Source organism: Microcaecilia unicolor, chromosome 7, assembly GCF_901765095.1.
Source record: "Microcaecilia unicolor chromosome 7, aMicUni1.1, whole genome shotgun sequence".
Classification (NCBI taxonomy): domain Eukaryota; kingdom Metazoa; phylum Chordata; class Amphibia; order Gymnophiona; family Siphonopidae; genus Microcaecilia; species Microcaecilia unicolor.
The window spans coordinates 29,113,639-29,244,387 of NC_044037.1; the positions used below are offsets into that span (position 1 = coordinate 29,113,639).

Consider the following 130,749-nt stretch of genomic DNA (forward strand, 5'->3'; position numbering starts at 1 on the left):
CATACTTTGATTACGGTGATGTCACTGATTTGGCGTCAATTAGTTGATTTGTTTGTATTGTTTCTTTGGATGGGAGGTGGGGCTAGTGGTTGGGAGGCGGAGCTAGTGCTGGGCAGACTTCAACGGTCTGTGCCCTGAAAATGGCAGATACAAATCAAGGTCAGGTATACACAAAAAGTAGCACATATGAGTTTATCTTGCTGGGCAGACTGGATGGACCGTGCAGGTCTTTCTCTGTCGTCATCTACTATGCTACTATGTGTTTCATAATCTAGGCATGTACATGCCACCTCTGTCCCTGTGCATGCTCACTGGCAAAGGCTGTGCCATCATGTCATGCTGTGTATTTTTAGGCCACCGGTGTTATAGGAGAGGTTGTTTACACGCAGATGTGTCCACATCCACGTGGGAATGATGTTATAAAATTATGCCCTAAAAGTGTATATAAAGAACAGCTGTAGGATGGTTAGGTCTTATAAGTATGAGAAGAGAAGGAAGCACAGATTGAAGTGCTCCGTGGTGCAACCGCACTTTGAATACTATGTGGAATTCTGGTCACTGCAATCTCAAAAAAGATATAGTGGAATTATGAAAGGTACAGAGAAGGGCGACGAAAATGATAACGGGGATAAAACAACTTCCCTATGAGGAAAAGCTAAAGCAGCTAGGGCTCTTCAGCTTGGAAAACTGACGACTGAGGGGAGATATGATAGAGGTCTATAATAATGAGTGGAGTGGAACGGGTAAACGTGAATCGCTTGTTTACTCTTTCTAAAAATGCTAGGACTAGGGGGCACACAATGGAGCTACAAAGTAGTAAATTTAAAACAAATCAGAGAAAATATTTCTTCACTCAATGTGTAATTAAACTCTGGAATTTGTTGCCAGAGAATGTGGCAAAAGCAGCTAGCTTAGCAGGGTTTAAAAAGGTTTGGTTAACTTCCTAAAAGAAAAGTCCGTAAGCCATTATTAAGAGAGACTTGGGGAAAATCCACTGCTTATTTCTAGGATACTCAAAACTAATAAAAATAGTAGAGGATACACAAAAAATACAATATGTTACGATCTCATACGTGGGTAAGTCTCATATATACTTGACGGCTGATGTCACTTCACTCCTCGGTGAACCTATTGCCGTACAATATTATAATCATAGACTCTTACCCTCCGACCTACCAATGCCTAAAAACTTTACTATTTATTTTTTATTCTTAACGTTATATGTAAAGGTTAGGCAATGTGTTACTTATCTTAGCTTGTTTCTAACGGGTGTGCTCACGAACCCCGACAGGTAGCCTGTTTCGCAATTCTTGCTTTGTCAAGGGGGAGCGCTTCACCTCATCTGTCAAAATGCAAGCAAATATATCTTAAAATCCTATAATCATAGTGTACTTCTAGCTTTTTCTATTAATATTGGTCCCAGCCATTAGACTTACGTTTGCTTGTAACACCTCTGGTTTCTTCAACAAGAACCTAAAATGGCGACAGCGTCTTTAAACTATTGCCGCCACCGGAAACAGCTGACCGCTGCATCCGGTGGTGTGCAATAACATGCCGGTTTACATGTAACAACCCCAATGTACATGAGTGTTCAGTCCATTGGGTTCTGTAGTATTTAATTTATGTATCCAAAAAGTCTCCCTCTGTAGAACCTTTCTGTTATAATCTCCGCCTCTTGATGACGGAAAAACTCGCTCTATAACTGAACATCTTAGCGATTCTATATCATGGGTAAACTGTATGCAGTGCTGTACAAGAGGGGCTCCTAAATTATGTGCTTGGATGCGGGAACGATGTTCCGTCATGCGTGCATGCAGTGACCTGATGGATTTTCCTATATATATTTTGTCACATGGACACCTTATCATGTATATAATTCCCACCGTCCTACATGTCGTATGTCCCTTTAAAATGTATTTCTTACCAGCATGTATGAAATTATCTCCCTCTTGGGTGATAGTACATGTTTTACAATTCAATTTTTGACACTTAAAATGACCCACTGGTAATGTAGTATCGTAATGTCTATCTTCTCTATCCTCCTCAGATAATTTGGCTGGACTTAGAATCTCTTTTAAATTACTGGAACGTGAAAAGGCTGTTCTTAGTTGACTGTCACTAAATAAAGAGTGGGATTTCATAATATCCCAGTGTTGCTTGATTATCTTAGTGACCATTTCACTACCCGGAACATATCTCATCACAAAAGTAAACAATTGTTTATCTTCAATCTCTCTCCGTTTCTCTTGTAACAGAAGACTTCTCTGGTTGTATTTGGCTCTTTTGTATGCACGATTCAAGATAGTTTTGGGATAATGTCTCTGCTGTAATTTTATACTGAAGCGTTCTGCTTCTGCCGTATAATCTTCTTCATTCGTGCAAATCCTTCTGAACCTGAGAAACTGTGAAAACGGAAGGCTCTCTCGTAGACTTCGAGGATGACAACTATTGTAATCTAACAATGTGTTCCTATCCGTTGGTTTAGTGAAGACTCTCGTTGTAAATTGTCCATTTGTTAATTGAATCTCTACATCCAAAAAATGTATGGTGGTATCCGACCAAGTAATTGTAAATTGGATTCTTGAATGGCACTGATTTAGCCAATTATGGAAATCAATTAGTTCTTGTACTTCTCCTTGCCATATGACGAAAATATCGTCAATGTATCTTCTCCAGGTCACAATCCTCGTCTGGAAAGGGGAACTCTTTAACCATTTCTCCTCAAACATCACCATAAACAAATTTGCTAATGTGGGAGCAAATACAGCTCCCATTGCTACTCCAGATTTTTGTAAGTAGATGTCGTCTTTGAACTGAAAGAAGTTGTTGCATAATGCCAATTTCGTAAGCTGTAGCAAAAAATCAGTTGGCACTTCATGGGGTTTTGCACGTGATTCAAGTGTTTTAAAGATCACTTCCAATAGTTCATTCTGCGGAATCATTGTATATAATGATTTAATGTCAAACGTGACCAATAATACTGGAGAACCTGGTAATTGAATGTCTCGCAAAATGGTTAAAAAGTGAGTTGTGTCCTTGATGTATGTAGAACTGCTGCTGACAAAATGTTTTAGGAAGGAGTCCACATATGTTGAAAGAGGTTCAAATAGAGATCCCCTTGATGACATAATAGGTCTGCCCGGTGGATTAACAAGATCTTTGTGTACTTTGGGCAAGATATATAAGACCGGAACTATTGGAGTTTCTCTATTCAGATATTTATACTCCTTTTTAGTTAAATATCCATACTCAAGGGCTTCCTGTGTGACTGTTTTAATTTGCTCTTGCAACTCTAAAGTTGGATCCCTGTTTAAACGTTCATATGCAGAGATGTCATTTAATTGAGAAACTATTTCTCCAACATATTGGGTACGATCCAATACTACCACTGCTCCCCCTTTGTCAGCACGTTTCACAACTACCTTATTATTATCTCGTAAGCTTTTTAAGGCTTGACGCTCCTCACTTGTAAGGTTGTCACGTTGTCTGAAGCGTCCTGTTTGATAAAACTGGTGTACATCTCTTAATACCATTTGTTTGAACACTTTCACTACAGGATCTAATGGTATTGGAGGTATCCAATTTGATTTATCTCGTACTCTCGAACTTGTATCTACAATACTGTTTCCATTAAAATAAACTCTTAACTGTAGTGTACGGATGAATTTTTCTAAGTCAATCCTGAATTGAAATGTATCGAAAGTTTTCATAGGGACATATGACAATCCTTTAGATAACAAAGAAACCTCCGCTTCTGTCAAATTGATGCTTGATAAATTAATAACATTCTGTTCTATCGGAATTGAGACCGGGTTCGTGGACGTACTCTGGGTTGTCCTCGATTCCACCCTCTTTTGTTGCCCCGACCTCTTGTTGGTCTCTGCTGTCTGTTGTCTAAAAAATCATCATCCTCGCTTACCCCCGAACCGCTGTCTGAGAATTGGAACGCTTTAAATACCACTTGTTTTACAGTAGCATTTGTATCACTGGCCGTTGCATGTAAATGCGTATCATTGACATCAGTGCTGGATCTATCTTGCATCCAAGGATAAACTCTATTATGTATATAATCATTTTTGTCTCTTAACAATTTCTTTACCTTAGATTTACGTAATTTCTCCTTGAATTGTGCTAGATTTTCTTTTAATGACTCATGTCTCTGTGTGAATACTTGTTCAGATACCCCCTGTTTCAAGCGATCTAGCTCTTTATCCAACAACTCCTTCTCTTGCTGTAACACTGCCCGTGATTGTTCAATGATCAATAACATTAGATCCAACGAGCATTTGTTAAGAATCATGTTCCACTTAGTTGTGAATCCTTCATGTTCTTTAAAAATCTGGGGCGCCTTATTCATCCTCAAACCTCTCGGTATCTGTTCCAGTTTACAATATTCAACTAATGTTGAACTATTCATCTCTAACCTTAGAGATGATTTGAAATTGGAAAAGACTGTTTCCCATTCCATATCTAGATTGTCGCTACTAACCGTAGCAAATTGTGTAGTGTCTTGTAATAACTCAGAGGCTACATCAGCACTAAAACTATAGCCTGTACGCCAGGAACCTGTTGCCATCTTCGTTCAGTATACTGTCAAAAATTAATGGGCACTTCTCTACTGAAAAAGACGCTGTCGCCATTTTAGGTTCTTGTTGAAGAAACCAGAGGTGTTACAAGCAAACGTAAGTCTAATGGCTGGGACCAATATTAATAGAAAAAGCTAGAAGTACACTATGATTATAGGATTTTAAGATATATTTGCTTGCATTTTGACAGATGAGGTGAAGCGCTCCCCCTTGACAAAGCAAGAATTGCGAAACAGGCTACCTGTCGGGGTTCGTGAGCACACCCGTTAGAAACAAGCTAAGATAAGTAACACATTGCCTAACCTTTACATATAACGTTAAGAATAAAAAATAAATAGTAAAGTTTTTAGGCATTGGTAGGTCGGAGGGTAAGAGTCTATGATTATAATATTGTACGGCAATAGGTTCACCGAGGAGTGAAGTGACATCAGCCGTCAAGTATATATGAGACTTACCCACGTATGAGATCGTAACATATTGTATTTTTTGTGTATCCTCTACTATTTTTATTAGTTTTGAGTGTATTTTTCAGTAGAGAAGTGCCCATTAATTTTTGACAGTATTTCTAGGATAAGCAGCAAAAAATGTATTGTACTGTTTTGGGATCTTGCCAGGTACTTGTGACCTGGATTGGCCAGTGTTGGAAACAGGATACTGGGCTTAATTGACCTTCGGTCTTGTCCCAGTATGGCAACGCTTATGTTCATTAGTCTTAGCAATGGCTATGGCAGTCTTCAAGTCTTTACATACCTCCACATCAGTGGCGTACCAAGGGGGAGGCGGTGGGGGCGGTCCGCCCCGGGTGCACGCCGCTGGGGGGGGGGTGCTGCGCGCCTGTCGGTTCTTCGTTTTCATGCTCCCTTTGCCCCGGAACAGGTTACTTCCTGTTCCGGGGCAAAGGGAGCATGAAAACGAAGAGCCGGCAGGTGCGCGGCACCCCCCCCCCCCCAGCGGCGTGCACCCGGGGGGGTTCTTTCGCCGGGGGATTGGGGGGTTCTTTCGCCGGGGGGGGGCGTCGCGCTGTTCCGGGGGGCGCTGCACCCGGGGGGCAGGGCGCATCGGCGATCCGCCCCGGGTGTCAGCCCCCCTAGGAACGCCACTGCTCCACATCGCTCTTTAGCAAGATAATGGGGTCCTTTTTTCTAAAAAGCATGAAAGTTTGCAGTTACTGCACCTTAATGCAAGAAATTAGGGAGCGTGCCCAGCACTTCGTTTGCTGGTCACATGCTAAATTGTCTATTAGCACGTGGTCACAGTTGAACAGATACACTTAGTGACTCCTATTTAGAGGTGTTAAGTGGGCCTGTACTAACTGCAAAATTGTTGGTTAGCGTGTGGTAGTTGCTGTGTGCTAACTACAATATACTTTCCTCTCCTCTTCAATCTGTTCAAAATTCTGCTGCACGACTAATATTCCGCCAGTGTCGTTATGCTCATATTAGCCCTCTCCTCAAGTCACTTCACTGGCTTCCTATCTGTTTCCGCATACAGTTCAAACTCCTCTTATTGACCTATAAGTGCATTCACTCTGCAGCTCCTCAGTACCTCTCCACTCTCATCTCTCCCTACATTCCTCCTCGGGAACTCCGTTCACTGGGTAAATCTCTCTTATCTGCACCCTTCTCCTCCACCGCTAACTCCAGACTCCGTTCCTTTTATCTTGCTGCACCTTATGCCTGGAACCGTCTTCCCGAACCCATACGTCTAGCTCCATCTCTACCTGTTTTTAAATCTATGCTGAAAGCTCACCTTTTCACTACTGCGTTTGGCTCCTAGCCACTACCCATTTGTCCTCCTTCTCCCCTGTTCCTCTTTACCCTATAATTCCCTTGCCTGTAATGTCTTGTCTGTCTGTTTTACCTAGATTGTAAGCTCTTTGAGCAGGGACTGTCTCTCTATGTCAAATGTTCAGCGCTGCGTGCATCTGGTAGCGCTATATAAATGCTATTAGTAGTAGTAGTACTGCATTTGTGTGGTAGCAGGTCACATATGCCAATTCAGGCTTTAAGTGCCTAGCACACTTCATTCAGTAAAAGGGCCCAATGTTAACATAAAGCAAAAAAAAAAAAAAAAACCAGCAAGAGTTCCGAGTACTAGAACCTTCAAAGGCCTTGCCAGGACTCATAGCACAATCAAAATCAGGAGAATTCATTTCTGACATTGCAGGATGTTCCAGTCTAACTTGCAAATGAGTTCTGAGTGTCTATTTTAAACTAAACAAGTTTTGGAAATTCAACTGAATTAAAAGAGGATCCAGCGATACTGCAATTATAATATAAAGCGTAATGAGACAGGTACATGACACCCTAGATTTTAAGTCAGTCTGTAGCCCAAGCGTGCGTCCCAGAGCTCTCAGTTTTCATCAGCTGCTTGTTACACATACAGGGCCGGTCTTAGCAATTGCGGGGCCCTGTGTAAACCACTTAGATGGGGCTCCTCAGCTTCTTGCCGAGCCCCGCCCCTGGGTTGAGGGGGTGGGGTCGCTGTCACTTACCACCAGAGCTCCATGATGTCAGCTGGGAAGAGGAGGATGAAGAAGAGCCCAGAGTTGAGCACAGGAGGGAGGTAGCATGGTGCCCCGCAGCCCTGGCCTCCCTCCCTGAGAATCGAGTAGTGAGCAGCCAGAGCCACGAAGCAGAAGCAGGCCTCTAACTTTCCAGGCCTCTGGCACTGATGTAAACGTTACCTTCAACCTGTCCCGGAAGTCTTCTCTATACAGCCACTTCCTTTCCCAGAAGGCTTTGGGGACAGGCTGAAGGCGGCACTTAACATCGCTGATTCTGTAAGCAGACCAGCCAGCCAGATGATTTCTGCTTGCTCTAGTTTGCAACCATTAGAGTAGGGAATGACTCTTTGGGGTATTAATTGAAAGCCTGAAAGCTCAAAATAAATTACATTGAAGCTACATGTTCTGTGTATCTGTAACAAAAGCAATTGCTCTAAATTGTTTTTGACTTTCTGAGATTAAAAAAAAACTACTACTACCTATAAGGAGGAGGGGGGAAACATTGCAGGTGTTTCAATCTGAAATATTCCTATTGTGATAATTTGAGCTTTAAGGTGATGGACTCAGTTGAGAATTGCTCAGAAATTAAGTTTAGGAACGATTACATTTTTTTTTTTCAAAAGTGAAAGAGAACAACTACCAGTAGGTTATTGCATGTTTAGGATTTCTGAACAATAGATAGTGGTCATTTTACTAAGGTGCACTAACAAATTAGTGTGCGTTAAGTGCCTTGCAGCCCATGGGGCTGTGCGGCATTTAACACACCTTAGTTAAAGTACCCCATAGTTATTAAATGTAACTGTTAAGGAAATTAATGTTAATTTTAGGCTAAGTTTTGTGCATAACATTTGTGGGGCAAAACCTGAAAAAGTTGCCCTTGGTTAAAAAAATAAAAAAAAAAACCCCTTATTTTATGATTATAAATCCCTGAATAGAACAAGCAAACTATCTCTGTTATTTAGATAACCTTTTAATTAGTGGAGGAAAAGACACAACAAATAAAAGAATAACTGGTCTTTTCCCCTAAAAATAATAATATATTAAAATGGATCCTCAGAAGCTTAGCTGAAATTGGGTGGCGGAGCAGTTGGGGGGGAAGAGGGGGTGGTGGTTGGGAGGCGAGGATAGGGGAGGGCAGACTTATACGGTCTATACCAGAGCCGGTGATGGGAGGCGGGATTGGTGGTTGGGAGGCGGGAAATACTGCTGGGCAGACTTATATGGTCTGTGCCCTGAAAAGGACAGGTACAAATTCAAGGTAAGGTATACACATATGAGTTTGTCTTGGGCAGACTGGATGGACCATGCAGGTCTTTTTCTGCCGTCATCTACTATGTTACTATGTTACTATGTTACCTGCAGCAGGCAAGCAGGCGAGTGGGCAGAGAGGAAGTTGAAGAATGCCTCACCAGTCGGGGAGGGGGACAGGCGCTGATAGCAGCATCCCTTCATGATCAGCACCCAGGGTGCACCGCCCCCACTGCCCCTCCCTTAGTATGCCAGTTCACCAGCAGCACCAGTGTACTTTGCATTAAGGTAGGTTCGGGGAGGGCCGCGGGGCCCCTTGGAGCGGGAGGTCCTGTGCGGTCGCCAATGTCTGAGACCAGCCCTGTACACATGCACTGACACAGAACAGGTATTGCAACACAGCTTACCAGAAATCAGACGTGTCTTCATTTTATTGCTAAATGCATTTCTCTTCCTCCTTCTGTTTGCATGAATTTGAATGACAGTTTTTCACTATGGAAAATTAAGCTTGTGATGCCTCCTGTTACCACACAGGGCTTAACACTTTTCCTAATGCATGTATTTATTTATTTATTTATTTTATTGCATTTGTATCCCACATTTTCCCACCTCTTTGCGGGCTCAGTGTGGCTTACAATATATTGTGAATGATGGAAATACAATTTGTTACAGTACTGTTATGGTTACATAGTGAGGAGTTATGTGAAGACAAAGTCAAAATCAAAATATAATTTGGGAAAATAGAACAATGCAGTGTATCGATGGGGAAATGATAGGGCGATAGAACAATAGCAAGAGAGCATTAGGGTATAGCAATTTTATCTGAGGGTATAGTTTTAGGTGTGGCGAAAGTACGGGGAAGAGAATTCAGAAGAGAGTGTATTGATGCATTTCTATTAGTGTGTATGGACTTCATGTGTTCTGATCCTTGCAATAGATTTTTTCGAAGAGATGAGTCTTCAGTAGTTTGCGGAAGTCGGTTAGTTCGTAGGTCGTTTTCAGGTTGCGTGGTAGTGTATTCCAGAAGTGCGTGCTCTTATAAGGGAAAGTTGATGCGTGCAGTACTTTGTATTTTATGCCTTATGCATGATTGTGTTACAGATCATTTCTCTTTCACTCTTTTTACTCCAAGCATTCCTGAGAGTCACTCTGGGTTTCTGCACTGATGTCCTCTGTTAATACACAGCAGTTCTGTGTATCCACCACCAGCCACCCGCCCATCTCATTTCATGTGTGCAGCACCAGCTGCTCAATTTCCTAGTGAAATTCCAGCGCTGTGAAGTCAAGGCCTGGCCGGTTCCCACGTGATGCGCCCTTGGTGTAATCTGCAAAACTGCTGACTCTTAGGGGAGGGATCTCGTCTCTGGTCCTTTCCTGTCAGATATACTTGCAGGGCAGGCAGAGGCAGAAACAGGAGCCGGGGACACTTGAATAATCAGTCAACTACTGAATGTTATCAGTACAGCTGGACAGATTTACTGCAGCTAGCTGTAGTCTTTCCACATGATTTGTCTTGGACTAAAAAGCACACATATTTCTACTCCTAACACAAAAGGTAACTTTGATGCTCAACTGGATAATGAAATTGTATGGAACATCGGCACTGAGTAGTGTTTGAGAACCGATACCTTTTCTAGAAATACATTTAAGCAATGGAGAAAGCTGAACTCGTCATAAGAAACAGGGAGTCTATGGCTTCAAACAGCTGCAGGCATTCAACATTAGAAATTGCAGAGGTCATTCATACGTGGCGGAATGAGTCATATATGAGGAATATAACAAAACTCTGTGTTACTATATTTCCCTGTATTTTGAGGCAGTAGAGGGAACGTGGAGGGGTGAGGGTGTACTGCCTGCTACCTTAATGTATTAGAAACAGAGAAAATGGCAACAAGACCATATGACTCATCCAGTCTCTAGAACCTCTTCTCTCTCAAAGATCCCGCCGCATCCGAGAACCATTAAAAAAAAACAAAACACAGGTGACAATTCAGTGTGCAGAATAGGCTGCATATCAAAATTCCCTAGAAACAGTACTCAAATAGCCAAATACTCCTAGATGCCCTCCCTCCGAATGCAGGACAGTGCGACTCAGCAGCGAGACCCCTGCAGTAGCTGCCAACAAATGTCATAGGAAAGCACGCTCATTGGAAGCACCCTACAAGCAAAGTTCAAACTGCTTCTCAATGACTGAACAGCACACAGTTGAGACTTCCACGCAGCCCGGACCAAGAGACCAAGGAAAGGAAACCCATATAGATCGGATCAATCTTTATACCCAAATTAAATCTTACAAAGATCTTATTTTATTGTCAAAGAAGGGTATATCCAATTCCAAGGGACAAAAATGACATCAATCTGGGAGAACCGCCTGATGCTGGAGGGCCTAAAAACAGACCCCCTCCTTGGGAAAGTATTAGGCCAACTGCTGCACAAGCACCCAAAGAACAAATGGGGTAAACTCCCAAAACAAACACATGATACATTCATCAAAATAACACAAGTCATGAAACTAAAACCTAAAAGTGGAGAATTAGGATGTACCGCCAACAGCCAACTCGATGTCAACTGTTGCCAATGACATACCAGGAACACAGCATTGTCAAAATGCATACCACACTGCACAGAACTCACACAGATGCCAAAGGGACTGAGGCCCCTGAGGGATGAGATAAATTGTGGAGGACACGGAACCTACCAGTCATATTCCAAGTACCGACCACCAGTAGAGAAAAGCACATGACCGAAATGGCGAGGACTAGCTGAAAAGTGAAAAGTGGAATTTGAATCTGGGTCCCCCAGTTCACTACGCACTGCTCTAACCACTGCACAACCACTCTTCTCTACAACCAAAATGAAGAGCTAGTGGCCTTCAGCCGCCATAGAACTAAGGACTGCAAACAATGTATTAACCAAAGATGAATGTCCTGGGCCCCTAAGCCAGGCAAGGGGTTACCTCCAACATGCCTTTAAAGTCATCAGTAAATGAACCAACACCACCCACATAACACTGGGCATCTGGGATGGTGTCAGCATATCCAAACAAGAATCCATGTAGCATTGGATTCCAATGATCCCAGCTATGGACAGGAAGGTAGAACAAACATAGTTAAGTTGGGATCCTTCTGTAAGACCATCCTGCTCATGGAGGCAACATCTGATATTGAATGTCTTCCCTTTGACCTGTACCTCACCCGCATCTACTTAAACATCCTTGCAGGTCAGCTCTTATCTCCATACGCATTGACCGGATAACAGAAAAGCAAAGTTTGGTCAATGACGCATGGCCAGTTGTCCCTCACCAACCATGATTCCCTGTAGTTATAGGCTGCCTAATACCTTTTAATGTATTAGAAACAGAGAAAACAATGATCTGAAGCTTGGCAGTTAAGATTCAAAGTGTTAAAAAAAAGGGCATCTTGGGTGTTGAAACGCAAAGAAACAACTCATGAGGGGGTGAGGAGTTGATGTGCAGTGACCAGGAGAAAGATCTTGGAGCGATAGTGTACATTGATCTCAAAGTAGCAAAGCAATGGGATAAGATTGTGACCACAGCCAGAGTGATGGTAAGTTGCAAGAGAAGCAGAACCTGCAGAATAAAATGAGTGACGATGCCTTCATACAGGTCACCTAGAATATTCCTTTTAGTTCTGGAGGTCATACCTCTGAAAGGATAGAGGCTGAAGGCTACAAAAATGGTGTGGAGATTTGTCACAAAAGCCATGAGACTTAGGGCCTAAATACTGTTATCCTTGAGTAGTGTTTCTCAAGGTGGTTGTGGAACATTAGCTAGCTAGACAATCTGGTGCTTAGAATATCCACAATAAAGGAAAGGGGATGGGATTTGATACGCCACCTTTCTGTGGTTATAAGGTGGTTTACATATTAGATACAGATACGTTTTTGTACCCAGGGCAATGCAGGGACGTAGCCAGACAACAGATTTTGGGTGGGCCTAGGCAAGAAGTGGGTGAGCACCAAGAGTTCTCCCCCCCCCCCCCCCCGTACTACCACCAAAAAAATAAGTATCTCAGCTGGCGGGAAAACGCATCTTTCCACCTTGGCAGTCTGCAGCAGGCATGCGCTGAAGACTGAGCATGCGCAGGTGCCAATATCAAGGAGAGTAACGTTTTCATTACCATCAGGGGGAGGTCTTCGGCTGGGGATCCCCACCAGCTACCACTAAACGTGTGCTACTGTTGGGTGGGCCTGAAGCCTAAGTGGGTGAGCCCTGGCCCACCCGTGGCTATGCCACTGGGGCAATGGAGAGTTAAGCAAATTGCCCAGAGTCACAAGGAGCTGCAGTAAAAATCAAACCCAGTTCCCCAGGTCACTGCACTAACCATTTGGCTACACCTCCACACACATAAATATGCATGAGATAGATCTGCATACAAACTTATACCATGCATATTTATTTGCGGTATTCTAAGAACCAGACTGGCTGAACATGGGGGGGGGGGGGCGGTGTGGATACTCCAGGGCCAGCTTGAGAAACAGGAAGGATGAGACAGAGACAGGTAATTAATGTTAACAATAAAATGATGCCCAAAGAAACCTTGTTCAAAGAAAATGATGCACAAGTGGTCAGGTTCTGAGGCTCCGAGATCCTAGACTCAGCTTTCTTTGCGTTTGTCACAAGCTAATCTGCTCATGGTACCTGCTTTCACTAGGCTTCGTTTTGACTTTACAGCAGGCCTGCATTTCCATCTCAGCTCCAGCCCTCTGTAATTCTCTGCTTATAGCTCTGAGGATGAGGAGTTCCTCTTGTAAATTTGAGTAGAGAGGTGCGGTAGCCGTGTTAGTCCACGTTCAAAGGTAATCATCAATAGAAATTAAACAAAATAAAACATGAAAAAGAAAATAAGATGATACCTTTTTTTTTTATTGGACATAATACATTTCTTGATTAGCTTTCGAAGGTTGCCCTTCGTCAGCTAACGAAGAAGGGCAACCTTCAAAAGCTAATCAAGAAATGTATTAAGTTGTGTCCAATAAAAAAAGGTATCATCTTATTTTCTTTTTCATGTTTTATTTCTATTGATTACTATTGTAAATTTAAAAGGGGGTTTAAGACATTAACTTTTGAACGTCTTTGGATTTTGCTAGGTTGTGTTATTCTTACCCCACCTTGCGTGATTTCCTTTCTGTCTGAATATATCTTACTAGCAGATGTTTTGGCCTTAAAACTCCTTGAAATGGCAGTATATCAAATACAGACTAGATAAATAAACATCAAAGAACACTTCTTCACAGGAAGCGTGATGCGTACGTGGAATGGAATGGACTCCCATAGGAGATGATAGAAGACAAGAATGGAATGAGCACAGCTGACCTACAGTGCCAAAAAGAGTAATAAAGAGTGAGCTACACAGGATGGCAGTTAAAACCCGAAACAACAGTGGTGTGATTTCTTGGGCTTTCAAGCAGGCTGGGGTAAGCCATAGGGTGGGTACTGCTAAACGTGCAAGTGGTCTGGGTGTTGGACTAAGAAAGGCGAGATGGCTGAAACGATCTAAAACAGCATTTCCCAAGTCCAGCCCTGCAGTACCCCTTGCCAGTCGGGTTTTCAGGATTATCCACAATGAACAGACAGAAAGACAACAAAGCAGATCAGTAGAAGAAAACCATAAATTCATTGAACAAAAAAAAAAAAACGAATATTCAAATCAGCCTGACACAGGCCATGTTTCGCCCAGCAGGGCTGCGTCAGGGGCTACAAGATAAATGACATTACATATAAAACTTTAAATATGGCAAACTACAATTTTAAAAAAAAGTATATAAATACATATATAATTAAAATCCAACAGTCAGAAAATATAAATGAGAATATATCATGTATATATACTCAATACAAAATCAGTTAAACACTGCTGGGCGAAACACGGCCTGTGTCGGGCTGATTTGAATATTTGTTTTTTTTGTTCAATAAATTTATGGTTTTCTTCTACTGATCTGCTTAGTTGTCTTTCCATCTTGGAGTTTGCAGATCATCTGCCTTGTTGTTTTCTTGGACTATCCACAATGAACGTGCATGAAAGAGATTTGCATATAACGGAAGCAGTGCATGCAAATCAAGTTCATGCATATTCATTGTGGATATCCTGAAGACCTGACTAGCAAGGGGTACTCCAAGACTGGACTTGGGAAACACTGGCCTAAATAAGTACTTTTAGAAGAGTATGGGATGAATAGATCTGGCGGGACTGGGAAAAGAGGTGACAGATCTGTTGGGAGGGGGAGTTGGACTGCACATAAGAATTTTCATGTTTACTTTCTCAGCAAAAAAAACTCAGCTGGGTGGATTTAATAGGCCAGTTGGGCTTTATCTACCTTCATCTGTTATAGGAGTGAAGATGGTCAGATTTTAAATGTTAGCCTTTAGGATTCTACCCCTATCGCTGGAGGGATGGGAAAGCTGTATGAAAGGAGAGCCCTCCTCCAGTTCACGGCATCCCAAGTATGTGACAACATCCCAGCCTATGCCTGGCTCACAGATGTCAGCAGTTTGTTAGCAGACGCTTCCTCAGGGTCAGTTTTCAACATGCTTCTCTGTCATTTCTAACCAGGAGCCAGGTCCGATATAGCTAATGTCATGGTTTAAAAGATGCATACCCACCTTCAAGTGTACAGCGCTGCGTACGTCTAGTAGCACTTTAGAAATGATAAGTAGTAGTAGTACTTTATCGCTTCCATGTTTTCGTCTTCTGAACTGGAACTAAGTGCTTTTCTTTGCATAACCAGGGTTTTGTATTCCTCTTTCAAACATACTTAGTTGGGTCACCAAGTGACCATCCTGGTCCAGGAACCTTACAACTATGGGCCATGAGACCACCTGGGCTCCCCCCCCCCCCCCCCCCCAAAAAAAAAAACAAAAAACAATATAACACCTCACAGGAGACCTTTTGCTTTGTGCTGGATCGCATTTCCCATTGAGCTACTAGGCCAGTCCATCTGCTCCGTTTTAATGGAAATTAATGCTTTTTATAATTCAGGCCTCACCACGCAAGTGTAACTCTATGGTTAACAGAGCTCCACTGAGCCTTAAAAGACTTTTATGCCATCTTGTCAATTAATCAGAAATAATTTTCTGTATGTGCAAAGATCAGTAAACAAGTTATTATTAATCACACGTCTTACTTTTAAAAGCAAAACTGCAAACGTAATGACTTTTAAAATTTAATTTCGCCTTCCAATTCTAGAAACGTGCACACCCAAACTTTATGCTTAATGTGCATGTGACATTAAAGAGCAGTTGTACACAACTTGTTTAATGAGCTTTAATTAATTGGCTGCTCTTGGTGTTAACAGGCACAAATATTCTATAAGTCACGCCCACAAAATCCACAGTGTGGAACTGTGAGGGGAATGGGCGGGCCTAGTACTTACACACATATAATCCAGAATACGATCAGTTATGCACAAGTCTCTACATCGGAGAGTCACAAACAGAAGGCAAATTGCTCCACTTGAAGGGGAAACAGCAACTGGATAACAGTAGAGCAACGGAAAAGAACCTCACGCAGATGGTGTTCAGAAATTTAAATCTTCTAAAACAATGAGGGAGGCCCGACACATGTTTCGGCCTAACCGGCCTGAATCAGGAATCTAGGAAATTAGTCATTGCATTTGTGTCCGATTCTCTATTTTATTCTGCCAGAGCGAACAGCGAATGGAGATTGTACCGTTTTGACGAATAATCTAGGAACATATTTTGAGTGAGGATTTCCTAGACCCCTGATGCATGCCGGTTAGGCCGAAACACCAGTCATGTTGGGTCTCCCTCACTGTTTTAGAAGGCTTTTAAATAAAGACATTTCTGAACACCATCTGCGCGAGGTTCCTTTCCATTGCTCTACTGTGACCCGGCAAGTCTTTCCATCAGCCACTGAGCTGGTGTAAGGTGTGTATGCTTAATATTTGGAGGAGTAGCCCAATGGCTAGTGCAGCAGGCTTTGATCTTGGCGCCCTGGGTTCGATTCTCACTGCAGGCTCCTTGTGACCTTGGGCAAGCCACCTAAACTTCCATTGCCCCAGGTACAAAAACTTAAAAGAGATTGTGAGTCTTCTAGGGACAGAGAAAGTACCTGCCTATAAATGTGTACAGTGCTACATATGGTTATAGAAATGACTAGTAGTAATTGGTGCTTAACAGCATATCAGCCCAATGCCTGCCTTTAGGGGATCTATATAGCACATCTCCAACACACGCTGTTCATAGATCAGGGATGGCTTAGCTTGTACAGCAACCAGAGCCTGCTCCAATCAGAGACGAGAGAGAGAGGAGTGTGGAAGCTAAAACACGCAACAGTTGTAGCAGACCACTCTTATTCACTCTGCTGCCGTTTCATCGGTCCTGTCCAATTCAGATATGCCGCCTGCAGTTAGGTACCACCAGTGATGCTCCTGCAAATCCCTCTAGAACACGGTCTCCAAGTCTGATCTCTGACCAAGCAGCTGCTACAACCATTTAGCAATACCAGAGCCACAGGGCCTCTCAGAAAAGCAGGAAACCGGTAACCTCCAAGCCATACTTTAGTCCCGAGCACATGCCACAGCAGTATTTCTCATACTTTCAGCCAACATGACCACATTTTGACACTTAAAAACAAAAATTTGCAGATTCCCCATCCTCTTCCATCTCCCACTTATCCAAAGCACAAAGACAACAGTTGTAGCAAACAGCACCAGGCAGCACCGGACCCTCTGTGACCACGTGCACTCAAAGACTCCAGAAGGCCACACGGGCTGCAGGGTAACAGGAAGCACAAACCAACAGTAGAGGAAGGGGCAGGGCCTCCGGCCATTCATCGAAGCCTAGGAACAGCGCAGTCTAATCAGGAGGGGGGAACAGGCCAGTTTCTGTAACCACTGTGCTAGCGGGAGCTGTAAGAATTTATTTTCTGATGAGGAGGAGGGGCGTCTATTTACAACTGCATATATATATATATATATATATATAAATTTTTTTTTTTTGAAGGCACCCAATAAAAAAACAAACATGCTAGAGTAGGATACTACAGGTAGGGAAGCAGGGATAGCTACAAGCCCAAGAGCAGTATAAATTCAGTTAGCTTTTATTTTACCCTTCAAGATAATGATCAGTGTGTGGCAACTTTAAACCAGTGCAAGACTTGCAGGACACCTTGAGCAGGATAAGATTATGTGAAAGATCTGTACAATGTCGGGCTGGTTCTGCAGGCTACTGGTCCTTCGTTAGGAGCTACTGCATCCAAAAAGCTTCCAGAGCCTCACCATGCAATAAAAGCTGAAAGCAGAAGTACTCCACAGGCCGAAGCTGTATGAAAGCCAAACAGTGTCGTAGCAGCCCAGCAGACATTTTGGCCTTATACAGTAGAAGCTAAGCCACTGCCAAAATTGACTTCTTCTTTGATAGTCCCACCCTCTCTCCACTTTCCATCATAATAAATATGAAGGACACATATTATTACAACAGAAACTGTTTCTAAAAGTATAATGAGGATCTTTGGCAGTTGTTACACATTCAGATAAAACACACATTAAGTAACTTCAAAACAAAAGTTAAGTTACATATTTTCCTTTTTTTATTTCTTTAAACCTAGGGCATTAAAAACAGGTGACTAAAATAAAAATAACCCAAACAGCATTGAGTCCGATCACGTGAAAAGGGAATGTGTTCTGTTAAAGAGTGTAAGGTTGGTCAGACGAATGATTGTTTCCCCATTTTGGACCAGTAACGACATACCAGTTTGCATTTTTATAAATAAAAAAAATAAAAGGCGGAACGACAGAAGTCCAGGAATGATCAGGGTATGATACAGGACACGGCCAATGCCAGCTCACAGACAGAGAACAAAAAGTTCAAATGTACTTCTTTAACTCATCATACAACACCAAGACAAAAGCGCCACCCATCCCTCGGAGAACATTGGACCAGGCGCCCTTGAAGAAAGCCTTGGAACCCTCATCTCGAGCAATCTTTCTCCAGCAGTCAATGGTGCCCGTGTACATGATCTCAGCTGCAAGACAGAAGCAGAGTAGAATCAGTGGACGTAGCTCTAACACACACAGGGCTCAGCAATTAAACACAGCCACTTTTAAAAGCTGCCTGGCACTGCTCAACTTGTAAAGTAGCATTCCAGAAGGGTATAGATTTCTTTTTCTCTTGTGTGTGATTCAATCGTCTAAATGGTAAAGAGATTTCCTATCTTACATTGGTATTCTATTCTGTTTTATTGTTATTGTACCTGTAAGCTGCTTTATTAGCTTACAATGAAAGCAGTATAGCAAGTTTTAATAAAAGTTGTAAATCCTGTAATGTGCTCTCTGAGCTGCTGAATTGATAGGCAAATGGGTTGAAACAACATGGAGACGATAATTCTAACACAGTACGCTTACATAAGTGCCCAGAGGGCACCTGACTGGCACATTCTATAAAATAGGTACCTACCTTCCTTTACAGATTACTAGAATAACTGGGTATACTGCTATGCGGGAAAATGTGGGATACAAATGTAATAATAATACACATATATATGCCTTTAGGTATGATACCGTGTTTCCCCGAAAATAAGACACTGTCTTATATTAATTTTTGCCCCCCAAAATGCGCTAGGTCTTATTTTCAGGGGCTGTCTTATTTTTCGGGGAAACATCGGGGTTGGCCCGCCCACTGTCGCTCCCGGAACTAACCTTAAAACGCCTCCTTTCACCTTCGCAGCAAGCAGCAGCAGGGCAGGCCACTCCTTCCTTCCATGTCCCGCCCTCGCCTGACGTAACGTCCGTGAAGGCGGGGCATGGAAGGAAAGGAGAGGTCTGCCCTGCTGCTGCTTGCTGCGAAGGTGAAAGGAGGCGTTTAAGGTTAGTTCCGGGAGCGACAGAGGGTGGGCTCGGCGACCTCGGGTGGGGTGGGGGCGGCCCGGGGGCAGCCTTGTCTGGCTCTCGGCAGCCCTGCTTTCAAACAAAAATTTGCTAGGTCTTACTTTTGGGGGAGGCCTTATATCTACCAATTCAGGAAAACCTCTACTAGGTCTTATTTTCGAGGGATGTCTTACTTTCGGGGAAACAGGGTAAGTACTACTACTAATCGTTTCTACAGCGCTACTAGATGTCCACAGCACTGTACACATTATATGCAGGAACTTTCGCTGTCCCTAGAGGGCTCACAATCTAAGTTTTTGTACCTGGGGCAGTGGAGGGTTAAGTGACTTGCCCAAGGTCACAAGGAACTGCAGTGGGAATTGAACCCAGGCTGCAGGATCAAAGCCTGCTTTACTAATCATCAGGCTAGTCCCCACTCTTAGGCCAGCCATAGAGCTGGTGGGAAACGCATGCGTTTACACCCGCCTGCAAGCGACACACTGACAGATACGCACATTATGTACAAAATAGCAGAGAGGCACCAAATTGGCATTTATGCATATACGTGTACATGCTGGTATTCTACTCATGTACGTGCACAACTGGTGCATAATTGTGAGCATCTTTATAGAATTACCCCCCAAGTGCAACAGTACATTAGGAAGCATCACAACTACCACTGCACCGTTTAGATAGTTATTTAAACTCTGAGCTCACGGATAGCCCTACTTAACCTGTGACATATCTTAACCCAAGAGTGACTTTAGGGCATCATTTCATGAGAGGAAGGCAGAATTCTTCAGGGCTGTTAATTCCCACCTGACCTTACAGAGTAACTAACTATTAACAGGGCTCGGGAAGACCTTTATGCAGATCCATCACACCTACTGTCCAGCCTCCCCTTCCAAAGATCGTTCCCACAAGGACTAGGGTACCATCTTCAAAGGAACCTACCTCCTTTCCGACCGGACTGCATCATCATTCGACGCCGAACAGTGTCAAAGGGGTAAGAGGCAAAGCCAGCCACAGCTGTTACTGTCTGAGCAATCATCCAGCTGACGATGATGTGTGTGTTCTTGGGATCTGGTAGCATGCCTGCAAGTCAAAAGAAACGATGCTGTTTAGGCCACTGAAAGGAATATTCTAACATCAAATAGCCAAAAGTCAAACATGGCCCTCCATCCTCCCCCCCAAACTTACAGGGATCAAATGTATTTTCATTCTGTTTCAAAAAGACAGCACATCAGGGCCGGCGGGGGGACAAAATTCCCTGGGCCTCCAAGGGGGGCCTGGCGCCACAGTCCTCTCCACCCGCCCCCCCCCTCCGGGCCAGGCCCCCCTGAATTCATAAGTAATGCCATACTGGGAAAAGACCAAGGGTCCACCAAGCCCAGCATCCTGTCCCCGACAGCGGCCAATCCAGGTCAAGGGCAGCTGGCAAGCTACCCAAACGTACAAAACATTTTATACATGTTATTCGTGAAAATTGTGGATTTTTCCCAAGTCCATTTAGTAGCGGTTTATGGACTTGCCCTTTAGGAAACCGACCAACCCCTTTTTAAACTCTGCCAAGCTAACCGCCTTCACTAAGTTCTCTGACAACGAATTCCAGAGTTGAATTACGCGTTGGGTGAAGAAACATTTTCTCCTATTTGTTTTAAATTTACTACACTGTAGTTTCATCGCATGCCCCCTAGTCCTAGTATTTTTGGAAAGCGTGAACAGACGCTTCACATCCACCTGTTCCATTCCACTCATTATTTTATACACCTCTATCATGTCTCCCCTCATCCATCTCTTCTCCAAGCTGAAAAGCCCTAGCCTCCTTAGTCTTTCTTCATAGGGAAGTCATCCCATCCCCGCTATCATTTTCGTCGCCCTTCGCTGCACCTTTTCCAATTCTACTATATCTTTCTTGAGATGCGGCGACCAGAATCGAATACTCAAGGTGCGGTCGCACCATGGAGCGATACAACGGCATTATAAACATCCTCACACCTGTTCTAATATAGCGCCTCACCTTGACCTCGCTCCGTGTGAAAGAAGCGCAGCAGCGGCAGTCTGCTGATCGCCTCCCTTCGGGCCTTCCCTAGGGAGGCGATCTGCAGACTGCCGCTGCTGCGTTTCTTTCACACAGGTCGAGATCAGGCGCTGTGATTTGAATTCAGGGGGGCCGGGCCCGGCCCGGTGGTGGAAAGAGAGGGGCAATGATGACGACCTCGGGGGGGGGGGGGGGGGGGGTGGCGAGAGCCCCAGGGGCAGCCTTGCTCCAGCCCAGTCTCTCGGCGGCCCTGCAGCGCATAACTGAAAAAGCACAGCCTACCTTTTGCAGTGTCGTAGATGCCAAAGTAGGCAGCTCGGTAGATAATGATGCCCTGCACCGAGACATTAAAGCCCTGGTACAGACCCCGGAACCCATCAGACCTGAAGATCTTTACGAGGCAGTCGCCCAAGCCCGTGAATTCCCGGTCAGCTCCTGCCTTTCCCACATCAGCTGCTAAACGGGTACGGGCGAAGTCCAAGGGGTAGACGAAGCACAGGGAAGTAGCACCAGCAGCACCACCAGAGGCCAGATTCCCGGCAAAGTAACGCCAGAACTGGGTTTTCTTGTCGACATTATCCAGGAAGATCTTCTTGTATTTATCTTTGAAAGCAAAGTTGAGGGCTTGGGTGGGGAAGTATCGGATCACGTTGGCCAGGTTGCCACGCCAAAAAGACAGGAAGCCCTGCTCCTTGGGGATACGGACCACGCAGTCAATAATGCCCTTATACTGTTTGTCAGCGGTGATCTGCTTGCTTGCATGCTGGACCTGCAGGTGAGATGGCACAAGAAAATGATTAAAAGGATTTCTCGCTGGAGCAAATAATAATAATTAAAAAAAAAAAAAAAAATCACCAAAATTGCAAATGAGAAAAAAATAAAATAAAATCAGTGTTTTTTCAAAGCCTGCCTGCCTAGGCATGGATTCCTTCTAACTCTAGCTGATCACGGGCTTCTTGTTTTCCGTAAAGACAATAGCTACACAATTCCTTCAGGGCTGGGACTATAAAAAGTAATCCAAGAATAACCAGAAAAGTTGCTTTTGGAACAAGCTGTGCCCAGCCAAAGAGGCATCTGCATCACCACGAATATTAATAAACTAAAAAGGGTAAACGTTTAAGTGGCGTTCTGATTATCAACCAAAACTGAATCTGGTTACTGGGAGGGGGAATCATGGCTACTTTCAAAACACCAAGTTCCATCATGATAAATCGATCCCGTTTATATGTATTTATTTATTTATTTATTTGTAGCATCTGTATCCCACATATTTGCAGGCTCAATGTTATAGGCAAACGTCTTCATTAAAGCTCTGGGTTTATATTATAGACTGTTTCCGGTCTCGGTCTCGCCCTGCCCTCAATAAAAGAAACTCAAAATGGTGAGACCCATTCATTCCGCGCTGACTGGGACACGTGGTTGTTACATAAGAAGGTCACTGCGGGAAATCCGTCTTAAGATTAGATAACTAAGGGGGAAAAAAAGTTCTGGGGCATATAAAAATGTAATTGCATAAAAGCTGCAAACAGGGGGTCATAAACGACAGATCATGCACAGCAGTGGTAGCATCTATCCTCGAAAGGACAAAGGACACAATCTCCTTGCATTGCATCCTGGAAGAACAGGCCGCTCCCGGGACAAGGGGATTCTAAAAACAAAAGGCAGAACTGCAGCATCCCCCCACCCCCGTCCATAGATAAGGGCTGGTTTCTTGGCCTAGTTCTTCCTGCTCCCGGGATGCCCGTCCAGGCCTTGAAGAAGCAAGCTACTTCCTTCTCCTTGCGGCGACCTTGGCTATGAAGATCAAAGTCTCAACAAGAGATTAAAAAAAAAAAAGTCCTAGAAGTACAAAGGGCCATCCTGGAGAAATCGAACCCCTTCCAGTCCCAGACGTGTGAACCGCAGCCTCCCTTCCTGTAAAAATTCCAGAACCATCCAACAGCAGTCACAAGATCCCCTCAACCCCGGCGACAAAAAGCCAAGGGCACTCGCACCTAAACCCAACGAGGGACTCCGAAGCCAAAGAGAAAGATCAGATCCAACACTAGAATAACTGCTCAAGCCTAAAGTCAACTCCTTTACGGCTGTATATTCGTTCTAAACTTATTTTACATTAATTCTGAAATCAGCCTACAGATTGCAAATGCATCTATGATCTCCCAAAATAGAAAACATTTCCAAAGCAATCTCGTTTCCTTAGACTCCATATTTAGGAGAGCAACTCAAACCGCGGCACTTCGTTTCATCTTTACCTGCAGAAGAAGCTTTACTCGCTCGATCGGGGCTACAGCTGTTTTAGAGATTGCAGCGGCCACACCGCCAGCCAAAAAGTCCTTTGCGAAAGACAGCGCTGCATCACTCATGCTGAACGTGAAGAAGGGCAAACGATAATAAGTTAAATCCAAATCCTATTTTTTTTTTTTTTGGTCTGTTTATGGCTTTCAAGCTTCTCACTGCAGGGCCTAAGCTTAGCTGTTTCTACACAGAGATCCGAGGGCTGAGACAGCGCAGACGAAATGGCCGATTTTTATACGTCGAATAAGCTTTGACTTTGGGGTGCGGGGCTAAAGCACTTACGCACACGAGCCTCCAGCGCAACTGATTGGCAGAGAGCTGAAGAAAGAGGGAGGCAGAGCTACGCGCCAGCCGGCGGAAACAACGTCTCCGGATCGCGCGCGAGCAGGAGGGGCGAGGGGAAAGTTGGGTGAGGCTGGGGAAGTAAAGCAGAGAACGAGAGGAAGCCGGTTGCTTCTGTGACGTCACAATGAGTAACCTGGCAACCAAACTAGAGAATAACCACAGAAACCGCCCCGTCGAACGTTCCCGGGAGGAATGGAATATTTGTAACCAACCAGTATTGCAGAAAAAGTATCCAAAACCTGTTCCTTCTGCCTCTTTCTGGAAACAGTATCCTTTAAGATTCTCACATGATTTCGCTGCTTTCCGGAAGGAACTACAGAAGAACTTCGCTCTCATTTTTAGCACCGACCTTCTCCGATTCTTTTAAAAATTCATAAAGAGAAGCTCGTCAAAGTTACAGAACTAACTTGAGGAAATATTCCAAAAGAGCAACATTCAGAATTTTCTGTTAAATTATATGATGAATTTGTAATAAATAGAAATAGAACAAAATTACATGTTTTGTTTTATTTCTATTTATTACTTTTAAAATTCTAACACGGCTACCACGCTATTTTACTCAACGATAAACTAGAGAACACACTTATAAAACTTACTGACAATATTGAGTCAGGAGAAGGTGAAAGCAATTTAGAGGATAGGATTAACATTTAAAATGACCTTGAACACAAGGCATGCCCACCACGGATATTTTTGCAGACGAGGGACTCAGTATTTTATTTTATTAAACTATCAATGCAGCTGTATTTTAAGATCACCAATAATGTGCAGCCATACCTTTGCACACAAGGACAAATGAAATAGGTTCTGCACTTAAGAAGAAAATACATAGAGAAGACTTGAGGGCAGATGAAGATTATCTTGACTTCCCATCTAGGCAAGGTATGTGCTTCCCTTGGAAATGAAACAGATTTAAATGATATTTCCTGTTTCATTTTGCTTTTACTACTACTTAACATTTCTAGAGCGCTACTAGGGTTACGCAGCGCTGTACAAATTAACGAATAAGGATGGTCCCTGCTCAGAAGAGCTTACAATCTAAATTTAAAACAAAAGAATCCTAGTTTCATTTTAAAATTGGAGCCAATCCCAACACAACCTCTCCCCTCCCCCCACAAATGTTTCTCAACCCTCTCCCAATTTAAACTCACCTCCATCCAAATCCAGTCCTTTTATCCTATTGTAGATGGTACTGCCTTCGTAGGCTAGGAATGATCCCCAGTTGCTACTGCCTCACTAGTGCAGCAATAGCAGAATGGTGCTGGGGGACCAAGGGCAGCACCATTATTAGATGCTGCCATACAAAATTTGCCAGTACTGCTTTGTACAGTGATATTTGAAACAATGGCATCAGCCTTTGTCCTCCAGCACCATTTGTAATTGTTGCCATACTGGGACAGACCAAAGGTCCATCAAGCCCAGCATCCTGTTTCCAACAGTGGCCAATCCAGATCACAAATACCTGGCAAGATCCCAAAAAAGTACAAAACATTTTATACTGCTTATCCCAGAAATAGTGGATTTTCCCCAAGTCCATTTAATAATGGTCTATGGACTTTTCCTTTAGGAAGCTGGCCAAACTTTTTTTTAAACTCCGCTAAGCTAACCGCCCCTACCACATTCTCTGGCAACAAATTCCAGAGTTTAATTACATGTTGAATGAAGAAAAACTTTCTCTGATTCGTTTCAAATTTACTACATTGTAGCTTCATCGCATGCCCCCTAGTCCTAGTATTTTTGGAAAGCGTAAACAGACGCTTCACATCTACCCGTTCAACTCCACTCATTATTTTATAGACCTCTATCATATCTCCCCTCAGTCGCCTTTTCTCCAAGCTGAAGAGCCCTAGCTGCTTTAGCCTTTCCTCATAGGGAAGTCATCCCATCCCCTTTATCATTTTCATCGCCCTCCTCTGTACCTTTTCTAATTCCACTATATCTTTTTTGAGATACGGTGACCAGAATTGAACACAATATTCGAGGTGCGGTCGCACCATGGAGCGACGTGTGGTCACTCCATGGAGCGATACAAAGGCATTATAACGTCTTCATTTTTGTTTTCCATTTCTTTCCTAATAATACCTAACATTCTATTTGCTTTCTTAGCCACAGCAGCACACAGCAGAAGGTTTCATCGTATCATCAACGACGACACCTAATGTGGAACCTTGCATGATGTAGCTGTAATTCAGGTTCCTCTGTCCCACATGCATCACTTTGCACTTGCTCACATTAAACATCATCTGCCATTTAGACGCCCAGTCTTGTAAGGTCCTCTTGTAATTTTTCACAATCCTCCCGCGATTTAACGACTTTGAATAACTTTGTGTCATCAGCAAATTTAATTACCTCACTAGTTACTCCCATCTCTAGGTCATTTATAAATATGTTAAAAAGCAGCGGTCCCAGCACAGACCCCTGAGGAACCCCACTACCTACCCTTCTCCATTGAGAATACTGACCAATTAAACCTACTTTCTGTTTTCTATCTTTTAACCAGTTTTTAATCCACAATAGAACACTACCTCCTATCCCATGACTCTCTAATTTCCTCTGGAGTCTTCCATGAGGTAGTTTGTCACGCCTTCTGAAAACCCAGATACACAATATCAACCGGCTCACCTTTATCCACATGTTTGTTCACCCCTTCAAAGAAATGTAGTAGATTGGTGAGGCAAGATTTCCCTTAACTAAATCCATGTTGGCTTTGTCTCATTAATCCATGCTTTTGAATATGCTCTGTAATTTTGTTCTTTATAATAGTCTCTACCATTTTGCCCGGCACTGACTTCAGATTCACCAGTCTATAATTTCCCGGATCTCCTTTGGAACCTTTTAAAAAAATTTGCGTTATATTGGCCACCCTCCAATCTTCCGGTACCATGCTCGATTTTAAGGATAAATTACATATTACTAACAATAGCTCCACAAGTTCATTTTTTTTTGTTACATTTGTACCCCGCGCTTTCCCACTCATGGCAGGCTCAATGTGGCTTACATGGGGCAATGGAAGGTTAAGAGTCACAAGGAGCTGCCTGTGCCTGAAGTGGGAATTGAACTTAGTTCCTCAGGACCAAAGTCCACCACCCTAACCACTAGGCCACTCCTCCACTGTTGTTACTATTTGAGATTCTACATGGAATGTTGCTATTCCACTAGCAACATTCCATGTAGAAGTCGGCCCTTGCAGATCACCAATGTGGCCGCACAGGCTTCTGCTTCTGCGAGTCTGACGTCCTGCATGTACGTGCAGGACGTCAGACTCACAGAAACAGAAGTCTGCGCAGCCTTCTACATGGAATGCTGCTAGTGGAATAGCAACATTCCATGTAGAATCTCCAATAGTAGCAACATTCCATGTAGAATCTCAAATAGTATCTATTTTATTTTTGTTACATTTGTACCCTGCGCTTTCCCACTCCCGCCCATCTCCTCTCCTCCTCGAAATCCACCACCTGTTCCTCTGACCCCATCCCCACCAACTTACTTAACACCATCACTCCTACTATCACCCCCACCATCTGTCATATCCTCAACCTCTCTCTCTCCACTGCAACTGTCCCGGACACCTTCAAGCATGCCGTGGTCACACCACTCCTCAAAAAAACCATCACTTGACCCTACCTGTCCCTCCAATTACCACCCCATTTCCCTCCTACCCTTCCTCTCCAAGATACTTGAACGCGCCATTCACAGCCGCTGCATTGATTTCCTCTCCTCTCATGCCATCCTCGATCCGCTTCAATCCGGCTTTCGCCCCCTACACTCAACAGAAACAGCACTATCCAAAGTGTGCAATGACCTGTTCCTCGCCAAATCTAAAGGTCACTATTCAATCCTCATCCTCCTCGACCTATCCGCCGCTTTTGACACTGTCAATCACAACCTACTTCTTGACACACTGTCCTCCTTTGGGTTCCAGGGCTCTGTCCTCTCCTGGTTCTCCTCTTATCTCTCCCATCGTACCTTCAGAGTACACTCTCATGGCTCATCCTCCTCCCCTATCCCGCTCTCTGTTGGAGTTCCCCAAGGTTCTGTCCTTGGACCCCTTCTTTTTTCAATCTACACCTCTTCCTTAGGCTCCCTAATCTCTTCTCATGGTTTCCACTATCATCTTATGCTGACGACACCCAGCTTTATCTCTCCACACCGGAAATCACTGCGGAAACCCAGGCCAAAGTACTGGCCTGCTTATCCGACATTGCTGCCTGGATGTCCAACCGTCACCTGAAACTAAACATGGCCAAGACGGAACTTATTGTGTTCCCACCCAAACCCACTTCTCCTCTCCCTTCACTCTCTATCTCAATTGATAACACCCTCATCGTCCCTGTCTCATCTGCCCGCAACCTTGGTGTCATCTTTGACTCCTCCCTCTCCTTCTCTGCGCATATCCAGCAGATAGCCAAGACCTGTCGCTTCTTCCTCTATAACATTAGCAAAATTCGCCCCCTCCTCTCTGAGCACACCACTCGAACTCTCATCCACTCTCATTACCTCTCGCCTTGACTACTGCAACCTACTCCTCACCGGCCTCCCACTTAGCCATCTATCCCCCCTTCAGTCCATCCAGAACTCGGCCGCATGTCTTATCTTCCGCCTCAACCGATATATTCATACCACCCCTCTCCTCAAGTCACTTCACTGGCTTCCGATCAGATACTGCATACAGTTCAAGCTTCTCCTACTCACCTACAAATGCACTCGATCTGCAACCCCTCCTTATCTCTCTACTCTCATCTCCCCTTATGTCCCCACCCGTAACCTCCGCTCTCTTGACAAATCCCTCCTTTCAGTACCCTTCTCCACCACCGCCAACTCTAGGCTTCGCCCTTTCTACCTCGCTTCACCCCATGCTTGGAACAAACTCCCTGAGCCCATACGCCGGGCCCCCTCCCTACCCATCTTCAAATCATTACTCAAATCCCACCTCTTCAATGTCGCCTTTGGCACCTAATCACTACACCTCCTCTCAGGAAATCTAGACTACCCCAACTTGACATTTCGTCCTTTAGATTGTAAGCTCTTCTGAGCAGGGACTGTCCTCATTTGTTAATTTGTACAGCGCTGCGTAACCCTAGTAGCGCTCTAGAAATGTTAAGTAGTAGTAGTAGTAGTAGTCATGGCAGGCTCAATGCGGCTTACATGGGGCAATGGAGGGTTAAGTGACTTGCCCAGAGTCACAAGGAGCTACCTGTGCCTGAAGTGGGAATCAAACTCAGTTCCCCCCCCCCCCCCACACACACACACACACACAAACACACATTCTTTCCCCACCCAACAGTAGCACACGTTTAGTGGTAGCTGTGGGATCCCAAGCTCGGCCAGCTGAAGACTTCCTCCAGATGATAACGAAAACGCTACTCTCCATGATACCGGCACTTGTGTATGTTCAGTTTTCAGCGCATGCCTGCTGCAGACCGCCAAGGTGGAAAGAAGCGTTTTCCCATCAGCTGAGATATTTTTTGGATGGTGGTTGGGGGGGGGCGGGAGAACAATTGGTGCCCACCCACTTCTTCCCTAGGCCCACCCAAAATCTGTTGTCTGGCTACGCCCCTGCCCAGCAGATCCAGGGAATGGAACACTGGATTCAGTGATCATACCAGTGATTTCCTCTAGGGAAGCATACAGCACTTACCAGCTGGTATGATTGACTTCTTGGATTCCAGGAGGAGTTTGTATTTCTGTAGAACTGGCTTGTACTCAACAGCATGAGCTAATGCTGCTCTGTGGGCCATTGTACATAATAGTCCAACAGTATGAAGAAGATGTAACTTGATGGATTAATGTATTCTTTAAAGTTAAAGAAAGTTACTTTGGTACATCATGAAGAATGCACAGGCACCAATATTGATCTATGCCAGTCTTAACTGGATAAGGCAGCAAGATTGTCTTCATTGTGACCATATTTGGGAAAAGGCAACTAAGTAGAGGATCCAAAATATTGAGAATGGCCGGTTTTTAATGTCATAGGAATGATTAGGAAAGGGATTATGAATAAGACCGAAAATACTATAATGCCTTTGTATCGCTCCATGGTGCGTCTGCACCTTGAATATTGCGTTCAGTTCTGGTCGCCGTATCTCAAAAAAAGATATAGCAGAATTAGAAAAGGTTCAAAGAACAGCGACCAAAATGATAAAGGGGATGGAACTCCTCCCATATGAGGAAAGGCTAAAGAGGTTAGGGCTCTTCAGCTTGGAAAAGGGACAGATGAGGGGAGATATGACTGAGGTCTACAAAGTCCTGAGTGGTATAGAACAAGTAGAAGTAAATCGATTTTTTACTCGTTCCAAAAGTACAAAGACTAGGGGACACTCAAGGAAGTTACATGGAAATATTTTTAAAACAAATAGGAGGAAATATTTTTTTACTCAATGAATAGTTAAGCTCTAGAGCTCTTTCCCATAGGATGTGGTAGTGGTGGCTAGTGTATCTGGGTTTAAAAAAAGTTTGGACAAATTCCTAGAGGAAAAGTCCATAGTCTGCTATGAGACATACATGGGGAAGCAGCTGCTTGCCCTGGGATTTGTAGTATGGAATGTTGCTACTCTTTGAGATTCTGCATGGAATCTTGTCACTCTTTAGGATTCCAGAATCTTGCTATTCTTTGAGATTCTACATGGAATGTTGCCACAATTTGGGTTTCTGCTAGGTACTTGTGACCTGGCTTGGCCACTGTTTGGAAAACAGGATACTGGACTAGATGGACCATTGGTCTGACCCGGTATGGCTACTCTTATGTTCCTACGTATAAGCAGTCTGAAAAAGATATATGTTTGAACTTCTGTAACTTTTTTATTTTTTCACATAAAAGGATGGGGTTTGGAGTTGTTTGCTATGACAGAATTTTTGTTTCTGGTCACTTCAGTCACCGTTTCCCAGGGAGGGTCACACTTATGTTTAGAAGTTCTTTTATAGCTGATGAAAAGAAAAACAGATTGTAGGCCTTCCTCAGTCCCATTCTAGAGAAGATACTGCTTTGCTTTAAGAGCAGATATTTGCCTTGTATTCTTGCATTACATTAAGGTGTGGTTGCCCTATACCGCACCAGGCCACACTCTGCCATCAGCTTGTAAAACTGGTTACGCAAGCCTGATGTTTAGCTAAAGACTGCTCTCATTGCTTTAATTCTGCCAAAGATCCTGAAACCATCACAGGTAGGTTATGTCAACCCAGGGCTTTTTTTGAGGGGGTACTTGGGGGTACTGAGTACTGGCACCTTTTCCATTGTCTGCTAAAATTGACCCATGGACCCCAAGTTATAATGAAAGAGCTCAGGCTCTACACACAAATTTGACCTTGTCATAGATTCTGTGACTAGTTACAGGGGGCCTGGCTATTGTGGGGTGGGTCCCTCAGTGATTACCCCACCCCTGAAGGGTGGCCTAGCATTTGAGTACCGGCACCTTTTTTGCTAGAAAAAAAACACATTGTGTAAACCCCAGTCCAGACACCTTCAGCAACAGCCAGAAATTATTTCCAGGGCTTTCACACAGTTTTATCATTTCATAGATCTTTAGTCCCTAGAGTTAAGTCTTAGTTTAAGATGGTTCCAGTCAAATTAATATACCACTTTAGGATTCCATAAGGACGTGCTTTGGAGTGAAACAAAAAGCAGTATCATCTCCAAAGCTTCAGTTCTTTACTGTCTATTTAATGCATACAATGTATATAATCATGCAATTCATTACAGAATATGTTTAATTATAGCTATATATCAGAGGAGAAAACAGGATATGGATACATACAGGTTGGCAAGGGGAGAGGGGGGGGAGTCACTGCTGGTGGTACCATCCTATGCAACTGTACAGGTCACACATTCCTAAAGCCCAGCATCTGGAATCAGGAAATATTCTTTTGCAAATATTTATTTATTTACTTTATTTATTTATTTGTTACGTTTGTATCCCACATTTTCCCACCTATTTGTAGCCTCAATGTGGCTTACATAGTGCCGGAGAGTCGTTAGCAGACAAATACAATTTGATGTTGTGGTAGGATAAAGTTCATGTGGCAGTACCACATAGGAATAGCAGAGTGGAAGAGTTGTGTTATGTTCATTATGTGCTTTAGTTTTCTTGTGTGGCCAAGATCAGGCATTTAAGTTGGATCAGTAGGGTATACCTTTTTAAACAGGTTGGTTTTTAGTGATTTCCGGAAGTTTGAGGTTGTACGTTGTTTTCAAGGCTTTTGATAATGCGTTCCACAGTTGTGTGCTTATTTGGGAAAAACTAGATGCGTAAGTTGTTTTGTATTTAAGTCCTTTGCAGCTTGGGTAGTGCAGATTTAGATAAGATCGTGTTGATTCGGATGTATTTCTAATTGGTAAGTCGATCAAGTCTGTCATGTAACTATTGTGATAAATAAGAGGCTGTCCTAGCCGGGGCAGGCCACTAGATGGCGATGTTCCCCTAAAAATGTCCAGGATGTCCGGGGTAGGCCACTAGAGGGCGCTAGGAGAATAGGTGGAGGTCGCTAGGACCGGGGAGAGCCCTGGGAGGTCCACAGGTGTAGGAGGTTATGGGCTGGGTCCTGTGTAGCTAATTAACCACTTTATACCCCACCTGAGTGTGAAAGGGAAAGAAGAGAGCTGGTAGCTGAAGAAAGAGAATCCCCCTGGAAAGAACTGGCTAAACCCTATGGATTTGTGGTGGACTGTGTGCTCAAGGAAGAAAAACAGGCTGGGGTAAGAAGTCCCTAAAGCATTAGTGTTGGACTGTGTAGCCTCAGTACTTAGAGGAACTGTGTGTTCAAAGAAAGGACTGTGGGGGTCTAAAGAAAGAAAGGACTGGGTGGCCAAAGAAGAAGTAGGGCTGTGTGTCCCAGTACTGAGAAGCAGACTTCAAAGCCTGGGGTTAGAAGTCCCCAAAGTATTGAGGTTAATGCTGAGCCCAGGAATCTTTGTGGGGAGGTTCAGTTACTTTATGTAAATGTATAAAGTATTTAAGCTAGAAGAACTGTGCCCAGGGGCTGGAATAAAGAATTGCCTGATTATGCTGTTGGTAAGACCTGTTTAATTTTGCCTCTGAAGAACCAGGTCACCCTGAGCGTGAAAGGATAACATGATAATCTGCATACAATTTGCATACTGAGAACCAGCTCACCCTTGTTTTTTGAGGAGTCTGTTTATCCACCCCTCCCTAGACCTCCGCGGAACCCCTTTCCACGGTGAGATGAATCGGGGTCCAAAGGAGTGCCTTCGGACACGGAGGTGTAGGGGGGGTGGCAGAAGGCGCAGTTCAAATCTAATTCCCATGACCACAACTTTCTGTCTTCTAGGATCTAGGTGAATCTTTGGCCATTTATGTTCCCACATAAAGTCTACATGAGTGAAAGATAATTTACTTATGTGTATAGTATTTATGTGAGGCAGTTTAAAGAGAATGAAGAGATTGAAACTGAGACTGGAGAAGTTTAGTGATAGAAATAGTCTTTATTCTCACCAAATGAATCTGCCAGCTGTTACACACATCAGTCAAATTCTGGGTTCAAAGGACCGTAGCTTCGCCGTCATCCGACTCAAGTTGGGGAAGGACTCCGACTCTAGCTCAGATGCACAGTCCTTATATAGCATTTGCAGTCCATACAACTCAATGGAGAAAGACTTTTTTGTTGGATTATTTGTAGTAAATAATTAGCAGATTTTAGTACACACAGCTTCAGCTTTAGAAATGTTAATTTCTTTCTTCATCTCTCTCTCATTCACCCCTGAATAATTCACTGCTGAGTCACTTTAAAGTTGAAGTAACAAAACATCTGTTTACTCACAGTTTGTAGTTAGATTATAATCAGACAGGCTTATATATACATATTACTATACATTTGTATTATCAGCTCCTTCCATGTGCTTAGATGGTAATGGATGCTCACACCACCATAGATCCTCTCAGGTTAGGAGAGATCATGAGCTCCATGTGCTCCATGTGCTGCATCTGCTGTGTCTAATCCCCACAGGAAGTTGCATAGCTGTGTGACCTCTCTAAGTAATTCACATCAGAGGTCACAGAGTAATCACAGAGAAATAATAGGTGACAGGCAATGCATGCAAAATACAATTACATTCCAACAAACCCCTTCTCATGCATAACTGTCATGCAATTATTTATTCATACAAAGTCCAAGCTTTATACGCAGATTCACAAAATGTTCTCTGGGTAACGGTTTGGTCATGATGTCAGCTGTCATCTCACTGGTGTGACAATAGTGTAGACTGATGACCCCTTCTTTCGCCAACTCTCGCACGTTGTGGTATTTCGTTGCGATGTGCTTGGTGCGTGACTGAACCTTGTCATTCTGTGACAGTCGGATGCAGCTCTGATTATCTTCCATTATCTGGATTGGTCTCTTTTCAGCTATTCCGAAATCCAGCAAAAGTTTTTCAATCCACATCAGTTCTCTGCACGCTTCCGATACGGCCACGTATTCAGCTTCTGTAGAAGACAAACTCACAATACTTTGTTTATGACTGGCCCATGAAATGTGTACATTTCCATACATAAACACATATCCACTTGTGGATTTATAATCAGAATGATCCCCTGCCCAATCTGAATCACAGTAACATATTAGTTTTGGATTACTATTGGCTGAAATCTTTAATTTACAATCAATGGTACCCTTTAAATACCTTACCATCCTTTTAACTGCAGTCCAATCTGATTTGGTAGGTGAGCTGACCCTTCTGCTCAAAATTCCTACTGCATTTGCTATATCAGCCCTGTATGTGGTAGCTAGATATAAAAGCTTACCTATGGCTGATCTATATTGGATGTTATCTGGTAAAGGTTCTCTTACTGTTTCATCCTTTAGAAAATCAGTGATCATGGGAGTGCTTACAACTTGGGCATCTTGCATACCTAAACTTTCAATAAGCTCATTTATTTTCTGCTTCTGGCTTAGAAGATAAGAACCATCATTTTGTTTCTCAATTTCTATACCAAGATAGTATGACACATTACCCAGTTCTTTTATCTCAACATTGAGGTTTAAACACTTTACAATGTCCTTGTACTCTTGCTCACTTTTGCTTGCAATGAGCAGATCATCAACAAAAGCTAAAATGTATGCATATTGTCCATTTGTGCACCTAGTGTACAAACATTTATCTGCTTCACCTTGCTTAAATCCTAAATTTGTCAATATTTCATGCAATTTTTCATTCCAACATTTTGCACTTTGCTTTAATCCATAAAGACCTTTGTTTAATTTACACACTAGCTGTCTTTGTTTTGTATTTATGAAACCTGTTGGCTGTTCCATGTACAAGTCTTCAGTTATATCTCCGTGAAGAAACGCTGTTTTCACATCAATGTGGTTGACTTGCATGCCTTTTGAGACTGCAATGCTCAGAAGTGTTCTGATTGTCGTGTGTTTCACTACAGGTGCAAACACTTCATCAAAATCTTCTCCATATTTTTGAAGATATCCCTTTGCCACTAGTCTGGCTTTATACCTTTCCACTTTTCCTTGTGCATTCCTTTTTAACTTGAATACCCATTTGCATCCTATAGCTTTCTTGCCAGGAGGTAATTTTGTAAGAATCCAAGTATTATTTTTATCCAATGCATCAATTTCTTCTTGTGCAGCTTTATGCCATTCAGCAGCTTCTTCTGCTGGCATTTTCTCAATCTCATCCCATGTTAAGGGCTCTTGAGCTTCTGCTGACTTTGTTAGGTAAGACAGTCTTGGGGGTGGAACACCTTTGTTTTCCCTGGATGAGCGTCTGACAACAGGTTGGTCTGACCTTTCCGCATCCTCTAAATCTGAGAGTCCTTCTCCAATTGATTCCCCTTCTCCAACTGTACTGTCTTCTTCAATGATCCTTTCTGTGTCTGCTTCCTCTGCCTGTTCCTCGTTAGATACAGGTGAGTTGCTTTCAGACATCTGCCTTGGTATGGCATTTATATACACTGGCATGTCTATTATGGTTCTAGTTTCATATTCTGGATGATAAGGCTCATCTGGGATAATCCAGCCTTTATCAACCCTTTTGTTTTCATCAAAATATGTAACATGTCTTATGCCAACAATGCCAGTTTTCAGATTCAAAATTCTATATCCTTTGTGTCCTGGAGCATAGCCAACTAAAATGCCCCTTTCTGTTGTGGAATCCAGCTTATGCCTTCTTTGCTTTGGTATATGAGCATATGCTGTACTTCCAAATGTTCTTATGTGTGACAGGTTTGGCTTCCTACCATGCCATGTCTCATGTGGTGTGCGCTCAGCGCCTTTAGTTGGCATTCTGTTTTGTAGGTACACTGCTGTGAGAATTGCTTCCCCCCATAGTCTTTTAGGGAGATTGCTATCTGACAGCATACATCTGGTCATTTCCACAAGTGACCTAAATTTTCTCTCTGCAACAGAATTTTGTTCTGGTGTATAAGCTACTGTTGTGATATGCTGAATGCCTTCTTGTTCTAGAAATGTGCGCATGCTTTGTGAAGTGAACTCACCACCATTGTCGGTCTGAAGAACCTTTGGTTTTCTTTCAAATTTATTGCTCACCATGGCTACGTATTTCTTCAGCATGTCTGTGACTTGACTTTTCTCTTTCAGCAAATAGGCCACACAATATCTAGAGAAATCATCCAAGAATATTATCACAAATCTGTTATTTCCCAATGATGGGATATTAAACGGTCCACATAAGTCACTGTGTATTAAGTCCAGCACTTTATTACTCCTATTTCCTGTGTATGCAGGAAATGAGGGTCTCACACCTTTTTGAGTAACACAGTCTATGCATTTCTCCATTTTACCAGCATCTGCACTTATCTGAATGCCGGTGGCCAGTTGCTTACTGTAAAGATCCTGGATCACCTTAGAATCACGATGTCCCAGGCGGCGATGCCAGATTTCCAGACTACATTTACCATCATTCTTCCTTACTTGCGCCATATGTGAGGCTTCACCTGAAATGTTCAGCTTATAAACATCATTATGCATAAAAGCTTCAGCATACACTTCATCATTTTTAGAGATTGTGCACTTACTGTTTTCAAAATGAATCACAAATCCCTTCTTATCTAATGTAGATACACTAAGCATATTGCAAACTGCTTGGGGAATATACAAGACATCACTTACAGGAATTTCTTTAACTTCATTAGACACTTTGCATTTTAAGAATCCAATACCTTTTGCTTGGATCTTAGCAGTCCCTGCGTTTGCAGTTTTAAGAATACCTTCCTCTGGACACATTTCCTGAAAGAAATCTTTACAATTGGTTAAATGGCATGTGCTCCCTGAATCCAAAATCCAAGTACTTTCATTTGAATTATTATTTACCATAGTCAAAGATTTTTCTGCCATTAGAAAGCCCTTGTGTTTATCTTTGTCCTTCATACATTTCCTGGTTTGAAAATTCTTTAGTTCCATTGGCTTAGGTGAGCTAGAGGGAGTGTTTTGTGTTTCCTTACACCATTTAGATACATGTCCCTCCTTTCCACATGAGTAGCAAATCAGCTTGCCCTTGGGTGGAGTTTTCCCATAGCTCCGCCTTCCTCTGTTCTTTGCCAAGAAATTTGTTTCATTTCTCTCTGACTTGCTTTGAGAACACATCTCCTCAGAATCATTTATTATGCATTCCTGCCTTAGTTTTGATGTTGCCTGTTCAAAAGATTGCCCTTCAATGGCCTCATTTACAGACCTAAAAACATCAAACTTCTTTGATAGTGAGGTAAAAAGAAATGCTCTTTTCAATGCATCACACATGGGAATTCCAGAAAGTTCTAGCTTTTGAAATGAAGACATAAGATGCATAATGTGATCATTACATTTACTTTTATCCCTTAATTTGGTTTCATTCAACTCTGCCAGCCAAATTGGTTGCTGCTTTGCATATGTAGTTGCATACATAGTTCTCAGTTTATATAAAATGTCCTTTGGTGTATCTTTTCCCTCCACTAATATGGCTTGTTTCTCTGAGAGAGCTTCCAAAAGCATGCACTTCACATAATAGTTTGCATTGTCCCATTCAGCCATATTTTCAGCTGTTCGGTCTTGATCTAAGCATATATTTAATCTTTTTGCTCGAAGGAGACATATGAATCTTAATTCCCACTGCCGATAATTAAACTCAGTTAATTTAGGCACCTTGAGAGAGTAGAACAATGGTGAATTTCTTCCCTCAGCCATTTTCTTAGCCTTCTGTCTGCTGTGTGGGGGGAGAGAGAGACAGACTGAATCTTTCCTTTAAAATTTAAGAGAAAAATGTGGCCTTTTTTTACTGCCTGGTAATATTTCTCTTCTTTTTCAATTCCTGGACCCTGGGCCCATAACCCTTTTGTTGGATTATTTGTAGTAAATAATTAGCAGATTTTAGTACACACAGCTTCAGCTTTAGAAATGTTAATTTCTTTCTTCATCTCTCTCTCATTCACCCCTGAATAATTCACTGCTGAGTCACTTTAAAGTTGAAGTAACAAAACATCTGTTTACTCACAGTTTGTAGTTAGATTATAATCAGACAGGCTTATATATACATATTACTATACATTTGTATTATCAGCTCCTTCCATGTGCTTAGATGGTAATGGATGCTCACACCACCATAGATCCTCTCAGGTTAGGAGAGATCATGAGCTCCATGTGCTCCATGTGCTGCATCTGCTGTGTCTAATCCCCACAGGAAGTTGCATAGCTGTGTGACCTCTCTAAGTAATTCACATCAGAGGTCACAGAGTAATCACAGAGAAATAATAGGTGACAGGCAATGCATGCAAAATACAATTACATTCCAACATTTTTTTTCTAATTTTTTTCATCTATGAATCATACTTAACCGCAGGTCAGGTGCCCACCTGCCCCTCCTTTCTGAGATTACTTCATAACGCCAATTTCCGGACTTGTAAACATCTTTCCTAATATAGAGAGATCAGTTTCTTTGTATCTTGTGACTCTGGGAGCCATCTTATAAGGACAGACTCTATCTTATGAACCAAACTTTTTACCATTTCTGCCATTTATTCCTTCATCTTAACTCTTACACTGAATTTGAAAGTTGTACCAGGTTTAAATAAGACTCACCAAACAGTCCTGCTCTTGCAGGCTCTCAGCTATAAGGCCATCATCTGATTTTCAGGCCTAGTCAGTGCTTTTCAGCAGTTTAAGCTATGTAACTTGGCCCACCACTATTCCAGTGGATGGGTCTCAAGCTGGGACACATATTAACATCCCCCTCTTCACCCTATCTCATAGGGTGACACCAGGGTTATCTTACTATGGTACCATCCATTCCAGAAGGTATCCTGTAAAATTATCGGATTAGAGAGTCTAATTGAAAACCGGTATGGCCAAGATTTTGGAATTCAGGTCACAATCATAGACACTGTTTCTGTTATTCTAACCCTTCTTGGGGCTTACCCATATCTGATCATTACGGCCCCCCCCCCCCCCCCCCCCCGACTACTGCAGTATCGCTCTCCCCCTCCGCTCCTGTCCTGTCACGTCGTTTTTGAACGTTGAGGATTCCTTCCGGTAGCAGCAGAATCGGCAATGATGTAAGCGCTGCTTTCAGCCTGCCCCAGAAGCACTCTCTGAACAGTTTCCCGCGTAGGAGGGATGCTGTCCAGAGAAGGCTTCTGGGACAGGCTGAAAGCAGCGCTTACATTATTGCCGATTCTGCTGCTACCGGAAGGAATCCTCGACATTCAAAGACATGACAGGAGCGGAGGGGGAGAGTGATACCGAACTAGTCCGGGGGGGGGGGGGAGCGATGCGTCATGCCAGCCAGCTGCCAGACCAAAGGGAAAGGGGGTGGAGAGAGGAGGATGTGAGGTGCCACATCTAAGGGGAAGAGGGAGGAAGGAAAGCAATGGCAGGGAATAGGAAAAGGGGGGTGGAGAAAGGAGTGAGCGTGATGGGAGCAAGAAGGGGAGGGAAGAGAAAGGTGGGATGCATGAGGACGCTGGAGGAGAGAGAGAGAAAGTGGAAAAGTGCAGGGGAGAGCCAGGGACATGCAAAAGAGCAGGAGAGAGTCAGAGAGAGATGGGGAGAGAAAGAGGGGACATGGAAGAGAGCAGGGGAGAGAAAGAGGGGACATGGAAGAGAGCAGGGGACAGCCAGAGAGAGATGGGGAGCGAAAGAGGGGACAAGGAAGAGAGCAGGGGAGAGCCAGAGAGAGATGGGGAGCGAAAGAGGGGACATGGAAGAGAGCAGGGGAGAGCCAGAGAGAGATGGGGAGAGAAAGAGGGGACATGGAAAAGAGCATGGGAGAGCCAGAGGGAAGATGCTGGATGGAAGAGGAGAGAGAGTGAGAGATTAGTGGAAAGATGGGGAGAGAGAGAGAGAAGCTGCTGGGGAGAAACTGGGGGAGACCCTAGCTGTCAGACGGAGAAATGCTGAATGAAAGGAGGGAGAAAGAGGGAAAATGCTGGAAGGAGGGGGCAGAAAGAGGGAAGACACTGGACGTAAGGGTAGGGAGGGAAAGAGGAAAGACACTGAAAGGATGGGGATAGAGAGGACATTCTGAATGGAAAAGGGTCGAGAGAGAGAACTGTTTAGAAGGAAGGGGAGATAGAGGGAGACAATGGATGGAAGGAGAGGGAGACAATAGACGGAAGGATTGGGAGAGGGTAATGGGTAGAAGGATGGAGAGAGAAAGAGGGATGACACTGGATGGAAGGGTAGAAGAGAAAGACATGGATGGATGGAGGGGAGGGAAGAGAGGAGAAATGCTGGACATGGATGGAGGGGAGGAAAGACAGAGGAAGTTCATGCACATGGATGGAGGGGGGACATGCTGGATTTGGATGGAGGGGAAATTGCTGAATTTAAGGGCTGGATTGGAACACTTTGAGGGCAGATGCTGAAACGAGAAAGGATAGGGACAGGGCTACAGATGGTAGACAGGACGCTTAAGGACACAGGAGGATGGTGGACATGTTGAGAGAAAAAAATATCAAATGGAAAGAAGACACTGGGACCAAAGAATAGAAAAACTAAATGATCAGACAACAAAGGTAGAAAAAAGTATTTTATTCAGAATTTATTAACTGGAATATATCAGCTTTTGGAAATGTGCATCTGTGATATTTTGCATGTAAGTTTCAATTTTTCTAGTATTGCTGCATGCTGAGTCTGACTTCTTGAGGTAACTTTCCAGTTTTGCCTTCATATCTGTTGTGTCATGTGTTTTTCATGTGTAATCAAGGTGCAGTATTCTACTAGTGTGTAGTATTTATAGCCCTTTTTGTTTTTTTGTTTCAATAGGTTATGTACTGGTGTTTTAGAGCCCGGTGTAATTACAGTGCTGCTTTTCCACGCATAAGGTAGTAGCTCGTCCTGTCCTTGGAATTAGTGCTGTTATGGTTTGCTAAGGTTATGAGTGTGTTTTTGCACAAGTTTGTGTATAGTGTTTTGCAGTGGAGAGATTGTGTATTGGCCTATGTGGTGCCACTGAGGTGGCACCAAAACATCGGAAAGGGTTTTAGAGCCTAAATCATGACACACTACCTCTTGAAGGATCTACATATAGTTGTTAATAAAAGGAGCTCATTGTGAACACTATCCACCCTAAAAGGGTGTTTTGTGGCTCTACATGAGAATTGTGATATTATGATCCCTTGTTTCATATTGTTGACGGTCTGCATTTTCTATATGGGTGGTATATTGGTGTATTAGGGTCTGCCTAGTGTTATGGTACAGTAAGGTTCTGAGTGTGTTTTTGCACAAAGTTGTGCATAGTGTTTTGTAGTTGAGCGATTGTGGTTAGAATATGCTTTGAGCAACCACTTTATTCTTTGACATACGATACATATCTAATATCTAAATTTAATAAAAGGTATTAATTGTGACTTATTTTTATTTTTATTTTTTCTGTGTTAATTGTGGCTATAAGCTCCGCCCCTGGCTCCACCCCTAACCCCACTCCCTTTAGCCTCCCCAAACAGTTGGGCCACTGACCGCCTATGCCACCAGCCAAGGTATTTGCGGCAGTGGCAGTGATCCTGGAGGTGGCGGGCGGTGGCCCTGCCCCAGGCCTGGTTTAGTCTCTCGGCGGCCCAGTTCCAATCCAGTCCATCAAAATTGTCTCAAAGTCTCTTTTATGTCTACTAGCTTAGCTTTATGAGCCGTCGGGGGAAGATTATAGCTCAATTCAAAAAGAATTCAAACTTCGGGGACCCCGATGAGCTGAGATAGTAGCTTTTAATCGGGAAAAGGAGCAGGAGCCCAAAATCAGGCACCCATTCAGGCAGTTGATGTCACTTCCTGTCTGATCTGTCTTTACCTTAACAGCAATGACTCTTCTGCACATACCTGTGCATTTTAGAATTCTGATACTATTATTTACCTCCACTACGAGATGGATACATGTATTCACCATCTTTTTGTGGAAAAAAAAAAGATTCACATGTTCATCCTCATCTAACCTTGATCAGCCTCAAACAATCAGCTTCCTTTCTTCTGAGAAATGCCTGTTTCATGTGTCCTTCTGGAACTTTCAGCTGCAATTTAAGATGCAAAGATGATAAGGGTGGTATGAGAGGGTGGAGGTTAGGGGACGGGGCTGGATTGTTTAGTGCTTTTCTCAGGCCGGGCCTCTGGGGGGGCCCGGCGCCGGGGTCAGGTCGCCTGCCCTTGGCTCCGTCCGCCACCGGGCCCCCTGCATTAAAATTGGCAGCGCCTCAGCTGAGCTCCGTTTGGAAAGGCAGATTGCCTCCCTTCGGGCCCTCCCTGTGTCCTGCCCTCGCGGAAACCGGAAGTTACATCAGACTAGGGCAGGACACAGTGAGGGAAGGCCCGAAGGGAGGCGATCTGCCTTTCCAAACGGAGCTCAGCTGAGGCACTGCCGATTTTAATGCAGGGGGCCCGGTGGCAGATGGAGCCGAAGGCAAGCAGGTGAGACCGGGGACTGCAGCGGCGGCAGGGGGGGGGAGCAGCGAGGGTGTTGGCGGGGGGGGGGGGGAGGGCGGACTTGCCCCGGGCCCGGCTTAGTCTCTCAGCGGCCCTGGCTTTTCTGATTCACCAGAGGGTTGCAAGAACCAGGGCCCTATGTTGTGAGTATTTTTGCAAGTTTAGATTAATTTGGATTAGGGTTTGGGATTCTTATCTTTTCAAATTGGGACTTGCATTCCTTTGCTACTGTTGTTAACATGCACTGCTGTCCGTGTCTGATTTGGTTTTCTATTGCATATTGTTTCTTGACACTTTTTGTAATATGGTGCTTGTTTTCCGATAAAGATGTTTAAAGTAAGATGCAAAGATGATACTGGAGAAAAATGCAAATCCAGCAATAAAAAGCCACAGCTGGGTACTGAGAGTGAAGGAGCTTGAATTGTAGCTGACAGAACATTTTGACCCCTGAGGCAGGCGGTTCTCCACCAAAATTTTGGTTGTTTACGCCTGGCTGCTGGAATTTATTTGGTCCACCCCTACTCCTTCTCCAAGGTGCTCTTCACATAGGGGATTTTTTTCCCCCTCTCTCCATTTTTTTCGGAGCTTGATATCTGCAAAAAAGAATGGATCCATCCTCTGGGATCCACCAGGCACACTCCAGCGACAAACCTTTTTATTAGGTATTTGAAGGCATATTTCTGAGGCAAATATACTTAGGGCAAGCATTAATAAGGGACTTTCCTATTATTTCTTACATGAATAAAACAAGTGGGAAAAGCATGCAGAGAATACTTCATGGTATTATTTCTAGTGCATCTATGTTTTAACAGAGCGGACAGGCAGTTGGAAAGCAGCAATTCTCTAACTGCTATGTTTCAAGGTACCAAAGTTTTTATTCTGCAGAGGATGAAACTATTTCGTCTTATTTCCCTGTATGTAAAGAGGTGTTTTAGCCGTGTTAGTCCACTCTTAAAGGTAATCAATAGAAATCAAACAAAATTAAAACATGGAAAATAAGACGATACCTTTTTTATTGGACATAATACATTTCTTGATTAGCTTTTGAAGGTGGTTCTTCATCAGATCAGAAATAAGCAAATGTGTTAGCTGACAGTGTATATAACAGTCCCTCATAGATGGTCTAGCAGGGTGGGTAGGAGATGTGCATGGGGACTTCAAAGCATTCCATAGCCTAGCAGGATGTTTGTGGGGAGGGGAGGGGAGGGGAGGGGAGGGTGATAAGCAGTGAAATACAACTTATGGTTTATAGTGGGCTAGAAAACCCAGATCCTTGTTAAGTCCTGTCGGTTGGGTGTCAAAATATTCAGTCATTCTGATTTCAAAGGTTTTACGTTCCTGTGTTGTTTTAAAGTTACCTTTCAGTATTCTCACTGTGAAATCACTGGTACAGTGTCCTGGTTCTGTAAAGTGCTGTCCCACCGGGGTTGGGGCCCTACTGGCAGTATTGTTCATGTGATGTCTATGCAAATTGAATCTTGTCTTAAGCATCTGGCCTGTTTCTCCAATATAACAACCTTCGTTGCATTTTTTTACACTGAATGATATACACCACATTGGAAGATTCCCTGAAACCTTTGGTTTGATCTGTCCCATTTACAAATGATGCATCTTTTGGCAGGTTGTTCTCTCACACCTAATTTGGTTTTGTTCTGTTAAATTTTCAGGGAGTTATTTCACCCCCCCCCCCCCCCAAACTCATTCTTAACCTCTGATGTATAATTTCTTTCCAACATCCACAGAGTTGGAAAGAATAAAAGGACAAACTACATATTAAAGCAACTAAAAGTGGGAGCAAGAGACAGGAATGGAAATGAAGAAGAATAAAAGAACAAGTAATACAAAGGTTTGAAAATATTTTAATCCAAAATATGTTAGACTATAGGATAATTGGTAGAGTATTGGGTGGTGATGGCCTTTGGGCTGTTTGGGCCCTTGGTGAGAGTCATTCGATGGCCCTTGAGGCTCATTTTTTATCACTTCTAAACAAGTCAGCCATATATGATTTTAATTTACCTTTGCCTTGTCCATGAAACTACAATGAAGGTTGTACCATGAACTATTTTAATACTCTTTGCAGAATTAAATAGGGCTTTTCCCTGCAAAACCCTTAACTGTTACAAAACTGTGAGATGCCCTAACATGAGGCCTCAGGTAGTCAGTTCGTGTGCCACCACCTAAAACCACCCTTGCTACTGAGGTAAACACTGAAGAAAGATTATGTTAGGGCTGAATAGCCCATCTGTTCTTTCATATATGTATGCATATGTGTGTGGGGGGTGGGGTGGGGAAGAGTCTTATTTTTCTGGGAGGAAAGTATTATATTAGGGCATCTTTTACAAAATGGTGCTACCGATTAGCATGTGCTGAATGGGAAGAAGCCCAGGGGAATTGAATGGGCTTCTTCGCATTCAGTTGGCCATTAAGTGGTAGCTCCACTTTGTAAAAGGAGCCCATAGTGTCCACAGCTTTAAAAATGGGTCTTTTTATTTTAGTAGATCAGCTTTGGAAATCTGGTAACTGTATTTTCCACTGTACACAAGGAAATATATATATATATTTTTTTTCTTCTTCAGGGCAGAGTCTGGCTTCTTGGAGATTCTGCTTCAGTTCTTGCCAGCACGTTTCTATTTCTAATATATGGTTCTGCCTGTGACTGAGGTGATACTGTCTGCTAGTAAGTAGTTTCATGTAGGGAGTCGTTGCAGCAGTTTGACGCGTTCGGTTTACCTAAAGCACACTGGTGTTCTAGGGACTGCAGTAATATTGGCAGTGCTGCCTTTTCATAGGCTTGTGGCTAGTTGCAGGCAGTAGGGCTACTGTAACAACAGCACCCTGGTCAGTCATACCACCCCCCCCCCCCCCCAAAGGATGGCTCTCATGCGATTGCTGACATCTTTTGTTCTAGAAAAAGAGCACTATGGAGAGGGATATACAGTAAAACAAAACAGGAAACATAAATCCCAGGTAGCTGAAGACTCATGGCACCATTGCCCAGTAAAGGAGTATCTGAATAAAGCTGTTATTCTCAAACTTGCAAAACAACTGTTAGACCAAAAGATCCAACCACAAAATGCCAAGTTTGATTCCTAAAATATTTAAAGGTACACATTCAAAAGAATACATTGCACATTATAACCAAAATAAAGTAGATAAATCTTTAATATGTGAATTAACAAGATTATGTACAGTACATTAACATATACAAATTAAAACACAGATGTAAATTTGGCCTTTGAAAAGCTGTAAACAGTTCCAGTTTGATTGCTATAGGAGTTATCTCTTCCGCTAACTTGTTTCCTTACTCAGCAGCTAAAGGCGTCAAGTTTTTGTCCCATTCTGCATCTCTGGGAAGGAAACTTAGAAAAATCAGACCCTTAATCATTGGAGCCATTTTTTTACAAAATGATTGGTGTGGGGAAGGGTGTGTGTGCTAAAAGTAATATAAATTATGACCCTCCCACATACTGGGGGTGTTCAAGTCCCCACAGAGGAGATGATGCAGTAAGCTGTGCTACCCATTAGCACATGGTTTCCCCATACTAGTCCTTCTCCCAGGTGTAGGAAGATTAGCATGGGAAAATCAGCTTAAAATCATCACATTACGAAGGATAACAAAATGGGCATGAAAATCACTGCATTAAAAATTGCTCCCCGATGTGGAAAAAAAAAAACTGCACTAAAATCTTACACAGTTTTTTTTTAAACGTTTTTGTAGCACTGAATCTTTCTGCCTGCTCAGAGCTGGCATAAAGATGCAACCGAGAGTGAAAGGTCATCTGAGGTAAAGTATCATACTTCCTCTTAGAAGATCCTAGATGATCAAATGCAGTGGTTTTCAACCCAGTCCTCAGGGACCACCTGGCCAGTCAGGTTTTCAGGATATCCACAATGAATACACATGAGAAAGATCTGCATACCAAGGCAGCAGTGCATGCAAATTTATCTCCTGCATATTCATTGTGGCTGTCCTGAAAATTTGACTTGTTAGGTAGTGCCTGATGACTAGGTTGAATATCACAGATCTAATGGATTTGACCTCTCTTTCCCTGCCATACACATAAAAAAAATAAGCCCAGATGTAGATTCTAATGTACCCCCTCCCACCTCTGGACATAGTAAGTCTATAAAATAAGGCAATGTTTGCCTTCTTTGGCAGGCTGACCCTTAGCAGTGCATCAGGACAGATTGTTAGGGGTCAAGCAGTGCTATTTTGTTGCAGGCAGGGGAGTGGACATTATTCCCATCTCACAATGTTTGAAGGTGGGTGAGGAGAGTATGGAGGTCTGCAGGAAGGAGGGGAAGAGGTCCTCTAGATCAGGAGGGATTTTTTTTTTCTGTTGGGTGGGGGGAGGGGGATCAGACCCACTAAACAATTATTTGGGGGGGGGGGACACAGATAGGTGGGCTGTTTATTTTTCTCTGGATGTGGGAAGTAGCTGGTGGGGTGGGTGTGTTTTCCTGACAGCTCACACTTTTTAGCACAGAGGTAAATTGTTTACAGATCAGAGAACTAAAATTTTGTGATAGCAAGCCATGACGTAAGCATTAGTGCATTGCTCAAATGCAAGCTGACTGTATTGACCCAACAAGCCACCTATGACTTTAATTAGCTTTAACTACCTCTTACTCAGCATAAGCTCTTGCATACAAATGATTTACAATTAAGTTGTCTCTTCAAAATTCCAAAGATTTTGGAAAATTCCAGCTCAAGCACAAAAAATACATTGCTTTGGGAACTCTTACACAAAATCTATTAATGAATTTCTAACTGGATTCTTTGCAAGCTATGACCAATGTAAAAATTATCCAGAGAGGTTCTACACATGAGCTTAAAAATATGGGTGTTGGGTTATCTGTGGGAACTCACCTCACCTAGGATAGTTAAGAACTAAAGAGAAGAATGAAATAAACCCAACTTCGATAAGAAGCATTACTTAAAAGTGGCCAGGCTTTTCGCCGGCAGCTGGGATATAGCCCGCAGTGTGGACAAGAATAACTGCACAGACTGGACAAACGAACAGGTGCTATGCCATATTTATATCAGTGCTTCTTAACTCTCACCTGCAGGCACACAGTCAGTTGAGTTTTCAGAATCAGCACATTGAACATAAGCAAAATAGATTTGCATATAGCAGATCTCCAACATATGCGAATGTAGCCTATGTATATTCATTGTGGTAATCCTGAAAATCCCACAGGCTAGGCATGTATCCAGGAAAGGTGTGAGAAGTTGTGATCTATGTTACTATCAGGCTCATTTTTTAAAGAGATGGACGTCCAAAAAGTGACATAAATCGGCACGTGGACATCCATCTCACAAACGTCCAAATCGGTATAATTGAAACTGCATTTTGGACGTCTTTCTCGGAAGTCCATCCAAATCTCAAGGGGGCATATTGGAGGCGTGTTCAAGGCAGGACTTGGGCGTTCCTAAGACTTGGACGTTCCTAAGACTTGGACGTTCCTAAGACTTGGACGTTCCTAAGACTTGGACATCTTTGAGCCATAATGGAACAAAGCAAAAATGTTCAGCACTAAACTAAAACTTGGACGTTTTGAGCTGGACCTGTTTTTATTACGAATAAGGCACAAAAGGTGCCCCCCAAATGACCACTGGAGGGAATCAGGGATGACCTCCCCTTACTCCCCCAGTAAGTGTGGTTAAGAACATTACTTGCAAGCCTCAGATGTCATATTCAGGTCTATGACAGCAGCATGAAGGTCCCTGGAGTAGTTTAGTGGACTTCAGACAGGGACCCAGGCCCATCCCCCCCTACCTGTTACAATTGTCCAGGAAACTGTGAGCCCTCCAAAACCCACTGTACCCATAAGGGCTACGGTAGTCATGTACAGTTGGGGGAGGGGTAGTGGGTTTTGGCAGGCTCAGCACACAAGGTAAGGGAGCTGTGTACCTGGGAGCATTTTATGAAGTTCAAGGTCGTGCCCCCTAGGGTGCCCAATTGCTGTCCTAGCATGTCAGGGGGACCAGTCTACTAAAAATGCTGGCTTCGCCCACATCCAAATGACTTGACTTTGGACGTTTTAGACTTGGACATCTTTGTTTCGAAAATGGCCGAAAATCAAAGATGTCCAAATCCAAGGACGTCCATGGTATTTTCAACCACAAAATATGGATGTCCATCTTTTTCAAAAATGACCTTCTCCCCACCTTGGAATTTGGACGTCTTTGTAAAACATCCAAATTCCGACATTTCTTTCGAAAATGCCCCTCCAAGTGTCAGGTCTGAAAAAAAGGTTTCATGTGCTTTTGATCCTCATCTTTGTATTAATGGGAGGGGGAGGGGAAGGTCTCAGCATACATGGAAACCAGCATTCTCTCAAGACTAGTACAGCTCTACATAAATCAGACAAATCCATTACCCTGTATCAATATATTTGCTTAGTGTTCCGTGGTAAAATACATATTTCTCACATTCTCACAATATGTGAGGAGTGGCCTAGTGGTTAGGGTGGTGGACTCTGGTCCTGGGGAACTGAGTTCGATTCCCACTTCAGGCACAGCTACTTGTGACTCTGGGCAAGTCACTTAACCCTCCGTTGCCCCAGGTACAAATAAGTACCTTATATGTAAGCCACATTGAGCCTGCCATGAGTGGGAAAGCGCGGGGTACAAATGTAACTAAATAAAATAAAAATAACGCTCAGCAAAATAAGTTTGGAGAATTAAAAAAATGTTGTTGTGTAGTACACAGGCATTATCTGGGCGTAACCAGGAGGTAAAGATGACCAAGAAAGGAAAATAGCAAACCACCCCACTAACAGTGTGCCAAGAAGCTGTCACACAAGTGGCAGCTCCCTTAAGTCATTCACAGCTTGGCACCTGTGTACATTTAAGAGGAAATGTACTGCCTGTACACTAGTTAAATGGCCTTTAACTAGTGTAGTCAGTACGTTTCCTCTTAAATTGGGGAAAAAAAATCCCCTACAACTTAATGTGCCCCTGATCCTTCCCCCCCCCCCCCCCCCCCCCGTCTCAACCACCCACCTCTGTCATCCCTAAGGGTAAGTGCTATTTTTGGGTGGGTGGAAGGGATGAGGGAGGCAGGCGCGCATCGTTTCAGAAACCAGAAGAGAAAGGAAACAGAACCTTTGTGCTGCTGGCTGAGAGTTTGGTTGCCAAGTTGCTTGACATAAGAATATACAATATCTGAGTCCTTTTATTGGAATATGACAAACACTAGCGTCTTATATTGGAAATTATATAGGAGAGGTATAATGTTCTGACAGGTATCTTAAGAATAGGGTTGACACTTGGGAACAGTAAGGGGTATTAGGTGCTGGATTAGGTCTGGGAATACACACTCACCTATCTAAAATGGTAAATGACCACAGAGGAAATATACCAAAAGCCACACAGTCTAACACCTTCTGCAAGTGGTTAAGCTTGTTTGTACACGGGATCACTGGAGGATATCCTTAGTAAAAACAAGGTAGATGGAAAAAGGGCTGAACTTGACCTTATCTGCTGACAACTTAATTCATAATACCTTGATAACAAAAGGAAACACATCAAGATCTTAATTAAAGTCAAAAACAGCAAGTGACTTTAGTAATTAAGATGGTGAAATTGACATAAGGTTTAGGGGTTCTTTTACTAAGGTTCATTAATGATTAGCATGCGCTAAATGCTAAGACAACCATAGGTATAAAATGGGCTTCTTAGCATTTAGCACGCGCTAATCGTTAGCGTGCCTTAATAAAAGGATCCCTTAATTAGCAACTACAGTGTTACTGGGCTCTGATGCACTTGAATAGAGCCAATGACCAGCTGCAGCTGAAATTAATACTACCAGAAAGCAGCAGACAACAAACCAGTAAGCACAAATGTTTATTCAACAGTAACCATAAAATATAGTGACTAATTTCACCGACATTCAGTCTCCTTTAATGTCCATTCAGTGGCCCAGCATTTTTCAGTACCTTCATGCCTGCATCAGGGGCAATTAGACAGTTTATTAGTCTGGATGTGAAACACACAATCTACTTAAAGGGAAGAGACAAACAAACTGTACACTGGAAATCATAACAAATCATACACAAATAAATAGAAAAAAAGAAAACATTGGAGAATTGGAAAAATAAAGAACAAAGTAAAGCAATATAATAGTGAATGAAGTATAAGAGGAACCCAAAACTCAAGTCAGAATTATATTGGAAAACGTTTCTTTACCTTCCTATACAAAACACAATCTTGTAGTTGAGACATGTTTTGTTTAACTTTTTCACTATTTTTTATTTTTACTTTTATTTATATATCAATTGTATTTTTAATTTTTATTCTTTTTATTTTATAAATATATATATATTTTTTTTAACTAAATACAAAATAGTATGACCCAAATTTTTTGAAAGTGGACCCTCTTTCAAAAAAAATTTGTTTTTAAGGGGTCCTTTTACTAAGGTGCACTAAGATTAGCGCATGCTAAATAAGAATCCCATAGAAATATAATGGGCATCTTATTTAGCGCACACTAATCACAGATGAAGAAAACACAGAGCTTGTGCTGGTTGACGCACAAACCCCCCAAAGGGTAGACTGCCTCATCACCAGGGTAAAGGTGGGTACTACAGGATACTGTTTCACCTTCCCCCTTCTCTTCCCCATACTGAAGCCAAGGAGAGTTGCAAAGAGTCCTCTAACCAGTACAGAAGTAAAGCACCATCTCGGTTCCCCCCATACTTTTTGCATAATTCATTCATTACTTTATAATTATTTTTTCTATTTATGTATTTGTGTGCATGATTTGGTATGATTTCCAGTATACAGTCTGTATCCCTTCTCTTTATACTGTTTACTTGCCTCTGATGCAGATGTGGAGGTACTGAAAAACGTGTAAGAGAGACTGGATGTCTAGGAGGTTAACCACCATACGTTATGGTTAGTACTGAATAAACATTTGCACTTACTGGTTTGTTGTCTGTACTTGAGGATACACCTGCAGAGGTACCAATGCAGTAGGTGCCTGAACGGCCCTAATATCACATCTGTTTTCCAATCGATTCTTTAATTTCTCCTTTCACTTGCTGTACGTCCAGGAGACTGAGGTGGTGACATAAGCAAATTTGAGAGTATTCAAGTACCACGGCACCCATGGAGCTGGTACCATGCATAATACTATATAAGTAAAATGATTCCAAAAAGGTGTCTCTGTATCAATGGATCCAAATACTGCAAGAGATTAAATAAAATCCACAGGGTATAAAAGTCAGAGTAGTAGAATTCCTTTCTTAAAAACCCTTTATGCATCAGTCTGTTTACGAAAGGCTCACCCTTTGCTCTCCTCTCTTGTGTGCAAAACTATAATTAATTGCATTTTTCTGATGAGTGAGTATGTTGAGACAATTCATTATGGTAATACCCTAAACTGGGTGTCATCTTCATTCTGCTGGTTGCAATGTGATATTGTAGCTGTTCTTTATCGGAGAGGACAGGACATTAACAAAAAAACGCTGGAGTAACAGAGAAAGAAGCGCAACGATAAAACTCCCTTTTTAAATACATTTGTAAGGTGATGGACTTCCCTTCTCAGAAGTGAAAAAGAAAAAACCCTGCTGCTGCTTTTTCTGTTGAATAAGGTAGCCCTTGCTACACTGCAATCAGATATGTGATTTTAACACTGAGAACTCTTGATCTGGAAAAGTCATAAGGCAATACAGCAACAGAAACAATTGTGATCTCAAAAAAAGTCTTTTTTTTTTTTTTTTCCAAACTTCCATTCCTTTCTCTAGTTTAATACAATGAGAGATTTAAGGTGCCTTTGTGCCTGGAAACACCAATGCAGAAGAGTCACTGTCACACTGAACACGGGTAGTTTCTCTCTTTGCTGCTAATTCCAAATTGCTGATCCTTTCAGAAATATGTTCAGTTTTTTAGAGTGGATTTTCTGGGTTCGAAGTTTCCTCTTCTGAGGAACCTCTTTAGTTCTTTAAGTTCCTGGGGATGTAAGCTCTGATCTACTCCAGGAGTCAACTGGTAGCTCAAAGGGGATACAATATAACCATTTCTATAGAGACAGATCCGTTTGCAAAATTCAAAGGTGCTGAACATAAGACCGAAGTATGGGACAATCTGAAAGAAAAGATTGAACTTCAAAATAAGTAATTCAGAATAACCAAACCTTATTTGTTAATAATATTTTAAGAAAGATTAGACTGTACATTATTTTACATAAAGCCATAAATTGTCACTGTATGTACTACTGTATTTCTACTGTTTCATTCCTTTGGCTGATATACAATTATAACACACTATTATGCCCAAAGTACAATCTGCCCCAACTGCATACTGGAGGCCTCCTCAAGGAAGTGTCTTATCACAAAACAATGCACAGACCAATACTACACGGGAAGGAAAAACACTGTCCTTCACCTTCCACAAGCTCAGGAAGGCAAAGGCACTGACATGCCCCCCTCCCTCTACCACACTAGGAGACTTCTACAGTTGACTTCAAAACAAGAAAATGTGTGATTTCCTTTCAGAAACACCTAAATTTAATTTGTACTGGTGGCTTCCTCCTCTTTATGCTTCTGACTTGGTAGGAACCAGGGCAGGAGTCCAGAGCCATAACCCTTCATTGACAGCTTCCCCAATTATACCCATAATGTTATAATTCATACCTTCCCCTTAGCTCTGCCAAGAGCAGTGCCGAAGCCAGTCCCAGTATTTTAGATGGGCCCTTCCACCCCCCCAAAGAGATAAAAAAATAAAAAAGATTCTAGTTTTTTTTTTTCACCCACCCCACATCAACATCTCTCCTCCTCCGCGGCATCCCAGGATCTGCCCACCTGTCGCTGAACCCGTCCCTCCCTGGTGTACCTTACAGGAGTCTCCAATGCCTGTAGTGATTCATTATTGCTACCTGCGCTGGTCCCGCAGGCTTCCATTGGCTGGATTCTGCCAGACAGGAAACAGGAACCAATGTCAACAAGGGCGGGACCTGGCCAATGGAAGCCTGCGAGGCAGCAATAATGAATCACTACAGGTGCAGAGGACGTTTGTAAGGTACACACCGGGAAGGGACGGGATTTAGCGACGGGTGGCCAGATGCCAGGATGCCGCAAAGAAGGAGAGATGTTGATGTGGAGTGCTGCTACTGGGTGAGCCTAAGCCAAGAATGGGTGGGCCTGTGCCCACCTAGGCCCACCCATAGCTACACCATTGGCCAAGAGCGCAGTCATGTTCCCCTTTGGAGCACTGAGGAGCCAATTCAATAACCTTGTATTAGAGCCATGTGCTAAAGTTTAGTGCATGGATTCCTTACACAAGTGTAATGCCAAACCTTTGCTCCCCAATGCAATAGCCAAATACTATACAAATAAGTTCAGTGGAAAAAAATGTGTGCTAACATGGAAGATCGCACGAGACAAAAACACACACGGGTCTGTACTAACCATATCCTACACACACAAAAAACTTTTTGACACCTAGAATTAAACAAACAGAAACCTAAACATAAGAATAGTCATGCTGGGTCAGACTGATGTTCCATCTAGCCCAGTATCCTGCTTCCAACAATGGCCAGTCTAGGTCAAAGGTACCTGGCAGAATCCCATAGAGTAACAAGATTCCTTATTACCAATTGGCTTTCCCCATGTCTATCTTAATAGCAGATTATGAACTTTTCCTCCAGGAACTTGCCCAAACCTTTTTTTTTTAAAGCCCAGATATACTAACTGCTGTTACCACATCCTCTGGTAAAGAGTTCCTGAGCTTAACTATTCATTGAGTAAAAAAAATGTTTCCTTCTACTCATTTTAAAAGTATTACTTTGTAACTTAATGGAGTGTCTCCTGGTCTTACTTTTTGAAAGTGTAAAATATTGATTCACATTTAACTGGTCTATTAAACTCAGGATTTTGTAGACCTCTATCATATACCCCCCCCCCCCCCCCCCAGCTCTCTGTTTTCCATGCTGAACAGCCTCAACCTCTTTTGCCTTTAGGAGATCCATCCCCTTTATCATTTTGGTCACCCTTCTTTGAACCTTTCTGCTGTATCTTTTTTTTTTTGAGATACTGTGACCAGGACTGCACACAATACTCAAGGTAAGGTTGTACCATAGCGCATACAGAAGCATTAGAATATTGTCTTATTTTCTATCCCTTTCCATATAATTCCTAGCATTCTATTTCCTTTTTTGGTCACCGCCGAACACTGGGAAGATTTCAGCCTATCGTCTATGTCATCACATTTAGACCGACTCTGGACTTCTGCATGAAGGTAGCTCTGCCCTCATTATTGAATATATCTCTTTTAAATAGCAGTAATAAACAATATTACGTGCATTTTTATAATATACTACTGCATTCCACAGAACAAAAGGAGCAAGTTCCCACAAACCATCTTTCTCTTTTTATCTAGGAACTGGAAAAAAAAAAAAAAAAAGATTTTAAATGCTCCCAGGTTTCAACCTAATTCATGCTTAATGTGGGATATAAATGTCATAAGTAAATAAATAAATTAAAAAAAAATCTCTGAACAAATATTACACATGCTAGAGTGTCCCTATAACCAGTTCCTCCAATGACACACTGATTACAGTTCATAACAAATTACTACTCTACCTCTGAAAAGTTATTCCATTATACTTCCTCTGTATGCTGCGCAAGCTTGCATGCTTGACAATATAAGTGAAATTAAATAAAGAATGATAACGTGAATACAGCAGCTCATAGGTTTGTTTGCTTTGCTTTGAGTGTAGGTGGAAAGAAGGCTGTGTAGGGGAGAGGAAATAGAGACCAACCTAATTGGCTTCAACTTTTTGATGTCATGCTGTCTCCTGTTCTCTATCCAGGGCTGCCAAGAGACATAGCCAGGCCCGGGGCAGAACCGGACCACCCCCAACTCGCACCGCCTGTCCGGCCATCCCCTTACCTTTATGTCTTTGCCTTCGGGGGGGGGGGGGGGGGGGAGGGGGGAGGAACAGGGCCAGGTCCGGCGCAAGCCAGACGCTTCCTACATGCATGCTCCCACAATCTGTTTTCTCCTGCTCGTGCCGGGAGTCAGGACCTGGGTGATTGTATTAACACAATTATTGTGTTAATGCAATCATCCGGGTCCTGGGCGGCACGCAGGAGGAGGGGAGGACAGACCCGGAAGCACGCAGCAAGAAGAAGCTTGCCAGCGCCAGGCCTGGCTAGGGTTACCAGATGTCCGGATTTACCCGGACATGTCCTCTTTTTGAGGACATGTCCAGGCATCCGGATGGGTTTTGCCAGTCCGCCCGTTTGTCTGGATTTATGCACAAACGGGCGGGCGGGCCTATCCCAGCCTCCCCTTCCCTTACTTACTATCTACTGCCCTGGTGGTCTAGTGACCTCTTTGGGGCAGGAAAGAACCCACTCTTTCCTGCCCGGAGCGCTGCCCTTGCCCTGCATCCTGTTGCTGTGATGGCTTCAGGATTCAAAATGGCCACCGACAGTTGGAAGCAGCCTCGTGAGACTTCAACAGGATGCAGGGCAAGGACAGAGCTCCGGGCAGGAAAAAGGGGGCTCTTTCCTGCCCCAAAGAGGTCACTAGACCACCAGGGCAGTAGATAGTAAGGGGAGGGGAGGGGAGGGGAATATGTGACAGGGGGCGGGGCGAGGATGCAAAAGGGGTGGGGCAGGGGCGGGACGTGTCCTCTTTTTGAGAGGACAAAATATGGTAATGAGTTTTGTTCCCCCCCACCTGCACCCCCCCTTCGGCGGCCCTGTCTCAATCAAACCTCCTTGGGTCCAGTCTCTGGAAGAAGAATCCAGCCTTGGACAGCTGTGCAGAAGAGTTACAGCTTCCCCCTCCTCCCATCGAGGAAGTTAAAATCAGCAAACAGCAGGAGAGTGAGCTGTGCAAGGAATCATAACTCCTATAGCTAAATGTTTACCTCAGCCTGGACTGATCTGTTAAACCTCATGCTATCAAGTTCTTTGCATTTAGAACTGTTGAGTATTAATACAAACAGATAACTGAGCTGTTGTTTTTCTTCAGTAAACATATATGGTAACTGAAACAAGTGACTTATGTGAATTCATTGCTGACGTTGGGTTAATTTCAAAGTCTGAAGTCTGTCCCAACCTCCCATTTCACCTGGAAGAAGTAAATAAAAAGTTACACTTGTGACCTGGATTGGCTACTGTTGGAAGCAAGATACTGGGCTAGATGGACCACTGATCTGACCCAGGATGGCTGTTCTTATGTTCTTAAACATATCATTGTGTGTATTCTCTTGCCAGCAATTAACTGAACTTGTGTAATACATCCTTTCAAGAGCTTACGATAAAAGATCTCAGGCACTTTCAGTTAACATAAATACCGAGGGTGAGTTTATCATGTGGTCCCTTGATTACATATTCACACTACCTTCCCATCGACTGGGGGTCCTTGTTCTTAAAAACCCTCTCTGTTGGCATTTTAAAAGGTACTTGTCTGTCTACAAATCTTATTGCTTATAATCCCTTCAGAGAGCTTTGTCTATCTCAACAAATGCTCTTGCAGGTTCCAGGATTGAATGAAATTAGGACAGCTTTTACAAGAAGGACTTTTAGTTCCACATCACCAGCAGCCAGGAACAAGCTTCCAGAGTGACACCTTGAACCAAATTATTTGATGTTAAAAAAAAAAAAAAAAAAAGTAAAAGCAGGAACTATGGGGCACATATGGTGGTCCTGTCGGAAGGCATAGGCGTACTGGAGGGGGGTTCAGTACAGACTACAAAACTGGGTGGGGCGATCTGTGCAGTGGTGTCCCCTGATCTTTGTACTGGGGTGGAGGCCAGTAGGCTTAAAAACACACCAATGGTTGTTGGTGAGGGGATCCTTGCACGCCGCCAGGATTAACCTGGCAAGGCATTGGAAGGCATCGAAAGTCCCCTCGCTGGTAGACTGGATCACAAAGGTGAGATATATATGTGAGATGGAGAGCTTGACAGCTGTGAGATGGAGAACTATGCCCAAGTGGGAGAGAGTATGGCTGCCATTTCTGAATGAAACTGCGCAAAATTATCTGGATGGTCTGAGGGGGGAGGTAGGGAGGAGGGAGGGTGTGGGAGGGAGTTTCTTGGTGGGAGAAGGGGAGGGAGGTTAATAGAGGGGATGGGTGGGGTATTAATAAAGTTGATAAAATTGAAGTTTAAAATACGTTAAAAGTGGGACTAATAACTGTTAAAGGTTCTTCTCATTTTACGTTCAGTGCATTGGCTAGCTCGCTTGGAATAAGATGTAATGAGCCGTGTACAGCTTGATCGGTGATATGTTCATTTTGCTCAATAAAGACTTCGGTAAATTAAAAAGAAAAAAAAAAAAGTAAAAAGCTTGGTTAGTTTTTGCAGGTATTTTTAAGGATTGTTTGATATACATAGGTGAGCTTTTGTCTGTACACTGTGTAATTCTTATTGTGAGCCCTCCCAGGGGATACAGCTATATACAAATAATAAATTGATACTGATATTCTGTTGTCCCTTGCCCTGGATACTGTTTGATGGTGATTATCAAGTTTCAATAATAAAAATCAAATCACCCTGTAGACATCCTTCCTGAATCAATCGACCTCAAGAGATCCAGACTGTCTCCTGCAGGGGAGCTGCAAATCAAGGTTTGAAATTATTTTATTTCCCTCCCTCCTTCTCTCCAGGTTAGCATGAGAAACTGCCCTTGATATGTTTTCATTACCTTTGCATTCACCCATTCTCTTCTTTTAATGCTATAGTCTGGTCCGATGGCTCCGTAGCTGTTTTGTGTGGTGATATATGGGTTCAACTGCTGGGCCAGGCCCTCCACTCAGGCTAGCAAGATGAGAAGTTACAAGATAGGGTGTGGCTACCAGCTGTGCAACAATTACACCTAGAAGGTAATCTATAAAGGGGCACCTATTATCCTTTATATCAGAGATTCTCAACTGTGGGCTGGGACCCCAAATGGGGATACAATACTCACATTTGGGGGCATGACCTGGGTGGGCTCTCCATAGGTGCATCATTATTCTGCACCTACGATGGGGGGGGGAGGGTCCACACAATTTTATTTGGTCACTATCATGGAGTCACAGCCACAAAAAGATTGATAAGCACTTCTTTACAGAATACTAGTGTACTGGTGTATATGCACGTGTGTATTTAGGCACAAGCACTTAAACCAGCTGGTGTAAGTGATCACACCTAGACTGGGCAGATGCGCGTATAACTTATAGTATTGTCCATATAGAATTACCCCACCTAGTGGCTAGTTTTAGGCCCAGAATTGTGAGGCTTAGAGAAGGCACCCTAGTGGTTGAGGACCGTTGCTGTGATTACTGGACTAATGCATGCTAGGAAAGGTTATACAAGAGGAAAAGATCCTTAATTCTGACTGAAGCAAGAAGAAACTGCTGAGCCTCGAAAATATTTTTGTTCTAGCTTTATCTATGTAAAACTTAGCCTGTGGTTCACAAATCAGAGCCTGACAGGGACTCTCAGAAAAGAATGCTTAGTAGGCTAAACATTAAAGTGCTTGCCACCACTGGACCTGGTTCAGTGACACAAGGTTGAGTATCTGTCTGTGATTTACATTATTGGAAAGAAAAATATAAGGTAGAAACAGAAGAGAGATTAACACCAAAGGGGAAAAATAACATTTTTATAATGTAATGCTGCATGGTTTTCTCAGCTTTGAAAACTCCAAACTATTGTCTTCTTTTACCCCCCAAATGAGTGCTATACAAACGTATGGTTTCCATAACAGGCAATGGATATATATTTAAAAATAAATAGTTCCGATCTTACCAGTATAAAAGGCAGTTCTTTTGTTCATGCGATGTTTGAGCACATTCTGCTGTCCTGGCAGAGTTCAGCACCATCACTAGAGCAAATGAACTGCAGTTTTTCTGTGCATCACCCACAGAGATAGTGCCGGAGGAGACCAGACCAATGCAGCAGGCAGGGAGGTCACACCTGCCAGCACAGAAAACCTCTCTGTAACATGGCTTTTCTCTTAGTAGTTTGGAACACTAGCCAATTTTATTTTCAACAGCTGGGGCAGATGTTTAGCTGTTACCTTCAGCAGGTTAGCCGTCAAGCCACTCCAGAGTCCCATCACACCTTTTGTCTTTACAATCTGCTGAAAGCAATCAACCATCCCAGTGAAATGGACATCAGCTCCCCCACAGTGTGGGAATATGTGACTTTGAATCTATGAACAAAAAAAAAAACAACAACATATGTGTATATATTACAGTATAACAAGGAATCTTGTCCAAGCAACACTTCAGTTTATTCTGATTAAAGAGAGAAGAGATATTGCAAAAGAATAAATTAGCCCCTCCCACTATTGGCTTTTCACAATGCAGCCTCCTGCTCCCAAGTATTCACACCCCTCCCCCTTATCTTTTTTTTTATCTTTCAGCATTCGCCCTCCTTCCCTCCCTACAAATCACTGTAAGTTCCTCCTTCAGAGCTAGATGAAGGATTTGTGATGCCCTAGGCCAGTGATGGCGAACTTTTCAGAGACCGAGTGCCCAAACAGCAACCCAAAATCTATTTATTTATCGCAAAGTGCCGGTACTCATTATGGGCGGGGTCAACACATATGACTCCACCCCCATGATAGCCACACCCTTTACACCAGCCATGGCGCATATAAACAGCCATCATTGAAAATATTATACTAGTATAGGAGAAAAAAAATAACATGATTTTCTTTCATTATAAACCATTTCTGTAAGCTGTTACAGCTCCAGTATACCCAGTGCAAAATAAGACAGCAGATGTAAATTCTCAAATTGGACATATTCCAAACACTAAAATGAAAATAAAATGATTTTTTTCTACCTTTAACTCAGTTTCCAGGGCTTCCTTTCCATTTATTTCTTTCCTTTTCTCCTTTCTTCTTCATTTCTTGCCCTCCATCCATGTCCAGCAACCCTCCTCTCCCCTCCAGCCACCCATGTCCAGCCACCCTCCTCTCCCCTCCAGGCACCCATGGCCAGCCACCCTCCTCTCCCCCCTGCCCTCCCCTTCAGCCACCCTCCTCTCCCCCCTTCCCAGCCACCCTCCTCTCCCCCTGCCCTCCCTCCCAGCACCAGGCAGGCCTCCCTCCCAGGACTAGGCCACCCTCCCACCCAGCAGCAGCACCCAGCATCAGGCCTCCCTCCCACCCAGCACCAAGCCTGCCTCCTCCCTCCCTCCCTCCAACCAAACAAGCATCAGGCCACCCGCCCATCCTCCCTTCCTCCCAGCACCAGGGACCCTCTCCTCCTCTGAAATTTAAAAGGCATACCTATGAGGGCGGGACCAGAGCTTGAGAGACAGAAGGCCGAAGGCGTGCCGAGCAAACAGTCACTCTTGCCCCAGTGGCTGCCTTCTTCAAAACGGTGTCACTGACACCTAGATGTTGTTTCATGGTACTACTGCTAGGGAGCAAGGCAGTCTCCTATTACCTTCTTGTCTCTCATCCACTTCCCATTACTGAATTTTTACCCTCTGTACTCACTGTTCTCCTCTCGCTTATCTCCATAACAACTCCCACATAGTTTCACTATTCCCAGCATCTCCCCTCCCTCCACCTTTACAGCCCATGCAAATTAAACACAAAAAGCAGTAAACAGCAAGTTACTTGCTGAAACTAGAGGGAGTTGGTATGCTACTAGTGCAGATCACTATAAGAAAGAAGTCTAATATTCTATCTTAGTTAATCTGACTCGCTCATGTCAAAGTCCTCAGAACAGTACAGGTTTCAAACATGTGGAAAAGTAATCTAGGAGCTAAGCCCAGCTGACTCACTGCTGTGTATTAAAGTGTACAGCCGACCTTCAGCCACTTCTACTCTCTGACCTCTGCTCAGGTAACAGTGCAGGTAATTCTCTAAGTCTGTTGACATTTCTGCATGTTTAGTTGGCTTATGCCACAGGAGGAATCAGCAGGTCCAATGCCACCATCTTTAATGAAACTATTCAAACGATTCTAAAATGTTCCAGATGAATAATTCACACACATGCAACAACTGCTAGAAGTCCTTTCAAAAGGGATCAATTTAATGTCTGCCTGTGTACAGTTATTCTCAGAGCTTAATATACAATATAAAGTCAGTTAAAAGCAAAGCAGGTAGGCATAGGTGATACTTTTCTGAGGCTAACAACTGTTTACAGACACAGACTTTTTACAGGAGTTAAGGAAGGAACCTTTGGTTGTAAAATTAAAAGTACTAATAAAAGGTGTGCAAATATAAGCTTTTGGGGTTACTTCTATAAATTAATGCTCTCATTCAGCCACTGAAGATACTGGTAGAGATGATTCCCATGCACTCTATTCTCCAGTATCTTTCTCTCCTTTCTACCAGCTAAAATCCTATAGGTTCTGTGGATATACAGGTGATAAATGGGTTTTTGAGCGTGAAGCAAGGCCTGGAATAAGCTCTGCATTCACAGAGGCTGCATGCTCTGTGACGAGCCTCTCTCAGCCAGCCCCCACCTGCTTCATTTGTGAAGCAACAGCACTGCAGCTAGGGGATAACATGGGCCGCCGTGACCATTCCCCTTGCCCTGCCATTTCTGTCTCCCGCCTTTCTGGTCTGCCTTATTTATTTATTTAGATTTTGCTCACACCTTTTTCAGTAGTAACTCAAGGTGAGTTACATTCAGGTACACTGGATATTTCTCTGTCCCAGGAGGGCTCACAATCTAAGTTTGTACCTGAGGCAATGGAGGGTTAAGTGACTTGCCCAAGATCACAAGGAGCAGCAGCGGGATTTGAACCTTAACAGGCTATGGATATCTCTTCACCAAGTGAGGAATGACCAGCCACAAGTTTCTCAGTGGTAAAACATTAGGCCGTAGCTTTATTACTTCAACATGTATTAACACTTAGTACCCGAGTCATCTGGTACTTTATTAACCATCGTGTAGGCCCATCATGCAATACTGCAAGGCCATCCTCATTGTCGCTCGATGAGTGTGTGTTGGGGTAGCGCCCACCATGAAGCAAGGCGGCCCGACCCACACCCAAACAGGCTTCAGCGTGAGCCATGCATTGCTTCAAGGGGTACATCAGCCCTGCAAGTAAGGCACCCCTCTCTCAGTCAATCTCAATCTCTAGCCCATGAAGTTCCTTTTTGGCGCAGGCTCCAACAAGGACCATTTTGTCACTGCTCCTTTGCTGAAAAGCTTCAAGGCATCACACCTCTGTGATGAGCATCTCACCTGATTACAAAGCAAGCTATTCCAGACCACTAAACATACTGAAACAGATTTTAAGACTAGGGCTTTGCTAATAGTTTTAACACTGCCAGATCTGTATTCAACATTCATTAATATACTAGTTTAAAACAAAAGGTTAAATGCTAAATCTAAGTAGCTTTGCAAAACTTGCAGTGTTGGCACTTGCATTCTTCTCAAATTCCCTCATTGTTTTCATTTAATATTTGCAAGTTTGATGGTTAGCTCACAGAATTTAAAAATGGAGCACATTATTTCTGCTTAACTGGAAGACAATAAGACTCTGCCCACAATGCCCTTAATATTGACTCTCTCCTGGAAATGCCACTTACGATGAACTGCACCACCTGTCAGAAACCATAACCAGGTAGTTACTCTTACAATGATGGGGATAAACAAAGGCTTTTCACAATGCAGATTCAAGTTGCATGACTCCTAAAAACACTGGACAGTTATAAAAGCAAATATTTGGGGGCGGGGAGGGAAGCATCCCAGAGTAGTGCTTTGAAAGCAAGAAATTCAACTTTTTGGATGTAATTCTATAAATTCATTTTCACATAAAAGTGTATACCAACTGCATAAAGTACACACTTTGGCATAAAGGCGCATACTTTGCTGCTAGGTGTGCAAACAAGTATGTGTGCAGATTATAATCAACTCTAGGGCTGGTGTAAATGTCCACACCTGTGAAATAAGGTAGGCACCTACTTTTCTTTATAAACTAGACTCTATGGAGGCATACTATTACAACAATTATTTATTGGGATATATTAACTGCCTTTATGAAGAGATTCACCTAAGGCAGCGTGCAGTAGATACAGTTTAACATTATACTCTGGGCCCAATATTCAGAGCTATTTAAATGGCTTACCCAGGGTTATTCAGCTGCACCTAACCCACTTAGTATCACTGAATATCCCTTCTAATTAGCCAACCCTTTAACCGGCTATGTTACGGGTGAGGCATGGACGGAGTATGAACTTAGCCAGTTAGAAGTGATTTTGAGCCCGCTAACGAAATAAGTAACCTCATAAACTTAGGACAGCAAAAAGGCTGCAGCAGTTCCCCCCCAACTAACAACATCCCGCTGACAGCCATGAGCCTGTCAGCTCTGCAGGCTCGGGCTTCCTCTTTACTCTGCACTACAGTCTTAAACCGAACCCCCAGTGTCCCTCATACCTTGCCAGGGTCTCTGGATTTCTCTCCTCTTACATGATGCCCTCCTTCCCAGCACACTTTCTCTTGGATGGTTCTGCTTGCTATGCCAGTTCAGGTGTGTGCTGGTGCATGCGCTTCCAAGTGCAAGCCCCACTGCCACTGCTGGAGGCTCCCCAAACTGAGCCCCCCACACAGCCATTTGCTGCTTTTCTCTCACAGCCTGGACCCAAATCTGTCCTCCACTCCTCAAGCAAGCCCAGCTCCATATGTACGTGCATGTGAATCACTTCCATGTTCATCAGCAGATAGCAAAGACCCAACACCAACTCCCTACAGCTGTTAACCAGACCCTGACCATGTGGCTACAACTCCTAGGCAGCTTCTTTACCCCTCTCCAGCTCTTTTGTCAGCCCTGACTGAGCTGCTCAACTCACCACACTCTTCCAGTAACATAGGCTGTCAGGAAAACACCGAGGTACCAGCTTCTCAAGCCTCACTAAAAAACAAACAAAAAAAACCCCCCAAAACAAAACATCAGCCGGCACCTCAGAGCTGCTGCTCTGCCCTGGATAAGCACTTTTCTACTTTCTTATTTACATGAGGCAAGGGATCAGCTACCATTCCATAACACAGATATTTTTCCCCAATATATAGTGGTTAGGGTGGTGGACTTTGGTCCTGGGGAACTGAGGAACTGAGTTCGATTCCCACTTCAGGCACAGGCAGCTCCTTGTGACTCTGGGCAAGTCACTTAACCCTCCATTGCCCCATGTAAGCCGCATTGAGCCTGCCATGAGTGGGAAAGCGCAGGGTACAAATGTAACAAAAATAAAATAGATACTATTGGAGATTCTACATGGAATGTTGCTACTATTGGACATTCTACATGGAATGTTGCTATTCCACTAGCAACATTCCATATAGAAGGCTGCGCAAGGCTTCTGTTTCTGTGAGTCTGACGTCCTGCACGTGCAGGATGTCAGACTCACAGAAGCAGAAGCCTGCGCGGCCACATTGGTGATCTGCAAGGGCCGACTTGTACATGGAATGTTGCTAGTGGAATAGCAACATTCCATGTAGAACCTCAAGTGGAGGAGTGGCCTAATGGTTAGGGTGGTGGACTTTGGTCCTGAGGAACTGAGTTCGATTCCCACTTCAGGCACAGGCAGCTCCTTGTGACTCTGGGCAAGTCACTTAACCCTCCATTGCCCCATGTAAGCCGCATTGAGCCTGCCATGAGTGGGAAAGCGCGGGGTACAAATGTAACAAAAAAAAAATATGTTATCTAACTGGTATTCCTTCTGGGGTGGATAAACAAATTATCTCCGAGACATGGGCCATCTTGAATTTCACAGGCTCTCATCTCCACACAGTGAAAGGGTTTACTGCACCACTATCAATGAAAATTATTTTTCACTTTGTTAAACTCGGAAGCATTTCCTGCTCACTGAAGAATTCAATGTTACCACATTGAAAGTCATGTACTTAATTATCAGAACCACAAAGTTTGATTTTCTAAAATAGCTCTCTTAAAATTAAAACTAGAAAACTGGGTACAAAAGTATATAATCTCCAGGCTTCCAGCCTCCCTCTTCCTCCATTACCTTGTCCCTGACAAGCTGGATTTTCTGGGCGTCAGAAGATGGAAGCTCAAGGATTGCTAGATATGTTATGTTTCAGTTCCAGTCTGGCCACTTTTTTAAACCACACATTTTTTTGTTTTAATAGAATCTCTTTAGAACATCACTCCCACTAGCTCAACTATCTTACTGCATGGAAGACCACTACCATAGCAGCATTTCTTTCTGTAACTAGAAGGTACTTCTATTTATTATTAAAGCAGCAATAGTTCTTGTGGGTGAAGCAGGTGACTTAGACATTCCCAACTGGTGGTCAAATATGCTGAGTGCAAATGTTATTCTAGAGAACTGGCTTTCCAGAAAACAGTACTCATACTGGCCTAAACTCACCTTCATGGTAATTACTCACACCAAGATGCTATCTTTGTTCCAACGTACTTCACACACTCTTTCATCACCATGAACTGCAGGCTCCGCATCATCACCCCTGCTACACTGAACCACATGGTGGCATCCCTGGACTATCAGAACATGACCTCGGAATTCAGCATGTGCTGTATGCCACCAGATGGTGCCAGTTATGGTTCTGACAAATGCCAAGCTAGTATGGCACCAAACCTTCAAATACTGTTTTTTTTTATTTTGGCGCAGTAGCCCAAGTGCTGGGATTCTGCTGGCAATAGCTCATTTACAACTATTCAAGGATTCCCCCCCCCCTTTTTTTACATTTCTTTGCAGTAACAGCTCCGAGTCCAGGGCCGTTAAATCTTTTCCTAGATTCTCACTAGAAGCTTGTGTGTCCCATGTCTGCGTGCCCTAACCTAAATAAATCATAAGCTGCACTCTATGTTTAGCAGTAGTAGTAGGGTCACAAGCTACAGCTCTCTCGAGAAACCAAATCATGAGAAGCCTATGTGCTTCTCTTGTGCACTGGCCGAGACAACCTCTGCCCAGGGCCTGAAGCTGGCCTAAGGAACAAGAGACCTGGCCCAAGAATCAAACCCACATCTTCTGCAAGCAGTACACAGTATTTGAGTCCCTGAGCTACCAAGGCCAATCCTAAAATACACATCTTAAAAAGTGAATGATGCACTCCAGTCTGTCACTGTTTTATGGTTTACACACCTCCCCCGTGTGCACTGTGATGCTCAATTCAAATACTTTTCTGAATTCACACACATCACTTCTGGATGCACTAAATAGCTGTGTCAACCCTAAACCTACTTATGTTTGCTACACAAATTACCCATAGTGTTCAATGGTTAAAAGGTTAGTTGTTGCCACCTACTGGCAGACATTCAAACTACAAATGAACTATAGATAAAACAGAAAATGAATCTTTATGTACTACTACCGTGTTTCCCCGAAAATAAGACACTGTCTTATATTAATTTTTGCCCCCCAAAATGCGCTAGGTCTTATTTTCAGGGGCTGTCTTATTTTTCGGGGAAACATCAGGGTTGGCCCGCTCGCCCTCCGTTGCTCCCGGAACTAACCTTAAACGCCTCCTTTCACCTTTGCAGCAAGCAGCAACAGGGCCACTCCTTCCTTCTGTGTCCCGCCCTCGCTGACGTAACGTCCGCGAGGGCGGGGCACGGAAGGAAGGAGAGGTCTGCTCTGCTGCTGCTTGCTGTGAAGGTGAAAGGAGGCGTTTAAGGTTAGTTCCGGGAGCGACGGAGGGTAGGTGGAGGGGGGCCCGGCAACCTCAGGTGGGGGGGGGGGGGGGGGGGGCAGCCTTGTCCGGCTCTCGGCAGCCCTGCTTTCAAACAAAAATTTGCTAGGTCTTACTTTCGGGGGAGGCCTTATATCTACCAATTCAGGAAAAACCTCTACTAGGTCTTATTTTCGGGGGATGTCTTACTTTCGGGGAAACAGGGTACTACTACAAATCATTTATACAGCGCTACCAGTCGTACGCAGCGCTTCACAATTGAACATGAAGAAAAGACAGTCCCTGCCCAAAAGAGCTTACAATCTAAATCAGGACAGACAGACAGACAGGACAAATAAGGGATAAGGGTAGGACAGACAGATAGGACAAATAGGAAAAAGGGGATTATTGAAGAGAGGAAGACAAGATAAAGGTTACGAGCAAGTGACAAGTTAGGAATCAAAAGCAGCATCAAACAAGTAGGCCTTTAGCCCGGATAAATGACTTACATGACAACATAGACAAGATGTCCAGTTCAAAGAAAGTATATCTGGTTAAATACAATGTGTTATAGACTCTTGCTTAAATAAGATGGACTGGTCACCTATTGTTTGGCTTCGGAATGTATGGTCTTCACCACAGAACATGAACACTATAGGGCAAGAGAATGTGTCTATTTTGTACCTTAATGCCCTAACAAGCAAAACTGTAGGTGTGCACAGGAATGTATACAGGAAGTCCCAGAATCTAAGGGGAAAAAAAGTGTGCAATTCAGAAGGGTTTACAAGTGGGATGTTATACTACACACACAGTAGACCATTCTCTCCTCTACAGTAAACTCTCAAATCTAGTGATAAAATCTGGAAAAATATGTTAACACTATGATTATTTTTCACATATTGCCTTGAAAATGTTTCATCAGCAATACACAAGCATACAAGCAATATACAAGCATACATGCAGGTTTTCTGGATACTTATAAGTCCAGAAAACCACTGGAATTCAAAGCAATTTTAATCTATAAGAAATTAAAACAAAAAATGTTCTGTACCTGCATTTTCCTCTTTACTGTTTCAAAAGGAAATGAGAGTGTCTGTGCAACTCCCGCTGCTAAACAGCCATTTATAAAGTTCTGGAACGGAGTGAAGCGAACACTAGGTTCCTGCCAGATTTTATCCAGATTAATGTAGATTAAAAAAGACCCCGCTGAAAAGGGAATGGCACCTGACAAAATGAAAAGACAAACAAAAAGATGTTCACAAGTGATTGACAATGAAGATGGATCTGAAACTAGCTGCATCACATGTTCAGCAAGTTCCCCCCCAAAATGCAGCTTATGCTTTGGCTCACTTTCTTATGAATCACGTCAAGATGCCTAGGAAGGAACTCAAGGGAGGGAGATCTAAACTCTTGCATTGTTACCTATAATAAGTCTCTCTCTGCATTGTTATACAAGATATGCAAAAACTGTTCCTTTTATGTTGAGGTTTTTGGAAGGCGGTTTAAACAATAAATAAGATCCCATGATAGGATGAAAGCTTTGGAATCAATCTGGTATAGTGAGAGAAGGGGCATGTCACACACATGTACTATCAAACATATAAACGGCAAGTGACCGTACTCACTCGCAAATGCGCAGTAGAGACTTCCCTCTCCGCACCGCCCGCTTCAAAACGTGATGATGGGGGCGGGCAGAGAGGGAAGTCTCTACTGGCATGCTGCAGACATAGGAACCGCTCCCCCTCCCCCCCGCCGCCCCTCCATCTGGCCCGAGCACTGTGAGCTTACATCAGCACGCAGCAGCAGGCACATCAGCAAAGCTGCTGTTGGGCTTCCTTCTCTGCCTTTGTCCCGCCCTCGCCGACGTTACGTCACACGAGGGCGGGACACAGGCAGAGAAGGAAGCCCGCCCCGACGGCAGCTTTGCTGACGTGCCTGCTGCTGCGTGCTGATGTACGTTTACAGTGCTGCTTGGGCCGGGTGGAGGGGCGGCGGCGACTCCAGGGGGGGGGGGGGCTCTGAACCCCCCCCCCATTCCAAAAGCAGCCCGTTTTCACGGGCTCAACGGCTAGTAATTTCCATTCCATCTGTCCCTGCAGCAACTGCAGAGATAAAGGCACCACCGTGAGAAGGGATACAGAAAAATGCTTATTGGTTGTCTGCCAGAGCAGTGACTTGTGTAACTATATGGGAAATTCTCCATATTATAACAAAAGCAAGCCTGCACCAATGTATCACTGCTCACACATTCAGCTTTTCCCAGAGAGTGTTCATCACTGCCACTTCTTGACAAATCCTAATTCCAGCCATAATCCTTCTTTCTCCTTTCATTCTGTTTTCCCCAAGGCTGGACACTTCTACTTTTATTGCCTGGGATTCCGCTGGGCCTTCAGTTGGTGGAACATGTTCTGGATGCAGATGGTCAACTTACACCTTTAGCTGCTTTGAAAGGCCAAGAGGTAATACAATGGGGAGATACCTTTGAATACTGTCAGCTGAAGAATTATAGTCAGTCCTTAGACAATCAATCACTTATTCTTCACATTAGCACTAGTCTTAAGGAGTTTCTTTGATGACATCTCAGAAAGTACGACTTCTACCTCAGTGATCCAGAGCTCTTTATCAACTGGAAAGGCCGAAGGATTTGACTCAGGTGCAACATAATGGGAATAGGATGTGGGAACGCCTTTGGGTAACTGGGATAATCTTTCTAATATTAAGTGTATTCTGGGGTTATCCACAAATGCAAACTATAGAGAATGTTAGTTTAGGGTCCTTTTTAGAGTGTACTATATTCAGGTCCAGTAGTTTAGAGCACACTGAATAGCTTCCCGTTTGCTCAAAATGTCAGGTTGTTGATAATACTTACCATCACTCCTTCTGGGAATGTTTGGAAGTCAGCATTTTTGGAGAAAGGTCACCAATTACATTGCCTCTCTCTTGCACAGTAAGATTGAGGGTACTTCTGCTCAACTACTATTGGATCAACCTAGATTTTTTAGGGGTACAGACAAGGAGCGCATCTTGTTTTTTTGTAAAATGTGCCTACTAGCAAGAAAACATATCTTGCAATCCCGGACTGTCAAAGCCACCTGCCTTTTGTCATTGGCATAATCAACTTTATCAGCTGCTTACATGGGAGGCACATGAATCCCACAAGCGCAAGGTCTGCGTTTTGAAGCTCTGGAACCTCCATTTGCAAACTTTGTCTCCATGAGGGCACCCATCTATGTATACCTACTTCTTTGTCTTGGGCTTTTGTTATTATCTACTTTCCTGAGGTGGAAGAGGAGGGGTTCCTTTATCTCCTTGGAGGGTTACAAGAGTCCGAACCCTTTGGGACCATGATGCAGTATGTGTATTGATGGTGGGGAGGGAAGGTGGAGGGTAGGGGTTGTTTGGGTGGGTTTGGGTTTAATGGTTACATCTGCAATGGAAAGGGAATGAGATTTGGTATACCGCCTTTCTGTGGTTACAATCAAAGCAGTTTACATATTATATGCAGGTACTTACTTTGTACCTGGGCAATGGAGGGTTAAGTGACTTGCCCAGAGTCACAAGGAGCTGCAGTGAGAATCAAACCCAAATCCCCAGGATCAAAGTCCGCTGCACTAATCACTAGGCTACTCGTACCTGTGCAGCTTGATTGTTGTTTACTGTATGGGATGCTTTGTTCTATACTAAGACTTTAATAAAAATTGTTTGACCATAAAAGCTTTTCTACTTTACTGACACCTAAACTGAAATCTGCACTATCAAACTGAAATCTGTACTATCAGAATCTCATCTCTCATACTTCAAAAAATGGATGTTTTCCGGAAACTCACATTTTTGTACTTCCCAAGCCCAACAGAGATTCACAACAGGTGCAGAATTTTGTTGCTTGACCTGCATTACAAAAGTTTTGCTAAGCTACTTATCAACAGATTAGAAAAAGTTATATCTCTACTTATACATTTTGACCAAGTTGGTTTCCCGAAAGGCAGATACGGCTCAGACAATATCAGATTATTCTGCAATATCATCCATTCTGCCCAGTCAAATATTGAATCTCTTCTTGCAGTTTCCACTGACGCAGAGCAGGCTTTTGACCGGGTAGAGTGGAACTCTCTCTTTTGTGTCTTAAGCATTTTGGTCTCTCCGACTCCTTTATTGATTTATTTGGTTTACTACTTAAGCCCAGCTGCTAGAACCATGGCTAATGAAGATTTGCCCCCCCCCCCTTTATTTTACAGAGGCAGACGTCAGGTATGCCCTACGACCCCTTTATTATTTAATTTGGAACTAGAAGTTTTTAGCTATGATCAGGCAAAATCCTTTAATATCTGGCATTAAACGTTCTGCTTATGTAGATGACATTTCATTTTACCTTTCTAAACCCCAAACATCTCTACCTGAATTGTTCCAAGTTGTCTTCCATTTTTCGTCCCTATCAGGATATAAAGTGAATTGGGACAAAACCAAACCACTCAACAAATCACATACTCCTTTCTTTATACCTGTCCGTTTAAACGGGTCAAGTCCTCCATTAAATATTTAGGCTTGTTTTGTTTTTTGTTTTAACTAATGATTTACAATTGTCAGCCCAAATTAATATGGACAAAATATTTGAAAACAACAAAAATTAACATTACTACCATGGTCCCCCATCCATCTCTCTTGGTGGGGAAGATTAGATTCCTTAAAAATTATGATTGTTCCCAGGATTCTTTATATATTAAACAATGTTCCCTATACTATTTCCCCACTCGTTTTATTCATTTCTAGAGAAATTGTTAGATAGATTTTTATGGGCTAAGTCCCCGAGAATATCTTTGGCCAAACTGAAATCTCCTAAATTGGATGGTGGAGCAAATTTCCCAGACTTACTAGCCTACCATAAAGCTTTTTTTATTGTGCCATGGTGCAATCTGGATCGCCTCACATTAAATTTTATTGCCTCAAATGTGGTTCCTTATTGAACAATCCTTACTTGCCCCTTTACCATTAAGAAGAATCCCTGGAATGTCCTTGCCTCCCAAATTTCTCTCCACTCCTATTATAAAGACATCATATACTGTATTAAAAGAGTTGGATAAGGCACTGAATACCCTCTGGAATCAGTCTCAATATTGCTCTCTTTGGTATAATCCATGAATTTTTATTGATCGGAAGAAAATTTCCTGGTCAATATGGCAACATGCAAGTATATGGGATCTCACTGCCCTACCTCTGATCCTTCTTCTTGGTAAATACCTGCTCATTTACAATCTGATTCTGATTTGCCCAATACACAGTTCTACCAATGGTTTCAATTATCCAGCGCTCTTAAAAAATCTGGCATTACCTTGCAATGATTTATCTATGACAATGCCTTCTTTGGTTACTTAATGTAAACAATTCATTGCCTTAGGCCATTCAGCCTTGTTGTTTTTAAAATACATTGTTAAAGTCTATTAAAAACAATACTCTGCTTGGTTTTAAAAAAGCTTGGCAAGAGGACTTAGAATACGTATTCCAAGAGAATGAATGAGAACGATTTTGGTCTAATGTTTTCTCTTCCTCTAGATCTGCCAGTATAACCCAATCTCTATTTTTACTGGCACACGGATCTTATTGTGACAAAGAGAGGGAACAAAGTACAGAAAAAGATGGCTGTTGCTTCAGTCTTAGCCTGAGAGGAGAGAGAGAGATTGATCTCTTTGCTGAAGCTTGGTGAATTATATGCCCTGATCTCCCCAGACCCCTGACGCAGGTGCGGTAGCACCGAAACACGGCCCGTGTCGGGTCTTTCTTCAATCAAACTTCACTATTAAAAGGATTTTTTAATGAAAGAACTGTGTTCCCTTTTGTTTTTAAAGGCCCTTTGTGCTGTTTTTTTTACACGGATCTTATTGGACACCTGCTAAAGCATACTGTAACCGTTCGATTTTATCTTCCTGATGTCAATCTTGCAGTAAACGTATCTCATAAGAATGCATTTGTATTCAACCTTTCTGGAACAATGTGTGGACTCATATTGGTAAGATTTTACCTTTATCTTCAAGTTCAATTTAAATATATCATTTTGCTTTCAAAAACTCCTCTCCTCCCACCATTGTTCTCTTTTAGATACTCTACTGGCTATAGTTTTTAAATTAATATTAAGCTCCTGGAGGAATGTATCAAATGTATGCATTACCAATTGGTGGAATCTAGTTAGTACCATATACAAGTTTGAGACTTATATTGATAAGAAATCTAACCATGTACTCAAATTTAAGGACAAATGGTTGCCTGTGTCATCTTTTATTGAATGTACTTCTTAATGTTGAACATTACATTTGTTGTTGTATTTTTCTATACATTCTGTATCTTATTATTCATATATGGTTCCAATAAAGATACACAGACTTAAAAAAAGCACTTGACATTACAGGCACACACATACACAGAAGCTTTTTCATGTGAAACAGCAGCGTAGTTTTTTTTATAAACTATGGGTTTTAGTTGGATATTCACCTATTTGTATGCAGCACTTCCAACTCATACTACTGGTATGAAAAGCTTGTCTGTGTGAGTTCCTACACACAGTATAATCAGTGCAAGCTTCAAATACATTTTATAGGAACATACTGTCAGCCTATATGCGGCACTGAAGTCTCGTTTCTACGTTCACATTACAGTGCCTTGCAAAAGTCTCCGATGTGAAACAATTACTGAAGTATTCAAAAAAGAGCTCTTGAAACTCCTTGACTAAATATTTGTCCCTTTTGCAGTACTAATCACCATGAAGCATTTAGGATAAGTGTTTATCAACTTTGCATAGCAGAAATATTTAGTTTTTACCCATTCTTCTTGGGAAAATAGTTCAAGCTCAGTCAAGTTAGCTGAGGATTGTCCGCAGTCTAAGTCTTGCAAAAGACTCTCTGTAGGACTCAGTTCAGGGCTTTCACTGGGACAGATGAGGGCGTTCACTTTAGGGTAGATATTCAAAGGGATTTAAATGGCCAGGAGAGCTTCTGGCCATTTAAATTGCTCATCTGGGCTAACTGTGAATATCCAGCAGCACCTACCTGGTTAGTGCCTAAGCCAAAACCAGCTATTTTGTGGACAGTTCGGGGGGTGGGGGTGGAATTGGCACTTATGTGGTTAAGTACCAATATTCACCACTTAACCACATAAACAGTATGCATAAAACAAATCCCTATCTTTATTCGGTTCACCTTTTGCGGTTAAGTGCTGAAGATTGCACTTAACTGCCTAAGTGGCAACAGGCCGCATATGTCTAATATTTGGTGCTGGTGCCTGGACATGGCATTAAATATTTACCCTTTCTTGCTCCACTCCATTGTTGCTTTTGTTTTGTGCTTAGGATCAATGTCCTGCTAAAAGTTGAATCCTCCCCAATTCCAGCTCGGCGGCCAACTGGATCCAGTGTTCCTCCAGGATTTGCACCATCTATCCTTTTCTTGATCTTGACATGCCTTGCAGTACCTGCTGCTGCAAAGCATCCCCACAACATACTACCACTACCACGTTTTGCAGTAGAGACGATGTTAGCAGGGCAATGTACCATTTACCAACAAGGCCATAACAGTTCCACTTTGGTCTTACCAGACTACAAAACCTCCATCTATATGTATATAGTATCCCTTAAGTGGGTTTTTTTTTGTTTTTTTAAACACTGCCTGGTACATTATGGAATTTCTTCAGCAGTGGCTTTCTTCTTGCCTTCCATATAAGCTCTGTTTGACTATTTAACAATTTCATGATTACTCCACAGAATTTTCACCAGTCTCAACCACAGGCCTTTGCAGTTTTGTTTTGGTTTTTTTTTAACTAATCTTAGGCTCCATAACGAGGTTCCTCAGCGGTTTTCTTAACCAATAGCTACTGACTTTGCCTCACTCAAACTACGCCTTTGATGCTTACAAACTTTCTATTTTATGACAATGGACTTCTTGGTGGTGTTCCACAGGACATTCAAACACATTATAGCTTTTTTTTTTTTTTTTATAACTTTATCTTGGAGTTCTTTCAGCAGCTTTGTTACACATGTTTAGACTTTTATTTTAAATTCAATACATAAAGAAACAACTTGATTCTTCATCCCAGAACACTGAGGGAGCTCAGAGGTTTTGGGAAATCCCCATAAAGAAAATGTGTAATAGATCCTTGGAGACAGGGGACGTTCTGCTTGACTGATAAAAGACCTATATGGTTCCCCTTCATAAACTGGGAACAGGGAAGAGGTACTGTGAAAGCAAAACTGGCCCTACAGGAGGCATTATGCAGCACTATGAACCTGACTTTAAAGATACAGACTCAGGCCAATGTCAGCTCTCATGCTAAGGCTTGTTGCTACAATAGGCCTCAAGCCTACGTGCAGTGAAAAGAATATTGCTGAATAGCTAAGGCTTTAAGAAGGCAAAAATAACAATCTTATTTATAGAAAACTGTGACCTTGTGGTCAGAACTCCTCTGCCACTGGCATCTCTAGCCCAGTGTTTGGTCCTCCAAGTCACAACATTGGAAAACCTGACACAAGGGAATGGTATAAAAAGCCTCTAAAAACATGAAGTTATCTAGGTGTTATCTTGAGGAGTTCATGCAAGAGCTGCTGTCAGCGAAGTAGATGACAGCCCCGATCTGAGCCAGCCAAATTATGAAAACATCCGAGGCTTGTTAAATGTGGCTCTGCCATCTACCTTCTTTTGCCAGGAACATCAGTCAGAGAGAGAGCATCTGTCTACTGTCTTACCATCCCTGCAGTGGCTCCTGTATCCTCCTGAGAGATTCGACAGCTCCCTGACCTGCTGTATCTCTGGTGTCTGTGTGGGAGAGCCTTCTTCATCTGTCAGGTTGTAACTGGTCTTTTAAAAAGTGCCTTGGAGTTAGGGGTCCTAATCAATTCAGGATCTGGGTAATGTGTGCTTTGTTTTACCTTGCCTAGACAGGTACATAAATACTCACTGCTTTACCATCAGTTTAGGGTAATTTAGCCTATGAGCATTACTTCTCACTTACGCTGTTTCTACTGCTGTCTGTCAATACAATAAATTAGCTTGCATTTTTCTATAATATCTGAGCCTTGTGTCTAATTCTTTCAGTAAGTATTCTTGGGTGTAATGAATTTGGGTCTGTAGTTGAGGGACATGGGTGACCTGATCTGGATCCCAGAGTGCTACCTTACTTTATTTTGTCACGATTTGTGCATTCCCTCATTGCCTGCCCTCTACCCAGGGTAAGGTATGCCCCACTGTGAGAAGCTACAGGCCAGTAAGCCTTACCTCAGTGGAAAGGTATAATGGAGATGCTGCTGAAGGAAAGGGCAGTGAAATTTTCTATAATCCAATGGGTTGCAACATCCGAGGTAATGTGACTTCATCAAAGGTAAATTGTGCCATCCGATTGATTTGACAAGGTGTTGGATGTGGTCTACTTAGATTTCAGCAAAGCCTTTGATACTGTTCCTCATAGAATGCTCACTAATAAATTGAGTAGCTTGAGGGTGGGACCCAAACTGGTAAACTGGATCAGAAATTAGTTGACTGACAAGTAAAAGAGGGTGATGGTAAATGGAATTCAGTCAGAAGAAAGGTGAGTAATGGAGCGCCTAGGGCTGATTCTGTAGGGGAAGCTCTGATTCACCTGAACACATTGGCCCAATGGAGTCAATGGGGGGAAGTCTAGATCCTTGATCTCATGTTACTGCAACTTATATACAATCCTTAGTGTAGGCTAAGTGGGGCTGGAACAGTCTTTTTAAGGGATCTAAGATTCCAAGACCCAGCTCACAACATAAAATACTTTTTTGCTAAGTTCCCATCAGTGACCCAGGCTGGATTAAGACTGTATTGAGTTCTAGCTAAACATACATTTGTGGGCCCCTACCAAGGACCCCCCCCCCCCCTTCTACTTAATTTCTCAACTGTACTCCCAAGAGTCACATTCATTCCCCCCACCCCCGTTAATTCATTTATGGCTTTCCCCAAACAATTCACCTCTCTCAAAGTAGCTGGAGAAAACTGCATGACCTAGTTTTGGGTGCGCTGGCAGCAGCCGGTTGTGAGTAAGCATGAGGACAGTGCAAGAACACGCTCTGAATGGAGCTGCTTAGTGACTACAGAAGTGGGTCGAGAGTCAAGGAAGTTGGGCAAGTCATCTGCCCCTTTCATTACTTCTGATACAAAACAGAGATGCCAAAATTGAACTGCCTGAAATAAGATTTACGGGCAATGTGTTGGAGATATGTCAAGAAAGATTCAAGTGTCAAAAAGGCTTCACAAACAGAAGCAATGAAAATATCTAGCTTTCTTTGGTACCTCTGAAAAGATATAAACAGAGTAGAGGCAGCATTAGGACAGTTTTCAAAGCATTCACACATTACTTACTTAGGTATATTCCCTGGACTGAAACTTCCCTTCATGTAGTAGGCACACGTATACATTTGTACCAGTGGAATTCTCCACTCCAATGCTTGGTTTTATTTCTTGTGATTAAGTATGTGAGTCCTTCCCCCTCCCCCAGTATGGTGAATTGTGCAGGTTATAAATTTAACAAATTTAAAAACAGACTTCTATGTGTACAATGCACCATAACACCCGATATAAAAGTTTAGTCCACATTTATGCAACACCAGTTCTCCTGAGTAAGGCCCACTCTGGGGTGTTGGCCAAATTGTGGAGAGACTGCTTTACTAGAGGATCCTTTAAGCATTTAGGGCTGTCTGAAAGTGAGGGGCTCCTGCAGATCAATAATGTACTGAGTATCACAGGGTGTACATTAACCAAGGCTCAATGGAGTATTTCCTGCAAGCTGACAGTAAACAAGTGACATAAAAAGATACGGCAGATCTATGAAATGGATATAATGGCGTAATTTGACAAATCACCTGGACTGGATGGTATTCATCCCACAGTACTGACAGAATTGAAAAATTAAATTTGCAGAACTATTGTTAGTAATACGTAATTTATCTTTAAAATCAATTATGGTATCAGATTGGAGGGTGGCCAACGTAACCCCAGTTTTTACAAAAAGGTTCCAGAGGTGATCCGAGAAATTATAGACTGGTGAGCCCGACGTCAGTGCTGGGCAAAATGGTACAGACTATTATAAAGAACAAAATTACAGAGTATATTCAAAAGTACGCATTAATGAGACAAAGCCAACATGGATTTAGTCAAGGGAAACCTTGCCTCACCAATCTACTACATTTCTTTGAAGGGGTGAATAAACGTGTGGATAAAGGTGAGCCGGTTGATATTGTGTATCTGGATTTTCAAAAGGCATTTGACAAAGTACCTCATGAAAGACTCCTGAGGAAACTGGAGAGTCATGGGATAAGAGGTAGTGGTCTATTGTGCAATAAAAACTGGTTAAAAGATAGAAAATAGAGAGTAGGATTAAATGGTCAGTATTCTCAATGGAGAAGGGTAAATAGAAGGGTTCCGAAGGGGTCTGTGCTGGGACATATTTTTAACATATTTATAAATGATCTAGAGATGGGAGTAACTAGTGAGGTAATTAAATTTGCTGATGACACAAAGTTATTCAAAACTGCTAAATTGCAAAAGGATTGTGAAAAATTACAAGACGACCTTACAAGACTGGGCATCCAAATAGCAGATGTTTAATGTGAGCAAGTGCAAAGTGATGCGTGTGGGAAAGAGGAACCCGAACTATAGCTATGCGATTCAAGGTTCCACATTAGGAGTCACTGACCAAGAAAGGGATCTAGGTGTCATCATTGATAACGTTGAAATCCTCTGCTCAGTATGCAGCGGCGGCTAAGAAAGCAAATAGAATGTATTAGGAAATGAACAGAAAACAAAAATAAAGATGTTATAATGCCTTTGTATTGCTCCATGGTGCAACTCGAATACTGTGTGCAATTCTGGTCACCGCATCTCAAAAAAAGATATAGTGGAATTAGAAAAAGTACAGAGAAGGGTGACAAAAATAAGCGGATGGGATAACTTTCCTATGAGGAACGGCTAAAGCGGCTAGGGCTCCTCAGAATGGTGAAAAGATGGAGGAGGAAGTGACGTCAGCGGAACGAATGGCTGCTTAAACGCTGAGCTCCAGCACACCCGCGACTGAAAAGCACTCTCTCTCTTTCCTACAGTGGCGAAATTATAGCCAACTGAGATAAAAGTGATATCCTGATCGCGGAAAGGAATATTTGCGATGCAGGCGAGTGGAGGAGTAGTGAATCTCACTCAATTCGCGTTTGAAGGCAGCGCGACGCAGAAAAAAAAGATGGCGGATCAACCTGCACTGACCTCGTGCACACAAGACTCGGTGATGGAACTATTCTCCTCTCAAGAGCAAACGGACAGGCTGGGAGAAATCCTGCCTGAGTTACGTGACTGGCTGCAGGAAATAAGATCTGATCTGAAGGTGGTCCGGGAGGAACTTACGACCCTGGGAGCCAGCTTGCGAGGAGAAATCGCGGAGATAGGCCAAAGAGTGGAAGAAGTTGAAGCGCGAATGGAAGATCACACGGAGGCCTTGACAGCCGTCGATTTACAGGTCTCTGATATTAGATTGGGTCAACAACAAATTAATGATAAGATCGAGGACTTGGAGAATCGAAGCAGGCGCTGCAACTTACGTTTTCGAGGCCTTCCAGAGACTCCTGCCTACCAAGATGCTGAGATAGTGATACAAAAAGTGGCTAGCGCCCTCCTATCGGCGGATGGAACTGAGGTGAGCCCGGATGACATCAAGCTGGAGAGGGCACACAGGGCGCTGGGCCCGTCAAGGCAAAATCTGCCCAAAGATATAATCGTGTGCTTCCGCGAATACGGGATGAAGGAGAAAGTGCTACAAGCGGCTCGCAAAAGTACAGATTTTAAATGGGATGCCCACCGCATAGAGGTGTACCAAGACCTGGCGGCAGCGACATTAAAACGGAGAGCTGAACTGAAGCCGGTTACAGCTAAGCTACGAGAGATGGGCCTACGCTACAGATGGAGACATCCCTTCGCGCTAGTATTCTATAAGGAAGGCAAATTACAGCAGATTCGAACGATGGCGGAGGCACAGCAGATTCTTCCAGAGGGGTTGACTGAGATACCATCGATTGCAGGAGGTAGAAGAGGAACCTCGGGGGGGACGGCCACCCAGCCAAAATGGCAGCGAGCTGGACGCAACAGGCTGCAGCGACAACAATCAGCAAACCGTCTGACCTGAGTTCCCAGGGCTGAATCGAGTTGGTTTGGCTGGTGGAGATTGCAGCCTCCGATGTCTGCTGAGGGGACTGAAAAGACGACTGATTGGTATAAGAAGTTGTGAATTATAGAGTTGTGTGGAAAGAGGGTTATTGTGCTAAAGTTTCAATCTTACATGTATATAGTTGAAGATACGTATTGATGTTAGGAAAGAATGACAATAGGGCGTGGGGGAGCCACTTCCTTCCCGGGCAGCACCTGTCAAACTAAGAGAAGGGAGGTGCTTAAAATGTATGAGGAGGGTATGGAGGGGGGGTGGGAGGGAAGAATGAGGGGGGAGAGGGTGGGAGGGGAAGACAGATATGTTACAATCAAACTGTGGGGGCTCTTGCTGGGACTGCAGGGTGGGTACTGGCTAAGCGAACAATATGAAAATAAACATCATGGCTCTTAACTGTGTAACACTGAATGTGAGGGGGCTTAACTCCCCGCAGAAACGCAGTCAGATGTTTAGAGAAATGTTACGTTTGAAGGCAGATGTTGTATTCCTCCAGGAGACGCACTTGAAGCGTGGACATGAAAAATTGGTCAAGCATAAGAGATATCCTTCAATATATTGTGCATCCAACATTGCAGGGACCAAAAATAGAGGTGTCCTAATAGCGCTTTCCAGTGCGTGCCCATGGAGTGTGAAAGAAATGATACGGGATCCTGGAGGGAGATATTTGGTTCTTGTGGCTTCACTGTTTAATGTGCAATACACTCTGATAAATGTCTACGCTCCCAATGAAGACCAAAGGGGGTTCATAAAAGAACTAGAGGGGGTAATTCAGAAGAGGGCTAAAGGCCATCTTTTGATTGGAGGCGATTTTAATGTCACCTTAAACCCGTGTGTTGATAACTCAGGGAGGACAGCAGGGTATGCCCAGAAGGATAGAGCCGCAATGAGTGAATGGATGGCCCGTGAGGGCCTTATGGACATCTGGAGGGAAGTTCATGGGACTGAAAGGGACTATACATATTTCTCCCCTAAATATAAAACATACTCGCGAATAGATTATTGGTTAGGCGAGGAAGCCTTTAGAGGTAAAATTTGTAAGACCAAGATTGAGCCTTGTTCCTGGTCAGATCACTGCTCGGTCAGTTTAGTGCTCAGCCTGGTAAGGGAGAAGAGGGGTCATAGGAATTGGCGTATGAATGAAGCAACTTTGTTAGACCCCCAGCACGCACGAACAATAGAAAAGTGTATTGAGGAATACATTATGCTGAATGACAATGGAGAGGCCCGTCCTGTGAATGTATGGGAAGGTATGAAAGCGGTTGTGCGGGGCCATATCATTGCCTTGCAGTCCCACATAGATAAGGAAAGGAAAAAAGGGGAGGCCACTTTGCGCCAGCAACTAGATAACTTGGAAAAGGCACATAAGGCAGACCCCACGGATAGTACACAAGAGGGGGAGATACAACAGCTACGTAGACAACTTAATGAGCTACAGCTAGCTGAGATAGCAATTCAGTTACAAGCAGCTCAACAGGAGCACTTTGAGTTCGGAAATAAAGCTAGCAGGCTATTGGCCCGTAAACTACAAAAGCGAGCACAACGTAATTCTATAGCTGCTATAAAATCTACAGGAGGGGAGTTGTTCACCTCCTCAGAGGCTATACAAAAAGCTTTTTGGGACTACTATGGTCAACTCTATGAGAGGGAGCAAACAGCAAATAGGGAAGAACAGGAAAAATATATAAATGACCTGGGTATACAGGGGATCTCAAAGAAGGATCGAGAGGGCATTTCAGCGCTAATAACAATAGAGGAAGTGGAAGAGGCGATAGCAGGGATGCCTACGCATAAGGCTCCAGGCCCAGATGGCTTCCCAATAAGATTTTATAAGATGTTTAGGAAATGGCTTGCCCCCCTGCTATTAAGGGCGATTAGGTCCTTTGATGAGGAAAACTCATTGCCATATTCTTGGAGAGTGGCAGAGGTAGTATTGATCTTGAAACCAGGGAAAGACCCGCAACAGTGCGCGTCATACCGGCCCATATCCCTGCTAAATAATGACTATAAAATCTTCACTAAAATTCTGGCCAATAGATTGGGGGGGCTGATGCCTCGCCTGATTCATCAAGATCAAACAGGGTTTATCGAGGGACGCCAAGGCAGTGACAATATAAGAACCCTGCTGCATGTGATTCAGCAGATTGAGGAGGAAGGGAGCCCGGCGTTGCTGCTATCGATAGATGCGGAGAAGGCCTTTGACCGAGTGGACTGGGCCTTCCTGCAGTCCCTGGTAGCGAGGCTGGGCATGGGAGAGAGATTCGATAAGTGGATAAGCCTCATATATGACAAGCCTCTTGCCCTATTAAAAATCAATGATGGGTTATCCAATCCGGTCCAACTACATAGAGGCACGAGGCAGGGTTGTGCCCTCTCCCCCTTGCTGTTCGCATTGACTATAGAGCCTCTGGCCAGGAAAATTAGAGAGCATGCAGGCATTAGAGGAGTGGTAAGGGGCGCACGTGAGCATAAGATAATGCTCTTCGCTGATGATATTTTGTTGACCATTTCAGACCCGGTACTATCACTGCAGAGGGTGATGAAGGTATTTGCGCAATATGGGAAGATATCAGGATTCAAGATCAATATGGCAAAATCTGAGATCCTAAATCTGTCAGTAGACCAAAAAGAAGTGCAAGAGTTACAACAGAGATACCCATTTATTTGGGCACAAAATTCTATCAAATATTTGGGTGTTCAGATAACAGCAAAAATAGACCAGCTTTACCAGGCAAACTACCCCCCTAAAGTTAAAGAACTATTTCTGGAACTAGATAGATGGGAAGCTATGACAGTATCCTGGTCGGGTAGAATTAATGCAATAAAAATGGTTATATTGCCCAAGTTATTGTATATGTTTACGGCCCTCCCGGTGCCTATACCGCGTTCCTTTTTCCAGCGATTGCATAGAAAAGTATTTGCTTATATCTGGAAAAAGAAGCCACCGAGGGTTCGTAGGAGAGCAATGCACCATCCATCAGCGATGGGGGGAATGGGCGTCCCTGATTTCTTCCTATACTATCAGGCAGCCCAGTTGAAAATCTTGGCCGAATGGCAGCCCAGTAATAATAAGAAATGGCTTCACTGGGAAAGAGCATGGATGGGCACTAAGTTTTTAGGTAACGTGCTATGGGGGCCAAAGCAACAGATCTTGGCAGCAATTCGCAGGATGCCAGTGGGAATGGCTCATCTGCTTAACACGTGGCTACAAATTAGAATTAGAGTGTTTCCTGAACGACAATATTTTTTGCAAACGGCTATAAGCGAAGCCCCTGGCTTTTCTCTAGGGGCGGAGGAAAAAACCTACCAGGTATGGGCCCGTAAAGGGTTATATAGGTTGGGTCAATTATGGGAGGAGAATGCGGTAAAAGATTTTGAAATAGTGAGAGAATATGATCTGCCTGCCAAGGACCTTGTTTACTACCACTGTGTGAGGAACTACATTCAGAGGAAAGCAAGGGATGAGCTAGAGCTGGCAGAGACGGGCTTAGAACGGGCGCTAAGAGAGGGGGGAGGGAAGGGATGTATAACTAGACTCTATAAAGCACTTTTGCTCATGTCCTCCCCGCTAGAATTCTATACAGACAGATGGGAGAAAGCGATGCAAAAGAACTTCTCCATAAGCTGGTGGGCCAACAGTTTTAGGTTCTTGTTGCGCTCATCAATCACTCAGCCGGTGACTGAAAACGGGTATAAGATGTTATTCTGGTGGTACTATACGCCAGTGCGTCTTCATAAGATCTATCCGAACGTATCCAAGAGTTGCTGGCGTAATTGTGGGGGCCAGGGATCTTTTCTACACATCTGGTGGGAATGTCCCAAGGTGTGTGCATTTTGGGAACAAATAATAAAGGTAGTTAATGGCCTGGGTACCGGGGGCTATACACGTCAGATAGAGTATTGCCTGCTACATGCCCGCCCAAAAAAAACGAAGGTGCAGGAACATAAGCTTGTAGTTCAAATATTAGCTGCGGCCAAGATGCAGCTGGCGAGGGCTTGGAAAACATTGGAAACTCCCTCCCTGCAGAGGGTAGGTTATAAAGTAGAATACATTTACCAAATGGCTAAGCTGACTGCGATGAGGAAAGGCTTGCTAGTGATGTTTCAGAAAGTTTGGGGCCCATATGAGGAGAAACGAGAGAGAATCTGGCTTCCAGGGGGGGGGGGGGGGGGAGATCGAAATGAGAGGGAGGGAGGGGGAAAGGGAAATGTGGAAAAGATGTGAAGAGGGAATTTTATACTGTTTGTATGCTATGATAAGTGACGCTTTGTTGTTGTAAGCTAATCCTTATGTGACTGTTTGATCAGTGATGTTTCCAGTTGGGTGTAAAAAAAAACAAAATCTCTCTATATAAAACGCACCTCCAACGTTCTATTGAAGCCTCTTTTAGCCAGAAGTGAAGAGGGTGAGATCCCATTGTGTCTGCCCCGCCCACGCGTCAAACGTGATGACGTCGAGGGCGGAGCAATGACACTCAACCAATCGCTTCGCTCGGCAGCGAAGCGTCAGGGAAGGAGGCGGCGCTCTCGACGTCTAGCCTTCCCTTCGCTGTGTTCCGCCTTCTTCTGACGTCAAGGATGACGTCAAAAGAAGGCGGAACACAGCGAAGGGAAGGCTAGACGTCGAGAGCGCCGCCTCCTTCCCTGACGCTTCGCTGCCGGAACCGCCACGGGGTAAATTTTAAAAGAAGAAAAAAAAAAACAAAAAACCACACGATGCATGGATGCGAAGGGGGGGGGGGGGGGGCATGGATGCGAAGGGGGGGAGGAGAAGAGGGCGGGCCAGGCTGGGACATGAGAGAGGAGCATGGATGCGAGGGGGGGGGTCATGGAAGGCAGAGAGGGGACTTGCTGGAAAAGGATGAATGGAGGGGGCAGGGGACAGAGGAGCATGGATTGCAGGGCAGGCCTCAGGCAGAGAGGGGAAATGCTGGATAGGGATGAATGGAGGGGGCAGGTGATAGAGTAACATGGATGGCCATGGATTGGGACGGCAGGGCTCAGGGAAAGGGAAATTGCTGGATAGGGATGCATGGAGGGGACAGATGGGCATGGATGGATATGGATTGCAGGGCAGGCCTCAGGCAGAGAGGGGAAATGCTGGAAAGGGATGAATGGAGAGGGCAGGAGACAGAGTAACATGGATGGCCATGGATTGGGAGGGCAGGGCTCAGGGAAAGGGGAATTGCTGGATAGGGATGAATGAAGGGGACAGATGGGCATGGATGGATATGGATTGCAGGACAGGCCTCAGGCAGAGAGGGGAAATGCTGGAAACGGATGAATGGAGGGGGCAGGGGACAGAGGAGCATGGATTGCAGGGCAGGCCTCAGGCAGAAAGGGGAATGCTGGATAGGGATGAATGGAGGGGGCAGGTGACAGAGTAACATGGATGGCCATGGATTGGGACGGCAGGGCTCAGGGAAAGGGGAATTGCTGGATACGGATGAATGGAGGGGACAGATGGCCATGGATGGATATGGATTGCAGGGCAGGCCTCAGGCACAGAGGGAAAATGCTGGAAAGGGATGAATGGAGGGGGCAGGGGACAGAGTAACATGGATGGCCATGGATTGGGAGGGCAGGGCTCAGGGAAAGGGGAATTGCTGGATAGGGATGAATGAAGGGGACAGATGGGCATGGATGGATATGGATTGCAGGACAGGCCTCAGGCAGACAGGGGAAATGCTGGAAAGGGATGAATGGAGGGGGCAGGGGACAGAGGAGCATGGATTGCAGGGCAGGCCTCAGGCAGAGAGGGGAAATGCTGGATAGGGATGAATGGAGGGGGCAGGTGACAGAGTAACATGGATGGCCATGGATTGGGACGGCAGAGCTCAGGGAAAGGGGAATTGCTGGATAGGGATGAATGGAGGGGACAGATGGGCATGGATGGATATGGATTGCAGAGCAGGCCTCAGGCAGAGAGGGGAAATGCTGGATAGGGAAAAATGGAGGGGCCAGGTGACAGAGGAGCATGGATGGGCATGGATTGGAAGGGCAGGACTCAGGGAGAGGGGAATTGCTGGATAGGGATGAATGGAGGGGGACAGATGGGCATGGATGGATATGGATTGCAGAGCAGGCCTCAGGCAGAGAGGGGAAATGCTGGATAGGGAAAAATGGAGGGGCCAGGTGACAGATGAGCATGGATGGCCATGGATTGGAAGGGCAGGACTCAGGGAGAGGGGAATTGCTGGATAGGGATGAATGGAGGGGACAGATGGGCATGGATGGATATGGATTGCAGGGCAGGCCTCAGGCAGAGAGGGGAAATGCTGGATAGGGATGAATGGAGGGGCCAGGTGACAGACAAACATGGATGGCCATGGATTGGGAGGGCAGGGCTCAGGGAGAGAGGGGAATTGCTGGAAAAGGATGAATGGAGGGGGCAGGGGACAGATGGCCATGGATTGGGAGGGCACGGCTCACACTCTCTCTCTCATATACAATGTCTTTCTGACTCTCACTCTCACACACTCTGTCTCACACAGTATCACATTCACTCTCTATGTGCCACACAGTCACTCACACACTCGCTTGGTGTCATACACTCACTCTCACAGAGAATCTGTGTCTCACACACACTCTCTCTCTTGTCCACACACACACACTCTCTCTCACACTGTGTCTCACATACACACTTGCACACACTCTCATTCTCACACACACTCTCTCACAAACACACTCACACCCAGACTCACTCTCTCTCTCACACACTCACACTTTCACTCTGACTCTCAAACAGTCACTCTCACATACACTCTCCCAAACATACACACTCCAAGGAAAACCTTCCTAGCGCCCGTTTCATTTGTGTCAGAAACGGGCCTTTTTTACTAGTCTTCAATAAAATATGTTAAAAAAAAAAAAGAATGGTGAAAAGATGGCCGAGGGGAGATATGATAGAGGTTTATAAAATAATGAGTGGAGTGAAACAAGAAGACGTGACTTGTTTATCTTTCCAAAAATACTAGGACTAGGGAGCACATATTGAGGCTACAAATTAGTACATTTAAAACAAATCGGAGAAAATATTTCTACACTCAACATGTAATTAAACTCTGGAATTTTTTGCCAGAGAATGTGGTAAGAACAGTTAGCTTAGTAGATTTAAAAAAAAGGTTTGGATAACATCCTAAAAGAAAAGTCCATAAACCGTTAAGATGGACTTGGAGAAAATCCACTGCTGATTTCTAGGATAAGCAGCATAAAATGTATTGTACTGTTTTGTGATCCTGCCAGGTACTTGTAACCTGGATTGGCCACTGTTGAAAACAGGATGCTGGGCTTCATGGACCTTCCATCTATCCCAGTATGGCAACACTTATGTTCTTATGGAGAAATCAACAGCTATGACGAAGAAACCATGGCTGTGTTGGTAGCAATCTGGACACCATTCAAAGCATATATGTCTAAAGTGGGTTTTTGTGGAGAATAACCACCTTTGGTAGGCTGAGCTAGGGTGTGATGGCTCGAGTGGATATGGACAGTGTGGTATGTGCATGTTTCTGGTTATGGCTGGGCAGGCTGAAAGTGTATTAATGCGAGATGAGGGTACTGTATCTTAGAATGGGGATATAGTAGGGACATACAACAACAAAAAGAGCGGAAGAAAAGCCAAAACAGACCAGATAAAAACCATAGGGAGTAAGAGCACCAAACAAGTTTATTAGGACCAAACACGGTCCGTGTTTCGACCGGCCTTCTTCAGGGGTCTAAAATCAAAGCATAACGCAATCAAAATATATACAAACTTAAGTATATATAGATACAAATATAAAAAAACCTTACAACTCAAATATATCAATACCAAAAAAAGTTTAAAAACAAAGTTAAAAACAAAATCACAATCATATTAAAACACTGACACATGAAATGTTGGAAATGTTTTGAAATGTCAGAAATATTCTAAGAACATGGCAGTGAAGAAGTGTAGAATTAAAATTAAAACAAAGGTTTAAGAATCCAAACGAATGAATACAACAGTGCTATATCAGATATCCAGATACACATACAAACCAGTATGAAAATGAGGGCATATGTACATTTGATAATAAGATATAATTCAAAATTTACTCATATTATAATTACATCTTCAAAATTTATAAGTTTATGCCTTTCATTTCATGAGCATTCAGGAGGCACATCCATATACGTCAATTTGAAGGTAGGTTATAGTTGTATATTGCCTATATGTTTTTATGTTTAAGGTGGTTATCAGTTCCCAGCATGCAATTTTAATCTATTCATCAATTATAAATTTTGAAGATGTAATTATATCTGATATAGCACTATTGTATTCATTCGTTTGGATTCTTAAACCTTTGTTTTAATTTTAATTCTACACTTCTTCACTGCCATGTTCTTAGAATATTTCTGACATTTCAAAACATTTCCAACATTTCATATGTCAGTGTTTTAATATGATTGTGATTTTGTCTTTAACTTTGTTTTTAAACTTTTTTTGGTATTGCTATATTTGAGTTGTAAGGTTTTTTATATTTGTATCTATATATACTTAAGTTTGTATATATTTTGATTGCGTTATGTTTTGTTTGATTTAGACCCCTGAAGAAGGCCGGTTGGCCGAAACACGGACCGTGTTGGGTCTTAATAAACTTCTTTGGTGCTCTTACTCCCTATGGTTTTTATCTGGTCTGTTTTGGCTTTTCTTCCGCTCTTTTTGTTGTTGTTTGTGTGTTTTGCGGGAGACTTGGACCATTTTTTGTTGGATATAGTAGGGACATCATAAGGGTGTTTTTTTCTTCTTTTTTGTTATGGTCTCTATGAGATTTTTCCTTGTTCTAGGTACACATTCTTTTGTTCTCTGTTGCTCTGTTTCTTTGTTGCTTTACTGAAATGCTTGTTCAGTTGTAAAAGTGGAAAATAAAGTTCAAATCCCAATCAATTTGGGGTCCTCTATCAGAGGCAGGATTAGGAAGCAAATATCCAGAGACTCTAATGTATATTCTTCCCAGTAACAGATATCACAGCATAAAATACAATGGAGCTAGCAAAACATGGTCAAATAAACACAAAATGTCAACAAAACAAATATTGTTTCTAAATTACCTAGTATTGTCAGTGAAACACCTCGATAGAGTGCAAGAAATCCTTCTTGATAATAAATAGAGCAGAAAGCATGAAGAATGCCTCTGTACGATGGTTTCAGTCTGTTCTGCACTATGAGTCGTGTTTCGATAACATCAGCAGGATATGTCACTACTGCTGCAACCATGCCTGCCAGACTTCCTGCCACAATGGCCTGCCATTGAGAAACCTGACCCAAGTCATCCATAAAGAACATGAGAAACCTGAAACAGAAAAAAAATATATATACAGGTAAAAGAGAAAAAAAAAACCAGCATGTGCAAAGCACAGAAATACAACAAAAGAACTACATCTGTGCTACTACTTCCCCGCTCTAATTCACTCCGATTCTTCACAACAGAACCATGTCTGTTCTTGAAAGGAAAACAGAAAATAGAAATAAGACCCACAGGTGGTGTGTTTTGTTTTTATTATTATTTTTTTGAGAGAAGCCCATTGAGCTAAGTGCCAACAAAAATGACTGCAGACTAAACTACATCACCCTGAATTTTCATTTGCAACACCAGCTTTTTTTCTCCCGTTTTATAAATTTTTCCACCCTCCAGCACAACTGGGCCAATCATTGCAGTTACAGTCCATAGACAGGGGCCATGCGTCTAGACACTGGGGGCCCTGTTTACTAAGCCGTGCTATAGGCGCGCCAGCATTTTTAGCACGCACTAATGCTAGAGTGGAGGAGTGGCCTACTGGTTAGGGTGGTGGACTTTGGTCCTGGGGAACTGAGGAACTGAGTTCAATTCCCGGCACAGGCAGCTCCTTGTGACTCTGGGCAAGTCACTTAACCCTCCATTGTCTGCCGCATTGAGCCTGCCATGAGTGGGAAAAAGTGCGGGGTACAAATGTAACAAAAACAAAAATAAAATAAAAAAGAGAGACACCCATAGGAATATATAGGTGTCTCTAGCGTTAGCATGCACTAATATTTAACACGTGCTAAAATCTGAACAGATTTGAGAAGGACCCTCATCTTTTCCCATCTCCTCCATCACTTCTGCCTCCAGTGCTATCATACATAGTAACATAGTAAGTCCATCCAGTCTGCCCAACAAGATAAACTCAAATGTGCTACTTAATATGTATACCTGACCTTGATTTGTATCTGCCATCTTCCCAAAAGCAGCGTGATGCACCAGGCGGGGCAAGTCTGCTATATAAGAGATATGCTAAAACAGGAGTAATTAAGCACACTAAGCTTAATGCACTTACATAACGGTCTCTGAATATTTTAATCTCCAAGAGGCTGTTCTATCTATATAGAACCCTTAGTGTCAACAGAAGCTTCCAGTCCATGACTCTTACAACATACTCTGCTACTTAAAATGACTCGCTTGTCATAGGTTGGTGTTGAATATGGACAAAATGAAGGGGATAGCGATGGGACATGACATGAAAGTTAGGGTAGGACTGTAAGAGCAATTGAAGCAGGAGGGCTTTACAGTGTACTAGGCAGCATATCACTTTGATCTCAAACTTCTTTTGTTAAAGTCACAGATGTAGTTTGCTTGCTTATAAGAGTAAATAAGTTATATTGGTAACGGAGGAGGGGAACCAGATTAGCTCCCTCACCCATGCCCACCCAAAATTATGTCTATAAAGTCAGATTGATTTGGCAGCTGAAAAATTTGCTTTCTTCATTGAATTTACAGGTGGTTGTATAATTGTTTATTTTGGCAGGTTCGAATTCATGTAATGGCCTTTGGGCAGGATTACCTGCAAAGTATATTCATCTTTTACAGTTGAATCTAAACGCAGCAGTTTGTGGGTTGGTGTGAGCTGGATCACATAACCACAAATTTGATTGAACTGCACTGGTTGTAGTTTAAGTATACAGTTTAAAGGTCTTGTTTTGGGTAAATTGAGCATATCATGAGCTAGGGCTGTCATCTTCAGATGGTAGTAATGGCTATTAGTCATGGAGGACTCAAGTGGCCGGCTCATGAGATTAGAAGATTGCATTCTAGGGCTTTAGCACAGGTAGCACCAGAGTTGTGGAATTTATTACCTGAAAGTTTAACAACAGAGCCTGATTATTTGAGGTTTGGAAAAAGTGTGAAAGTGGTTCTCTCCCAGGAGGGATATTTCTGGATAGACATGGGTGGAAGTGAAGTTTGTTTTGTTTCCATAGTTCGTTTTTAAAATCTGTTTGTAGTTATTCAATTATGTTTTTACATCGGTATATTGTAAACCACTGAAAACTATTCTTGACAAATGATATATTAAGGGACCCTTTTACTAAAGCTTAGCGCACACCAAGTGCCACATCGCCCATAGGGAATAGGACTCGCAGCTTTTAACGCACACTAAGCTTTAATAAAAAGGCCTCCAAATGTTTTTGTAAATTAAATAAATCAATCATCTGGTATGAAGGCATGCTGAATTTCAGGAATGAAAACTCAAAACACTGAAAAATAATAGACATCTTCACATTCTGATGCAGATTTTAAATAGAAAAAGTAGCCAAGACCAAGGAATATCAGGGTAATTTGGTTCTTCTTAGGAAGTAGACATTTCCTACATTATCTGCTTACTATAGTAAAATCTGTTTTGTTGGCTTACCTGCATGGTATTATATTTGATGGAACTGAATAGGGTAAATGATGGAGAAGAGGGCAATTCAGAGCTAATTTTTGTATGCCCTTTGTAGCAGATAAGCTAGTGCCACAAATTTTAAGGGTAATCAGCTCTTACAAAGTCCATGCATTCGCACAGAAAAAAAATATTTCAAGCAGGATCACCTCACCCAAGACAATACATTGATATTTCTAAGGACAGTCTCAAAGACACAAGATCTGCCCTTTGTAATCCAGTGTGTGGAATGATCTCTAGGCTCCAAACAGAGGAATAAATGCATAACTATTTCTAGCCAGGTTGAAATCTGACTAAAGGTCAGCACAGAGGAAATGCTGATTGTCTCCCTGCCTTTGTATACTCACCATCACGTGGCCTCTCGGGCTACCATTTGTGCAGCGCTGTGGCACTGGTCCCTCCCTTCCCACTGACAACACCCATTGTCAGCTGAGGACTGCACTTAAACGCACTACCTAAGGGGCATATAATGCCCCTTAATCTGCCCCTTTGGGGGCAACTTTGGGGAACTTAATGAAACATTTCTTTTTAGCTGGTTTTTAGACATATACATGAAAACAAGTTTAAACACAAATACTTGATTTACTTTTACTTCTACCTCAGGATGGATCTGGTGTTATTTATGGATTTCCCACCCTCAGTTTCGCTACCAATATTAGAAAATTGGTACTTTTTTTTTTAGTTCTAGGTTGCATATTAGTGACCTATGTGAGAACATAAGTAGCCGAGAACATAATACTGCAGTAATAACAGGTAACAGATGCCCCCAAAGCAAACAATGTTGCTTACAGAGGAAGACTTCAATTTGATTGGTGATTTAATAACATCTGTTCCTTGTTTATATTTTAATACAAGGTCAGTATGTAACAAACTGCATATCATCAGGGACATGATAGGCAATTCAGACATAGGTCTGACATTCATTTCAGAAACCTGGATGATGGATTCTGACACCGCTAAATTACAAGATTTGTGCTCATCAGGATTTTGGGGTTGTTGTTTTTTTTTTTTAGCTATCACAGCCCTAGACTGCCTAGGAAAGGGGTGGTCTGGCAGTTATATTTAAATCGCTTTTCTCATTAAACCATTTAAAATCAGTCCAGATGGGAAACAAGGCCAATGTCTGAAAAGCAGTATATACTAATGCCCAAAGTATAGGAAATATGGTTTTAGATCTCAAGGCTGTGATGAAAGCGGCTGATTTGGATTTAGTGGCGATCACAGAGACATGATTCACAGAAAACCATGACTAGGATATAGTTATATTGGGCTATAATCTGTTCAGGAAATACAGGGTAGGAAGAAAGGGAGGGGGAAAAGCATTATATGTTAAAGATAATAATAAAGCCACACAATTGCAGGACCTTACAGGGTAAGGAAGAGGCACTGTGGGTCAATCTAGAAAGAGGGAATGGAAAATGTATTTACATTGGTGTGATATACACGCAGAAGTGGCCAGATTTAATTGAAGACATTCAAAATATAACTGTGAAACTACTACTACTTAACATTTCTAGAGCGCTACTAGGGTTACGCTGCGCTGTACAGTTTAACAAAGAAGGACAGTCCCTGCTCAAAGAGCTTATAATCTAAAGGACAAAATGTCAAGTTGGGGTAGTCTAGATTTCCTGAGTAGCGGTAAAGTGGTTAGGTGCCGAAGGCGACATTGAAGAGGTGGGCTTTGAGCAAGGATTTGAAGATGGGCAGGGAGGGGGCCTGGCGTATGGGCTCAGGGAGTTTATTCCAAGCATGGGGTGAGGCGAGGCAGAAAGGGCGGAGCCTGGAGTTGGCGGTGGTGGAGAAGGGTACTGAAAGGAGGGATTTGTCTTGAGAGCGGAGGTTACAGGTAGGAACGTAGGGGGAGATGAGGGTAGAGAGGTAGGGAGGGGCTGCAGATCGAGTGCATTTGTAGATTAGTGGGAGAAGCTTGAACTGTATGCAGTACTTGATCGGAAGCCAGTGAAGTGATTTGAGGAGAGGGGTGATATGAGTATATCGGTCCAGGCAGAAGATAAGATGTGCAGCAGAGTTCTGAATGGACTGAAGGGGGGATAGATGGCTAAGTGGGAGGTCAGTGAGGAGAAGGTTGCAGTAGTCAAGACGAGAGGTAATGAGAGAGTGGATGAGAGTTCGGGTGGTGTGCTCAGAGAGGAAAGGGCAAATTTTGCTAATGTTGTAGAGGAAGAAGCGACAGGTGTTGGCTACCTGCTGGATATGCGCAGAGAAGGAGAGGGAGGAGTCGAAGATGACTCCGAGGTTGCGGTCAGATGAGACGGGGATGATGAGGGTGTTATCAACTGAGATAGAGAGTGGAGGGAGAGGAGAAGTGGGTTTGGGTGGGAAGACAATAAGCTCGGTCTTGGCCCTGTTCAGTTTCAGGTGGCGGTTGGACATCCAGCCAGCAATGTCGGATAAGCAGGCCGATACTTTGGCCTGCGTTTCCGTAGTGATGTACTACTAATAGGTGATTTTAATATGCCAGAAGTTGATTGGGGTATCCCTATCATGGGGTCTTTTAGAACCAGGGACACTCTACAGGGCGAACTATCCCAGCAGTTAGGAATGGAACCCACGTGGGATGGGGCCATATTGGAGTGTTTCTGATGTTATAGTAGGTGATCATCTCACATCCAGTGATCACCAGATAGTGTGGTTTAATATTAAGATAGGTGTTGAGGGGGTTCATTCAAAAGTGAAGGTTCCAGATTTAAAAAAAACCTAAACTATATTCAGATGGGGGATTAAGTCAAATTGCTGTTTGGATGGGAACATCTGGAAAGCTGCGTAAATAAATTAATGGAAACGTTTCTAAAACAGAGAATGGTAAAGTTTTTGGAATCCAATAGATTACAGGACCCGAGGCAACGTGGTTTCACTAGAGGCAGGTCTTGTCAGACAAATCTGATTAATTTCTTTGACTGGGTGACCAGAGTTGGATCAAGAGAGCGCTAGATGTAGTGTATTAAGATTTTAGCAAAGCTTTTGACAGTTCCACACAAAGGACTAATAATAAACTGCATGCCCTCAGTATGGGCCCTAAAAGAAGGAGTGGCCTAGTGGTTAGGGTGGTGGACTTTGGTCCTGGGGAACTGAGGAACTGAGTTCGATTCCCACTTCAGGCACAGGCAGCTCCCTGTGACTCTGGGCGAGTCACTTAACCCTCCATTGCCCCATGTAAGCCGCATTGAGCCTGCCATGAGTGGGAAAGCGCAGGGTACAAATGTAACAAAAAAAAAAAAAAAAACCAAAGTGACTGACTGGGTTAGGATAGGAACTGGTTGAGTGGAAGGCAACAACAGAGGGTAGCAATAAATGGAGCTCATTCTGAGGAAAAGGAGGTTACCAGTGGTGTGCTGAAAGGTTCGGTTCTTGGGCTGTTCTCTAACATTTTTGTAAGCGATATTGCTGAAGGGCTGTCTGGTAAATTTTGCTTCTTTGTGGATGATATCAAAAGTGAAGCTAGAGGAATGGTCTGGAATATGGCAGTTTTAGATTTAATGCTAAAAAAATGCAGGGTCATGCATTTGAGCTACAAAAACCCAAGGGAACGGTACAGTTTAGAAGACAAAGAACTTTTGTGCATGAGAATGTAGTGGTATGTGATGATCTTAAGCTGACCAAACAGGTAGAAAAGTCTATGGTGGAAGCTAGAAGGCTGCTTGGGTGCACAGTGAGAGGAATGGCCAGTAGGAAAAAGGAGATTATGATGCTTCTGTATTAGACTACGGTGAGACATCATTTAGAATATTGTGTACAATTCTGAAGACCACACCTTCAAAAAGATATAAACAGGATGGAACTGGTCCAGAGGGTGGCTACTAAAATGGTCAGTGCTCTTAGTCATAAAGCATATGGGGAAAGACTTAAAGATCTCAATATGTATTCTTTAAGACAAGGGAGATAGGATAGAGACATTTAAATACCTATGAGGCATAAATGCAGAAGAGTCTTTCAATTGAAACGAAGCTCTGGAATGAGAGGGCATAGGATGAAGGTGAAAGGAGATAAGACTCAGAAATAACCTGAGGAAATACTTCTTCACAAAAAGGATGGTGAATTCATGGAACAGCCTCCTGGTGGAAGTGGTGGAGACGAAAACAGTATCTAAATTCAACAGAGGTTGGGACAAGTACATAGGATCTCTAAGGGAGCAACAGGAAGAGTAGATGGCATGCATGATGAATCAAACCTGTGCCCCTTTGGAATTTTGCTTGTTTACCGCCCACCAAGGACCTGGAGTAAGAGTCAACTAACTCTCTTTGAATCCAGCTGCAGTACTCAAGTGTTTTGGTACTTATTTAATTTCTACATGGAGGATGCTTCAGATATAAATGTCAAATTTTCACATAACCCACTGCTATACTGACTCACCAACAGCATATTTACAGCTTCCTCTAATGGTAGTGCTACTCGGTGGTGACTCGTTTCACACAGTTATGCTTATACCACGACTCGCCTGCCTCAACATAGGTCACTATTTCTAACTTTATTCGCAATTTAAATTGTGTATTCAAAAAGTTAAAATTTTTCAAATCATAAAACCGTTACTTGTAGTTACACTTCAAACGCATCTCAAAAGCATTTAAACTGACTTAGATTTAATGTGAAGGACCAGACCCTGACATGCGCCATGTTTCGCTATCCACTGCCTCAGGGTACGGTACTCTGAGCTAATCGCTCCTGTTTCCTTCACATTCTTGGTTGTAAGAATGATGTAGCATCAGTTTAATAAGGGGCACCTTGCTGGGTATTGCATGCATTGAAGACTTCCTAGTTAAGTTTGCTTTTTGCATATCATGTGTTCATTGTGATGTATATTTAGTATGAGTATTATTTGTATTCAATTGCATTGTCTATGTTAAAGCACCGTTCTGTTTATTAGGATTGCTTTTCCTATAGTTTGCAGTATCCTGTGATTGACTCTTTGTGAGCTTTCCCTATTGGCTGTTAGCTCTGAGCTAGGGCCAGCCCTCCCTCTCTGCCCCTGCGGGCTGTGTGAGAGAGCTCAGTCTTGCTAGCATGCTTTTGTGATCTGCAGCTGTTCTAGGATCTGATCCCTCCTTAATTTACTCTAATTCCATCAAAAGTTTTCACCATCTCCCCAAGTCATTCCCCTTTTATTTACCTTGAGTTTCTCCCCCTTATTTCCTTTGACAGCCATAGCTTTTCCTCTCAGATGGGCTGAGGTTCTGGCCATCTCCTTGCCTCTGGGGTGGCTAGATACAGACTATGTGCAGAAGACAACAATTCTCTTCTAAGCAACTGAACTGTAAATTGGATTTTCTTTGATTATTACGAGTACTACAATAAAGAAGATTTGCTTATGAATTGAGAGTGTACTGGTAAAACTTCTACTTGGGGATGGTTTAAGCTAGCTGTTTAAGCTACACTATACTTTGCCTAGAACAGTACATCATGTGTTTTGTTGTATTTCAGACCACTCCTCCCGGTACCATTGGCTTTTGCATACTCACTGGCCTGTAGTGACTTGAAATACTGTAACAATTTACACTTTTGTGGTGGAGGTTTTTTTTTTATGCTGTTTGGCTTTTTTCTCCACCTGTATTGTATTGTTTGGTAGTGACAGTTTGCCTGTCATAATATTTACTGTAGTCCCTATTGTTTAGACTGTCTCAGAGGGGGCATTAAAAAAACAAAAAAGACAGGAAGTATAGCCTCAAAGTTATTTTCACCTGTACTGGCTTTTTTGCACTATATTTGAGTCTGTGTATAGGTCACATGTTATTTTGATGTCATGTGTTTTCGGTCAGAGTAAGCAGTCACTATGATGGAAACTTACATCTGCTCAAAAAAACCTGCCATACAGTTTATGGAAAAGGTGGGCAACCCAGTTGGTTTTTAGGATTTCCCAATTAACATGCATAGGATCTATTTGCGTACAATGGAGGCAGTGCATGCAAACAGACCTCACGTATATACATTGAGGAAATCCTGGAAACCCAACTGAGTTGCGGATCTCGAGAACCAAGGTTGCCCACCCCTGGTGTCTGAGAATAAAACTAAGGGATCTTACCATGAAATTGTTAATCTAAATGGCACATCACGACTTCCAAAAACTGCTAATGTTTAGCAAAACGTTGTTTGGGCAAGATTTCAGTGTATTTCCAGTGCCCATCAAAAGTCAGTAGATAAAATGCAAACCAGACAACATTAAAAATAAGGTGAAAAATAAAGGTGACACCCTTTTAGAATAAAATACATTTTTTTTACTAGCTTTTGAAAGACACTGCCTTATGTATCATTTTGCTTATAGGTCATACTTGTTCAGTAGTAGCTCAAGGTGAGTAGGTATGTTCCTGTCCCTGGAGGGTTTACAATCTAGTTTTGCACCCAATACAGTGGAGGATTAAGTGACTTGCCCAAAGAGGAAGCAGTGGAATTTTAACCTAGCATTCTGGTTACCAGTTCATTGGTTTAACCACTAGGCTACGCCTCTTCTCTCTGGCCAGGGCAGTATGAGAGAAAGAGGAAAATATATAAATGAATCATAAAAACATTCCAATGACAATCTGAAGGGGAAAGAGCTGGGGGGAAGGGAAAGAGAAGTCAGACAGTGCCACAGGTATCCAAATATCTTAACTATGCTACCAGTCATGTTTGCATGCAGTCCACTTCAACCAACTAACAGCAAGCAAGTCTCCTACTATTACCTCTCCCTGGAAACTACATCCATCCTTCTGAGGCTTGTCTCCCCACCAACAAGCAAAGATCTCTGATATGGTCCTGCCCCCCATGTCCATCTCTCGACCAACTTGTAAACTCCACATTTCTTCAAGGTGTCTATACTGCGCTGTGCACACCTCGTAGCGCTATGTAAAAGTTCGGCAGGCGCATAGGAGCTAACTCTTCAGAATTATTATGTAAATTATGGTACCTCTCCCTGGACATAGTCAAGGAGTTTGTTGAGTATTGGGGATAGTCAAGCACCCACATAGCTGGCTCCTCTATGCTTCAGCACTGGAGGTAGGGCAGAGTTTTAAGAGATAGATCAACCAATATGAATACAGTGGAACCTTGGTTTTCGTTTACTTCGGTTATCGTCGGTTTCAGTTTTCGTTGATCTTTTCAGTTAAACTTTTGTCTCGGATTTCGTTGGTTGCCTTGGTTTTCGCTGCTAAGTTTGCGAAAACAAAGGGCAACCCACACGTTCTCCTGCTCATTGGATTTACATTAATTCATATGGCAATAATTGCCTCGGTTTTCGTCTGTTTCGGTTTTCGGACAGATTATCAACGAAACCCGAGGTATCACTGTATACACAACTCCTCCACATATATTCATAATTGTCTTTAATATCTGCTTGTTTTACTACTTTATCTTCATCATGTTGCCCAAGACCCTTCTGTAATACTATATGTCTACTTTCTAATGTATTTCCACTACACATGATGTATTGTAAGCCACATTGCGCCTGCAAAGAGGTGAGAAATGTGGGATACAAATGCAATAAATAAATAAGAGGATAGTTTGGATGCATTGGATGCGCAATAACAAAGGCAGGAGGGTAGCACTCACCGGCGGTAGGCGCACAGCTGCAGGGCGCTAGACGGCAGGAGGCGGGCGCAGGCCGCACCGTTCCCTTTCCAGAAAGCCTTTCTGCCCTCGGCCTGGCACAGCCGCGAGAAGCTGTGCACGAGGCCCCCCTCGGAATGCCGGCTGCCCACCTGCGCCAAGACCTTCATCACTTCCAGAGGGGCGGTCAGGCTGCGGCCCAGCACCCCCGCCAGCCCACGACACAGCGTGCTCTGCCCGGGGGTCATCCTGCTGTCCAGAGACACCATCCTGCCTTGTTGCACCTGCCCGCCCTTCCCCCCCAAACCGCCGCCAAGGGTCGGGAGTGGGGACCCCCTGAGCTCGACGTGAAGAGAGCGCGCGCCCTCGCTACACTCCCACAGGGGAAGGGAGGGGCAGGACTACTACCAAGGGGCGGGACAGGAGGAGCGCGCGCTGTCTAAAGAGGGCGCGCCCCCTACTACCCAGATGCTCCACCTTCCCGTCGTCCTGTGCGGGAGCGCCGCCGCTTTCGCAATATTGGCGACAGGAAGAGGAGGCGCGTGATAGCGCCCTCGCCGCCCTGTCAACTCATAGGAGTTTTAATGCATGGAATCAGTATGAGGCTATATAGCCCATTATATGGGTTGAAGCCAATAAGCGGAGCTTGCCGCCACACTGGTTCACCCAAAACAATAGCCAAATTGGGCCATCCGTAAAAAAGTCTAAAGCTGTTCCACTTGGATAGGCAGTGCCTTCAAAGGTGGAGGACAAAAGGTTTTTCATTTATTTGAAAGCATCCCATATGTAGATATAAATATCATGAAATAAAATTGAATATCACTAAAACAGCTTCAAAAATTATTGTAGCTGGTCGAAACAGCACTAATAAAGGCTTTATTTTGTTCTCATTTTTCTACACTATTCTATACAATACAGTAATACATGGCCAAATTTCAGTGAGGATATCCTGTTTACTGATGCGTTCTTCTTAACTGTTGTTATCTGCCTTGGGCTGTACCTGAGGTTATAAAGTTTTGAAGTGAAATTAAACTCTCCTTTCATTGGGGCACATGGAATCGCATCTTCACCTCCCACCGCCCAAGACCTAGCTGATCATTTTGCCGATAAGATCCTCCAAATTACGTCTGAACTATCTAAAGCTACTCCAACAGAGGACAAGAGTCCAACCCGTAGTTCAGCTCAATCGCCAGAGATCCTACAATCCTACAATATGATGCCGATTTTTAAAAAGGGTTCTAGTGATCCTGGAAATTATAGACCGGTAAGCGGTAAGCCTGACTTCAATGCCGGGGAAAATAGTTGAAACTATTATAAAGAATAAAATTACAGAATGCACAGACAAACATGATTTAATGGGACAGCGTCAGCATGGGTTCAGCCAAGGGAAGTCTTGCCTCACCAATTTGCTTCAATTCTTTGAAGGCATGAATAAACATGTGGATAAAGGTGAGCCAGTTTTGTAGTGTATCTAGATTTTCAGAAAGCTTTTGATAAAGTTCCTCATGAGAGACTCCTGAGAAAATGAAAGAGTCATGGGATAGAAGGCAAGGTTCTGGTGTGGATTAGGAATTGGTTATTGGACAGAAAACAGAGGGTAGGGTTAAATGGTCATTTCTCTCAATGGAGGAGGGTGAACAGTGGAGTGCCACAGGGATCTGCACTGGGACTGGTACTATTTAACATATTTATAAATTATATGGAAATCAGAACAACAAGTGAGGTGATAAAATTTGTAGATGATAAAAAACTATTCAAGGTTGTTAAAACATGTGTGGACTGTGAAATCTTGAAAGAAGACATTAGGAAACTAGAAGACTGGGCATCCAAATGGCAAATGAAATTTAATGTGGACAAATGCAAGGTGGTGCACATTGGAAATAATAATCCGAATCATAGTTACATGATGGCTACGGTACACCTTGGGGGCCAGCACTCAAGAAAAAGATCCGGGTGTCGTTGTTGATAATATGCTGAAATCTTCTGCTCAGTGTGCAGCGGCGGCCAAAGAAGCAAACAGGATGTTATGAATTATTAGGAAAGGGATGGTGAATAAGACCGAAAATACTATAATGCCTTTGTATCACTCCATGGTGCATCCGCACCTTGAGTATTGCATTCAGTTCTGGTCACCGTATCTCAAAAAAGATATAGCGGAATTAGGAAAGGTTCAAAGAAGAGCGACCAAAATTATTTTAATGGGGATGGAACTCCTCTCATATGAGGAAAGGCTATAAAGGTTAGGGCTCTTCAACTTGGAAAAGGGACAGATGAGGGGAGATATGATTGAGGTCTACAAAATCCGAGTGGTGTAGAACGAATAGAAGTAAATTGATTTTATACAAAAGTAGGAGACACTCGAGGAAGTTACATGGAAATACTTTTAAAACAAATGGGAAGAAATATTTGTTTTCACAATGAATAGTTAAGCTCTGGAACTCTTTGATGGAGTATGTGGTAATTGCGGTTACCATATCTGGGTTTAAAAAAGGTTTGGACAGATTCCTGGAGGAAAAGTCCATAGTCTGCTATTGAGACAGACATGGGAAGCAACTACTCGCCCTGGGATTTGTAGTATGGAGTGTTGCCATGATTTGGGTTTCTGACAGGCACGTGTGACCTGGCTTGGCCGCTGTTTGGAAAACAGAATACTGGGCTAGATGGACCATTGGTCTGACCCAGTATGGCTACTCTTATGTTCTTATGATTGGTAGCATGGAATATTGCTACTAATTGGGTTTCTGCCAGGTACTTGTGACCTGGATTGGCCATTGTTGGAAACAGGATACTAGGCTAGATAGACCATTGGTCTGACCCAGTATGGCTATTCTTATATTCTTATGTTATGTTCTATTATATTTTTGACCCTCAACCGACTGACCTAGGTAACTCACCCCACTATATAGACTGAGTTTAGGCCTATTATATTCATCTCCACTGGTTCCTGATAGAGGCCCAATAATTTTTAAACTATGTTGTTTTGATTTTAAAATAATTCAGGGCACCGCTCCAGTTTACTTATTTTCATTGATCATAATATTAATCTCAAAATATTACACTTCAAATCATCTAAGATTTACATTTCTCTCATATAAGGGTTGCGGTCTAAAAGAGTTTTTTTTTTTTTTTTTTTATCAAGCAGCCAAAATGTTGAACACTTTGCCATCTTTTCACAAATCACTTAAAACCATTTTATTCAAGAGGTATGTGCTTTTAAGATAGCTTCTATGATGATAAGAAGTTGTTTTTGTGTTTTGCTGTACTTGATTTACCTGATTTGTAAGCTCCCAGTTTGTTCTAACTAGTTCTGTTTGTAATGTAATCCGCTACGAACTAATGTTTTAGGTGTGAGCGGAATAGAAGCCCTTGGTAATGTAATGTAATGTGTGTGTTCTGCCCATTGAAAAAGGAAGCAGTGTGCTTGCATTTTTTAATAGTATCTGCACATGTGTGGAAAATGTACCATTTTGTGTATGTGTGTAGGGAAATGTGCTATGTGGGTTTATTATATGATTGTGTTCTGCAGGTAACATCGATGCATGCATATGACATTTGTCTATGGTGCACGCAAAAGGTTTGCTTTACAGCAGGAGACTACCGCAAAGGCTGTCAGGATCATTTTCTCTCGTTTTAAAACTTTACTGCAATAGAAGACAGTTCTTTGCAAGTGCGTGTATTCTGCACTCTTATAAGTGGTTGCCTTGGATGCATGCCTATGAAGTAGTTGTTGCTATTCTGCTTTTTTTCTTCTTGTGCATGCTCAGTACATTGATGCTTACCGTGAGAATGTTCTGCACATGTGCTAGATGCTTTCTCTACCAAGCAGAACGTACAGTTTCCGAATATCTTACTTGCAAGCAATTTCTTTTGAGCATCGATCGTTGCTCCACGTTCAGTAAGTTCAGCGGTGGCTATGTATATACGCGGATGTTAACGGTGACTTTTGAGCATCGGGGCCTCAGTCTGATGTTCCAGCTGCCTCTCTGAACATTCCAAGCCTCTCTGATGCTCCAATTGGTTTGCTCCATATGTTGCAAACCTCATTCTGGTGCTCCAGTTGCCTTTCTCAGTGTATTCCAAGCCTCATTCTGGAGTCACCAGAGATTTTGACTACATTCTCGCACAAATCCCACAGCAACTTCTCCATTCCCACGGGATTCCTGCAATCCCCATTCCTGTGCAGCCCTCTACCCTACAGTCATTACAGCTCAGGCCCCCTTCCTGTGGCTAGAAGCCTTCCCATTGCCTGGATCCTACCACAGCCTCTGCACTGGAAGGGAGGAGCATGGAGAGCTTAGTGGGCTAAACTCTGAAAAATATCCACACACTTAGCCATCCTTTTGGCTTTGAGACAGGTAGTAGAATCCTTTAAAAATCCAGACAGTTGGTAATCCTAGCCTCCTGAATCCTAAGTGCATCTGATAGGCCCCCTGCCCCCAATACTTAAGGCACATGCCTAGTTTGTCTATGACTATGCCTTAATCTGTCTGTTTCCTGCGCACTAAAGCCATTTTTACTGCATCCGTAAAAATGCTTTTTTTCCCTACTTTCTCCATTAATGGCTGTGCACTATTGTTTCCATTAGCACATGGCCATTTTTAAAAATGATTGTGACAGCACTTACCGTCACCTATTTTGTAGACAGTAAGGGCTCTTGTCAGTAATGTTGATGTGCTAATTGGTTAGTGCAGTAATGCCCACTCTCTGACCCTACAACAATCAGGCACTGTACACAGTTTTAAGAATTGAAGGGAGCTCACTATCAATTAGTTCTCAATATGCTCAGCTTCTTCACACTTTCATCTTATATTATACCAGGTGTGTAGCTATGTGGGGCCACGGGGGCCTGGGCCCCCATAGATTTGGCCCTGGACCCCCCTGCCAATGACCCTCTCGATCCCTCCTCCCGCCGCCAACCCGGCATCAACGTCACCTACCTTTGCTGGCGGGGGACCCCAACCCCCGCCAGCCGAGGTCCTCTTCTTCCTTCGTTCTGTTTCTGAGTTTGACGTCCTGTTCTTTGCTTAGGTTTTGTCAGGCTGGACGTGAGCCCTTGAGCCTAGGCTGAGGCCTAATATAGCTTTTAGGCCAAGGCCTAGGATGGACCGATCAGGTACTATACGCCACCCCAGCTACCAAGTCCTGCACGTACACACACGCGACCAACTTGCACTATCAGAAAGGGGAAGATAGGGCATTCAGGCGGGCCTCGCGGCCTAACGGGAACCCACTTGCTCAGAATACAGTCATACGGGCCTCACGGCCTAACCGGAACCGACTCAAACCCAGGGAAGGGAGAAAGAAAAAACAAGGGGTCCCCACGGGGACTAGAGCACCAACACACTAAGTACTCACTAAGGACACAAGGGAAAAATGAACTAAGAGAGGTAACTATAGGAAACACATTTGTCTGTACCTCACAGCACACGAAGGAAATGAGGGACTGAGAAATATGGATACAGAGAGCAGAGATCCCCAGCAGACAGGAGAGGGAAAGGCCAGCAAAAATAGAGAGCCGGGCCAGAGACACACCCCGCTCAGAAAGGGCAGTACACAGTAATAGCGAGGGTAGTGACAGCAAAAAAAGAATTAAAACAGTCACAAGGGAAAGACTGCTCCAAACACTCAGCTGCCAGAGGCAGACAAAATACTGTAGTCAAAGGGTTAACCAAGCTCTGAACACACAGCTGCTAGAGGCAGGAACACTGCAGACAAGGGTAACTTAAACACAGGGAAGAACAAACAAACAACCCCCAGGAAAGAAAAAATGGTCCCCCAGTCTGCCACAAAGACAGACAAAATACAACACAGCACAAAGGGTAACTCCAAGGGAAACAAAACAAACAACCTGGAACAGAATGATAAATAAGCTTACCACAAAGCACCAGAGTCAAACAGAGGAAATCACAGGTGAGGGAAGAGGGGTAATCAGACACATGCTGGAAGCAGCAAGCACACTGAGGGCCAGATGCACTAAATCTAACGAGCCAATAATGAGTCAATAATGAGCCATTAACGAGGAAGTAGTAAACCCTGGCATGCACTAAAAGCCATTTTACGACAGCGGTAGCATCTAACTAAAATGGAATGCTGATGAGCAAATTGTGTAGCAACCCTATTGTAATGAGATGCACTAAGCTTTTCCAATTGCCTTAACGCTGGAAACTCTAACAAGAGGTCTGTATCTCTCGTTGGGGCTGCGCGGGATTGAAAACTGATAAAAAACCGCTATAAAAGTCATTCCGCTCCCCACCGCAATAATAAAAACAAAAGTGCAGTTGAGGCCAGCCATCGAAAAAAGCCGTCCATTTTCGCCGCCATTCACCTCCGCAATAATAAAAACAAAAGTGCAGTTGAGGCCGGCCATCGAAAAAAGCCGTCTGTTTTCACCATCATTCACCTCTTCAATAATAAAAAACGTCTTTTTTGGCCGTGCTTCACTCAGCTGAGAGACCTGGAAGTCTCTGAGCCAATCACAAGCTTCACAAACTGCAAGAACACGAGGGGTACACGTAGGTAATAAATTGAGAGCTTGGCATGTGTTGTGGTAAAAAAAATAAAAAAAATAAAATGAATGTCAGATTAGCAGCACAACTTCTCAGTGAATCTGTTGCTTCTTCTCTTGAGTTTTGCAACAATGAGAAGCTATCGGATTTTGTTGGCTGTGAAGTGACTGTTAAATTTATTCGTATGTTTAATTGCCTTTTTGATGTGCTGACATCTCGAAATATGAACTGTCAAGGTTCAAAGGTTCCATTGCAATCAGCAAACATAGCTGAAAATAAGTCCATTTCACACACTGCAAGGTCTTATATAATGTATTTGAAGGAGTCCAGACACGGCAAGTCTGGGTTACCCCCAGACTTGCCGTCCCCCAAAAAGGAGGACACATACCCCCACCACCACACACCTCACCCCGCCCTCTTTCACATCCCACTCCGCCCCCTTTCACGCCCTCGCTCCACCCCTATCACATTTTCCCCTCCCCCCTGTCATACACCCCGTCACCCCCCCTCCCCATCACCCTTATCTTACTACTGCCCTGGTGGTCTAGTGACTTCTTCGGGGCAGGAAAGAGCCCCCTCTTTCCTGCCCGGAGCGCTGCCCTGCATGCATCCTTCCTGTTGGTGATCTTGGCGCCGATTCAAAATGGCCGCCGACAGTTTAAGTCTCGCGAGATCACTTGAACTCTATGCGGCCATTTTGAATCGGCGCCGAGATCACCAACAGGAAGGATGCATGCAGGGCAGCAATCTGGACAGGAAAGAGGGGTCTCTTTCCTGCCCCGAAGGCGGAAGAGGTCACTAGACCACCAGGGCAGTTGTAACTAAGGCAGGGGAGGCTAGCAATCTGCCCGTTTGTCCGGATTTCTGGACAAACCGGCAGGCTGGCAAAACCCACACGGTTGCCCGGACATGTCCGGGTAAATCCGGACATATGGTAACCCTAGGAAAGTCTATGTTAGATTCAGTTCGGAAAACTGGATTCCAGGGGTTTATAGTTTGCTGATGCTCTGACTTCCTGATTGGCAAACCTGCATATCAAATGAGATTCCTGTGTGCCTTTAAAGTAAGCCAAGATCATTGTTTGGCAAAATTTGGTGTCTCGGGGGCCATAACAACAATCCATCAGCTAGGCAGTTCATTGCTGCTTATAGAAAAATGCTTGTGCTTAATGATCTACAAGATATTCTCTGAGGTAACTCCCTGCCACTAGAAATTGTTCCCATTTTAACTGTATCAAGCAATTGCATAGCCGAAGTAACACCCTCAGCATCAGTCCTTAACAATTCTACGAGTAGACACAGGTTCATTCATCCTGTTGAAAGTGTAACAGCAGACCACGATTACACCTATATCCCAAGACTTGACCATCTGTCCATGTGTTCAGAAAAAAATATTGTATATATTGCTGGATTTGTTGTTTTTAAGTTGCAAACACCTCTACATTGTGAACCCTGCATAAACGCTTTGAGTGATGAAAGTGACAGCACACTGTATTCACTGATAACACAGAAAAGTAAAGGTCACCTTATTTTTCCATCATCAGATGTTATTGACATTTGTATAAAGTATGAAAATGTTTTTAGATACTATGTTTTCAATCCAGCTAGCGCAGCAGTTTCCCTTTCTCGAGTTTCTTGTTTTGAAATAGTGCAGTCTGTGTAAACAAGCTTCTCAAACAGTACTATCTTCTCTGTTTTGTCAGGTCACATATATGAATACGATCCAGTAGAAAATCATATGCTTTTGTTAATTAAAGTCATGGCAGAAAAATATATGCAAGTACAATTATATTATGCAGGGAAACAATACAAGAACACTAAGGTCCTCCCAAGAACTTTCACTAACTACACCCTCTCCAAAAAACATTACACGATGTGATACCCGCAAGCGAGCCTTCTCCGGAGTAGCCCCCCTACCTCTACTTCAGCAAGCAGGTGAAAGCTTGGCTCTTCAACCAAGCCTTTAACAGAAGAAGTAACTAACTTGTTAGTCTCACTCACACACACAAGGATTGACTTGGGCTGCACATACTGCAGCGGGACATGTTTATCCACTCCTACCCTAGCTGAGATAATATTTAACCATCTCTCTGATCTCACATGCAACTTTCTTCAAATCAATCACCTTACTTTCGAATTCTTCCTACTTTCTTACTCATCTATATGTTACAACTTTGCCCTACCCTTCACTACCAATTATAATGTTCTAGTACATATTGTGTTGTCATTGCAAGTAGTATACCATGCCATACTTTGTATTGTTGTTGTTTGAATATTTTTACTGCTCTAATTGCCTCCTGCTCAAGTTTGATCTATTCTTACGGTACACCGCCTTGAGTGAATTCCTTCAAAAAGGCGGTAAATAAATCCTAATAAATAAAAATAAAAAATAGCAAGCAGCACAGTATTAGTCGCCAAGTTTATACAAAGTTGATTATTTTCAGCAGAAAATAAATCTATTGGCTACCTGCTATTTGAATATTCCATCACTGTTTAATTATTGCTACCAAGTATTACATATTTAGGGCATATGCTTTAAACATAGATTGTTTAAATTTGTTTATCTAGACCTTACATGCACATGGTATTGCTTATTAAACCCAAAGGCAAAACCAAAGTGTGGTTAAACAATTTGGTATAAACTGTGTTGTTTATGACTTTACTTGTTATGAAATGCTTTGAGTCCTACTGATCTGTACATCTGTTGTGTTAGTTTGGCGGGTGGCAACAGTCAGGTGGGCTTATAGGGAGGGAGGGAGGGGAATACGTGAGGAGAAGGGTTCTTGGAATATGTTCTCTGTAAAAATTTTTATTGTGCCATGTTGGATGGTTTACTGTTTGTTCTTGTTCCATATGAAGCTTGTCAACCAACATGTTTTGCTTTTAATAAAGATGATTAAAACATAAAAAGTAAGTTTTGAATGTTAATGAATTCTATTATTCTGTCTCATTGTATTTCCAGTTTGGGCACAGTATGAGCCATCACAAGAACAAAATATAAGAAAACCAATGGACTGCATTAGGGGCTTATAGCCCAATTTGTTATGTTTCAATAAATGAGAGATCTGTTTGACAGAAATATTTGTATTATTTTGACTTATAAAACCACTTGTCCATGAAACATGCTCAAACAACAGAATAAGTTATTTATTTTATTTATTGCATTTGTACCCCAGATTATCCCACCTTTTTGCAGGCTCAATGTGGCTTACAGAGTGTTGTTATGATGCAGTCATTACATCATCTTAAATACAGTCGATAATAAGCTGAAGGTAGGTGATTTAGATGCAAGGTGCTAGGTAAGGTGTTGTGAGAGGTGTTTTTGATGCACCTGAGTAGTTTGAGGAATGATTTATTAAGGATGTTTTTAGTAGGCTTTGTTGAAGAGATGTGTGTTCAAAGATTTGCGAAAGCTGGTTAGATTGTCCATATTCTTCAGGGCCATGGGTAATGCGTTCCAGATCTGTGTGCTTTTATATGCAAAAGTAGTAGCGTATGACTGTTTGTATTTAATTCCTTTACAGCTGGGGAAGTTCAGATTGAGGAATTTGCGGGCTGATCTTTTGGCATTTCTGGATGGTAGGTCCACTAGGTTTAACATATAGAGTGGGCATCTGCGTGGATGATTTTGTGTATCTAAAAGTAGAGGAGTGTGGTAGCCGTGTTAGTCCACTCTTAAGGTTATCAATAGAAATCAAACAAAATAAAACATGGAAAAGAAAATAAGATGATACCTTTTTTATTGGACATAACTTAATACATTTCTTGATTAGCTTTCGAAGGTTTCCGATCTGAGGAAGAAGGGCAACCTTCGAAAGCTAATCAAGAAATGTATTAAGTTATGTCCAATAAAAAAGGTATCATCTTATTTTCTTTTCCATGTTTTATTTTGTTTGATTTCTATTGATAAGTGTATCTAAAAGGTAATCTTCTACAAAACAGATGAAGATGTGATTCCATGTGCCCCAATGAAAGCAGAGTTTAATTCTACTTCCATTTAATTTCAATATATTCCATAATTTTTTTTTATAACACCAGGCTTCCCAAGGCAGATTACAACAACATTTAAGATGAACCCATCAGGAAACAGGATATTCTCACTGAAATTTGGCCATCTGTATTGTATAGTGTATTTATGTAGTTTTTAGTGTAGAAAAATGGGCACAAAATACAGAGTTTAAAATTGCTGTTTCTACCAGCTATAATAATTTTTAAAGCTGTTTTACTGATATTCAATTGTTATTTCATAATATTTATATCTACATTTGGGAAGCTATCAAATAAACTAAAAAGCTGTCCAATAAGGTAAAAAAAACAAAACTTTTGTCCTCCACCTCTTAAGGCACTGCTTATCCAGCTGAAACAGCTTTAGACTTATTACAGACGGACCAACAATAAATAAACGACAATGTGGATGCAGCAGCTCATAGGTTTGCTTGCTTTGTTTTGAGTGAACGGGGATGACGGCAGCGCTGGCAAGGGAAAACTTAGACCGTCCTAATTGGCTTCCTTGCTCACAGTGGACTCGATCGGCTCACTTCCACTCCTGTCCATTACACCTCCTTGTTTGTGCCCTTCCACCTTTCCATTGATAGTCGGCTGCTGATTGGCTCAGTCTGCTCGCCAGAGCCAATCAGAAGCAGGGGGGGTAGGGCTTGGCTGTCCCAGTGCCAGCAGGGAGGGAGCTTTTCTTTTTTTTGGCTGGTGGTGGGTGGTGTGTTCAGTCAGCTCCAGCGTCTAAACAGCACTGACTGATCCAAGTCCAGTTTCCCTGCGTCAGCCTGGATTTTGGCGCTGCTTAGCTTCCCCCAAACCTACCCGATCCGATCCCAGCGCCCTTCCCGGGTTGCTCACTATAGCTGCTAAAAAGCGGCCGCGTTCTCTTCTAGCCCTTCTCCCCTATTTTTGTAGCCGCCGTTCCAAAGCCCTAGGGGAAAGATGGAGGACAACATGGCAGAGGAGGAGGTGCAGCAGCAGAGCCAGAGCAGCATCCTGCAGGAGATCTTCACCTCGCCCCTCAACCTGATCCTGCTCAGCGTCTGCCTCTTCCTGCTCTACAAGATCATCCGGGGAGACAAACCCCCGCAGAGCCTGGACGAGCCGGACGAACAGCTGCCCAAGATGAGGCGGCGGGACTTCACCGTGGCCGAGCTGCGCGAGTACGACGGCACCCAGAACCCCCGCATCCTGATGGCCATCAATGGCAAAGTCTTCGACGTCACCAAGGGCAAGAAGTTCTATGGGCCAGGTGAGAAAGCAGCAGGGCCGGATGGATCCCTCGGAAATAGTTTTCCTACAGCCTCTCTTGTCTTGTGGTCACATATTCTTTGATCTCTGCACGTAGTTTCTAATGAGGGGGGGGGGGGGGGTTGTCGCTTTTATTGAACGGTGAGCATTTTATTAAGACTGTCCCCTTTAGTCTTTAAAGGATCAAAGTTGTCTGTGCGCTCTTCACATTTCAGGAAGTGTGCAGGGAGCTCTAATAAATACAGTTTTTACTTAGATCCATTATACCCGAGGTGACATACCAAATCTTCACAAATCTCTTTTGGTTTTACTTATGTGAGCCATCATGATTTTTTTGTTGTTGGGGAGAGGGTATATTTTATTTATCACATTTGAATCCCACCTTTTCCCACTGATAGCAGGCTCAAAAGTGGCTTACAAAAATATTGTGCTAAGTTACAATGCAAGAAGTACAATTTTTCAAATTTAGCAGAATAAAAAAAAAAATAACAGTTAAACAACCATGGGTATTGAAGTAGGATATAAATAATTAATCAGTAGTAAATATGAAAAATAAGATGTAATTAGAGTCTTGGATCTTATAATAGTAAGGGATAATTCTGATTATATAATGTTTAAACAAAATAAACGAGCCTAACAAATAGGAAATACTAATTATTTTAGGGAAACAGTACTGTTAGACTTGGCCAGCCTAGGTGGGTTCCCCTTATTCGTAATTAAATATGGATGAAAAAAATTTGCCTGCATTGTATGGAAACCCGTCTCCTGCATATTTAAGGATATCCTGTAAATCTGACTGCCTGAAAGGGTGGGAATCACAAAGCAGGCGTAGTCTGTCGAGTTAGTAGGGCCTGAAATTGGGACCTTGTGTGAGAAAGTCAGTGATAGGGTCACTCTGGTGTTAATGACCAGTTTGAGCACCAGTGTGACACTGCATGTTACCCCCCCCCCCGGGGGGGGGGGGGCGTTGTCTTAGGAGTTATTAATAATTTTTAATCCTCTTGCTTTTCCCAGACATTAGCCTGCACTGCAAATACATGTCTGTAGTGTTAAATAACCTGCATGGCTTGTTTAGGGAGTAGTCTTGAAAGAGAGTGAATACAACCATAAACTTTCTGAGCCTTAGGTTTTTATTTAGCTATGAGCCTGCTCTTTGTGCCATCTTTGTTTCTGTACCTGTCATCCAATACTTCTGTGATTAGCTTTCTTTTCTTTTCCTATTAAGCAGAATTAAAGGGAGCTTTTACTTGACTGCCTTTGTAAGTGGATCCTGGTGTACGGGAAGCATGTGGTTGAAGTTGGCTTAAAGTGCATTTTCTTGTGGACGTACGTACCTTTAAAGTCTGAGCTGTGGAGTTGCTAGCTACATCCACAATACCAAAGGGCTGTCAAGCTGCAGCAGCCGACTGACCAGCATTATCTAGTTAATGGATTCCAGTGTCAGTGGGAGATAAGCAGTTGAAATTAACTAGATGCTGTCATATGAGTACTACAGCATCACTATCGCATCCCATTGGTTGTTAATAAGTAGAAGGCTAATTAATAAAAGTTGTTCCAAAATATGTAACCACTAGGTTTAGATCTTAATAAATACATACTATAACTTATAGTATGCTACTGTGCTTAATACGTCACCAGGGAAACAAATAGAATTGAACATTTGATCAAAGGTGTTGGGCAAGCTCGAGGGCTAACCTTTGAATTTGACTTCTGGAGTCACCCATACGTGGTTTTTGCAAATTGTAACACAGGATGTGACCTGGCTGCCGGGCGCTGAGCTGTGTTCTTTCTCTGTCCATGTTTATATTGAAACATATATTTTCCCTATCTCCCATTTTTCTCTTCGGGGCTTAGATTTTCTTCTCTTTCTAGGATGCCATTTGTTCTTGTTATTTCCTTACATTGATATCTCTCCTCTTTTCTCCCTCTGTCGTTTTCTGTTTGGCTATAGCTACTCTTTCTCTTCCCAGAGCCACGATGCCCCGCTCTACCTCCCCTTTTCTCAAGGGTGCGTTGTGCTCACTGTATATATTACACTTTGAGATAGTTGGACTCATGCACTGGTGTTTGATTTTGAGACTGGAAAGGCTGCTGTCAAGGCAAATTTATTTCCAACAGCCCTTAATTGTTTGTTGTTTTTTTTTAACATGTATTATGTCACGGTGTGCTTATGATCTGTTTATTCAGGGGCCAGTGGGCAAATCAGTTACATAAATGCATTAATGATAGTACAACCTAGACAGCGGGTTTCTGCAGGCCCTGCCAACTGCTGAGGAGGAGGAGCTTGTAGGTTTCCCAGGCCCTGCCAGTCCTTCGTATGAGGCCTCTGCCATTGCCACAGTTGCCAAGGCCTCTCCTCTGGTTACTGTCTGTGCTGGTGGCTGCTTGGGAGGGAAAACGCGGGGGAGCGTGAAGGAGGGAAAGAGTTGGGAGGGACAGGAAAAGGGTGCAAGGGAGAGTACAGAGGGTGAGAGTCTGTGAGTGTGGTGTGGTAGGAGAGGGTATAGAAGTGTGTAGGGCCTCCTGTAACACACCTAAAACATTCCAAGAGCAGCTAATATACACATACCCCCCCCCCACTTTCCTCTAGACCTCTTGTAGAATGCACACACATTTGGATGCAGCTGTGACACTTCACCTCTATCAGTCAGAAACCCTGTTCTCGTTTCATGACTTGCGCTTTTAAGTTACCCTGTAAATTCTACCCCTATTTTTTCTTTGTAAATGGATAAAGCGTTGTCTTGCTGAAGAGTATATGAGCTAATTAGACTGAGGACTCTGCCAAAGGACTTACCCTTTGTGCCAGATTCAGGAGATGTTCGAGTGGCTGAATATTTGGAGATTTTTTTTTTATATATCGATAGTTTTTTTTTTTTTATTGTACAATTGAACAAGAAATACAAACCAATATAAACATCTTCCAAAACACACTAGAATACACTGTGGTGCAAGATCCAAAAAAGAAAAGAAACCCCCCATTTCCACCCCCAACCAACTCTTGCCCACTCTTCCGCCTCGCCAGAATATTTGGAGATTTTTGATCCTGTACATTATTTTCCTATGTTGCTGAAAGATGTTTGGGTCAGGTTGGTGGATATTCACCAATGTCCCGCTGAAATAGACTCCTGTACATGTTTATTTTGGCGCACACCCTACATGTTCTAGACCAGAGGCCACTGAAAGCCATTAATGAACAAGATCGATAGGGGTTACAGACATAAGAGAGGATCGGAGTTGATATGGGGTGGGGGTGGGGGAGAACTTGGTATTAATTAACCGGCTGTCTGAGTTCTCCATGCACTTCTTCCTCGTGTAGTTGTGTCAGTTAAAGGAAATTCTCAGTTGACCATTATTCAAATGTTAGAATACATAAATCCGCTGTCTGTAGTGGGAGGTGCTCGTAGCTTAGTTGAACTCTTCTGACTCTATGGGAGTGTCAGGTACGCAGAAGCTTGTAGCCATTCCTGCGCAGGCCTCAAGGCATCTCCTAGCCTAGGATAACCTTGTTAAAATTCATCAGATTGACCTGAGTTAATGTTTAATGGAGTTTAGCAAATGATCTGCACTCTCTCCTCTGACACAGATCATGCTGTGCTAAAAGATTTTGTTCTGACAGTATAAAAGTCCAACAATGTAGTCTTTCTGTGGTGTTTGCTTTCAGCTGTGGTTGGGAGCTGAGGAACTTAAAGAAAAAAAAAACTCTTATGAGATTAAGGTAGAGAATTGATCCACCCTAGAATGCCACAAGTTGGGCTGCCTCGGTGCTAGATAGAGCATATGGGTTGGATTCCGGGGTTAGGCCTTTTGCTTCTCGGGCTGGCTGGAGTTGTGAATGCTACGGAAGTAGCACTCACAGCCTCTGGAGCGAAGGGACAGTTGTGATTACACCTAGCCCTAGTCTCTAGGGTTAACACATAACTTGGCTCCAGAGTGAATCGGTGTGTGACTCTCAGCCAAAGATTGGACTAGGAAGCATTGTAAAAATAGGGCTAGCAGTGGGTCAGATAGTGAGTATTGTAATGTAGAGACTCCCTACTTTGATCCCGTGATTTCAATGTATTATTTACAAGGATTCCAAGATCCTTTTCTTAGCTCTGGACCCAGCATCATGTAGCTATAGCCAGAAAAAAATAATTCTGTGTGCCTCACTTTACCCTTGTCCATTTTTAAATGTCATCTGCTATTTGGATGGCCAGTTCCAGCCTTGCAAGGTTCTCCTGCAATTCCACACTATCTGCTAGTGATCTTGCAGTTTTGAATAAATTTTGTCATCTGCAAAGAAACCTGGTACTGGTGGTTTAAAAAGAAATCTGTTGTGGTCTGCAGCTTATATTGTTGGGTCTGCCAATTTTGTGTTCTTTTTGTCTTCCAGTCTGTTACTGGGGCCATACACAAGAATTAGTAATTTGTTGGAGGTTTTCTCCTCTGTAACCCCCCCCCAAAAAAAAAAAAAAAAAAAAAACCCAAAACAAACAAACCCCAACAACCCCAAAACAAAACACACACACAGAGTGTACCCTAGCTGTTGGAACAGTCCTCATCCATATGAACATAAGAGTAGCCATACTGGGTCAGACCAATGGTCCCTCTAGCCCAGTATCCTGTTTTCCAAACAGGGACCAAGCCAGGCCACAAGTACCTGGCAGAAACACAAATTGTGGCAACACTCCATACTAAGGGCGAAAGACCCTGATTTCCTCTGGAACTTGGTGCTTGCCCGTCAAGTCTGGACTGAGTGCAGCCAGAGGCCCCCTTCCTACAGGAGCTCTGAGGCTCCAGATCAGTAGTTCCGACAGAAACTTGAAGATTGGGTTGGCATTTTGATTGATGCTAGATTTTCAGGTAAGTTTTATATCTTGCCCCACCAGGAATAGAGACTTTCCTATTCATACACACCAGGCACGCTCTCCCTTGACCCTGTGCTGTTATCAGTTCAGAGCTGGTTCTGGGAAATTTGGGAAACCAGAGGTAAGTGCCGGCCGAGGACCAAGTTCAGCTGTAATACAGCCTCTCTTTCTCTGACAGAGGGGCCTTATGGTATTTTTGCTGGAAGAGATGCATCAAGGGGCCTTGCGACCTTCTGCTTGGATAAGGAGGCTCTGAAGGATACCTGGGATGATCTGTCTGATCTTACTGCTTCCCAGCAAGATACGCTGAACGACTGGGAATCTCAGTTCATCTGTAAGTAATTGTCATAGCACACTAGAAAATGATATCCTTTTAGGTACGTGTCTGCGGTGGGGGGAAGTATTTGTGTGTCCTATCTGTGAGGCTGATGTAGAAAGCTACTGTGAGCCTAACCATGTGGTTACTGTCAGTTATACGTAAACTGTAACTGGCCAAGCAGAGCAGAGAGGGGTTGAGCATGGGTGTTAATTCACACAGCGTTAAAATGAAAAGAAACTTCCAGGTTTCTGTATCAGGTTTACATAGAGCTTTGATTTCTCTTCTCCCTCCCTGGGAGTATGGTCCTCTTAAGGAGACTTGGAGTAGGGACCTTGGGTATAAATTGAAGGGGATGGATTGTCAGAAATTGATTAAAGTTATTCCTAAGCAAGTTGGAAATGCTGAACTTCAGGAGAGTCAATACCGAGTACTCCACAAGGCATATATATCACAACATCAGGCTGCTAGAGCAGGTTGGGTGCCTGCTGGTCAATGTCTCAAATGCCAGCCGAGGGGGAGGGGAATACCTTTTTTCATGTCTTTTGCCGATGTAGTGGCATTCAAGCATTTTGGAGGTCGCTTCATCGATACTTGGGGATTCTTTTTGGTCACTGTGTAGCCCTTTTCCTGGAAGGGAGTCTTGCTGAATAAATGGGAGGCATATGGGATTTCGGACAAAACTTTGCGCTTATTACTGTGTAAAGCTTATGCATCGGGGAAGAAGTTTCATACTTAAGCTTTGGATGCAGGAGGAGCCTCCCTCTTTGGAGAAATAGTTGCGTGTCCTTATGTTGTGGGAATCAAGAGCTGTTAGGAATTCCCCAAAGGGAAGAAGGGCTTTCTTGTCTGTCTGGAATTCTTACTTGCAAACGATCTCCCGTAAAGCAAGAAGTGCAGCATTGAACAGGTTTCAGATTGTTTCCTAAGTTGGTACTGTTATATTAGGGGTTGTTTTGGGGTTCTCTGCTTGGGTATGGGGGGGGGGTGGATTGGGACTACTGGACATTATCCTTTCAAAGATGACCTGGGGTCGTAAGAGTCCAGATGCCGGGTCATCTCAGTGTATGTTTAAGGTATGGGTAAAGTAGGGGAGGGGGGTGATCTTGCATACAACCGTTAAATTTGAAAGGAAACTAGGGTAATGAGGGGGGAGGGTGTGGGAGTCCTTCTCGCACAACAAAAATGGGATCATGTGTTATCCAGCTTTTTGCTGTATGATTTTGCTTATTCTTCTGTTATGTTTGATTCCTGTCATGTAATCGCTTGATGTTTTTGTGTAGACTTATTTACTTGTTAGATGTTGGATATGTTTGATCCCGAATAAAAATCGTTAAACCTTAAAATGAAAAGAAACTGGCTTTTGACACATGTATAACGCAAGAAATTTTTCACCAGGTCCAGGGCAGCATTGAAGGGTTGGTTGAGAGAGAGGAGTGTATGACCTTCTTGCAATTTAAATCTCTTTTTTTTTTTTTTTTTTCCCCCTCTAGCCAGAACAGCGTCTGCACCTTAAAAACACAGAGGGGAAGTAACGGCATCAATGTACACGTGTCCGAACAAAAATAAAAAAAACGCCAGCACGTATCTGTGGCTGCTTTTCTGCAGATAGATATCAGCCTTATGAAAACGTTGTGTGAGGCTACGACCGCTGCAAGTGTGTGCTGTCAAACCTTCACTTTTGTCAGACGTGCACACATGAAGCCGTGCTTACCGCTCAGTCCTTGTGTGCACGTGACTGGCAGGCTCCCCCAAATTAGTGTACAAGTTCTCCACGCATAACCTTTTACATAAAATGACCTTTCTGTATCTTGCAGTAGAAGGTCATGCTCTCCGCTGTCCGTGTGCAGTGCCGTGGTCTGGCTTTCTAGGCACGACATTGGCTATCTGAGCCACTTCAGCTCGTGCCTTTCAGCAGCTTTAAAATCGCTGATCATCATGGACTGAATCTCGGGGGGGGGGGGGGGGGTTGAAAGTTTTTTTTTTTTTTCCTACCCCCTTCCCTCTCAGCGTAAGGATGGTTGACTTCTGGCAGCTTCGTGAGGGAGCCAGATCTCACGCTATGCTTTTGTGTCTCCAACAGTTAAGTACCATCATGTTGGCAAACTGCTGAAGGAAGGCGAGGCGCCGACAGAATACAGCGATGAGGACGAAAAGAAGGACGCCAAAGACAAAAAAGAGTAGAAGACATGCTACGGGGGGAGGGGGAGGAATAAAAAAAAATCTATTTTTGTATCTGAAAAGACAGATATGTAACATTCCAGTTCTGTTTTTTGCGGTTCTTGTTAGGAAGATGCAGTCTTGTCATTCCCTCCCCCCCCCCCCCCCCCCAAATCCCGTAACCACAGCTCTGAAAAGGTAAAATGAAGCTGGCATATTAAGGATGACTTCAAGCCTTGAGACAGTATACGGAAATCTTTTTATATTAGAACTGACGTGGTGGAGATGTGCAGGGGGCTCAGTTCTCACTTAGCTCCTTGTGCCCTGGGTTCCTGCTACAGTCCGACAGCGAATATTTTTCCTAAGCCCACGGCCTTGAGGACTGAAGCTTTGAAGGTGCATTTTTGCATCAAATGTTATCTTGTCTATAATGGTCAATTTATTTTCATACAGTAACGCTGGGGCGGCCTTTGGAATTGCTTTCTGTGTTTATAGAGCTGTGGGGTAGGGATAAGAGGGGAGCACAGAAATTGGGGGTGTACCGTACGGCAGCAGTTCAGATCAGTCCAAGCACTGCTGTTCTCTATCCACTTACTAGGATCCAAGGATGAATAAACCATATAAAGTGTTTGTTTGAGGAACAAGGACTTTCTCCCCCCCTCCTTTTCCAGTACTCTCATCCTTCTTATCTCCACTCCCTAACCTTGCAGCCTTTCATCCTCTCCCCCCCCCCCCTCCCCTTGCTGGTGTACATACTCCCTTTTTGCCTCTCCCCTTCTCTCCTATCCTGCAATATTTCTTTTTCTGTGCAGCTTCTCCCTCTTCCTTCCCCACAGTCATCTCCCCACCCCCTCCTTCCTCACTCAGTTGGCTAATTGGGGCATTGGAGGGAGTGGTAAGCACAGAAATTCAGCAGGGGTTCTTCAGCTGCACCTTACAGAAAACTCACAGCAGGGCATGTACTGCATTTGAGGAGGGCACCGTCCCTCCCAAACTCTACCTATAGAGTAAACACTACTTATGCAACCACATTTTTCGCACTAAACGTTGGTCAGGGAACATCACTGAAAATAAGCGTTATGCTATATAAGGGCTTTATTCCAGTGTAATAGATTTGGTAATGGTTAGTTCTGTCCAGCGCTCCACAGTGGGGTAGAGATCCTTCCAGGGCTGCCTGGAGTGCACGGAAAACATGCAAACATAGTTAACGTTCCAAAAGTTAGTTTGCCTTGTCTTCTTTATGTTTAAAAAAAAAAAGTTCCTAAAAGGAAAGCATGCCCTTGGGGATTAAGGAAGAGTCTGTTCTTGGTGTCATCAGGCCCGACACTTGCCTGGCTTTTAGACAGGGCTAGAACGAGCGAAGGACTGGTGATAATGCAGCACCTTGGGCATGTTTCCCACTGCTTGGCAAAAAAAAAAAAAAAGAAAAGTTCATGAATTGAAGACAAGACCTATATTTTATGCTGCTGTTTCTTACTAGTAACATAAACTGATTCTGCAGTTCTTTTATTATGAATTTTATGAACAGTTTGTCCAGTTGAAAAGACATGCATCTTTTTTGCATTGTTATTGGGTTCTGTTGAAAAATAAAAACAAGCCATTTATAATCCTTGCAAACTGTGGTTGTATCTTAGCTTAAATGTTAAGCTGTTTGAGTGTTGGGGGTGAGGAGTAAGAGCTAAGCTGCCACTTCCGCTGCTGGTGGTGATGACAACAGCGGCAGCAGCACTGAAGCCTAGGGTTTGGAACTGTGCTTGGTAACCTTTCTCCACCCTCGGGATTCTGTATCTCAAACATCCGTTGTGGGATTGGTTGTCTATAGTGTTATTGGTGGTGGTAGTTTTGAGTTGTAGAGCCTCTGCTTTTCAGTCATAGCAGTGTGTTCTTCCACCAGCAGTGTCTAGAAAGGAAAGGCAGAGGGAAGAGACACTTGGGTTCAGCAGCCATCACTCGCTGTGTCTCTGGTGTCCTGCCGCCATTGCTCTTATGACTTTTCCCCTTGTAGAGCTGCAACGAGGGATGCAATTCTTCTCATCCCCACAGATCTCGTGCAAGAGGAGGAGTGGCCTAGTGGTTAGGGTGGTGGACTTTGGTCCTGAGGAACCGAGTTCGATTCCCACTTCAGGCACAGGCAGCTCCTTGTGACTCTGGGCAAGTCACTTAACCCTCCATTGCCCCATGTAAGCCGCATTGAGCCTGCCATGAGTGGGAAAGCGCAGGATACAAATGTAACAAAAATAAAATAGATACTATTGGAGATTCTACATGGAATGTTGCTATTCCACTAGCAACATTCCATGTAGAAGGCTGCGCAGGCTTCTGTTTCTGTGAGTCTGACATCCTGCACGTACGTGCAGGATGTCAGACTCACAGAAACGGAAGCCTGCGCAGCCTTCTACATGGAATGTTGCTAGTGGAATAGCAACATTCCATGTAGAATCTCAAATAGTAGCAATAGTGGAGGAGTGGCCTAGTGGTTAGGGTGGTGGACTTTGGTCCTGAGGAACTGAGTTCAATTCCCACTTCAGGCACAGGCAGCTCCTTGTGACTCTGGGCAAGTCACTTAACCCTCCATTGCCCCATGTAAGCCGCATTGAGCCTGCCATGAGTGGGAAAGCTCGGGGTACAAATGTAATAAAATAGATACTATTGGAGATTCTACATGGAATGTTGCTTCTATTGAGATTCTGTTGCTACTATTGGAGATTCTACGTGGAATGTTGCTATTCCACTAGCAACATTCCAACATTCCATGTAGAAGGCTGCGCAGGCTTCTGTTTCTGTGAGAAGCAGAAGCCTGCGCGGCCACATTGGTGATCTGCAAGGGCCGACTTCTACATGGAATGTTGCTAGTGGAATAGCAACATTCCATGTAGAATCTCAAATAGTAGCAACAGTGGAGGAGTGGCCTAGTGGTTAGGGTGGTGGACTTTGGTCGTGAGGAACTGAGTTCGATTCCCACTTCAGGCACAGGCAGCTCCTTGTGACTCTGGGTAAGTCACTTAACCCTCCATTGCCCCATGTAAGCCGCATTGAGCCTGCCATGAGTGGGAAAGCGCGGGGTACAAATGTAACAAAAAAAAAAAAAAGATGAGGAAAGTGAAGGGGCAGATGTGACACTTAAAAGTGGATGGGGGAAACTCTGATGTGGAATTGTGCTGTGTTCTAGTATGGTTCAGGGACAAGGTTTGACCCTTTGTGCCAGACAAAAGGAATGCTCTGAGGATGTCCACAGTTTTCTTAAACCACTGAACCGTGGCTGGGTCCAAAATTTGTGGAGACCATTCAGGATTTTTTTTTTTTTGGGGGGGGGGGGGGGGGGATCAAGTAACTTAATGTGCGTGTAGAGACTGAGAACTTATTTGCAGGTTACTATACACATCTATATACTCGGCAAGAGGTAGACGGTGCTCAAATTGGGCAGCTGTTAGATAAAGTTGCATTTTTACAGCTAACAAAAAGAAGCAAAGATGTTGAATTCATCAATAAAAAAATTGAATTGATATAAAACTCTTGACAGGACAGATTTTCAAAGGAACTCTATAAGGAGTTTGCAATTGTGTGGCGCCTTGGAAGAGTATTTTTCTCAAGTAATAACCCGGGGGTGGGGGGGAGGAGGCCTAGAGACACCAAGGCATTAATTATAGTAAGCTCCAAACTAGAGTTGTACAGGCTGGTATCTCTTTTAAATGTAGATCTTGAGATCCTGGTGAACGTATTGGCAGAAAGAATGGTGTGGCTAAGCCCCAGATTGATGATAGAAGATTAAGTAGGATTTGTGAGAGGGCCTTATCCAGTTCATAATGTTTGTAAAATGCTTCCAGCTTTTGGTGTGTGTTGTGACCCTGCAAAAGCTTTTGATGATGTAAACTGGGAAGTTCTTTTTCCAGTGTTTGGAGACCATCTAGTCCTTATAGAGATCCTCAGGCCACAGTAATTGTAAATAGGGTCACCTTGGCTGAATTCAACCTGTTTAGAGGGACAAGACAAGGTTATCCCTTATCACTTCTATTTTTTTTTTAAGAAATCTTTCTACAGTGCCAAGTGAGAGTGTGTCAAGTTATGTTACCAAGAGTGAATGTCTTTGCTTTTGCAGATGACATCTTTTCATTTTCGATCAATCTTACAGAATCGCCATAGAATGTTTTGGGGGAGTTTGTAGAGTTTGAGCAGGCAGCCGGGTTAAAGTATGCCAATTTGTATGGATAGAGAAGCAGTATTTATTTATTTGTTACATTTGTATCCCACATTTTCCCACTTATTTGCAGGCTCGATGTGTCTTACATCTTACCGTAAGGCGAAAGCCTAGACCGGTATGGAAACACATACAATTTGATGTTAGGGTCGGGTTAAGTTAGTATATTCAGGTTCCTAGGGATAGAAGATAGGAAGTAATATATAGTGTCAAGTACAGTTTATGATTTGCCATGTTGCAGATTGGAGGCATCTAGGTTAGGTCAGTAGGGAATGCTTTTCTGAATAGGTAGGTCTTGAATGATCTCCTGAAGTTTAGATGGTTGTAGATTGATTTCACAGTCTTTGGCAGTGCAGTCCACAATTGTGTGCCTATGTAGGAGAAGTTGGATGCATAGGTTGATTTGTATTTGAGACCTTTGCAGCTTGGGTAGGGGAGGTTTAGGTAGGTACGTGATGCTCTAGTTCTATTTCTGGTTGGGAGGTCAGTGGCCTAGTGGTTAGGGTGGTGGACTTTGGTCCTGAGGAACTGAGTTCGATTCCCATCCCACTTTAGGCACAGGCAGCTCCTTGTGACTCTGGGCAAGTCACTTAACCCTCCATTGCCCCATGTAAGCCGCATTGAGCCTGCCATGAGTGGGAAAGCGCGGGGTACAAATGTAACAAAAAAAAAAAACCTACAGGCCGGTAGGTCAGGCTTCTGTGGTAAATAAATGAATGGATTAAGGTCTTGGAGGTTATTTTGGACTCGTGACAGTCTTTCTCACCCCAGATTTCTGCTGTGGTGAAGAAGTCTTTGTTTACCTTGCATCAACTGATTCTATTTGTTCCTTACTGGATAGGGGGATCCTTGCATCTGTTGCTTCACACCCTTGTGTTGTCCCGTGTGGATTATTGTAATATTCTGTATCTGTCACGTCTGTGGCCGTGACCACCCTCAGCCTTACCTTCTTTCTGGGGGTCAGCAGCTCTGCTGGCTTTTGTCTGTGTTTGTGTTAGTCTTGTCTCTGTCCTGGTGTGCTGGCTGCTTCCAGCATGAACCTGATTGCTTCACTAGACCTCACCTGTCTCTCTATGATGGCTGCCACCAGCTCTGTGCCAGCTTCCAAGATGGCTCCTGCTTGTCTTTCCTGTGGGCTCACTTCCTATGTGTGTCAAGCTTCTCTTTGGGGTCAGTGTACTTCCTGCTTCTGTCCTACTGCTGGTGACTCATCAGTAAGAGCCTTCATAAGGAAGAGCTGTGCTTGCAGTCAGGGCCTTTTGCATAAGTGTTATGCTCTTAGGCCAGGCCAGGTCAGGTTAGTAAGTGTCTGCTGCACTACTGCTTAGCCTCTCTCTGGGTTCCAGCCCAGTTTCTTTCTGTGTCTCTGTTGCCCTTCCGTGGGGGGTCTTCACTGCCACTGTCTGTCTGTGGACTGCGGGTCCTTCCTGGCTTACCCTTTGTTTGGGGTGAAGCCTCTGTTCCTGGCTTACTCTGTGTTTGGGGTGAAGCCTTTGTCCTGGTTTACTCTGTCTGTTCTCCTGTCTGCCCAAGACCCTTGGCCTGTTATTCCTGGTTTGCTCTCTTTACCCTGAACCCTGTCTAGCCTGTGTGTCTACCCTGCTTGTATATCCTGAGTGTATATCCTGAATCCTGTATCTGTCTAGCTAGTGTGTATTTCCTGGGTGGTTATTCCTGTATCCTGTCTCCACCTAGCTAGAGGGTTTACCCTGTGGGTATTCCCGGATCCCCGTTCTGCCTATGTGTTGCTGCCCTAGTCCTTGCTCCTGCTAGCTTCTGTACGCCTTGTGTTCCTTGATTGTCTTCTGGGTCTTGCTAGTGGCTGTGCAGCAGCACCCTGTCTGAGTCTAGTTCCGTGCCCTGTCGCCCTCGTGTATCCCAGACCCAGGGTGGGTCCTCTGGATCTTCAGTTCCTGCCTTATCCTGCAAGTCCTGCCGGCCGCCTGCACTTCGGAGCTCAACTCCGGAGGAACGGTGGCTAAGTGCAGGTGAAGCTGTTCCTGTCTCATCTGTTCTAGTTGCCTGCCTTGTACTACCCCAGTCCAGAGTTCCAGTACTGATCTTCTGTGTTTCCGGTCCTGAGGTGGTCTTGCCTGCCGCTGCCGCTCCTCGGCGGTGGCCCAAGGGCCACGAACTCCAGTCCTGCCTCGAGGACCTGACAGAATGCCAAGGGCCTCGAAAACGCAACAGTATCAGGGCAATTACATAGCTTACAACTTATTCAGAATGCTTCAGCTAGCTCCTTTATGGAGCTAGGGATAGTGACACCACTATTATTTTAATGAGCATTGTCTTCCAGTAGTTTATTGCATTCCTTTTAAGGTTCTTGTTTCTGTTTATCAGTCCTTTCATACAGGATTCCCTCCTTTTTCTTTCTAGTTCTCTTGTTTCTTATATTCTGTCTCCTTCTCTCTGTTCTTTGCAACTGCACTTATGGGTTAACCGTTCACATACACAGATTAATTTGAATCCGTGCTTCTTGGTTTCAGGTTTGGTAACTACTTAATGGAATACTCTACCACATTACATTTGTACTCAGAGTTCTTTTTGTACCTTTGTCTGTGTTGAAGACTTATTTTAATCAGGCTTATTTTTTTTCCGTGGTTAGTGTGATGTTTTGCCTTTGTGGACTTGCTCTATTGCAATTGTGTAATCTTGTAATTGGCATAGTTTTGGAGATGAATGGTTTGCACTTTGTCCTTGTGTTTTCATTTCCTGCCTGTTGTGTCTTCCCTTTTCTGTAATGATTATTTAAGTATGTTATATGAGATTTGTAAGTTTTTCCTCTTGTGTTCTGATTTCTTTCCACTATTTTACCTTTTGATTGTAAACCACTTAGATGTTGTTAATGATTTTGCGTTATATCAAAGATGATGATGAAATGCTTTTAAAACAGAGTAGTGAAGTTTGAGGCAGCGTGGTTTCATTGGAGGCAAATCTGATTAATTTCTTTGACTTGGTGACCAGAGTTTGGATCGAGGGAGAGTGCTAAGTGTGGTTATATTTAAATTTTAGCAAAGCCTTTGACAAGGTTCCGCATAAACGACTAATAAATAAACCGGATACCCTTGATGTGGGCCTTAAAGTGACTGACTGGGTTAGGAACCGGGTGAGTGGAAGGTGACAAAAGGTTAGTGGTAAATGAAGCTCACTCTAAGGAGAGGGATGTTACCAGTGGTGTACTGCAAGGCGTCAGTTCGCAGGCCAGTTCTTTTAACATTTTTGTAAGCAGCATTGCTGAAGGGCTGTCTGGTAAGGTTTGCCTCTGCTGATGACACCAAATAGGGTGTACACCCCTGGAGGTTTAGATAATGAGAGGAAGGACCTAGTAAAGCCTGAAGAAAGCTGCCAAATTCTGGACCAAATATTTAATGCTGAAAAAACTTGAGGGAACGGTACAGTTTAGAAGACAAAGAATTTTTGTGCACGAAAGAGGATCAGGATTTAAATGTGATCATAGTTCATGATCTTAAGGTGGCCAAACAGGTAGAAAAGCTAAAAGGATGCTTGGGTGCATAGAAGAATGGGCAGTAGGAAAAAGGAGGTGATGATGCCCCTGTATAAGACTGGTGAGATCGCATTTAGGGGGGTCTTTTACAAAGTGGCAGTAAGCCCAATGTGGGCTTACTGCTCGCTAATCCAGAACTGCTGCTGCTGGTGGTAGTTCCGGCTGGATCTTGCGCCGTTTCCAGCGCTGTGGAAATCTTTTTTTCTGTAGCACGGAGCTAACCCAGTGGTAATCAGGCATCGCTGCGCACTGCCCGGTTACCGCGGGAGCCCTTACTTCCCTCAGTGGGTGGCGGTAAGTGCTTCCCGCTGCATGGCCATGCGGTAAGGGTTACTGTACCATGTGGCCATTTTTTTTTTTTTTGGGGGGGGGGGGGTCATTTTACCTACTGCAGTAAAAAGGGCCTTGGCATGTTGGGAAAATGGCTCCTCGCTGCTACTTCAGTGCCGTTTTCCCCTGCAGCTTAGTAAAAGGACCTTTAAGAATACTGTGTACATTTCTGGAGACCACAGCTTCAAAAATATGTAAACAGGATGGAGTCAGTCCAGAGGGCGGCCACTCAAATGGCTAGTGGTCTTTGTCATAAAGCGTATGGGGCATAGGAGCCGACTCTGTGGGTGCTTGAGCACCCCCAATATTGAGAAAATTCCTTGTATGTGTCCAGGGAGGGGTTATTTCCACTGGGCTTAGCACCCCCAATAATTTTGAAAAGTTGGCTCCAATGGTATGGGGACAGACAAAGATCTCAAATATTATACTTGGGACGAATGGGGGGAAGAGGGGAGATATGATAGAGACATTTAAATACCTATGTGACATAAATGCACAGGACACAACTCAATTGAAATGAAACTCTGGAATGAGGGGGCAGAGGATGACAATGAAAGGGGACAGATTCAGAACAAACCTGAGAAAATAGTTTTCTACAGAAAGTGTTGTGAATTCATGGAATGGCCACCTGGTGTGGAGGTAGTAGAGATGAAAACTAACTAAATTCAAGACAGCTTGGAACAGGTACATAAGATCTCTAAGGGAGAAGAAAGGCTAGATAGCATGGGTGGGCAGACTGGATGGGCCATATCTTCATCTGCCTTCAGTGTTCCCTGTTTTTGTGGCAGGGAAGGAATGTGTGCAGTCTCTTTTGTATCCCAGGTGAAATGCAGGAATGGTGGTAGTGGATGTAGATTTATATAAGGGCATTCAGGGGATTGGCTCAGAAATTCCTTTGTCTAACTGGGAGACAGCTTCTGTCAGACCTCTAGACGCTGCATCTGTTTTACATGCTAAGACATTCCAGCTGCCCGGGGTATTTACAGAGCCACTGCTAAGTCTACAAAGGAAGGGAATTAAAGAGGTAAGTCCATGGTTACCAGTTCAGGATAATGTAAACTTTTCCAATGGGAATGTCTAGTAAAATGTTTCAAGAGTAGGCTCAGAACAATTTAATGACAATAGTAGACTTAATGGTAATAAAATTATGTCTTTTCACAAATTACAGGACCCAAACATATATTGAGGAACAGAGATTTCTTTATTTGCCTTATATTCAAACATTGAATGCAGTGGACTGGTAGCTGGAGGCTAAAGTAGGTTTGAAGGAGTGTTTACTGCTAGTTTATGAAATGGAGGCAAAAATAGCAGTTTTAAATCAGATTCTACAGCAACGACAGTCCACCCCTAGACTACACTACATGTGTGGAGAAGTGGACCCAAGAGTTGAGTGCTTTCATAAATGCAGATGATATTTATCAGAATATGAGAACCATTCCTGAAGTGATAATGACTATGATATCACATAAGGTATAAATATAAGCTTGCAGGAGCAACAATACAAATACTTGTTGAGAACAATATGGTGGTTATTTTAGAAGCTCGATTCTTGTTTTGGACATCTGAAAACCATCAATAAATCATTAGCAAAAGTCTTAACTAATTCGCCACCCAGCTCCACTCCCATAACCCCCTCCGCTCCTTTCAAGACACGCAACAGAGGCTCCAGAGTTAGAATAAAGAGCAGTGGGGAAAGAGGACATCCTTGACACGTACCCCTACATATTGGAAAGGGAGAGGTACAAACCCCATTAATTATCAAGGAGGCCAAAGGACTAGAGTATAATGTCTGGGTTGCCTGGAGAAACCAATCTCGAAAGCCCATGTATCTGAGTACCTCAAATAAGTAGTCCCAATTCACTTTATCAAAAGCCTTTTCGGCATCTAGACTAACAGGGATGGTGTCCCAGTTTGCTGGCAGGACGCCATTGCTAACAATAAACAATGTACATTGCAGATGATTTGCCGGTTTTTAATAAATCCCACCTGCTCTGGGCTAATCAGTCGAGGGAGGAGAAGGACCAGCTGGTCTGCCAGAATCTTTGCTAAGATCTTAATATCTACATTTAATAGTGATATAGGTCAATAGGAATCAGCTTGATCTGGCTGTTTCCCAGGTTTCAGCAATAAAGTTATCAAAGCCTCATTAGCATGTAATGGAAATCTACTCTGTGAAATAACCTGATCATAATAAGCCATCAGGGGTCCCAATAATTGTGTGGGTAGTAATTTGTAAAACTCCCCTGAAAACCCGTCCGGGCCTAGTGCCGAGAATACGTTCAACAATTTAATAACACCCTGAAGTTCTTTACCCGAAATAGGAACATTTAGGCCCTCTATTTCTTAACTTTAGGAAGGATTTGTCTTTTGGGAAGAAAATTTTACTTCTTCAATTTGATTTGTCCAGCGCGTTCGACATGGTTGACCACAATCTCCTCCTTATGTTACTAGCTGAATATGGTGTTGGAGGTACTGTCTTGGATTGGTTTAGGGAATTTCTGTCTTGCCGATCCTATCGGGTCAAAGTCCAGTCCACTATTTCGCCATCTTGGAGATACCACTGTGGAGTTCTTCAAGGCTCCCCCCCCCATCGCCTACCCTATTCAACATCATGATGACTCCACTAGCAACGGACCTTTACAACCATGGCCTGAATCCTTACATCTATGCTGATGATGTGACTATCTATATCCCCTTCAGATCTTCCTTAGCCGAAATCTCAGCAGACATTCAGAACAGTCTCGCCATCATGGTCAATTGGGCTAACACATTTAAGTTTAAGCTTAATAAGACGCATTGAGGCATATTTTCAAAGCACTTAGCCTTTGTTTCTATGGAACTTTGGAAGGCTAAGTGCTTTGAAAATATGCCTCATTCTCTCCTCCCCGCTCAAAAAGTCTATAACAGGCACAGTTGCTGCGCTGGACTTCTCCATCCCTATTGCAGCAAGTTTGAAGCTGCTTGGGGTCATTCTGGATTCCCACGTGACTCTTGACCTCTGAGTTTTGTCAATTACGAAGCGAATGTTCCTTTCCATGAGGTCCCTTAAGCGTATCAAGCAGTGCCTACCGTTTGACCTATTCAGGTCTTTAATCCACTTCCTCGTATTGAGCCATTTCGACTACTGCAATGGAATTTACACCAGTTGTAAAGAACACACCCTTAAGAAACTCCAGACAGCGCAGAACACTGCGGCGAGACTACTGTTTGGTAAATCTCGGTTTGAAGCAGCAAAACCCCTTCGTGAGAAGCTCCACTGGCTCCCGATTAAAGAATGCATCAAATTCAAAATCTGTGCTCTTGCCCACAAGATTGTATATGGGGACGCTCCTGCTTATATGAGCAGCCTGATTGACCTCCCTCCCAGAAATTCCGAGAAGTCGTCCCGCACCTATCTCACTCTCCACTTTCCTAACTGCAGGAACTTAAGACACAAACTACTTTTTGCCTCCTTGTTTTGCTTCATGTGTCCCCATTACTGGAATGCTCTACCATCAACGTTACAAGAGACAGCCAATCACAGTCTGTTCAAGAAGTTCCTTAAGACCTATGTGATCGCTCATACTCCTCTGCAGCTTGATCTCCTGCTGTTTCCCCCTCCTCAACCATATTCTCTGTTTTGTACTAGACTTCTTATGTTGTTCTTTCATCAAATGTTGTAAGCCATATAGAGCCTGCCTTAGTGGGATATAAATGTTCACAATAAATAAATAATCCGTTAGCTGAGGGAGTCCAGGTTGACTAAGATATTGCTCTAAACTTCGCTGATCTAATACTTCATGAGAGGTATACACCTTAGAGAAATGTTTAATGAAAATTTCCGTAATCCTTCCACTTTTATTTTGTACATTGCCTTGTTGATCTCTTAAAGCTGTAATGACTCGTGAGGGTCTCCAAGATTTTACTACTCTTGCCA

At 43.3% G+C, this 130,749-nt stretch overlaps 3 protein-coding genes across 3 annotated transcripts; 1 reads left to right on the plus strand and 2 right to left on the minus strand.

Moving 5' to 3' along the window:
• Positions 1-17,886: 17,886 nt before the first annotated feature.
• SLC25A5 (solute carrier family 25 member 5) lies at positions 17,887-23,754 on the minus strand. Its single transcript, XM_030208918.1, has 4 exons — positions 23,479-23,754; positions 21,509-21,995; positions 20,140-20,280; positions 17,887-18,344 (listed from the first exon to the last, which is right to left on the minus strand). Exons 1-4 carry the CDS (start codon positions 23,587-23,589, stop codon positions 18,187-18,189), a joined length of 897 nt encoding a protein of 298 aa, XP_030064778.1. The 5' UTR covers positions 23,590-23,754; the 3' UTR covers positions 17,887-18,186.
• Positions 23,755-52,454: 28,700 nt separating this feature from the next.
• Positions 52,455-100,168, minus strand: SLC25A43 (solute carrier family 25 member 43). Its single transcript, XM_030210185.1, has 5 exons — positions 99,729-100,168; positions 89,568-89,809; positions 68,347-68,519; positions 59,753-59,887; positions 52,455-52,817 (listed from the first exon to the last, which is right to left on the minus strand). Exons 1-5 carry the CDS (start codon positions 99,992-99,994, stop codon positions 52,611-52,613), a joined length of 1,023 nt encoding a protein of 340 aa, XP_030066045.1. The 5' UTR covers positions 99,995-100,168; the 3' UTR covers positions 52,455-52,610.
• Positions 100,169-110,923: 10,755 nt separating this feature from the next.
• On the plus strand, positions 110,924-120,409 carry PGRMC1 (progesterone receptor membrane component 1). The gene is made up of 3 exons (XM_030209018.1): positions 110,924-111,478; positions 116,503-116,658; positions 118,724-120,409. Exons 1-3 carry the CDS (start codon positions 111,169-111,171, stop codon positions 118,822-118,824), a joined length of 567 nt encoding a protein of 188 aa, XP_030064878.1. The 5' UTR covers positions 110,924-111,168; the 3' UTR covers positions 118,825-120,409.
• The last annotated feature ends 10,340 nt before the right edge of the window (positions 120,410-130,749 follow it).

What these genes read in the sequence shown, in the direction of transcription:
- SLC25A5 (XM_030208918.1), bottom strand. Translation starts at nt 23,589, where the DNA reads ATGAGTGATGCAGCGCTGTCTTTCGCAAAGGACTTTTTGGCTGGCGGT. An exon ending in GAGTAAAGCTTCTTCTGCAG is followed by an intron (nt 21,996 to 23,478) that starts GTAAAGATGAAA and finishes TCTCACCTGCAG; the next exon opens with GTCCAGCATGCAAGCAAGCA. An exon ending in GCAGTCCGGTCGGAAAGGAG is followed by an intron (nt 18,345 to 20,139) that starts GTAGGTTCCTTT and finishes TCTGTCTTGCAG; the next exon opens with CTGAGATCATGTACACGGGC.
- SLC25A43 (XM_030210185.1), bottom strand. Translation starts at nt 99,994, where the DNA reads ATGGTGTCTCTGGACAGCAGGATGACCCCCGGGCAGAGCACGCTGTGT. An exon ending in CAGCTGTGCGCCTACCGCCG is followed by an intron (nt 89,810 to 99,728) that starts GTGAGTGCTACC and finishes TTTCTGTTTCAG; the next exon opens with GTTTCTCATGTTCTTTATGG. An exon ending in CAGTAAAGAGGAAAATGCAG is followed by an intron (nt 59,888 to 68,346) that starts GTACAGAACATT and finishes TTTTGTTCATAG; the next exon opens with ATTCAAAGTCACATATTCCC.
- PGRMC1 (XM_030209018.1), top strand. Translation starts at nt 111,169, where the DNA reads ATGGAGGACAACATGGCAGAGGAGGAGGTGCAGCAGCAGAGCCAGAGC. An exon ending in CAAGAAGTTCTATGGGCCAG is followed by an intron (nt 111,479 to 116,502) that starts GTGAGAAAGCAG and finishes TTTCTCTGACAG; the next exon opens with AGGGGCCTTATGGTATTTTT. An exon ending in CTGGGAATCTCAGTTCATCT is followed by an intron (nt 116,659 to 118,723) that starts GTAAGTAATTGT and finishes TGTCTCCAACAG; the next exon opens with TTAAGTACCATCATGTTGGC.